This window comes from Ooceraea biroi, chromosome 12 (genome assembly GCF_003672135.1).
Source record: "Ooceraea biroi isolate clonal line C1 chromosome 12, Obir_v5.4, whole genome shotgun sequence".
Lineage (NCBI taxonomy): Eukaryota > Metazoa > Arthropoda > Insecta > Hymenoptera > Formicidae > Ooceraea > Ooceraea biroi.
The window spans coordinates 1,337,877-1,442,859 of NC_039517.1; the positions used below are offsets into that span (position 1 = coordinate 1,337,877).

The 104,983-nt window shown below is 46.1% G+C and overlaps 9 protein-coding genes and 2 long non-coding RNA genes across 22 annotated transcripts; 5 read left to right on the forward strand and 6 right to left on the reverse strand.

Moving 5' to 3' along the window:
- Positions 1–1,813: 1,813 nt before the first annotated feature.
- LOC105278815 (fatty-acid amide hydrolase 2) lies at positions 1,814–11,136 on the reverse strand. Of its 4 annotated transcripts, none has more exons than XM_020031481.2 (13): positions 10,938–11,136; positions 7,615–7,792; positions 7,339–7,496; positions 6,947–7,126; positions 6,597–6,816; positions 5,215–5,429; positions 4,948–5,059; positions 4,707–4,870; positions 3,420–3,560; positions 3,207–3,308; positions 2,954–3,121; positions 2,670–2,852; positions 1,814–2,420 (listed from the first exon to the last, which is right to left on the reverse strand). In XM_020031481.2, exons 3-13 carry the CDS (start codon positions 7,339–7,341, stop codon positions 2,301–2,303), a joined length of 1,608 nt encoding a protein of 535 aa, XP_019887040.2. In that variant the 5' UTR covers positions 7,342–7,496; positions 7,615–7,792; positions 10,938–11,136; the 3' UTR covers positions 1,814–2,300. The 4 variants fall into 4 exon arrangements, with proteins under 4 accessions (XP_019887040.2, XP_019887039.2, XP_011336495.2 ...); XM_020031480.2 differs by having other exon boundaries at positions 7,615–7,872; XM_011338193.3 differs by lacking the exon at positions 7,615–7,792.
- A 5,122-nt stretch (positions 11,137–16,258) lies between these two features.
- LOC105278813 (MOB kinase activator 1B) lies at positions 16,259–22,339 on the reverse strand. Its single transcript, XM_011338190.3, has 5 exons — positions 21,693–22,339; positions 20,246–20,412; positions 19,924–20,151; positions 19,663–19,826; positions 16,259–19,341 (listed from the first exon to the last, which is right to left on the reverse strand). The coding sequence occupies exons 1-5, from the start codon at positions 21,704–21,706 to the stop codon at positions 19,261–19,263; spliced, it is 654 nt and encodes a 217-aa protein (XP_011336492.1). The 5' UTR covers positions 21,707–22,339; the 3' UTR covers positions 16,259–19,260.
- A 208-nt stretch (positions 22,340–22,547) lies between these two features.
- On the forward strand, positions 22,548–29,470 carry LOC105278812 (heterogeneous nuclear ribonucleoprotein H2). 3 transcript variants are annotated; one of them, XM_026973983.1, is made up of 9 exons: positions 22,548–22,714; positions 23,350–23,645; positions 23,744–23,887; positions 24,871–25,009; positions 26,657–26,880; positions 27,022–27,215; positions 27,395–27,514; positions 27,617–27,716; positions 27,924–29,470. In XM_026973983.1, exons 2-9 carry the CDS (start codon positions 23,387–23,389, stop codon positions 28,010–28,012), a joined length of 1,269 nt encoding a protein of 422 aa, XP_026829784.1. In that variant the 5' UTR covers positions 22,548–22,714; positions 23,350–23,386; the 3' UTR covers positions 28,013–29,470. The 3 variants fall into 3 exon arrangements, with proteins under 3 accessions (XP_026829784.1, XP_026829785.1, XP_026829787.1); XM_026973984.1 differs by lacking the exon at positions 22,548–22,714 and adding an exon at positions 23,106–23,231; XM_026973986.1 differs by lacking the exon at positions 22,548–22,714 and having other exon boundaries at positions 23,387–23,645; positions 26,657–26,829.
- A 540-nt stretch (positions 29,471–30,010) lies between these two features.
- LOC113563000 lies at positions 30,011–30,726 on the reverse strand. Its single transcript, XR_003407285.1, has 2 exons — positions 30,251–30,726; positions 30,011–30,167 (listed from the first exon to the last, which is right to left on the reverse strand). It is a non-coding gene; the product is annotated as an uncharacterized LOC113563000 (long non-coding RNA).
- Positions 30,727–30,738: 12 nt separating this feature from the next.
- LOC105278810 (sodium leak channel non-selective protein) lies at positions 30,739–56,928 on the forward strand. The gene is made up of 53 exons (XM_020031471.2): positions 30,739–31,236; positions 31,371–31,517; positions 31,622–31,771; positions 31,903–32,061; positions 32,173–32,320; positions 32,393–32,626; positions 32,690–32,863; positions 32,975–33,122; positions 35,318–35,466; positions 35,779–35,889; positions 36,481–36,591; positions 37,933–38,072; positions 38,216–38,686; positions 38,815–38,941; positions 39,239–39,381; positions 39,459–39,568; positions 39,651–39,838; positions 39,978–40,254; positions 40,341–40,494; positions 40,580–40,708; positions 40,824–41,100; positions 41,198–41,363; positions 41,475–41,658; positions 41,725–41,917; positions 42,024–42,183; positions 43,530–43,663; positions 43,750–43,935; positions 44,267–44,490; positions 44,595–44,869; positions 45,264–45,511; positions 45,790–46,176; positions 46,297–46,488; positions 46,573–46,710; positions 46,784–46,990; positions 47,076–47,272; positions 47,348–47,458; positions 47,560–47,733; positions 47,801–47,980; positions 48,071–48,323; positions 49,352–49,519; positions 49,592–49,800; positions 49,992–50,112; positions 50,244–50,377; positions 50,488–50,653; positions 51,580–51,774; positions 51,867–52,084; positions 52,255–52,478; positions 52,765–52,901; positions 53,020–53,156; positions 53,310–53,460; positions 53,563–53,697; positions 53,785–53,959; positions 55,408–56,928. Exons 2-53 carry the CDS (start codon positions 31,438–31,440, stop codon positions 55,602–55,604), a joined length of 9,456 nt encoding a protein of 3,151 aa, XP_019887030.2. The 5' UTR covers positions 30,739–31,236; positions 31,371–31,437; the 3' UTR covers positions 55,605–56,928.
- A 6-nt stretch (positions 56,929–56,934) lies between these two features.
- LOC105278809 (DNA replication licensing factor Mcm3) lies at positions 56,935–62,332 on the reverse strand. 2 transcript variants are annotated; one of them, XM_026973969.1, is made up of 11 exons: positions 62,264–62,332; positions 61,191–61,303; positions 60,872–61,080; positions 60,536–60,666; positions 60,226–60,464; positions 59,903–60,145; positions 59,208–59,571; positions 58,591–58,895; positions 58,224–58,374; positions 57,705–58,138; positions 56,935–57,328 (listed from the first exon to the last, which is right to left on the reverse strand). In XM_026973969.1, the coding sequence occupies exons 1-11, from the start codon at positions 62,330–62,332 to the stop codon at positions 57,130–57,132; spliced, it is 2,457 nt and encodes an 818-aa protein (XP_026829770.1). In that variant the 3' UTR covers positions 56,935–57,129. The 2 variants fall into 2 exon arrangements, with proteins under 2 accessions (XP_026829770.1, XP_026829771.1); XM_026973970.1 differs by lacking the exon at positions 62,264–62,332 and adding an exon at positions 61,487–61,664.
- Positions 62,333–64,892: 2,560 nt separating this feature from the next.
- Positions 64,893–77,459, reverse strand: LOC105278808 (leucine-rich repeat serine/threonine-protein kinase 1). 6 transcript variants are annotated; one of them, XM_026974107.1, is made up of 3 exons: positions 77,026–77,459; positions 76,092–76,151; positions 64,893–74,691 (listed from the first exon to the last, which is right to left on the reverse strand). In XM_026974107.1, the coding sequence occupies exon 3, from the start codon at positions 74,679–74,681 to the stop codon at positions 67,227–67,229; it is 7,455 nt and encodes a 2,484-aa protein (XP_026829908.1). In that variant the 5' UTR covers positions 74,682–74,691; positions 76,092–76,151; positions 77,026–77,459; the 3' UTR covers positions 64,893–67,226. The 6 variants fall into 6 exon arrangements, 3 of the variants coding, with proteins under 3 accessions (XP_026829908.1, XP_026829907.1, XP_026829906.1); XM_026974106.1 differs by having other exon boundaries at positions 64,893–74,749; XR_003407297.1 differs by lacking the exon at positions 64,893–74,691 and adding an exon at positions 74,737–74,813 and having other exon boundaries at positions 75,761–76,151.
- Positions 77,460–80,540: 3,081 nt separating this feature from the next.
- Positions 80,541–82,706, forward strand: LOC105278807 (mediator of RNA polymerase II transcription subunit 6). The gene is made up of 5 exons (XM_011338172.3): positions 80,541–80,815; positions 80,903–81,062; positions 81,289–81,463; positions 81,622–81,868; positions 81,947–82,706. The coding sequence occupies exons 1-5, from the start codon at positions 80,782–80,784 to the stop codon at positions 82,030–82,032; spliced, it is 702 nt and encodes a 233-aa protein (XP_011336474.1). The 5' UTR covers positions 80,541–80,781; the 3' UTR covers positions 82,033–82,706.
- Positions 82,707–83,736: 1,030 nt separating this feature from the next.
- LOC113563124 lies at positions 83,737–86,084 on the forward strand. Its single transcript, XM_026974311.1, has 3 exons — positions 83,737–84,829; positions 85,127–85,384; positions 85,646–86,084. The coding sequence occupies exons 1-3, from the start codon at positions 84,662–84,664 to the stop codon at positions 85,928–85,930; spliced, it is 711 nt and encodes a 236-aa protein (XP_026830112.1). The 5' UTR covers positions 83,737–84,661; the 3' UTR covers positions 85,931–86,084.
- Positions 86,085–86,410: 326 nt separating this feature from the next.
- Positions 86,411–104,354, reverse strand: LOC105278806 (nephrin). Its single transcript, XM_011338170.3, has 14 exons — positions 100,362–104,354; positions 97,215–97,347; positions 96,542–96,750; positions 95,604–95,714; positions 94,606–94,812; positions 93,333–93,478; positions 93,072–93,222; positions 92,303–92,433; positions 91,647–91,806; positions 90,480–90,776; positions 89,521–89,841; positions 88,575–88,865; positions 87,597–87,706; positions 86,411–87,043 (listed from the first exon to the last, which is right to left on the reverse strand). Exons 1-14 carry the CDS (start codon positions 100,546–100,548, stop codon positions 86,930–86,932), a joined length of 2,568 nt encoding a protein of 855 aa, XP_011336472.1. The 5' UTR covers positions 100,549–104,354; the 3' UTR covers positions 86,411–86,929.
- LOC113563059 lies at positions 88,818–89,327 on the forward strand. The gene is made up of 2 exons (XR_003407296.1): positions 88,818–88,910; positions 89,015–89,327. It is a non-coding gene; the product is annotated as an uncharacterized LOC113563059 (long non-coding RNA).
- Positions 104,355–104,983: the final 629 nt, after the last annotated feature.

Genomic DNA, 104,983 nt, shown 5'->3' on the forward strand with positions numbered 1-104,983 from the left:
ACCGGCTATTGCGTCCTCATCCTCGGAAACTTCGAGTCTTTATGGGTTTCTCATCGGCTGCATCTATTAAATTCTATAGAACAATATTTATAAGTAACAAATAGAGTATTTGTAAAACAAACGCTCATGATTCTGACGAACCTTTTCAGTATAAAACCGCACCTTCGTCACGAGCGAGAGTCCTTGTACACTTCTGAAGCACATTTGAAATATCTCAACCTGCGCCAGTGCTGCCAGCCTTGACGCTCCACAAGGTTCTTCACGCGTGCGCCAATGGCAGCGCGTCAAGTCTGGCAAAATCTATCCGCGCAGTCGCGCGATTCGAATTTCGCGATCGCATCTCCGTCGATGATTTTTTTAACTAGTCAGTCATAATATTCGAGGTAACCCATACAGCACGAAAAGATTGCATATATATTGCAGGAATCTTCCACCGCAACGTAGCAACATTGCAAATTCACTGCGAAATGTTTCTGCAGCATTGCTATGGGATTGCAGGAATGTGAAACGTCCGCTTTTCGGAACATTGCAACGAAACGTCATAATAATATTGCAATGTAATGAATTTGCAATAATTATATTTATTCATTATTATATACTTTAAATATTTTTATTTATATAACTTCAATATTTTTATTTATTAACATAAATAGACAATTATATGTAATGTAACAATAGTAATAAAAAATTAAATAAACATTTTCTCTATTTTTGTTATAAAACAAGTAACTGTTCTTTATAAAAAAAACTTAAAAATCCTCTTCTTGAGATATTATTTTTCCTTTAATTATGTTAAAATATTTTTCCTTTAATTAAATCATTGAATCTTCTTCGTTTTTGTTTGTATGTTGCCTGTAAAAACAAAATAGGAATTAAAATTCATATATTAGCATAAAATTACATAAAAATATACATATACTGCAAGTATGTATAGAATTATATGTAAAATGACATACTTTGATCTCTCAATCCTAACCGGAGCTTGAGCAAGCCACTTGGAAATGCATTCAGCAATTTCTGCATCAGTGGCATGATTGTGTATTTCACGAACAGCTTCTATAACAGAAAAAGTTATTAAAAATATTACAACTATTAATATGCAGTTTTCTAATGAATGTCCATAATTTTGAGGTTATAGTGATATAAACCGTGAGATAGGCAAATAGAGATTCTCTATTATAATTAATAGATACAAGATTTTAACAGCACACAAGTGCTATAATGAGACATAATATTATAAAAAAGTACTTACCTTTTTCTTTTACGTAACTACTTTCTTTTAGAATGATGCTCGCGTCGTACAACCACCATGTTCTTTAGATAGTCGAAAGAGACGAACACCGCATACGCATATTACCGAGTTCAGATTCTGGTCATCGTACATGATTGGTCGAATAGATTTGGACGAATCTCGTTAGGATAGGAAGACTCCAATGTTTTAATAAAATGAATTATTAATATTAATTAATTACAAATTTTGATTGTGCAATGTTCCCGAAATATTAATGTCATGTTGCTACAAGTGTGCTGGTATTTTGCGGATATATATCTCCGCAATGTCTTTGTACTGTTGCATTGCAATTTGCAACGTTGCAACGTTGCTGCAATGTTGTTGCAAGCTTCTGTGCTGTATGGGAAGGTGATGATTTGTTACGCAATGCATTTGACGCATAAACATTTCCTCGTATCCGGTTTGCCATTAATTATTATACAATACCGAAAATATCGACTCTTGGCATTATTAGCCTTGGATTACCGGTCGATCGGAATCGAATATCGATCTAGTAGCCGGGGGAGAAAGTACTCGTCGAGGTTATACAAAACGTGTACTGATTTATTGTCAACAAGCTTATAAAACTATCATTCGAGATTTAATTGTTGCTGTCAGAATTAATGTAAAAAGCTTCTGTAAAAAAACTTTGCGTACAATACTGCGCAGATCGCGATCGTGAAGTAGCAGAGTGCGACCAAGATCTTGATCGAGATCATTTATAACGAGAGGAAAGATCAATTCGTTCATCTTGAGATAACCTCTGCAGTTCAACTTGAGTTCTGAGTTCGCTAAATCATCGAACGAGATCAATGCTGATGCGGCGGCGGATCTTGTGCAGGCCTATAATAATGTCATCGCTTCTCTGGAAGTCGTGAGTTCCATGAGTTCCATCGAGGCACCAGAGTGGGCACGCGAGTTTGTTTAATTAGGATTGATTATATCCAGAAGTGTCACCGTCACAGATTTCGCTTATTTGTCGACAGTCGGATCGACCGACGGTGAGTGAGATCGTGTCCTTTCCTGAGCATCACGCCTCGTTGGAGACGGAGTTCTTATTCTGCGTCGGTTCTCGCCAGCCGCCAAACGTCCTCTCGATTTCCTGGGCAAGAGCGAGCGTCAGATGATCGCAGTCTGGATTCGCAACAATCTGCAAAACCACGAAAACGTAAATATCCGGTTTGAATAAATATGGATATTATCAAAATGTCCATACTTAATATTAACAAAATCCGTCTTTGTTTCAATTTTTTTATTTGCCTTTTCAATTAATCTATTTAATTTGTTAATATTACGATTTATTATAATATATTTTACGTGTTGCTTATGAGTTGCTTATAAATTTTTCTTCTGCCCGTTTCGCAGGATTCGACAAAAAGCGAGGACGTTAATTCTCTACCTGAAGTCCGACCGGCAATTGATTCTTGTCGTAACCGAGCGGGCACTGCGTCACCGGAAGACCCAGCATGTTGAAGACCATCAAGTAAGTAAAATTCCCGACGTTGTATGTAATTTCTTGAGGATAGATCGCCGGACAGGTGAACGACGGAAATATCAGAACGCCGTTGTCACCTAGCAGCTCCTGATAAAGCGCCGTTATGCGTTATTTAAAAAAAAACTTAAAGTTCTTTTGCAAGTATGTATTATAAATGGAGGAGCTTTTCAAAAGACTCCAAATTGTACCTTGAACTGCTTCTTCAACTGCGCTTGTTTTTCCAACATATTGTTGTAAGTCGAGCGCGGGATTGCCTCGCCGATCCTCTTCAATATTCCGTAATATATGACGGGGAAACTGTGCGGCGACATGAAGAGGATATACCTGAGTATCTCGGCGAGCACGCTCTTCGATTTCTGAAATATAATTGTCTTTGTGAGACACAACACTGTTTCCGTTTCGCGCTTGATTGTAATAATATTTCGTGACTTATTGTCGCACCTTGGGATCGTCCGTGCGATCAAAGGCCGAATATACATTTTTAATGTTGAGGAGAATCCCTGAGCTTAATTCGAAAGACTTCTTCATGCCTTTCAAATTTCCCTGCGATTATATAATATTATATAACATTTATAATATAATTTCATATTAATAATATAAAAAATAATATAAGATAATATGATAGCTTAAGATTTAATAGCTTGTCTGCTATACCTTTTGCACTTTGACATCATATGCGTCCTCCAAATGTTTCTTCAGCTTGTAAATTGCGTTTCTCATGTCGCTGTTCACGCGACTCGTGGCGATCGAGCCAATGTCGTCCATATAAAAGAACTTCATATCCTTCAGAGACGTCTGCGTACAAGCACATAGAGGAGAATCCCCTATTATGAGATATGCTCCTAATATGAGATAATGGGGTTTCTGCTAAACTAGTGAGCACCATCTGTTAGTTCCACCATGAACTTATTACTCTTGGTGTAAAATGTATTTAGTGAAAAATTCATTGTTCGTTATTGCGTTTAGCCTTTGCAAGAAAAGGTTTGTGAAATTGTGAACATGTCAAAGGAACTTGAGCTAAGTCTTTAAACCTTGTGTATTATATAATAAAGAAATGGTTGGCAATAAATTCAGTATGCAATGATAGAGTAGAATCGTAGTAACAGGAAAATACGCAATTTGTTGAATTGCTTAATTGCAGAGGTTAGATTTCATGATCGCGGAACCGCTAGGCGTGTGGCTCGTATAATGAGACATTCAGGGTACTCTTAATATGAGATCATTATTGCTCGAATATGAGGATTATGTAGTGTAATAAAAAGAAAGAAAATACTACTTAAGGTTAAAGAAAAGTTAATACGAATTTATATTACGAAGTTTTGTGTATTTAATTTTTATAGAATCTGACTATGGAGGTTAGAGATACGAGGAAGCGTCGACAGTGGAATCGTGAAGATTTGGCGAAGGCTGTGGCAGCAGTATTTTTATAAAACTATCTAATAAAGTTTTTTAACTGCAATACTGATGTATTTTGCACTTTTAACACCGATTTCTCGAAGTATCTTATATTAGGAGCACACTTTCTCGATCCTGCGTAAAGTTCTTTTTTCAAATTTTTTTAATTTTCAGAAAAAAATAATATTTATATTAGATTTTTCATTTCACCAACCTAAAGCTTATTAAATTCTCTTCAAGATAACGTATTAAATTTTTAAATTCTGCCTATAGATGTCCTTACATTCGGCAAAATCGATATGGTATCTCATAATCGGGGACTTTCCCTACGTTTAATACGATTGCTACACACGATTTTGCGCTTGCGGCGTAATAAACAAGCGTAAATGAACAAAATATAATGCTCATTAAAAAAATAATAAATATTCCGTTATAATAGACTGGCGGAATCTTTTTATTTAACTGGCAAAAGAGAAGTTTGGCGCAGAGAAACTTCAGGGTCTCGCAACTGAATGAAGATTAAGGCAACTTTCTCTGTTCTCTGACCTTCTTCGATCGGTTGAATCCGATTTTCGCGTTGTCGGATTGCGCCATCGCACTCAGCAGGAGTGGCAGATCCGTAGCATACCTGACCATCGCACCGATCGTGAGAAACGAACTCCAGTTCTCGTCAGTCGCGCTGGGTTTGTGGCCTTCTACCGAGACCCAGTCTAAGGATGGGAAAGAACAAAATTAATCATGATCTATGATCTAAGATTTTGAGTATTCTTGTCTCTGTTGGACTTACCGGGCGTAGGTTTGTGACTGAAGATGCCGCAGAATAGCGCCGGAACTCTGACCGATCCAGCGATGTCCGAGCCCATGCCCAGAAGGGAGGCTCCCGCGCCTAGAAGGGCAGCCTGCAGCAAAACAGAATCAATTACCTCAACTTTTTTTTCCTTGAAACTTTAACGTTGAATAAGAATTCCGAATCGTCGCGACTGCTCTTTCCTAAAGAAAAATCCCGCTTCTTCAGGAAGAGAAAGGAAGAGAAAAGAGGAAGCGATGCACGGACCTCGCCACCGGAAGAGCCGCCGGCAGTCCTGCGCGTGTCGTAAGGATTCCTGGTGGTGCCGGTGACCTTGTTGAACGTGTGCCACCACATGCACATCTCCGGCGTGTTGCTGACGAGGAGAGGAATCCCGCCGGCCTCACGGACCCTCGCCACGACGTCGGCGTCGCGCGTCGCCCTCGAAGGAGTGTCCTTCACCCCCACGCAGTTGCTCATCCCTAGACAGGAAAGTTTCTCCGCTTGTCAACCGCAAAATGTGAGCAACGTGATCTCTTTACAAATTTTAGAAAATTCGCAGAAATTTTAGAAAATTCAGAAAACCTTAAAAGAGTAAAAGGAGTAATTAGGTGAAATTGTAATCAAATTTCCTTTTACCAAATGTCTATGCAATTTTGTTGAAAATTTTTGACGCTCCGCGGAATAGAAGTTAGAGCGTTTCGCCACAAAGTTTAATTTCCATTTTCGAATTTACACATATCGCATTGATGACGCAGATGACCCAGCGATCGTGGATCTATAGATCTTGGTGATGTCATAAAAAAATATCATTTAGTTTTTCATTTATTCATTTATTCATTTATTCTACCACTTGACCGCAAGTGTGCATAGGGACCAGTTTGTTCAATAGAAAACTCGTGATGCAGCAATCCTAAATGCATAATTCGAGGAAAATCTTGTCTTGCGTCTGATGAAAAAATAGCTTGTTTATTCACAGCCGTACAGGATTATTATATATGCAAACAATATATGTATATAGTTAATGCGAAGACGTTCAAAAGCTAGCGGCCTTGACTTTTCGCGCGAGAAAACTCGCGAACACGATAGGAAAACGTAAAATTAACGTTTTAGTTTGCGCATCTCGCGTAAGAAATATTATTTATTATATCTTCTTAAATATTCATCATTTTTCGCGCACAGCGTTTTTAATGGCATGCGATGGTGTGGCATTTATATAATTAAGTAATATAATATTTTTGCGTCTTTTTATACTTGAAACAGGATAAATATCAAATCGAAATCTTGATTCACTTTCTTGTCGAACTCTGCTTTAGAAACTTGTTAATAATAATTGAAAAAATTAATTAATTGTTAAAGTGTTAATGACGAACGTCAAAAAATCCTCTAGGATTCACGCATTTATTCCATCAATTCCAATTTCGTATCACATAATGTTAATAAAAAAGATAACTTGATATAAAGTTTCATGGCGAGATAATTTAATAAAATGCGTGATGAGATGTATAGACAGAATAAATATATATTCATGTTTATATGCACCCTAGCCACGCAATTCATCCATTAGACTGATGATGTAACTCTAATTATACGTTTGTGCATGTACAATCTACATTACAGTCGTGATTAAAAAAAAAGGACACACGCACCTTGAACGGCAATGCTTTCTTTAACGGTGATCGGCAGTCCGAGCAGCGGCTTCTCGCTCGCGATGCTGGCCTCGTCCATCGTCGTCGACCCGAGGAAAATATCGATCTCGCGTGCCTCTCGAACGGCCGCCTCGAAGCGGTCCTCCACGATCGCGTTGATCAACGGATTCACCTCCTTGCATCGCGCCACGTACGCGGTGATCACCTCCTCGCAGCTGACCTACAGTAAGCAGCACAGTTTTTTTTATTTTTATTTTTTACGTCTTCATGTTTTATGTAAGGAATAGTGCCGAGTGATTAATCGATCTAATTGAAATGCTGATGCGGACGATTATCGATTGCACTCTTACCTCTCTCGTGCGGATCTTTCGCGCGATCTCCGTCGCCGATTGCAGCAAGAGCTGATTCCCGATCGGCGGGCACCGCCGTCTCTTCCTCAGGCCGCGCAATTTGCAGAACGGCCCCAGCAGGCAGAACAGTAGGAAAAAGGCGCATCTTATTACCGTACTCGTCACCGTTGTCAAAGCTCCCTTGAAAGAGAACGTCACTTGCTCCGTATATACTCTCGGACTCTCGATTATCGCCGGAGGCTTTTAATCGCGACCTTTATTAAACTTCGCAATTCTCGACTAACGAGACACGCTAATCTTATCTCTATTTACGAATTCAGTAAACGCGTCGTTACTTAATACGCGCGAGCATCTCGAGCGCACGAGAGCGTGAATTGTAGATCGAGACTTACCATGATAGCGATTTATCGTTCTCACGCGCGAATTCGACTGCTTTTATTTCCAGGGAAGAGAGTTTTCCTGAGAGCTTTCCTCTTTTTCAGCTGCGACTTTTCGGGGCGATTGATCGTCCGTTTTACGCGAGGTCCGTGCGCATCAAAGTTCTCTTGGTCTGTCGAAGATACGTCCAGAAATTTTAGTCCGGATCACACGAAACAGCGGCACGTGTATGCCTCACGTTAATTTTTTGATTTAATTTAATCGACGTTAATTGATCGTCTGGGACTCACCGAGCAATTAAAGGGGAGGTCGCTACAAAGAACGCTTGCTATCAGCAACGGAAGCTCCATAATGCGGTTTTGTCACGACATTGCTATCCGTCGCGGCTGATTGCGGCCGATTAAACCATCAAAACTGACTGCCGAAGTCACGGTTGCATTAATTACGATAAACACGTGTCATTAGAAGCTGCAATTGGAGACACACGTGGCGATTTAACTCCACGAAGCGACCGGAGAAATCACGTTTCCTCGGGTAGCTTTTTCAAACTGATCGGGAAGAGAGAATGTGGAAAGTCACTTCAAAAATCATTCGTATTAAACGCGATGCCGTGAATTCTCAGCGAGGAAAAAAAAGCTTTCTAAATAAATTTCCGAAGGAAAAGAACGAGAAGGGGATTAAAATGACATATCGAGCGGCAATTAATACGATGTTAGTACGAATACAAATGCCTTCAAATCAACTTTTCCCACGGAAAAAGCGAGAGGATCGCATGCGAATTCTACTCGCGCCGGAGCCTCACTATCACATGCAAGCGTTTCGCTAAATGAGCTCTCCTGGAAGCGTAGGAAGCGAAGTGAGGCCGCGGTATATCGCCTCGCTCTGTCGATGTAAAACACGAACTTGAGTATATTGGACACTGAGGACACGCCACTTGTCACGCGGACTACTCGTCAAGCTTTACGATTGATTTTACGTGAGCGGTGCAGTGTTCACGCGGTCGCGTGTAGAAAACCTGCGGGCGCGTAACGCAATGCTCTATGAACACTCTTTCTTTCATTCTAGGTCGCGCCTCGTCGTCCTCGTGCGCGGTTCAACGTTGTCGAAGCGAGGAAAGCACACTAGAGAATTCCAAGAAGCCTCTCCGCGTCCTCCTCGTTCACGTCGCGCGGATGGAACAATATTGACGCATGAGTGAGTAAATCAAGGATACCGCTCGCCTGGAGCTAGCATCGGTATTGTTAAGTCTTTAAGTCTCTTTCCCCCGGACCCCGATAGTTTTCTGCGACAAAAACTCAACTGGTGTTCCGCAATCGTCGACGCTTCAGTATTCGCAACGTTTCCTTCTAATTGATGCTGGAACCATGTTTGGCGCTTTATTGCGAGCAAGCTAGTTTTGGTAGTTAGCTGTGCGTGTCATCACTAATTCTTGCTACGTTCGTACGTAAAGGCAAAAGAACCAGTTCCCGAACAACTTCTGTATTCGTGATGTCAGGTGGGGTGAGATATGTACCCGTCTATTTGGTATTTCGCTATGTAATATGCTAAATAGATATCGCCTATTATGCAAAATTGCGAATTACTTGTTAAAGATTCCGTGATAGAATTATATAGATATAGAGGAGAATCCCCTATTATGAGATATGCTCCTAATATGAGATAATGGGGTTTCTGCTAAACTAGTGAGCACCATCTGTTAGTTCCACCATGAACTTATTACTCTTGGTGTAAAATGTATTTAGTGAAAAATTCATTGTTCGTTATTGCGTTTAGCCTTTGCAAGAAAAGGTTTGTGAAATTGTGAACATGTCAAAGGAACTTGAGCTAAGTCTTTAAACCTTGTGTATTATATAATAAAGAAATGGTTGGCAATAAATTCAGTATGCAATGATAGAGTAGAATCGTAGTAACAGGAAAATACGCAATTTGTTGAATTGCTTAATTGTAGAGGTTAGATTTCATGATCGCGGAACCGCTAGGCGTGTGGCTCGTATAATGAGACATTCAGGGTACTCTTAATATGAGATCATTATTGCTCGAATATGAGGATTATGTAGTGTAATAAAAAGAAAGAAAATACTACTTAAGGTTAAAGAAAAGTTAATACGAATTTATATTACGAAGTTTTGTGTATTTAATTTTTATAGAATCTGACTATGGAGGTTAGAGATACGAGGAAGCGTCGACAGTGGAATCGTGAAGATTTGGCGAAGGCTGTGGCAGCAGTATTTTTATAAAACTATCTAATAAAGTTTTTTAATTGCAATACTGATGTATTTTGCACTTTTAACACCGATTTCTCGAAGTATCTTATATTAGGAGCACACTTTCTCGATCCTGCGTAAAGTTCTTTTTTCAAATTTTTTTAATTTTCAGAAAAAATAATATTTATATTAGATTTTTCATTTTACCAACCTAAAGCTTATTAAATTCTCTTTAAGATAACGTATTACATTTTTAAATTCTGCCTATAGATTTCCTTACATTCGGCAAAATCGATATGGTATCTCATAATCGGGGACTTTCGTCTAGATCTTTACCGGTAGCGGTAAAATAATTTTAATAATTATAATTTAATTTAATTTAAAATAATTTAATAATTTTAATCGTAAATTTTTTCCAAAATTCTTAATTTTACACGAACCCTGTAATTCAGGAAAAAGTTCGATTATTGTTCTTGTGATTAGAGGTAAATGCCTTTTTTTACTCAAACTCATTACGATATTTTCTTGACACATTAGGTAAACTATAATTCACATCATTTATCACTTATCGCGGTAAGCATATTTACAGTTACGTGTTTTTAATAAGCATTATCATAATTTGCCTCAGTGCCCGCTGGAATCAAAGTTTATCGGCACCGAAATTCATTTAGACGGATGCATTCGAAACAGATTTACTGTGAAAAAAATTCATCATACATATGTAACGCGCACCGTGTAACAGCAATAACACTCGAATCGTTATCTCGACAGAGAGTTCGCTATCAATTAGACCAGACCAGATTAAAGTTGATTTATAATTTTTTTGCACTCTTCTGTCAGTCCGAGATTGGATTACGTCTTATATCTCGATACACTTCACAACATAAGTATTTCGTGTAACGCAGCGACTGTGGAGGCAAGTAACATCGCAGAGCGATTTGTATAACCGGATCATATTAAATTTCTTATCTTCTTTGTTTGTTTTCCTTGGACTTGTTTATTGAATAATTGGATGACTTTAAAGGAAGGATTTCATGTGTCAAGATTATAATCTAGAATAGAGAAATAGCGCGGAGCAGGAAATAATTTCGGACTGATTAGCATCTAATTTGGAATAATTTGAATTAAGTACAGTTGAGCAGTGGGATTAAAGGGTTCGCAGCGAGTGATCGACACCGTTGCTTCGACAACTTCAACGATATAGCAAATAATATACAATCAAAGTATTGTCGTAACGAAAAATATTTAAAGACATCGCAGTGTTTAATGCGATCTTCAAAATAAATTTATATCCGATGATCTCGACACTGAGATTAAGTTTCTGGTGTTCAGAAGAGCGTGCTAGATCACTGGCGAGTGCCCTTTATCAGTTAGATATCAGTTAGTTATCAGTTCGATATAGTCCAAACCTGATGAAGCTTCGAGCGTCAAGTCCGATTGCGTCCATCACAGTTCGCGGTCGCTCATTCGCAACTGACTGATTCGCAACGATCCCAAAAGCAAGTAACGAGTCTGCGAAGAAGCAGCTGAGTGGGGTGAGGAAGCCTCGCCGAAGCACGATGTATTTATTCCAAATATCAATGTGTGAATTCGTCGACACACGTGTCATTGTCATTCCTACCGCCGCCTTGTCATCCGCTTTGAAATTGCCGTCCGTTTGCTATTTATGATCTGGTTTCGATTCTACGTAAAATGACGCACAAATTTTTTTAGTTTGAATATTTGGTAATTATGTACTTTAACGGACCCAGCCCCGATGACCTTGACCTTGACATATGTTGTCAATGTCACCCTCCTGAGCGACCTTGAAGAAGTTTTAGCCGTCGCTCGTCCTTTGTTAAAAAGTTATAAACAAAAGAAATTTCGAAACTATAGTAGTTATTTTGAAAGAATATTGAATATTGAGAGATATAAACGACGAATATGTATATGAACGAAGAAAGGAAAGTCATTTAAAGCAGTGAATTGTTAATATATAGAATAGCTTCTTTTAATATAAGTACAAAGTATTCTTCACTTTAACCAAAAGCACAAACAGTTAAATACAAAGTATTCTCTGCTTTAACTTAACCTAACCTAACCTAAGCTAAAATTCCATCAAATATACTCTTTCGTAAACGTATATGGTATCGTAAAATTATGCTTTATTCATTAAACATTTTTGTTAATAACTTTTTAACAAACAACGAGCGAAGGGTGAAACCTAGTGCGGGTTATTCGGAAAGGTGACTTTTGTAATATATGCCAAACTCAAGTCCTTGCTTCGCGTGGACAGCTGAAAATTCGTGCAAAATTATTAAACTTCTTTTGTTAATAACTTTTTAATAAACAACGAGCGACAACTAAAACCTCTTCAAGGTCACTCAGGAGGGTGACCTTGACAACATATGTCAAGGTCAAGGTCATCGGGGCTGGGTCCGTTAAAGTACATAATTACCGAATATTTTTCACGGTTTTTAAGAACACTATTTGTGCGTACTGCAGCAAGTTTAAGTAGTTTTTTAAGTATTTTCGCTGGAAAGAGGGATAGATAAAAGGAAGAGATTAAAGTCTGATTGCCCACAGACCAGATATTTTATTAAAATTAATCAAATATTTTATATTGAGCAATGATTAAACCTTGAGACAATAAAAAAGCAATACACGTGGAATATATCACGCAAAGAATTTGCCATTTGTTGAAAGTTTTAAGAATAACGTGTCTGTTGACTCGTGACTCATAATTATACGTGCCTCGAGAATCGAGTTTTGTGTATTCGTTCAAAGGTAAGTGTTCAAAGGTTGATAATTACTACTTCTTGCGAAATATTACGTTATTTGCGTCATTGGTAAACAGAGATCGGTTGAAGCATTATGTAGAAAAGAGAAATGTGCAACCTACAAAAGTATCGAAAGTGGCACATGGCAGTGGCCAGGAATTTAAAACGCTCAAAAAGTGCTGGCGTCGAGAAACAGAAAGTTCGTGACCGGCAAACTGAAGTCGACTTTTTCAGCTGAAAGTATTTCCCATTGACTTTTACAAGGGAGCATGTTAAGCTTCATTAACGGATGCGTTACGGCGGAAGCGTGGAGTGACAATGAAAGTGTAATACTATTTACGAGTTTGTAATGAGATAACATCTTCTCTTATATTAGGAGTGTGATTTAGTTTTGAGGGTTTTGCAACAGATGGCTGTAGTGTCAGTTTGTTCCATAGCTGTTTCCGATAACTGTTGTTTCTTACAGTGTTGACATTATCCATGACATTTAGTAGCATTATAGCAATAGATGCAATAACAGTCGTGTTTATATCATCGTAAAAATGCAACTTTCGAAACAGCATTTTCGACATGCGTTGCTTTTGTTTTTTAATCAAAAGAAAGCTGCGGCTGAGGGTTATAGAATTCTTGTGGAAACTTATAGTGATTCTGCCCCATCAATTAAGACGTGTGAATACTGGTTTAGACGCTTTAAAAGTGGTCATACTGATGCGAAGGACAAAGAACGCTCGGGACAACCAAGAAAGCTTGAAAATGCAGATTTGCAAGCATTATTGGACGAAAATCCAACAGAATCCACTTCAGAACTTGCCAGAGCATTAAATGTTGCTCGTACAACATTTACATGAAATGGGAAAAATTCAGAAAGAAGGGAAATGGGTTCGACATGAATTATCGGAAAGTGCCATTGCGAACCGGTTGAACATTTGCATTTCGTTGATCGCCAGGCAAAAAAAGAAGAGTCTTTTGTCTCGGATTGTTACTGGGGATGAAAAGTGGATCTATTTTGATAATCCGAAAGGCAGAAAATCATGGGTGGATCCAGGCGAACCATCAACATCCACTCCGAGACGCAATATTGACGGTTGAAAAGTAATGCTCTGTATTTGGTGGGATAGTGTACTATGAGCTGTTAAATCCGCACGAGACTGTCACGGCTGATCGTTATCGACACCAATTGTATAAGGTGAAGCAAGCATTGGACCAAAAACGACCACCAATTGCGAGTAAACGACGGAAAGTGATTCTTCTTCGTGACAACGCTCGACCTCACGTTGCGTTATCAGTGAAACAAACACTGTTAGAGCTCGAATGGGAAGTCTTACCGCACCCCGCGTATTCTCCGGACATTGCTCCATGCGATTATTATTTGTTCCGGTGGATGCAACACGCTTTAGAGGATACACACTTTCATCATTTCGAAGAAGCGCGAAAATTCGTCGACGAATGGATCAACTCAAAAGAAGAGTCATTTTATCGTCGTGGAATCCATCTCTTGCCAGAGCATTAAATGTTGATCGTACGACAGTTACCAAACATTTACATGAAATGGGAAAAATTCAGAAAGAAGGGAAATGGGGTCGACGTCAATTATCGGAAAGTGCCATTGCGAACCGGTTGAACATTTGCATTTCGTTGATCGCCAGGCAAAAAAAGAAGAGTCTTTTGTCTCGGATTGTTACTGGGGATGAAAAGTGGATCTATTTTGATAATCCGAAAGGCAGAAAATCATGGGTGGATCCAGGCGAACCATCAACACCCACTCCGAGACGCAATATTGACGGTTGAAAAGTAATGCTCTGTATTTGGTGGGATAGTGTACTATGAGCTGTTAAATCCGCATGAGACTGTCACGGCTGATCGTTATCGACACCAATTGTACAAGTTGAAGCAAGCATTGGACGAAAAACGACCACCAATTGCGAGTAAACGACGGAAAGTGATTCTTCTTCGTGACAACGCTCGACCTGACGTTGCGTTATCAGTGAAACAAACACTATTAGAGCTTGAATGGGAAGTCTTACCGCACCCCGCGTATTCTCCGGACATTGCTCCATGCGATTATTTGTTCCGGTGGATGCAACACGCTTTAGAGGATACACACTTTCATAATTTGGAAGAAGCGCGAAAATTCGTCGACGAATGGATCAACTCAAAAGAAGAGTCATTTTATCGTCGTGGAATCCATCTCTTGCCAGAGCATTAAATGTTGATCGTACGACAGTTACCAAACATTTACATGAAATGGGAAAAATTCAGAAAGAAGGGAAATGGGGTCGACGTCAATTATCGGAAAGTGCCATTGCGAACCAGTTGAACATTTGCATTTCGTTGATCGCCAGGCAAAAAAAGAAGAGTCTTTTGTCTCGGATTGTTACTGGGGATGAAAAGTGGATCTATTTTGATAATCCGAAAGGCAGAAAATCATGGGTGGATCCAGGCGAACCATCAACATCCACTCCGAGACGCAATATTCACGGTTGAAAAGTAATGCTCTGTATTTGGTGGAATAGTGTACTATGAGCTGTTAAATCCGCATGAGACTGTCACGGCTGATCGTTATCGACACCAATTGTACAAGTTGAAGCAAGCATTGGACCAAAAACGAGCACCAATTGCGAGTAAACGACGGAAAGTGATTCTTCTTCGTGACAACGCTCGACCTGACGTTGCGTTATCAGTGAAACAAACACTATTAGAGCTTGAATGGGAAGTCTTACCGCACCCCGCGTATTCTCCGGACATTGCTCCATGCGATTATTTGTTCCGGTGGATGCAACACGCTTTAGAGGATACACACTTTCATAATTTGGAAGAAGTGCGAAAATTCGTCGACGAATGGATCAATTCGAAAGAAGAGTGATTTTATCGTGGTGGAATCCATCTCTTGCCAGAGCATTAAATGTTGATCGTACGACAGTTACCAAACATTTACATGAAATGGGAAAAATTCAGAAAGAAGGGAAATGGGGTCGACGTCAATTATCGGAAAGTGCCATTGCGAACCAGTTGAACATTTGCATTTCGTTGATCGCCAGGCAAAAAAAGAAGAGTCTTTTGTCTCGGATTGTTACTGGGGATGAAAAGTGGATCTATTTTGATAATCCGAAAGGCAGAAAATCATGGGTGGATCCAGGCGAACCATCAACACCCACTCCGAGACGCAATATTGACGGTTGAAAAGTAATGCTCTGTATTTGGTGGGATAGTGTACTATGAGCTGTTAAATCCGCATAAGACTGTCACGGCTGATCGTTATCGACACCAATTGTACAAGTTGAAGCAAGCATTGGACCAAAAACGACCACCAATTGCGAGTAAACGACGGAAAGTGATTCTTCTTCGTGACAACGCTCGACCTCACGTTGCGTTATCAGTGAAAGAAACACTATTAGAGCTTGAATGGGAAGTCTTACCGCACCCCGCGTATTCTCCGGACATTGCTCCATGCGATTATTTGTTCCGGTGGATGCAACACGCTTTAGAGGATACACACTTTCATAATTTGGAAGAAGTGCGAAAATTCGTCGACGAATGGATCAATTCGAAAGAAGAGTGATTTTATCGTGGTGGAATCCATCTCTTGCCAGAAAGATGGGAAAAAGTTATAGAAAACGAAGGAAAATATTTTGATTAAGGTATTCATTCATTATCATATTTAAATATATGCGTTTTTGAGCAAAAAAAACCCTCAAAACTAAATCACACCCCTAATAGTTCTTACACAATTTTCCTGGTATACATAAAACTGTTAAAAATAAAACTGGCGAGGTAGCGACGATTACAAATAACAAAATTACTGGCTTATCTTATTAAATTAAATTACTGGCTTATTTTATTAAATTAAATTTTATTAAATTACTGGTTTAGCTGATCAATTAAGCGACAAGTGCGGTGCTTTGAGTTTGCGCGAACATTCATGCATGAACATTAATGTCGAGAGAGTTCGAAAGACAAGGAAGGCAGGCGTTATGTAATCGGAACGATATTTATTACAGAAAGATTACAAGATTATATTCAGGACTATAAACATTTTCGGCGCGGCCTATGCGCCGCGATCAAGACGCGGTTGTGTCCCGTTCTTTTCTTCTTTTTGTTTTGCAATTGTGAAAAATATTATTTACATTGCACATGTATCACTAACGTTACTATCAGACGAGCGGACAGTTGATCGATGAGAACTCTCCGCGAAAGGCCGTTTCGAACGAAGAAGTACAACCTTATCTCAGCACGCTCGACCCCTTTTACTCGCATCGAAAAGATTCCCAAGGTAAAAGGGTGATCCCCTTCACCCTTCACGAGCTACCGGATTGCGGGATCGTTTACTTTATTTTTCAAAATCTCGCGCTAATTGTCCGCTTGCTCAATCTCGATAGAATCATGATGAACGATGATAGCATGACTTTGTCAGCACCAGAAGAGCCAGAGGCGAGGAATCATCCTGAGGACATTGCGTGCAGCTCTCCCAAGAACGTGTCTAGCCGGAAAGCAAGATGAAGAACCGAGAGGAGGACTTTCTTTCCTTCCACCAAAAAAAGGTAGAAATAATTGCAGCATTAACTATAAATATTACACTGAAACTGCGGAAGTTGAGCTAATAGTAGCTAGAAAAATTGTGAACGCAATGTATCCTCGCTGATCCGGCTCCCCTGATGCCTAACGATGATCTTCGATCTTCCATCGATGATCTAACGCGATATCTATCTGCGATATCAGCATTAATTTCGGGACGAGCGAGGGAGTTGCGGGGAGGTGTGACCGTCCAGTTTTCGCACGAGTGTTTCTCGTCATCATTAGGCACAACGCGCCGCGGAAAATCACCAAAAGCGAGGAGGGAAAGGGCAGGGGACGAAAAGAGCTCCGATCAGGGGGATCAAGTCGCTATCAAGGTAGACGTCCAAGATCTCACGAGCGAGTAGCAAGTGGCAAAACGGTCGCTAGTACTCGCGCGTGCAAAGTACGGAAGCAAAAATGGTCATTTCTCGACAGTCGATGCGAATTAATCTTTGCCATTCATTCTTTCCTTTCTCCTTTTTAGCAGGCGACCGTCGTCGCCCGTTGCGCGACCGCAAGCGCGAGAGCTTCGCCCGCCCGCTCGCTCGCTCGGCGTTCGTTTCCTTTTCTTACTTCGTTTTGCGTCTTGTTACCTCTTAAGTACCGAGTACAGCGTTACATTATTATCGTTATCGTTATTATACCATTACGATGTGCGTCTACGTCCGGCTACGTCTAGGCGCGTGCATGCGTCGCCTCCGTTTCCCGGCGACGATATCGCGACGTTATCATCAGCTCACGTCGCTCTGCCGCCGTTCTGCCGCGATTTTCGTATTTTATAATAAAATATGTCGACGTGGCGTGTAAATATATTATATATATTATATATATATCTTGCGCGCTCCGAATTCTTAACGTCTACTGCGGTGAAAAAAATATGTTTCCCTTTCAAATCACTTTCAGCACTTTGGAGAATCACCCTAAAGATTTATCGTTATCGCACATTATTTATCCGCGCTGTTTCATTTGTTCGCGTCGAAAGGAGAGAAACGGTCATGCTCGATCTACGCAACAGATCAAGACTAACCGGCGAATCAGTTCGCCGCGAGTGACTGTAACTGCAGCAGTCACTGGCAATGTTGGCCGATCGTCAAATACTTCGCAGTCGCGAAATTCACGCAATTAGACCGAGAGCTGTGCAGTTCCTTTGCAGAAAGTATCCGAAAAAAGTATCTCGAGTCGCGGACGAGTAAACTGGACAGAGATCCTCTGACTATCGAATTCAGCTGGAAATCAGTTAGAAATTGGTCAAGACAGTTATTAAAACGCGAAGAGGAAGAAGTGCGCACTTTGCGAGACGGACGCCGTGATGCTGCCAGTCTCCGCTGGCAGACTGGCTGGCCTCCGGCGAAGACGGAAAACGGGACCACGGGCGGGAATCCGCAGTGAGACGACGCAGACTGTGCTCTCGCTGCCGGAGCATCCGAGAGAGAAGCGGCTGAAGCGGGAGTTATCGCTCTCTACGGGGGACAAAACGCGTACAAAAATCCTAGTGTATATAAATAAGTCTATAAGCGCTTAACAAGAGACGATGCCTTAAATCGTAATCGACGCGACACGGCGTCTTTCCTTCCTTCTTTCTTTCTTTCCTCCTTTTCAACGGCTTTGCAGATGCGTGTTTTCATCACCGATAAAACGTGTGCAGTTCCTCGACAAGAAGGTCGTGGACGGGAGTTACCCGGGGAGTTACGCGCGCCGGAACGAGAAAACGAGAGGAAGGAGCCTTTTCCGAGACTAACGCTTATCCCTAAACTTAGTAAAAATTAGCGCACGATAATCTAATCGACGTGCCGTTGCGCGTTCTCGCGCACGGCCGTTATCGAAACGATCGGTAATCTCTACGTAACGAAACCACGTATTTTTACATCCGCGCACGACGACGAAACAATAGAGTAACAAACAGAATCGCGGGACTCTCGCGAGCGGAGTTTTTTTTTCTCGCGCGAGAGACGAGACGAGACGCGGACGATAATGATCGGACGTTCCTTTTCTCTCGTGTCGACGAGGCGCGAGGGTGCAATAAGTTACGATCGACAACGGAGAAACGCTCGCGAAGCTGAACCGTCTCGGAACTACCATCGTTATCCTCCGACTGTGTGACTGTGTACGTGTGTGTGTGTGTGCATCGATGCGCTGTCAGGAGAACAAGATGCGGCGGACGCAATCTGTGTATCTGCATTCTTTCGCGTGGCTTACTCTGGAAAATGGCTTCGGGAGGCTCCACGCTTCGAGAGACGGAGGCAGATATCGTGGTTTTCGCGTTTGCACAGCGATTATTAGCGAATCGGTTTAAATAGCGCGATTACACGTGCGCGGGTTTAGCGGAGACAGCGCGACGGTGAGATTCTTTGGAGAGGAGGTTCCGGGGGCGAGGGAGGGAGGGACAACGAGTGGCTCGGCGGGCGACCGCGGGACGCACTCATCGCGCGTCCTTCGCCGTCAGTTTCTCTATCAGCTCCTGCAGCGGCGCCAGTTCTCTTCTGTCGATTAGATTGAACTCCTGCAACACGAGGATCGAATTATTAATCGTTGGATTCGAGATCAAGAGAATCAAGCGAGCTTCTTTGCAATTTATATTGAAGTTTTTTAAATTATATATTATCATTTTCGTAACCTCGAGACGATGTTAACTTCATTTCTTAATGCACGTTATGCAAATGACTTTATCGATCCAGTATTTTTATAAATAGCGAATCATCCTTACTTAAATATTAAAACTATCATCTATATACGGATGACGGTGCAGTCTACATATTAAATCGCTATTTTTATATTTTATTCTCTTGCAGGGAAATATTCACGGGACGAATGCACGGGATACCTGAACGAAGAAGATGAAGTGCTTGAACGACGTGTTGAGATGCGCCTCCTCCCCGAGCTGCACCACCTCGCTGAAGTGCTGATGGTAGATGTGCGCGTAAACTCGGAACAATCGCTTCAGGATGGTCTTGGCGATCGACAGGAAATTCTTGGGGAAGGGGACACCTGCGAACAGAGACGCGGAGACCGTGATCAGCGCTTCGGAACACTTCAAGAGCACAATCCTGCGGAGGACCACGAAGTCAAAAAATGGAGTAATCACCGATCTTCGACGGAAAGAGAGCCTCGTCGTCCAGCTGATCCTGCACCCAGGTCATCAGGTAGTCTATGTACTTGGGCGCCGAGCACTTGATGGGCTTCTTCACCGTGTGACCGTCCGCCCAGTGGTACTCGTACTTGGGTCCCGCCGACATGATGGGACAGCTCTCCTCCGTGCAGAACTCCGTGATGGTGCCGTACAACATGTTGATTTGATTGAAGAAATCGACAGCTGCGAGGGGGACACGTGGTGAGTTGATCGTGAACATCTTGGTCTTTGAACGAGAAGCGAGTAAGAGGAATGTTAGATCGACGCCTCGACTTACTGTTGACGGCCACCCACTCGTTCAGGTCCTCTCCTTCAGGAAGCATGACGGCTAGCCGTAGATTCCCGGAACCCAACGTGGCGGCGGCGTGCTTCATCAGGTCATACTGATGAGTACCCTCCGGGATGTTCTTCTTTGGTTTGAAGGTCTTGGAAGACCTGCTTCCGCTGAAACAGCGAGGACGCGGGTTAAAAGATCGCCTGAGATCTAGATTTCTCGCTGTGAAAGTTTAATATTTTAATTTAATTTAATGAAAAATTAATTTATAACCGCTTCGAGGGATAAATCTCTGGAGTACGCAACAAAGTATGCGTGGACGTCTAATTTTACGCAGTATTTTAATCTAGAAATTTTATTTCGATAATGGAAAAAAGGAATAATTAAACTCGCGTTTTAGCTGCACTCTCTCGCCACTTTCCTCAGTCTCCTCTCCTTCAAAAGTGAAAAATTGCTTCATCGCGCCAGCACAAAAAGATGTGCATGAACGACAAATCTGTTGAATTTTTTTCTCTCCAGCTGCATTCTTTCACACGTTTCATAAATTCTTTTCCCCTTTCTTTGCTCGAAGGGTCTAAATATATATCCGCTGCATTATATTACATGCGGAAAGACGCAAGAGAGCGCAATTGGGACGGGGCGAAAATTCGGAGGTCTCTCCGGTTACATCTTCCTGCGTTTCCTTCAGGAAATTCTCCTCCCTCCGTTTTCTCGCGCCGCGAATCATCCGAAACGTGTTCGTCGTCGTCGTCACGCGCACGTGGAAAGCGTAAAAAAAGAAGGCGTGTAGCTGGAGGAGAGACGGGCCCGCGTTACGCGAACGTGCTCGGCCGCGATCGCTCAGCTGATCACGATCGCGCGCACACGGAGAGCGGCGCTGTCCATTACGGACGTCAAAACGAGCGAACGAGCTGACACGAGCGAGACAGCGTTACCATCTCGAAATTCTCGGCGACGAGAAAAACGAGGCGCGGCGCCGGAGGCGGCTGCGATCGCCGAGACGGACGGTGATTCACGGACTATCGCCGCGATAATCCTGACGTTCCGGGAACGCGGCGGGTCCCGCGGGAAGCCAGAGTCCACCCGCGGTCGGCGCGCTGCTATTTTTATCCTCGATCGATTCACCGGCGGATCGCGTCGTCCTCGTCGTCGACAGACCCGAGATCGCCAGATTAGATACGGGGACAATGAGAGCACGCATTTTGAGGGAACGTCGAGACGGAGGAATAAACTTCCTAGGATCTAGGAGGATCTAGAGGAGGAGGACGACTCGCTCAGCTGTTGCGGGACGGAAGAGAACCACCACGACGACGACGGTGACGCGGTCCTCTCATCCCGCATCCTTCTCGCGCCTCCGTCGAGGCATATCGATCGCACGGCACGACCACACACGCGACGGACGGCTCGACCACGCCGGGAGGAACTCGCGAAAGGGCGAGAAGGAACTCACAACAGGAAGCTCATCGTGGCTGGCCTCTCGTAGACGTAGCTGGGTCGTTCCGTTCGGCGAAATCACGATCGCCCGTTCCGCTCGGTCGCCTCCGCGCGTCCGCCCGACCTGGACGCGTGACGAAACGCGACGACGACGATGATGATGATGGCTAGACGGCTAGACGAGAGGGAAGGTAACGGCGACAAGGACGATGATTGTCCACCGATGACAACGTGCCAGTCGGTTGGCCGTGCCGCCGCTCTCTCGCGCTTTCTTTTCCTCTCCTCTCTGTCGCACGAACGCTGAGGGACGATGAGCAGTCCTCGTCGTCGTCGTCGTGGAACCTAGACCGCCCTGCACCACCCGTCCACTGTCGTCCGATTTCACTTGCGCTGCTTCCCGTTTTTCTTTCTCCTTCTCTCTCTCGTTTTCTCTCCTCTTCTCTTTCCGCCGCGACCACAAAATGACGTTTGCGCTCAGCCGACTGTCATCACGCGGGGATGATAAGCTCCGAGACGGATACGCGACTGTGTAACATGGACGCGGGACAACGACGCACGCAACTAGATCGAGCGTCTCGCCCGCGGAGCGTGAGGCTCCGCGCGATCGAGCGAGAGGGAGGCTACGAGGAACCTAACCTCTCTCGTTCTACCTCGCGGGCAGCGCGGTAGGTTAGAGCGAGACGGATCGGGTTCTCCGGAATCGCACTCGCGTCACTCGTGGTCATGGAACATACGAACGCTTGTCGACGCGGAGATAACCAGATGATCCGGCGGCTGCGATTGGTTCCGCCATGTTGTTACTAGCGCTGTTACCAGCGTCGCGCGCCTCGAAGCGCGAGAGGCCCATCTCGACGTTTCGCGATCTTTCGAGATTCCGTCGAGTACGCGCAATGGTTCCCTACATTCGCGACTAAACAGTGCTGGACGGCGGCAGGAGAGCGGAGTTTCGCTGAACGGTGTTCCGCGCCATTTTGCCTGCGAGTTCCCGAGTCGAGTCGGTCGTGAAAATCTGCTTCGGAACTAACCGCGGCTGATCTGGTACGTTTCTCTCAAGTCGCAAAGTAATCTCGAGTTCCTGCGTGTCGAGCAGCAACGTTCCAGGTTTAAATCCGCACCCGGCCGGGCGCGGTATCGCGTCGCGAATCCGCGATTCGGCGTCTCGCAGTTGCGAGATCGCCTCCTCGGCGATCGACTTTGGCAGTCTTTTTCGTCAGTTTCGTCCTTGCGTCGGACTTTTCTCGCGGCGTCCGTTATTCATCGTGCGCTTTCGCGCGCAAACTCGCGTCGAATCAACGACCGACGGCACCGCGGCGGCTCGCTGGACGGTCGCCTTGCGCTCCCGCGGAGCCATGTTTTTCCCCGTATTTTCCTTCACTTTTCCACCCGCGAGTCGTGACAACGCAGAGAAGTACGCAACAGCAGGTCGACGGTCGACTTCGAGGCAGCGATATTTCTTTTTTTTTCTCGCGATCGGCGTGTGTCTTCGTGGAAACGGTTCTAAGATGGCGATGTAAAGGCCAAACGCCAAACGCTGGTGGAAGTTGTTAGTCGCTTAGTGCGTTCAAGTTGTCCCGAATATTGTTAAACATTCGTTGAATTGTTGTTCTTGTCGCTATTAATTTACGTAACAAAGTGAAGTGTATTTCTTTCAATTGCACACTTCAATTTTGCAGATTCCGCTTGGAGCAGGGCGCAGATTAGACTAGAACCATGTCGAGTGGCAGTGGGGATCACGATGAGGAGGGCTACGTCGTGAAGATGCGTGGATTACCGTGGTCCACTACCGTCGACGAGATCATGAAGTTCTTCGGCGACTGCGCCATCTCCAACGGCAAGAACGGCGTGCACATGACCATGTCGCGCGAGGGACGCCCAAGCGGCGAGGCTTACGTGGAGATGGACACTCCGGAGGACATTGAGAAGGCTTGCAAGAGGGACAGGGATCACATGGGCCATCGCTACATCGAAGGTTAATTTCTCGCATTATTATTATCATTATTTATTAAGCCTCGTACTCCTCGAGCGAGTAAATATTAATTATTACGCTTGTCGCTCGTGCTGTTTCAGTCTTTAAAGCGAAACGCGGGGAGATGGAGTGGGTCGTGAAGAGGAGCGGCCTGAATTTAGAGAACGCGATGGACGACGGTTGCGTGAGATTGCGCGGTCTGCCGTTCGGTTGCTCGAAAGAGGAGATAGCGCAGTTCTTCTCAGGTATTCGGCTCACGACGATTCGGCTCGCGATCGATACCCGAAAAAAATGCTATACTACTTGAGATTTCATTTAATCCTCGAGACAGACACCCGTTCTCATCTTTTTCAAGTATTTATTGTATAGATATCTTTTTTCCGTTTTTGTATTCCCCTTTTCACGGAAGACGGAAGTGGACAGACTACGAAATTCGACGATTGTCTCGGGAACGCAGCGACCGAATACTTTTGATGGTTCTCTCTCTCTCTCTCTCTCTCTCTCTCGCGTTGCAGAGATTCATGCAACTTTTATTTTGCCTTCGTTTACTCTCGAGCGATAAGCGAGCGATAACGTGCCTGATAATTATCACCAGAGCGGTGTTAGATGTTTCTCTTCTCAAACGCGACTGCGACTAAAGCGAAAAGATAACGAGCGTCGAGTCAAAATAAATCTGAGCGATTGCGGTCTGCAGAGCCCATCCAGAGCGACGTCGCTGTGTTCCGGCATCATCGACCATCAGCCTCAGTTAAGATTTAAGATCCGGCTGACCGAGTTGTCGCTGTGCCACGCGCGCGCGTAGATCATGATTCCGTACGTGAGAGCGGAAAGAAAGCACTTCCGTTCGCGCGAGTTTTTCAGTAAGATCGAGCTTAATTCTTAACTTTGGTTCCGGACGCGGTGCCTCTTTCCGTCCCGTCCGTGTGCATAAAATAATAACGGACGCGATGCACGGAACGAGAAAAAAAAAAGAAAAAATAATTGAAAGACAAAAGCGATGTGCTCGCGCGTGAGTACGCGCGCGAGAGAGAGCTTTCGAGTCAAGTTTCTCGAGTCGAGTCTCAAGAGTTTCGCCTCTCTTGCTGCGAGGGTTTTTTTACTTTTTGCGTACTTTTTGTTTCTTTTTTTTGTTTGTAAAACTTAAAAAAGATTTATACCAAATAACTTATTTTTTTCCAATGGGTGCCTACAAAGCTACAATGTCGATGTTTGATTATGTGTGGGTCAGGGTTGGAGATTTTGCCGAACGGGATTTCACTACCAACAGACTACACGGGTCGGAGTACTGGGGAGGCTTACGTTCAATTTGTTAACAAAGATGTTGCGGAGCGCGCTCTGCAGAAACACAAGGAAAAGATAGGACACAGGTGGGGCTCTGAGACGCAAATAGCGCTGGGTTTGGGTATACTTACGATACCTACTATATACCATTTTTATATTATATAATGAACCGTAGTACACGTAGGTATTTTATATCAATATCGTTTAGTAATTTAAACAGCGGGAACGAAAAATTCTCCATACGGATGCAGCTTCTTTATTATTACGTTCCTGTTACCTGTCCTCTCTCTCTCTCTCTCGCAGAGGGGACCTCTCCGCGCGAGAGCAAACATCGAGAACATCTGCCTTTCTCTCTCCTCCTCTCTCTCTTTCTCTCTCTCTCTCGCCGTTCCTCTCTTGTTCTCCGAGAGAGAAGAACACGCTCTCGGATTTACTTGCGAGCTAAAAACGCATCCTGCTAGCAGTAGAGAGACCAGAAAAAAACCTCTTCGACGAATCGCGGACTGTCATTTCCAAGATCAGACGAAAACGAAATTTTTTCTCCCTCCCCCGCACAGAGAGAGGATCTTCCTCGGAGAACCTCTCTCTCTTACTTTCTTACGCCTGATACATAAAGAAACTGCCTCTCCGACGACGCACAACAAGCAGATGATCGTACGTAAAGCTAAAGACAGTACTATGGACCCAACTTATACCCGTGGGTGGGTGCCGGGGGGCGGGAGGTGGCCCCATACCATCGTCACCGAATCCCATGGGAGGATGGGTAGGGCAAGCCGAGGCTCGACGAGCGCTACACAGACAATTATTGCCATCGATCCAATATCGGCGCACAACAATATGCGACGCGCGTAATTGCACTTTCTGCGGATGAACATTCAAAGAGACCGACTTAAGCTCTAAAGTAAGATCGTCGACCGCATTCACTGGCAACTGTTATCGAATACTGTCGAATCGATTCTCAATATTGAATGATACTCGAGAGAATTCAATGGTGCCCTGAGCATTGAATTCTGCAATGTCACGTATTGGCACACACACACACACACATATCCACGTGAACGTTTGCGTTAAAGAGAGAGATGTTGATCCGCGAGAGAGATGCGACTGTGAGCGTGGCTTGCCTGAAGAATCGTCGGCGTGAAGCATGGGCTTGTGTGGGGTGCGTACGGGGTACGTCGGGAAGCGATTTCGTCGTGGGAGGGTCTCTCCTCGCAGGTTTAATGAGAGATAACGGAGGTTCAGTATGAACACAGTTGTTCTGTCACACACAGTAAATTCAATTTTTAAGTGCCAGAGTGCCAGTCACGAGTTTTTCTTTCTAGTTTTTCTTCATTTTTCAATTTCTCCTTTATTTCTTTTCTTTTATCTTTCTTTTTTTATTATTTTACAAACATCAATCTCTAAATGATTCAGTGTTTCACTACTGCTGCTGCGTAAGAATGTCCCTTTTTGTCCACTTTTTCTGTTTCTAGATGCCACTGTGTCTTTTTATTTTTTCTTGTCTCTCACCATTTGTGCTCTCTTTCTTTTTTTCTCTCTCTATCTCTCTCTCTCTCTATCTCTTTCTCAAGTTAAGTTACTGTTAAGTATTGTCAAGTCTTTCGATTTTTTTGGTGGCAGTGTATGATGAGAGTATATAACGATAATGACGATGATGACGGTATTTTGTACTTACTCGCCACTGCTGTGCCGCTCTACGAGCATTTAACGCGTCCGTATTCGATCGTTAACAGATACATCGAGATCTTCCGAAGCAGCTTGTCCGAGGTGCGCGCCAGCATCGGGCCGAAAATGCGCGGCGGACCTATGGGCGGCTTTAATCAGCGGCCCGCGCCTTACACGCGCGGTGATCGCTTCGGCGGGATGAACCGCTTCAATAATAACGGCAGAGGTTCCAGAAACAGAGGTGATTCTTTTCATCATCTATCAGAGGACGCTTATCGCAGGCGAATCAAAAGTATATTATTATCATTATAATCTTACACACACACACACACACATATATATATATATATATATATATATATGAACATAGAGCCAGCTGAAGCTGTAGCGCAGCTTACTGATCTTCGCACGCGCCTTTCATCTCGATTTTTAGACTTCGACAACGGCCCGTGGGCGAGCGGCAATAACTACGGATCCCGTGGCGGCAACATGGGGATGCGCGGCGGCATGGACATGAAAGGCGGCAATTATCGAGGCAGCGGTGACTCCTGGGGCGGCAATTCCGGCGTGCACAGCATCCACATGCGCGGACTGCCGTTCAAAGCGACCGAGCAAGATATAGCTGACGTAAGATACAGCTGTTGTCTCGTTAGCTCCCACTGGGCCTTGGAGCTTAAATTTTCATGATCGTCTTGGTTGCAACTAGATCATTATTAATATCATCGATCGCTATTATTTACCCGCATAGTGTGACCATAAAATCTTGTGATTCGAAACAAGTGTATTACTCATTTCGTCACTCTTAGTTTTTCAGACCGATCGACCCGGTGAACGTCCGCATCATCCTCGAGAACGGCGGTCGTCCGTCGGGCGAGGCCGACGTCGAGTTCGCCAGCCACGAGGAAGCCGTGAAAGCGATGTGCAAGGTTCGTGCAATCTCGTTTTCTCTTGTATCTGGAATCTAAACGATTTCTCATTCTAGCAACTTGATAATTGTCAATTTTAATTTTCCGCATTTTTTCCCGCAGGACAAGAGCCACATGTCGCACCGATACATCGAGCTGTTCCTGAACTCGACCGGCGGATCGAGCGGCATGTCCCTGAGCGGCATCGGCAACTTTTGCGGAGGTGCGATTAAATGCCGAAAATGTTATTAAGTCACGTGACGACACGAGTGATGCTCGAGCGCCTGAGATACTAGACTGAATACAAGAATAGAATAATTATGAAATAAAATTATAAAATAGAATAATAATTATAAAATAAATATCCGCAGAGAGTGAAGCTCTCATCTTCACCTCCGCTCTACTTTTTCTTCTTCTCTTCTGCTCGCAGGCTTGGGTAACAACTTTAGGCCGGGGTACTCGCCGAACAACAGGGGCTTCAACTCGCAACTCGGCGGCAACAATTACAACAGCTTTTGAGACCGGCCGGCGCGTCGTTTCTAACTCCGAGCGGGGCGGCCCGTGAAAAAAAGCGAGGAATCAAACTGATCGCTAGTGGAATCGTCGCATCCGCGAGATCCTATTCGCACGCAATACCAGTCGATTAGTTTTCGTTTTTTTCCTTTTCTCTCATAGTTTCCAATTGTACCTTAGGTATCGTAAGTCAAATCGTTAGTGCGTAAGTCTCTCCTATTCAGTTTCTTATATTGGTAATTAATTAATTACATGTAGGATATACACGTAGCGTAATTAGACTGTGAATGGAGGCGTACCTCAGAAGGGAAGGGAAGGGAAGGGACGGCGGCTCGCGCCTTATTTTCTAACACCCCAGCTCTCGCTTCGGACGAAGCGTCCCGAGAGGGTTTTTTTATCAGCAAAAACACTCGTCAAAAAAAAAGATGCAATTTCGTTTTCGCGATATTAGACGCGAGACTGCTTGTTTTCTCCACGATACGCTTGTACCCGCACACGTACGATGTATCTCCGCTCCGACGTCGCGTCGGACGGTCGTAACGATGATTTTATATGATAGGTAGATTACGTAGACGCGTAAGTGCAAAGGAAGTGCGTATAAAACTTCTTGTGGACGACCGAGAGACGTCGAGGAACGCCTGCACTCGCATCTCTTTCCGGCGTTGATACGCGATGATCGTATCGTATGCGATTCTCTTCTCGCTGTGAGAGCACGCGCGCATAAGAAAGTGTAGCTACCAAGTGTCGATGTTCCGTACACGTTAGCCGTTCGAGCGCCGCTCGAACAGGTGGAGCACTCGTGCGGGAGAGAAGTACGCGAAAAGTGCCGAGCAAGTGCCAGAACACGGGGATCAAGCGCTTCAGTCGAGTCGCGCTCGATTTCCATCCACCGCGACCGAGTCGGAGTTAGTTACCGATCGATAGTCGAATTTACGCTTTACTTCCCTCTTGATTGGCTTGATTGATCGAGAGGCATTTTTCGCTGACGTTATTCAGATTCACGAAGGCGAGGCGGCGCCTCCGAACGCTCTCGAACGGCTGAAACGTGAGTTCAGCTTCGGTTTATATTCTCTGAGATATTTGAATAAAAAAAACAATGTGAAATGACAGAGGGATGGAGGGGAGATGCATTGCACTTTTACGTATGTACTTTCTTGTCTGGTGGAACCAGACTTCGTACTTTGGATTCGGTGAATCTAGAGACTGAGGACGATTCAATCTAGATCGACTCCATAATCCTCCATAAAAAGGAATATCCTGAAGTCCAAGGAGGTCCACGAGAACCAATACACGTTCCAAATTCATTTTACCCACGGTCTTACATACAGGTCTGGAAACTGCCTCTAATTTCAGTGGCGGGAGTATGGCCGCTTTTTGAAGACACATTTAGTTTCTAGCACAACCACTACTCGTCGCTGTCATCGATGTCCGCAGATAAATATAACCTGAAAAACCGGAGATAAGAACCCACGTGTGTTCATGACTCCTATTGAAAAACGGTTATTGACTACAAAAGTTATTGAAATGACGAAATGGTGTGCGGTACCGAATTGCAAGACCGGCAGTAGAACCGAGCAGAAACGTTCTTTATTTCGAGTGCCGAAAGACATTGTTACTTGGAAAAAGTGGGAAAAAGCTATTACCCGCAAAAATAAAATAAAAAGATAAAGGACAGATTTAAACATAAAATCCTGATGGAAAAAATATAATAAAATTTTGCTAAAATGTATTTGAAAATCTATCAATTGATCCCGGTTCATTATCATTTCATCATAAATTTTCAAACTTTTGGAATATTAGATATAAAATTTATAATAAAATACGAAAATTTATAATAAAATATAAAAATTTATGATGAAATGTTAATGAATCGAGGTCAATTAACAGAGAGTTTCAAATACATTTCAACAAATTTATTACATTTTTTTCCATCACGGAAGGATTCGTTTTTATTCACGCTTAATTTTGAGAATAAAACTCAATTTTATTTCATATACATATTTCACTAATTCATTTATAGTCTTAAATTATTTAAAGCGTTATTAATTTATCATATTGTTTCGTGAAGACTGCGAGTGGAATAAAGACAGACAGATATTCCCCCCGCCTCTGACGTCCCTCGTCCCCCTGCGAACATCGATCGCAACGCCTCTAGTGGCTACTAAGGAAATAAAAAGTGACACACAAAATGATCCATCTCCACCTCTGAAGTTTCCAGACCTGTATATAAGACCGTGATTTTACCTTCCATTCCGTCAGCTTTCCATTTAATTTTGTCTCTCCTAACTCTCTCTTTCCATCGTCTCTTTGAATTTGCATTCGCGTCGCTCGATTAAAGTCGAATCGAAAATATACTCGGTGATCTTGTTTGTTTGAAGAGAAAAAAAATCGTTTCAAATCGTTTTTATTAGAGACACGCGTAGTCGAGTCGTCGGACGTAACAACCCACCGGCCGCGAGCCGTGCAACGTGACGTTTGTGCATCGACGTCCAATCACGCGCGTTAAGTGAACAATGCGGGGTTCATCGTACGCATAAACGGAAGCGCGTTCCCCGGGGGAACCGCCGGAGAAGGAAACTCCGAGTCCAGGCATGACGACGCCCGCCTACGCTCCTTCGGAGACGCGAGGGCGACCGATCGCGTCGCCGGTCGCTCGGCGTCTTCCGTTCTCCTGCCAGCTGCCAGCCGCGAGCGTTCGTCGTGGTCCACAGCGACTCACGGTGAGTTCCATTCTCGTCCTCCGACGTGAACGAGGGCGATGAGCGTCATCGCCAATCGCGCTTTCCCTCGCCAGCGAGCGTGCATGTACGTCACCGGGGGACGTTTTTGCGCGTGACGTTTCGGCGTCTCGCGGCGAGCCGACGGACGCCGCGCGCGCGGCGAGCGGTAATTCAAAAGCACGCGCCTCGCCCCGCGTTAACCGGCGCCGGGAGATTAAGCGTCGCTCTTATCAGCACCGCGCCGAGGTAGTCGCGGTCGCTCGCGGCCGCACGGCAGTGCCTCGCGACGACGCGCTCGTTGGACCATCGCTCGCTGCGGAACGAGCGAGTACGTGCGAGAGCGACGTGATATCCGCTGCCTTCCTCATTCTCGTCACGTCGAGTGCGTCAGACGGAGAGTTCTGAGCATCGTAAAAATAGAAGTCGGTTTTCAATAGTGCTGTGCGTGTTGCGGTTGTATCAAGGATGTATCATCGTGCCTGAGTATATATGCGTCTGTCGCTGCGGAAGGTAGTTTATTGTTTCATCAGTCGCGGGCACTATCTTTACCGGTGCCGCTTTATCGCGATACCTCAGGACGATTACGTCTTTATCACCTCTTTATCGGCCTCGATGTAATCTCGACTAATTCGCGCGACGTCAAGTTTCAGTCTCTCTGAGTACCATTGATGCCATTGAGCAGCAAGCAGCGAAAAGCAGTGGCCTGGGAGGATGGGACAGGCGACGGAAGGCAATGACGGCGACACCAAGCCAAGGCTCGAGGGCAAGGCTCAGCAGAATCATGAAGAACGGTATGAAGACGCTATTTGTCTTGGTTTCTTCTCACGAGAAGAGAAAGAATCAATGAAACGCTTCTCCGCATCAATTTAAAGAGATTTTTTTTATTGCCCGTTAGATCCCTGGAGCCTGACAGGCAGCAGCACTCTCTGCTGCCGAAGGCAAGCGGAAGCACGGCGAGGCAGGTCAGAGAGTACATTCCCAGGTCCGGGATGAAGAAGTACAATCAAGCTTTAAGCAATCTGATACCCGTACGGTATCACAACCAGTACGTACCGTGATTGAACGCTCCAAGATCAGCATCTCAGAAACAACAATTTGTCTTAATATTTATTTTACAAACGCATTACTTCTGACAGAAGTCAATGACTTTAATGACGGAAAGAACCGTTTTCGCAGGAAGAGGAACAACGCGTCGGCGGATAGCGCCGGATTATTTTCTTACGTGTACATAACGTGGATGACGCAGTACTTATGGAAGGCGTACAAGAAGGGCCTCACGTTCGGAGACCTGCCGGACATCTCGGTGTACGATACCTGCGAGTACAACGCACTCAGGTAAGCCCAATGCTAAGTCATGGCCTCTTGGATGCCGTTCCAGCGTGGATAAATCATCCCTCGTGTGAGGTACGAGTGACTGATGACTTGCCTTTCCATCTACTCCCTCAGGCTCGACGTGCTGTGGCAAGAGGAGCTAAGCAGAAACGGTCCCAGCGCGGCGTCCTTCTCCATGGTCGCGTGGCGATTCGTGCGGACGCGCGTCTTCGTGTCGTGCTTCCTGCTCAGCTGCTCGCTCATCTTCGGATTCATCAGCCCCGTAAGATCATCAACGATGATCAGTCGTCGGAGATTGAATCTTTTGACAATAATAGAATTTTAATTTTCTTAGACGATACTGATGAGGAAGATACTGGAACACGTCGAGGCGCCGGACGAGAGCTTCTGGGACGGCATCAAGTGGGTGCTGCTGCTGACCCTGTGCGACTCGCTGCGCGCGTTCTTCTTCACGTGGACGTGGAACATGAACTACAAGACTGGCTTGCGGCTCAAGTCGGCGTGCACGGCTCTCCTGTACAAGAAGATCGTCAGGCTGAACAGCCTCGGCAGCAAGAGCACGGGAGAGGTGAGACGAATGTTCAAATCGCTTTCTCGATACGCGGACAATGTGTTCGATTTGCGTTTTTAGGTGATCAATTTGTTCTGCAACGACAGCCAGAGGCTCTTTGACGTGATCATCTACGGGCCGATGATCATCAGCGGCCCGATAGTCATAACTTGCGGCGTAATTTACGTACTGTGGCTGTTCAGTCCGATCGCCCTGGTAGGCATGATAGCGTTCCTCTCGTTCTATCCGTGCCAGGTAAGCGACCTTCACGCTTTTCTGCCCGTCATTGCGCGCACATTACACGCGCAAATTACTTGGGCGGCGAACAAGACGTACGAGATAATAATAATCCGCCAACGTTTGCAGTATCTTATCTCGCGTGCGACCGGTTACTTCCGCTCGAAATCCGTGACTATCACCGATGCGCGCGTGCGACTCATGAGTGAGATCCTAGAAGGCATAAAGTTGATCAAGATGTACTCCTGGGAGAAGTACTTCAGCCAGAAACTTCTCGGTGAGAGAATAAAACGTTCGAGAAATCAAGTAACTCGGACTACCCTCTTTCATGTCGTAGCAATTTTTCCATTGTATTAGGGGTGTGATTTAGTTTTGAGGGTGTTTTTTGCTCGAAAACGCATGTATTTAAATATGATAATGAATGAATACCTCAATCAAAATATTTTCCTTCGTTTTCTATAACTTTTTCCCATCTTTCTGGCAAGAGATGGATTCCACGACGATAAAATGACTCTTCTTTTGAGTTGATCCATTCGTCGACGAATTTTCGCGCTTCTTCCAAATTATGAAAGTGTGTATCCTCTAAAGCGTGTTGCATCCACCGGAACAAATAATCGCATGGAGCAATGTCCGGAGAATACGCGGGGTGCGGTAAGACTTCCCATTCAAGCTCTATAGTGTTTGTTTCACTGATAACGCAACGTCAGGTCGAGCGTTGTCACGAAGAAGAATCACTTTCCGTCGTTTATTCGCAATTGGTGGTCGTTTTTGGTCCAATGCTTGCTTCAACTTGTACAATTGGTGTCGATAACGATCAGCCGTGACAGTCTCATGCGGATTTAACAGCTCATAGTACACTATCCCACCAAATACAGAGCATTACTTTTCAACCGTGAATATTGCGTCTCGGAGTGGATGTTGATGGTTCGCCTGGATCCACCCATGATTTTCTGCGTTTCGGATTATCAAAATAGATCCACTTTTCATCCCCAGTAACAATCCGAGACAAAAGACTCTTCTTTTTTTGCCTGGCGATCAACGAAATGCAAATGTTCAACCGGTCCGCAATGGCACTTTCCGATAATTGACGTCGACCCCATTTCCCTTCTTTCTGAATTTTTCCCATTTCATGTAAATGTTTGGTAACTGTCGTACGATCAACATTTAATGCTCTGGCAAGAGATGGATTCCACGACGATAAAATGACTCTTCTTTTGAGTTGATCCATTCGTCGACGAATTTTCGCGCTTCTTCGAAATGATGAAAGTGTGTATCCTCTAAAGCGTGTTGCATCCACCGGAACAAATAATAATCGCATGGAGCAATGTCCGGAGAATACGCGGGGTGCGGTAAGACTTCCCATTCGAGCTCTAATAGTGTTTGTTTCACTGATAACGCAACGTCAGGTCGAGCGTTGTCACGAAGAAGAATCACTTTCCGTCGTTTACTCGCAATTGGTGGTCGTTTTTGGTCCAATGCTTGCTTCAACTTGTACAATTGGTGTCGATAACGATCAGCCGTGACAGTCTCATGCGGATTTAACAGCTCATAGTACACTATCCCACCAAATACAGAGCATTACTTTTCAACCGTGAATATTGCGTCTCGGAGTGGATGTTGATGGTTCGCCTGGATCCACCCATGATTTTCTGCGTTTCGGATTATCAAAATAGATCCACTTTTCATCCCCAGTAACAATCCGAGACAAAAGACTCTTCTTTTTTTGCCTGGCGATCAACGAAATGCAAATGTTCAACCGGTCCGCAATGGCACTTTCCGATAATTGACGTCGACCCCCATTTCCCTTCTTTCTGAATTTTTCCCATTTCATGTAAATGTTGTACGAGCAACATTTAATGCTCTGGCAAGTTCTGAAGTGGATTCTGTTGGATTTTCGTGCAATAATGCTTGCAAATCTGCATTTTCAAGCTTTCTTGGTTGTCCCGAGCGTTCTTTGTCCTTCGCATCAGTATCAGCACTTTTAAAGCGTCTAAACCAGTATTCACACGTCTTAATTGATGGGGCAGAATCACCATAAGTTTCCACAAGAATTCTATAACCGTCAGCCGCAGTTTTGTTTTGATTAAAAAACAAAAGCAACGCATGTCGAAAATGCTGTTTCGGAAGTTGCATTTTTACGATGATATAAACACGACTGTTATTGCGTCTATTGCTATAATGCTACTAAATGTCATGGATAATGTCAAGACTGTAAGAAACAACAGTTATCGGAAACAGCTATTGGAACAAACTGACACTACAGCCATCTGTTGCAAAACCCTCAAAACTAAATCACACTCCTAATACTTATAAATTTAATTAAACATGAAATGGAAATGATAAAAACAAGGTTGCCGGTGCAATCGCGTATCCTAGCGTAACATCATTGATCTCGATTTAATACAAACATGTTTTGAGCGACTGTTTGCGCCCGTAGCGATAAAAATCACTCGATAATGTATATTTTTGCAGCTACACGCAAGAAGGAGGAACGCTGGCTTCACAAGACCGCGTACTTTCAGAGCCTCAGCATTTCCCTGACACCCGCCGTACCTGTGATATCGGCCATCATCACGTTTCTCGCGCACCTCGCGTCCGGCAGTGGCCTCACCGCCGCACAGGTACAAAAGAATCCAAGATATCAAGGTCAACACACGTCTCAGGCACTCTCTCGAAAGTGTGCATATTTTTTGACAAACTTTATTTCAATTTTATGTATCAGGAGAAATCGCGGTAACGCAAGTATAGGTAAGCGATTTGACGGGACGATTGATTCGTCCGAGGAGGATATGCTGGTATTTTTCCTTCAGTTTTCAATCGTAGATGTTAGCAAGCCCCTTAGAGACGATGTAGATAATTCCCCCCCCCCCCCCCCGTAAATTCCGGCGTACGCAAGGTACACACCGCACTTAATGGACTGTTGAACGTTGCAGGCATTTCCCATGACCACGTTATTCGGCAATTTGCTTAGACTGGCACTTACGTCACTTAAGGATACCACGCGGTACTTTATGAGCGCCCTCATAGCTCTTAGAAGATTCAAGGTGTCCAGGATTTTTTTTTTAATTAACTTGATTGTACAGCTTGATGGGTCGGAATACTCGTACCGTATTATTGGGAAGCCAGTACTCGTGTTCGACGAACTTGATCTCGCGTTATCGTTCGCGCACTAAAATCAGATTAATCAAACTCGAAGTATGCCAGAATTCTCGTTCGACTAGAGCCTGTTGAATGCATCTGGTTGTTGCAAAATTAAGTGATCTTCGCAAAGAGATTGGACGAAGAATAAATAAATTAAATAAAAGAAGAAGCACGGGCACTATTCCTGTAATAATACGTGCACGGTATAAATGTTGTTTTAATGTATTAAAAAAAAGCACAGAAGCTTCTTCGAGATACTCGAGCAACACTCAAGTAAACGGGGGCGGGATGGACGAACACTGCATGCCAAGTATTCTATTGCCCTGATACAGTCGCGGGTTGGCGGTGCCCGTGTTGCGTGTGCATATAATATTACCGAGATATCGTGTTCCCGCTCCGCTCTTTGACACGCGTGATACACTCCGTAACAAGTGCACGCTCGTTTTAACACGGCCGACACGGTTGTTTTAATTCTGTACTGCATTACTTTTCAGGTGTTTCCCTTCGTATCGGTGCTCAATGCGCAAATTCGTACATCTTTCATGTTTTTGCAAGTGGCCTTAGTTAATATCACCGCAGTAAAGATAACTTTTGGCAGAATAAAGGTTCTTATCATTGTCTATATCTATAGTGGGAATGCGCGATCGATTAACATCATTACATTACGTAAACGTTCTCCCTCGGAATGAACATCGACTCCTCGATCTGTGCGATCGAGAGTTGGCTTACACTCTGCTAACATACCGCTCTGCTTGTCCCATGTATAATACATACACAGCGTTACACGGTGATCGTTTCGCTTTGCTCACACCTGTACCTCACACTCTAACGTTGTTTAATATATTTCTAATATATTTATGGCAATTATGTACTTTAACGGACCCAGCCCCGATGACCTTGACCTTGACATATGTTGTCAAGGTCACCCTTCTGAGTGACCTTGAAGAGGTTTTAGCCGTCGCTCGTTGTTTGTTAAAAAGTTATAAACAAAGAAAGTTTAATGATTTCGCACGAATTTTTAGCTGTCCACGTGAAGCAAGAACATGATACTGACATATGTTACAAAGGTTACCTTTCCGAATAATCCGCACTAGGTTTTAGTCGTCGATCGTTGTTTATGAAAAAGTTATTAACAAAAGAAATTTCGAAAATATAGTAGTTATTTTGAAAGAATATTGAATATTGAAAGATATAAACGACGAATATGTATATGAACGAAGAAAGGAAAGTCATTTAAAGCAGTGAATTGTTAATATATAGAATAGTTTCTTTTAATATAAGTACAAAGTATTCTCTGCTTTAACTTAACCTAACCTAACCTAACCCAAACCTATTTCTGATTTAAAGCTAAAATTCCATCAAATATACTCTTTCGTAAACGTATATGGTATCGTAAAATTATGCTTTATTCATTAAACATTTTTGTTAATAACTTTTTAACAAACAACGAGCGAAGGGTGAAACCTAGTGCGGGTTATTCGGAAAGGTGACTTTTGTAATATATGTCAAACTCAAGTCCTTGCTTCGCGTGGACAGCTGAAAATTCGTGCAAAATTATTAAACTTCTTTTGTTAATAACTTTTTAATAAACAACGAGAGACAACTAAAACCTCTTCAAGGTCACTCAGGAGGGTGACCTTGACAACATATGTCAAGGTCAAGGTCAAGGTCATCGGGGCTGGGTCCGTTAAAGTACATAATTAGCATATTTGTTAATATATTTATTGCATAATATTAATATATTATTATCCGTGACTGTACATGCTCTACACTTTCAGTTTTCAGTTTTCCGAGAAATATAACTCCTCAAGTTGTATTTCCGCTCTCTCGATCATCGACGTTTCTCTGCTTTTTTGCACTCGCTTGTACGATCGCTTGACATTTCTCGCTAGATTTCCGACAAGAGGATCAGACCGGCCAGGATTAACAAAATGATATTTCTGCAGAGCGTGTTGCTGCTGGACGAGGAAAGTTGTCAGGCGTCGAAGCCGATCGTGAGATCGCAAGCGGTCGCTATCGCTAATGGCACTTTCGTCTGCGACAGCGTCAAGCTTCAAACCGACGCGTCGATCAGCAACAAAAAGAAGTGAGGCCTCTCTCTCTCTATTCGCAAAATGATGTTCATTATTTGATAATACAAAATTACACGTTGATAAGAATTATGTAATTAATAATAATATTTTTTTTATATTATATTAACAATAACATTTTCTGGGCTTTATGTCGTAGGAAAAAACCCACGCCGGAGCGCGCGGACAACGCAGCGGAATTGGAAACCCTGAATCAACCTGAGTCGCTCCAGGAGGCGAAGTACGTCGAGGTCCTCAGCGACATCCACTTCGGGGCGCCGAAAGGCAAGCTGGTCGGCATCTGCGGCCACGTGGGTAGCGGCAAGTCCAGCCTGCTGCTGGCCGCTCTCGGCCAGCTGCGGATGACGAAGGGCCACATCCTCAGGGAGGGCACGTGCGCGTACGTCAGCCAACAAGCGTGGATCGTCAACGGCACCTTCAAGGAAAATATCCTCTTCGGCGAAGAGATAGACGCTAAGCGTTACTACCACACGATCACCATCTGCAACCTGAAGGACGACCTCAACATGCTGCCGGGCGGCGACGACACCGAGATCGGCGAGAGGGGGGTCAATCTGTCCGGCGGGCAGAAGCAGAGAATTGCGCTCGCACGAGCGTACTATGCGAACCGGTACGTGCATAATTAACACTCGCATTTTAGTTAGATTTGTTTAGATTTGTGTAGATGTGATGATTTATAGATATTGTTGGTTAAATGTGGTGGACCCGGCTTTCATAAATTTGTGGCCTTTGTTTTAGCGATATCTACTTCCTTGACGATCCCTTGAGCGCAGTGGACGCGTACGTCGGCTCGTATATATTCGAGAAACTGATCCTCGAAGCTCTCAGGAACAAGTCCGTCCTCTTCGTCACGCACAACATCCAAGTGCGTATTTAATCAATTTCGACGTGATTATATGTTTATAATTTGCACCCTTTCTCACCATGTTCTCTGGAGAATTATATTAAAAAGATTTAGAAATATTTATTTGTTATATATAGATTAGAATTGTTAAATTCTTAAATTATTAGAATTATTAAATATAGATTAGAAGTTGGTTGGTACTTTGAATTTTGACATTAACACTCTTTAACATTAAAATTAACATTCTGTTGATTCTGTTTAATTTGAGAAATTATTTTCAAAATTTTCTATCAAGTATTCCAAGCTCGTTTATTGCAGTTCTTGAAGCGTTGCGATGAGATATATATGATGAGCGAGGGCAAGATCGTGGAGCATGGGGCTCACGAAGATCTCATGCGGCTCGATAGAGAGTACGCGTCGATGATAAAGAACGGCACCGTCGTCGAGGACAATTTGTCACTGTACGTTTTCTATCCAAGCAGAACGCTTACTATGTCTACTATCAAACCAACTGAGCTGAGTTTGCTTTTCTGCGCAGAGAAAAGTCTCCCGGAGTGACGCGAAGAAGCATCGTCAATACTGATGATTTGGAGTCGCACAAGGCCGAGGCTGGGGATCAAGGCGATCATGGAAACGAAAAGTACAAAGGTATGTACAAATGTATATACGCGCACAGCCATGTAATACCGACTTTGAACATTTCTAATGCTCGTCTTTGCCTTCAACTCAGGAGCGACTCTAACAGTGGAGGAGAAGACCGAGACTGGAGCCGTGAAGTCGTACACCTATCACACGTACATCCAAGCCACCGGCGGCTACCTCGTCGCGATCCTCGTCTTCCTGACGTTCTTCTTGAACGTCGGCAGCTCCGCGTTCAGTACTTGGTGGCTCGCCGTGTGGATCAAAGCTGGTGGCGGCGTGAGTAGCACGTGATTTACTTATTTAAAATTTAATTTAAAATTAAATTAAATTAAAAATTAAAATTAAAATTAAAAATTATACTAAATTATATCGCTATGTCGCAGCCGTGTCAATTTGACTCAATTTTACTGCTCAGAACATCACTGTGCCGGATAGCAACGAGACCGTGTACACGGAGGACATAAACGCCAATCCCGACTTTTCGTACTACCAGAGCATATACGCCGCGTGCATCGCGGGCATCCTGGTGACGAGCCTGATTCGTGGCCTGGTCATCATGTTCGCCACGATAAGAGCGTCGACCGCGCTGCACAACGCGTTCCTCCGCAAGATTATCGGCTCGCCGTTGAAGTTCTTCGAGAACACGCCGAGCGGCAGGATACAAAACGTCTTCAGCCGCGACGTCGACGAGAGTGAGTGGCTGCGATCGATCAGCGATCGATTCTAGATACATATATAGTTTGATCATTTAATTTGATTAATGTCTTTTGATTTGCAGTTGACAATTACTTGCCGATATCGATAGAGAACATGGTGCAAAATATTTTTACTTGTAGCTTCGCCATTTTCTTTATCTGCGGCGTATTGCCATGGTTTGTCGTACCGTTGCTGCTGTTCGGCGCGCTCTTCTTCTTCGTGAGCAAGCTGTTCAGGTAAGCATCATGTCTCGTTTTTTATTCGCGAGGAGGAATGGAGCTCCAATGGAGGGGGAGAGCAATCGATCGATCGCCTTTTCAGGATAGGCATGAGGGACTTGAAGAGAATGGAGAGCGTCTCGCGGTCGCCCGTCCTCAGCTTCGTCACAACGACGATCCAGGGCCTGAGCACGATCCACGCGTTCCAGAAGGAGAAGAACTTCCTGTATAGGTAATAATCGTTAGCGGTAACAATAAATAAAGAAGATATTAATTTTTGATATAATAAAAAGAAATCGGAGGAAAAACGATTGAATTGTTCGCTCGATTCTTTCTCTGCTCGTCAGGTTTGAGGAGTTGTTCAACACGAGTAACCTGTGCCAGTACCTGTGCCAAGCGGCGATGAGGTGGTCCGCGGTGAGGCTGGACAGCTTGGTCATCGCCTCGTCCTGCATAACCGCGCTGCTCGTGATCTCGTTCAAGGGCGAGATATCGCCAGCCTTCGCCGGCCTCGCGATGGCGTACTCCACGCAAATGACTGGCGTCTTCCAGTACACGGTCAGGCTGATGTCCGAGACGGAGGTGCGCTTCATAAGCGTCGAGAGGATCAGCTACTATCTCAAGGTCGGCAACTTGCCTCTGCCAATCGATAATTCTGCAATAATTATTATCGATACTTGATCGGTGTCTCTTGATCTTGTACTATTTATTTCTGACTTAGACTCTGCAAAGGGAGGGCGCGAGCAAAGCGGTCGATGTCAAGCCAACCGATGACTGGCCTTCTCGAGGGAAAATCGAATTTAAAAATGTTCGGATGAGGTACAGGGAGGAGCTGCCGCTCGTGCTGAGCGACGTCTCGTTTAGCGTAAAAGCCGGAGAGAAAATAGGTAAAATGCCAATTGTATCGATTATATATCATCGTTCTTCTTCTTGTCGAAAGAGATTTAGAACAAGCTACTTTTTTCCACGCGAGATCAACCGTGAGAAATGACTTTTAGGGATCGTCGGTCGCACGGGGTCCGGCAAGAGCTCCCTGGTGGTGGCTCTGTTCCGGCTGGTCGAGATTTGCGAGGGCGTCATCAAGGTCGACGGTATCGACGTCTCGAAGCTGGCGCTGGACGCACTGAGAAGCAGGCTCTCGATCATCCCTCAGGATCCAATTCTGTTCAGCGGGACTATAAGGTAAACCGAGATATCAGTCTCCGACTCGTCTCTGAATTTTCTCCAGCTGATCGAACTTTCTTTCAGATCGAATTTGGATCCCTTCCAGCGACACGCGGACGAGCGCATTTGGAGCGCGCTCGAGAAGACCCAGATGAAGGACAAGGTGTCGCTCATGCCGGGGACGCTCGACGCTTCCGTCGGATTCGGCGGCAACAACCTGAGCGTCGGCGAGAGGCAGCTTCTCTGCTTGGCGCGGGCCCTGTTGCACAGCGCCAAGGTAATACTTCCGGCCTCACCTCTCCATTTCCGCATTTCACGTGGAATTTCTCTCGCGACAAAGCGGAAACAAAAACAGATTGCAAACGTATCTCTCGCTTTTTCAGGTGCTGATTCTGGACGAGGCGACGGCGTCGGTCGACCCGGAGACCGAGGCGACGGTGCACAACACCCTGCAGAACGAGTTCGCGGACTGTACCGTGCTGATGATCGCTCATCGGCTACAGACGGTCGTCACGTGCAATCGCATCCTCGTCATGAGCGACGGCAGGATCGTCGAGTTCGACGCGCCGGCCGCCCTCCTTTCCCGGGCGGACTCCGAGTTTTCGAAATTGATGGCTGCCGCGGACAAGACCGCGTGAAAAAATCTCCGATCTGAGATCTGATTCGACGTGTAATTATTAACCGTTAATCGGACGATGAGGTCGCCCCATAACTCGAGAGTTGTATCGCATAACTGCGAGTGAGACGAAAAGAAAGAAATTTATACTGCCGCGTTACAAAGATTAGTTGAGATATGTTATATATATATATATATGTAAGAAAAAGTACAAGACTAAACAAATGATTATAGATTTTTGTTAATTGTTAAGTTATTAACGAGAGGTACGTTCACTAAGAATAAGTTTACTAAGGAGCTCCTGTACGAATAAAAGAGATTTAAAACATGTTTCATGTATTTTTTAGTGTTTAATTAATTTTAGCGATCGAGCAGTCTTTTATTCAATAAATTAAATTTAATTGAATAAATAAAGCAAGCATTTTAGGTAGAACAATTATTATTATTAGCCCTGTTGGTTCTGATTGACGCATCGAGCTGTACGTCGAAAATGTATTTCTGTTGCAGACAATTTATCAATAATGCGAGCAGCGGCGAGAATATCGAAAATGATTCGAGAATATTTTTTAGATAAATACTCGAGTAGCTGATCGTGCCAGTTTCGAGGATCTCGCGCGCTCAAGAATAGTGAAATATTGATTTTCTCGGGAGGGCTCGTTGGGAGAGCCCGGCACTGCTCATGCTCGCGCGCCCGCGAGCTTTCGGCCGTGCTGGACCGCTGGCGACACGGCCGCAGCATGTTCGCCACGACGTCGCCAGCTTGTTATTACTTCTGAGATGTTTATTACACGTTGAGCTTTTACCGTTGCTTTATACCGAGATGTAGTCTATAGAAATTGCCGTAAAGGCAGCATACGTCATTCCGTGAACGGCTAAAAGAAAGGTAAATCTTTGAATTGATGTGTGCAAGCAATATGTCCCTCCTCGTAAACGACGTCCTCGGAAAAGATCTGCTCGTGGTTCGGATTCCTCCCTGATTATCGTTCTTTTAATGAGAAACCATTGGTTTGCATTATTCTTTTCGAGCGAATAATCGAAAGAGTAATTTGTGCTTTACTGTTAGAAGAATAATATGCGTTGTGTGCAGTATGTGATTCAGTAAAATGCCATTTTGTGTAATATTTTTATGTATATTAAATGTTAACAAAAGATTATTAATATTATTATATAAGATCTGAATTTTTCTCTCTCTCCATTAGCCATCCAGAGCTTTTTCGCGACACACGCCAAATGATATATATTTTGTGATAAAAGTTCTTTCCTTTTCTTCCAGGCCTCACCATTGCGAATATAATCCCTATTATGATGTTGGGGCGGAAACAGAGCCTCAAGGGGGAACCCGTCCTGGCCGATTACGGTCCGGAGGAGTCCCTCAATGAGAGCGCTGACATAGAATGGGTGAACAAGGTGAACAACAGCGTCAGAGAACGGAATTATTGCACAATCGTTTCCCTTTCATCAGCTGCTTCCTGAAACATTGCTTGTGCTTTCAGTTGTGGGTCAGGAGATTGATGCGACTCTGCGCTCTAGTCTCCCTGGCTTCCGTCTGCCTGAACACTCCGAAAACTTTTGAGAAAGTGCCGTCCCTCCAATACGTTACCTTCACTTGCGATCTGATAGTCACGTTTCTGTTCACCGCTGAAATGATTGCCAAGATGCACATACGGGGAATATTAAAGGTAAAAATTTATCTTTTGAGCAGAATCAATGTCAGACGACTGAAGAGAAGAGATTCAGGATAATTAAAATCTCTTGAAAGACAAATTTAATTCTTCAAAATTAAAGAAATATTAAAGGTAAAATTTATCTCTTGAACAAAATCGATATTAAATGACTGAAGATTGAAGAGAATTCAAGATAATTAAAATCTGTTGAAAGAAATTTAATTCTTTCAAAATGAAATTCTATAAACTGATATTCCTATACAGAGCAGAGAAAATCTTCTCGTGATTTGCGCCGCCTTGCATTTATCAATACAAAACGAAATTAATGTGAAAGAATAAATTGCAGAGGGACAAGTCGTACTTGAAGGATCACTGGTGCCAATTCGACGCGAGCATGGTGATCTTCCTCTGGCTCTCTGTGATCCTGCAGATGTTTGAAATGTTGGGCTTCCTCATAAAGTTTAGCTACGCCTCGATCATGCGGGCGCCGCGGCCGCTGATCATGATACGCTTCCTCCGAGTCTTCCTCAAGTTCTCGATGCCCAAGGCCAGGATCAATCAGATTTTCAAGTGAGAGAATTGCAATTGTATCGATTTGGCAAACTTGCGTAATTAATATCATTCAACTTATTTATTATATTAATTCATTTAATCATTTTAATTCGCCCGTTTAGGCGCTCGAGCCAACAGATCTACAACGTGACGCTCTTCTTCCTCTTCTTCATGTCCCTCTACGGTCTTCTGGGCGTGCAGTTCTTCGGCGAGCTGAAGAATCACTGCGTGCTGAACACAACCGAGCCGAATTACATCACGATCAATAGCCTGGCTATCCCCGATACGTTCTGCTCCACCGATCCAGAATCGGGATATCAATGTCCCGAGGGAATGGTCTGCATGAAGCTGGAGTTGACCAAGTATATCATAGGCTTCAATGGATTTGACGAGTTTGGTAGTAGTTAATGCTAATACTATTGTTTGTGTGTCGTTCCTGTACCCTGAATGAACACTCGACAGCCCGTTACTTTCGTATCGTCTTCGCGGAAATTCTGCGAGAGCGATCAATTTGTCGAAAGCTTCATCAAACACGTGCTTTTGCAAATTTTATGCAAATTTTACTTTGCAGTTCTGCCTCTCTGTGCAGTACCTAATAATTATACAATGTAACGGCTACATCGATGCTGTGAAATTATAATTTCTCCAACGCAACTTTCCGCTTAAATGTTTCTTCTAACGTGAAATCGAAATTTGGGAGCTTGATCTCTCACGCGAAGAATGTAGATTAGTATTGCGATACAAGTTTATCCAGAATTGTTTGGATCCTCTAACTTCCTTGAACTTTGCAGCCACCAGCATCTTCACCGTGTACCAAGCGGCCTCGCAAGAAGGATGGGTCTTCATCATGTATCGCGCGATCGACAGTCTACCGGCGTGGCGCGCGGTTCTCTACTTCAGCACGATGATATTCTTCCTCGCGTGGTTGGTGAAGAACGTCTTCATCGCCGTCATCACGGAGACCTTCAACGAGATTCGCGTGCAGTTCCAGCAAATGTGGGGCGTCAGGGGCCACATCAGCAACAGTTCGGCGTCGCAGGTCGGCTATCTGTAATCTTCCTCAAGAAATTTTCAAAGAAATAGCCTTATAAATATCCATAAAATTTATTTACATATAAACGAATAATTAAAATATTTATTATCAAAATTAAATAATTTTACTTTGTTAAAATTTTAATAATAATAATAATAAAATTACAATTTACAGAATTTTAGAAATATTGTGCACAATTTAACGGAATACTTTATTTTATAGAAATTAAATTATTAAATTCAATTATTACTCAATCGTTTTTTATTATTATTCAATCGTCGCAGATATTGACCGGGGACGACAGCAGTTGGAAGCTGGTGACGTTGGACGAGAACAAGCACGGCGGTCTGACCTCCCCAGTCTGCCAGGCCATCCTGAAATCGCCGCAGTTCCGCTCGGTGGTGATGATCGCGATCCTGGCGAACGGCATTACCACCGCAACGATGAGCTTCAAGCACGACGAGAAACCGAGGCACACATACGACAGCTATTACTATGCCGAGATCGCGTTCACGATATTCCTCGACCTGGAGACCTTCTTCAAGATATGGTGCCTAGGCTTCCGCAACTACTTCAAGCATTCAATCCACAAGTTCGAGCTGCTGCTCGCCATCGGCACGACCATACACATTATGCCGTTCTGCTATCTCTCCGTGTTCACCTACTTCCAGGTTTCTATTTTATTAGAAATTTATAAATTAAATATGTTAATATTAAATATAAATTTCTTAATTTAATTTATAAGTTATAAATAATTTATTTTAATATCTAATATTTTTACTTGTGAAAAGGTTCTCAGAGTCGTGCGGCTCATCAAAGCGTCGCCGATGCTGGAGGACTTCGTCTACAAGATCTTCGGTCCCGGCAAGAAGCTCGGCAGCCTCATTATCTTCACCATGTGCCTGTTGGTGATATCCTCCAGCATTTCCATGCAGCTCTTCTGCTTCCTCTGCGACTTCACCAAGTTTGAGACGTTCCCCGAGGTAAGCCGCTTGCCTCGGAATCGTCTTGCGATGCGCTCGTCTTGATTCGCAGCGAAAGTATCTAAAGTATCGAAAAATGTCCAGGCGTTCATGTCGATGTTCCAAATCCTCACGCAAGAAGCCTGGGTCGACGTGATGGACGAGACCATGCTACGTACGCACGAGACGGTGGCACCCCTGGTCGCAGTATATTTCATTTTGTATCACCTCTTCGTCACGCTGGTAATTATTCATATAATAATAATAATTATTATTATTATTATATTGCATGAATAATAATTATTCTTGATTCCAGATTGTGTTGAGCTTGTTCGTCGCCGTGATCCTGGACAATCTCGAGTTGGACGAGGACATCAAGAAGCTGAAGCAGTTAAAGTTCCGTGAGCAGAGCGCCGAGATAAAGGAGAGCCTGCCGTTCCGACTGAGGATCTTCGAAACATTCCCGGATAGCCCGCAAATGACATGTCTGCACAAGGTGCCGTCGGACTTCAACTTGCCGAAGGTAGGCACACTCGCAGCAATTAATCAATATTAATTTAATTATTATATTATTAATTTTATTAAATAATTAATTTATTTTTCCCAAGGTGCGCGAAAGCTTTATGCGACAGTTCGTGCTTGAGGTAGAGGACGAGGAGAACGAGGGCACGAAGAGAACCAACGAGACGTTTGATTCGAAAATGGTGTACAGGAAGCAACGTCCGGTGAAAATTCTGAACAATCCGCCAAAAGTAAGAAGTGTCGTCACCAATCTAAAGAAAGCGGCCGTCATGTATATTATAAAGTAAGCAGGACGACACATTATTTAATCTTAATACCGTTTCTTCAAGTATTGCGTCTAAGCCTCTCGAATTTTCAGTGATTCCAACAATCAGAGGCTTCTCCTAGGGGATTCTGCTATGATCCCGGTACTTTTAAAGCCGCAGGGTACCATCAGCAGCGCCAAGCAGCTTCGCATCGATCCAAAAAAGTAAAATATTTAATCTCGAAGCTTTTACAATTTTAAAAACAAATTTTTTTACATCTCATTACAATTCCTTCCTGAATTAAATTTCCCTTGATTAAAACCAGATCGATCAGAAGGAGCGTTCGAAGCGGGTCTATCAAGCTGAAGCAGACGTACGAGCACCTGATGGAAAACGGCGACATAGGCGGGATGAACAGAGTTAGCTCGTCGCGCAGCAGACCGCAGGACTTGGACATCAAGCTGCTGCAAGCTAAGCGGCAACAGGCGGAAATGCGGAGGTATTAGAGACGCACCATAATTTCTGTCCTCTCCATGCTTTAACGTCTTCTTTGACGTCTCCACCAGGAATCAGCGGGAGGATGATCTGCGAGAAAACCATCCGTTCTTCGACACGCCGTTGTTCGCGGTACCGCGCGAGAGTAAATTTCGCAAATACTGCCAGCTGTTCGTGTACGCGAGGTACGACGCACGGCTGAAGGATCCCCTGACCGGCAAGGAAAGGAAGGTGCAGTACAAGAGCCTGCAGTAAGCATCGCCAGACTTGAAAGCTCGTCTCGTTACACCGATCAGAAATTGACGGTGACTAGATGACGATTTTTTTCCTCTTTTCTTCAGCAATTTCCTCGGCCTGGTGACCTATCTCGACTGGGTGATGATATTCATCACCACGCTGTCGTGCATCTCGATGATGTTCGAGACGCCGCGATACCGCGTGATGGAGGTGCCGGCGTTGCAGATCACCGAGTACTGCTTCGTCATCTGCATGAGCATCGAGCTGGCGCTCAAGATCCTGGCGGACGGCTTGTTCTTCACGCCCAAGGCCTACATTAAGGACGTCGCCTCCGTGTTGGACGTCTTCATTTACATTGTACATAATTAAGATAAGATCAAGATTCATCTTATCGAACTATTTATTGCAACTCTATTTCATTTAATTTCAATAAAATAAATAACTCGGACACAATGTACCCAGATAGCCAAGTCTGCCGAAAGCAGATGATGCTAACTATCTGCTATCAACTATTGCCAGCCAAAAGACAACAAATTTGATACAGAAGTTGTTATTAACGATTAATTCAACAAATTGGTGCCAGAAATGTAACAGAGCTTGCTCACAAAATCTAAGAACAGATTGGCGGCAGAAACCGAGCAGAATCTGCAAACATGCTTGAAGTCAGATTGTCGACAGAAACCGAGCAAGATTTGCGCACGCGGAATCTAACGGCAGATTGGCAGCAGAAACCGAGCAAGATCTGCGCGCGCGGAATCTAACGGCAGATTGGCAGCAGAAACCGAACAGGATCTGCAGCTTTTGACAGTATTCAAATTTACACGGCTAATATTAATTTTTCTGAAAATGTTTGCACTTGCGGCACAGAGGCTCCCATGGACAACGTCCATGTAGTTCACGCACGCCACAAGCAATCTGAAGTTCGAAAGCAAAATTCGGACTTCAGATTAAAATAAATTAACAATAAGAGAGAGATTATGCAACGAACTGTCAGAAAGACACATCAAGCCAAATGTACTTTAATTTAACAAACAAACAAATGCGTTCTTTTAACAATTTAAAGTGTGTTAAAAGTAAACACATGCTTTAATATATCGTAAATATGAATGGCCAAAAGCTGGAGATTCCGTTCGGTTTCTGCCGTCAATCTGCCGTCAAATGTTAACAGATCCTGCTCGGTTTCTGCCGCCAATCTGCCGTCAGAGTCTGTTAGCAGGCTCTGCTGGCAGATCACTATCCTAATGCGGACATAACGGATGCCAATTTGCTATCAACTTCTGCAGTAATCTGTTGCCAATCTGCTGGCAGATTGCACACATTTTGCTTACTGGGTAGTTATATACAACAATAATAATAATAATAATAATTCGATCAATATTTTGCAGGTGAGCCTCGTGTTTTTATGTTGGATGCCGAAGAGCGTGCCGCCGAACTCCGGAGCGCAGCTGCTCATGATACTACGGTGCGTCAGGCCCCTGAGGATCTTCACCCTCGTGCCGCACATGAGAAAAGTCGTCTACGAGCTTTGCAGAGGCTTCAAGGAGATCTTGCTGGTAAATCGTGCTCCTCGAATCCTACGATGCCGACAACTCGACAAATCCATGACGGTCCATGACTTCGTTTAGGTATCAACGCTATTGATCCTGCTGATGTTCATATTTGCAAGCTACGGCGTACAGCTGTACGGCGGCCGGCTAGCGCGATGCAACGACCCGACGATCCTGAAGCGCGAGGAGTGCGTCGGCGTGTTCATGCGACGGGTGTTCGTGACGAAGATGAAGCTGCGCCCGGGGAAGAACGAGAGCTATCCGTCCATACTGGTGCCGCGCGTCTGGTGAGCGTGAATCAGTTTAACTGAGACCCGACTGAGACTCTGGGAGTCTCTCTCTCTCTTTTTTCTCTCTCATTCGAAGCGCGACACAATCGCGCGTTTCGTCGCGAACGATTCACAATGCAAGATGATGCGCACTGATCTGAAACCTAACTCACATCTCGATTTTCTTGTAACACTGCGACGCGTTTCAGGGCTAATCCTAAGAGATTTAACTTTGATAATATTGGCGATGCGATGATGGCTCTGTTTGAAGTGCTCTCTTTCAAAGGCTGGCTCGACGTGCGGGATGTCCTTATTAAAGCTCTTGGTCCTGTGAGTCATCACCTTTTCGATACTTCAATACAGACGGTCAACGTATACCATAATTGCGTAATCTCGTCGCCTGAGAATGCGTGACCGTTTCTCGCGCTGTCTCTCTCTATCGTGTGCCTCTTCTTTTTCAGGTTCACGCGATCTACATACACGTCTACATTTTCCTTGGTTGCATGATCGGCTTGACATTGTTCGTGGGCGTCGTGATCGCGAATTACTCTGAGAACAAGGGCACTGCTCTGCTTACGGTCGATCAGAGACGATGGTGAGCAGATTCCGATGGAATATCGGTCGGTGATTGATCAATGCTTATGCGCGATGATCGGTGTCGATCTCAGGTCGATCTACAGATGCGTATTTGTTGTTGGAGCGCAGGTGCGACTTGAAGAAGCGTCTGAAGATTGCCCAACCGCTGCACTTGCCGCCGCGGCCGGACGGCAAGAAGTTCCGCGCTTTCATCTACGACATCACGCAGAACATTTATTTCAAGCGATTCATCGCTGTCATGGTGCTCGTTAATAGTGCCCTCCTCTGCGTCTCTGTGAGTTGAAAACAAAGCAGCCGTCAAATTCTCATCAATAATATATCTTTCGAGGCCGATCAGGCTCTCATTATTATTCCAGTTTTATCTCCGCATGTCTAGATTGATTTTTAAGGGGATGCTGGAGTTGCTAGTGAACTATTTTTTCACTATAGCGATGGTAATTGCAGTTTCGAAAATTCTCTTTATTGCTTGTGCAGAATAAAAAATCCTTTTCCACAAATGAAGTATAGATAGAAAGAAAGCCCGCTCTACAGGACGTTATATTCAAAATGGAAAAAAGTTAAAAACTTGCATTTGTCTTTTCTAACTTTTTTCCATTTTGAATATAAAGTCCTGTAGAGCGGGCTTTCTTTCTATCTATACTTCATTTGTGGAAAAGGATTTTTTATTCTGCACAAGCAATAAAGAGAATTTTCGAAACTGCAATTACCATCGCTATAGTGAAAAAATAGTTCACTAGCAACTCCAGCATCCCCTTAAGCGAGTTATTCACTGGTAATAATTTAGTTACCGAGAGTTTAAGAATTACCGTTAAATGATCATTTAACTGCACGATCAGGATTCGGTAAACTAAACGCGAGCTTAGAAAAAGTAGGAAAAGTCTTATCAAATTCTTTACGAATTTATTAATAGATAAATTGCTAGTAGAGCCTGCTAGGACAAGACAAGTGATGCAACAGGCATCACGAAAAGACAGAGTAGCGTCTGATCGAGAGTATGAGATGTCGAGAAAAAAGTTTCACCGCTTAGTTTTTCTTAGTTTAGGGAAATCGCGTCTCTCGCCCGCGGCTTTCGGGGACTGTTACCCTGAATCATTTGTTCCTTGCCATTAGACCGTGGTAAAAGTGAGTCGTTATTTTGCACGCGTCTAATCTCTGTTTCTCCGCCCTGGCTTTCCCCCCTTTAATCTTGCTCGTCCCAAGTGGAGACTCGAGGAGAAACACACGGAAGCTCTGGCCACGGTGTCCACGATTCTGACACTGGTCTTCCTCGTGGAAGTGATCATGAAAAACATTGCTTTCACGCCACGTGGCTATTGGCAGTCCAGAAGAAACAGATATGATTTGCTCGTCACAGTCGTCGGCGTGATCTGGATCATCATACACTGCACGATGCAGGTACGCTCGTCCTTGGTATCCGATGATCGGTCTCCCTTTCGTCGCGTTCCACCTGGAGCCGGTCGGCTCATCCGTGCTGCTGCTGCTTTCAGAATGATCTGTCCTACGTGATCGGGTTCATGGTGGTGATCCTCAGGTTCTTCACCATTACCGGCAAGCACACCACCCTGAAGATGCTGATGCTGACGGTCGGCGTGTCCGTCTGCAAGAGCTTCTTCATCATATTCGGCATGTTCCTCCTCGTGTTCTTTTACGCGCTGGCCGGCACCATAATCTTCGGCACCGTCAAGTACGGGGAAGGCATCGGAAGGTGAGAAAGAGGACGCGAGCCCTCCCTTAGCCGCGAGATTGGCGGGAGCCGATCGATTTGTAATCGAAATCCCGTGAGAGACGTCACACCAAGTTTTCCCCTTTCACCCCGCAATTTTTCTCTCTTCGTCCGCTTGACGCCTGTCGGAAATGATCTCTTTACCAATGCAGGCGCGCTAATTTCGGGTCACCGGTCACCGGCGTGGCGATGCTCTTTCGCATAGTGACCGGCGAGGATTGGAATAAGATAATGCACGACTGCATGATACAGCCGCCGTATTGCACGCCGGCGGACAATTACTGGGAGACGGACTGCGGCAACTTCCACGCTTCTCTCATTTATTTCTGTACCTTTTACGTCATCATCACTTACATCGTTCTGAATCTCTTAGTGGGTACGTATGCGATGCACCGTCTCTCGCGCGCGCGAGAGACGTCGCGCTAAAGTAGCGTAACATGAAAATATAAGTTATAACTTTATAATTGTCCAAGAAAAAAGATCACGCAATTGCTTCTCTCTTGCCCTGCCCCTGTGATATCACTTCGATTAACGATAAACGTTCCATTGGTAACGTTCCAATTTCTTGTCAAGTACTTCTTTATTTATGTTAAAATAATTAAATTAATTATCTGAATTAAATAATTGTCTAATCAGTGAAACGTTATCTTCTTCCCGACCAGCTATTATCATGGAGAACTTCTCCCTGTTCTATTCAAATGAAGAAGACGCGTTATTGTCGTACGCCGACATAAGAAACTTCCAAAACACGTGGAACGTTGTCGACAACCATCAGAAGGGTGTCATACCTGTGAAGCGGGTACGGCCTTGTCTCGAACTAGCATCTTCGGCTTAAAAAAAATAATCTCTAATATTCCTCTAATATTAAAATAATAAATAATCTCTAAGAAGTGAGTAACTTTTGTTGCTCATTTCAGGTGAAGTTTATCTTGCGGTTGTTGAAGGGTAGATTAGAGACCGATCCGCAAAAGGATCGCCTGCTCTTCAAGTACATGTGCTACGAACTGGAGCGACTGCACAACGGCGAGGACGTTACCTTCCACGATGTCATCAAGTGAGTTTTTACAAAAACTGCATTGAACATCTGTTTTATAGAGTTCGATGTCTAGTTTCGTAAGTTTTTTTATCTCAAATGTTTTATATCTTCTAATCCGTGTAACAGAATATTTTCGTTGCGCACAAAGTATCCGCGAATTGAATTTTTCAGCATGTTGTCGTACCGTTCAGTGGACATAAGGAAAGCCCTCCAGTTAGAGGAGCTGCTCGCGCGGGAAGAGTTCGAGTACATAATCGAGGAGGAAGTGGCGAAGCAAACGATTAGAACCTGGCTGCAGGGTTGCTTGAAGAAAATACGTGCTGTAAATGACGCTGTGAATGGATTGATTTGACGTTGCATAAATGTATTATACATAACAAAGAAATTAATAATAATAATGCTCGTTCTCTCCTTTTCTTAACAGAAGCAGCAGAACAGTCTCATCGCCGGGCTCCGCGCCACGAATAATGCGGCTCTGCCGCTCCAAGATCAGGAGAAGAGTAAGGATGAGAAAGGCAAAGAAGTTACCGTTGCTCGTGTAGAGGAAACCGAGACGAAGGTACATCTCAGACTATGTTTTGTCTTTAAAGAAATTATCTGTAACAACAATGTGATATTTAAATTATTCTTGCTGCGAAAAAATCAGGATGTCGAGGTCCCGAAACACAGACCGAAGAAGCCGGTGGTGTTACCGCGATCGGACAGCATAGGCAGTGCCTCGGGAAGGAAGTATCTGGCCCCAACATTGTCGGACCCGGCATCCGTCCGGACCGAGAAGGATAAGATCGCGGTGTCGAAAAAGAGGAACAGCAGACCGCCGCGTAAGTCGATGACGCGATCTGCCGTAGTTCTGAGTCGTTTCGCGCGACTTTTATCATATCTGATATTTTTTAAAAACAAAGATATAAAATATTAGGAGTGTGATTTAGTTTTGAGGGTTTTGCAACAGATGGCTGTAGTGTCAGTTTGTTCCAATAGCTGTTTCCGATAACTGTTGTTTCTTACAGTCTTGACATTATCCATGACATTTAGTAGCATTATAGCAATAGACGCAATAACAGTCGTGTTTATATCATCGTAAAAATGCAACTTCCGAAACAGCATTTTCGACATGCGTTGCTTTTGTTTTTTAATCAAAACAAAACTGCGGCTGACGGTTATAGAATTCTTGTGGAAACTTATGGTGATTCTGCCCCATCAATTAAGACGTGTGAATACTGGTTTAGACGCTTTAAAAGTGGTCATACTGATGCGAAGGACAAAGAACGCTCGGGACAACCAAGAAAGCTTGAAAATGCAGATTTGCAAGCATTATTGCACGAAAATCCAACAGAATCCACTTCAGAACTTGCCAGAGCATTAAATGTTGCTCGTACAACATTTACATGAAATGGGAAAAATTCAGAAAGAAGGGAAATGGGTTCGACATCAATTATCGGAAAGTGCCATTGCGAACCGGTTGAACATTTGCATTTCGTTGATCGCCAGGCAAAAAAGAAGAGTCTTTTGTCCCGGATTATTACTGGGGATGAAAAGTGGATCTATTTTGATAATCCGAAACGCAGAAAATCATGGGTGGATCCAGGCGAACCATCAACATCCACTCCGAGACGCAATATTCACGGTTGAAAAGTAATGCTCTGTATTTGGTGGGATAGTGTACTATGAGCTGTTAAATCCGCATGAGACTGTCACGGCTGATCGTTATCGACACCAATTGTACAAGTTGAAGCAAGCATTGGACGAAAAACGACCACCAATTGCGAGTAAACGACGGAAAGTGATTCTTCTTCGTGACAACGCTCGACCTCACGTTGCGTTATCAGTGAAAGAAACACTATTAGAGCTTGAATGGGAAGTCTTACCGCACCCCGCGTATTCTCCGGACATTGCTCCATGCGATTATTATTTGTTCCGATCGATGCAACACGCTTTAGAGGATACACACTTTCATAATTTGGAAGAAGTGCGAAAATTCGTCGACGAATGGATCAACTGAAAAGAAGAGTGATTTTATCGTGGTGGAATCCATCTTTTGCCAGAAAGATGGGAAAAAGTTATAGAAAAGGAAGGAAAATATTTTGATTAAGGTATTCATTCATTATCATATTTAAATACATGCGTTTTTGAGCAAAAAGAACCCTCTAAACTAAATCACACCCCTAATATAATATATTTGAATATTATTTTATGAATACAAATACGATATTATAATTTATATAAATATATTTAATCACAATGCACTCGAACGTTGATCAATATCTTTCAGCGATGGTGAAGATGGTGAATAATCTGTCTCAGCTGAAGACGGAGAACACGGAGCAGATCAGGCAGCAGCAGCGGGAGGCGTTGAATGTTCACATTAAGACAGCCGCGCCCAAGGTCTCGAGCGTGATGCTGGAGGTGCGCGAGTGGTGGAAGGAGCAGCTGGCTTACAGCAGCGAGTCCAGCGAGGACGAGGTCTAAAATAAATCTGTGGTGAACCGTCGATGACGACGGGACTGAACGATCATGATCGCAGGGGCAATCGCGAAGGATCGCTCCTGCTGAAGGAACGAACTCTCAGCCTAAGGACTCTGTGCGTGGCAGAGAAAAGGGGAGGGGAATGTGATACGTGCCTAATATAATGTTAATTACCGAGCCTGAGCTCCAGGAGCATCGACGCGTCGGAACAGTCGAATTCCTAGTATCGGAAGAGAGAATTCTATGATGATCGGCATCACGGAACCGCGACATTTCACGTAGACAAAAAAAGAGAATCGGATCAACGTAGCACTGCCATCGAACGAATCGCCATGGTTCATCGTCGAGAACTCCAGTTCTCGGAGGAATTCTTTCAGCAGCTTGCTCCGAGAGACGCACAGTTGCTGGAGAACTCGCGTTCATTCACTCACTCACCGGCGCGATCGGGTCATTGAACGTCATCTCGTTGTTACAACTCGTAATCGGTAGTTGGACGTAATCGTAGTGACTTTTGTATAACGCGAGGCCGCGTCGCGGTCGTCACGGTAGGGCAACGTAGAGACCTCCCGGTGGTGCTTCTAGTTAAAGTACAGTTGGTGAGTATACACAATTGGAGCGCGGGACGCGACTCACGCCACAGATACGTACGCGTCGCGACGCGACGAGGGCCCGGCTTCGCCCGCCGGGGCGAAGCTCCCCTCGTCGCGCATCGTCGATTCTTTCTTCCGTGTAACGAGAATACGTCCTGAGAATACGGCCTGTACCGTATACTAGATTTACGCGATTTATTCATTTGATATTGACGAGAGTTTTAGCATGCGCGGTCGTTGATGTTACATTAACAATTACTCTGTTACGAGTTAGCTGTAACGCTGTTATGGGTGTCGCTTTAATAAGAGCCGGATCGTGTAGTCGAGGGGGCTAGTCTAGCTAGATAGAGCCGTGCCAGAGCTCGTTTTGTAATAATAAGACGAGCCGGCCGGCGGTACACACGTTATCATGCACATTGGGGCTGCATGAGCAGTGCATTTACATGACTGTCGTGTATAAATTCCGGTAACGCGAACGCGTCGAAATTTTTGTGAGACGAGCCTTTAGCAAAACGCAGTCGATATTAGAGCAATAGTACGCACACGCACAATGGATCGGTATGTTATAGATATATACATATATATATATATTTGCAGATGCAGGAAAGCGAAGTGATCGCTTCCACGTGAGCCGTTTTACGTTTATATCAATGTAAATGAATATTGATGATTGTTGCTGGTCATGTGCCAATGTGTTCTCTTATAGAGCAAATAAATGTTGTTAGATATCATTATTCGTAAAATACTGCTGATTAATATTTATTGCTATATTATTACACTCTTCATAGTATGATACAATCGCCGCGCAATCACTGATGCAAACGTATAAAAATATCTCCAACTTAATTAATAAATTAACCGCCTAGGAATGGCACTCCCGTTTCAGTTGTCCAAAGCAAAATGCAAAACGTACGTGATGTTACACCGCACCGTACTCTTTATATCAGGAAAATGTTGCCGTCCGCGGCCATGATCTGGTTCGCGTTCGTCATGGTGTCGATAGCCGCGTCGATCTCGTCGGGCGTGAAGTCCAACGAACGCGCGGTGTTCAGGTAACTGGTGACTTCCGCCAGCGGAATCGTTTGGGTCCTTCGGTCTTGAAACAACTTGTTGAGCGACGACCTGAAGACTGCGAGTCTGGTGGAGCGGAAAGAAATTTAATGCAGCGTTACCTCTCTCAGATTACAGATTCATTGTCATATCAGATGCATTGGAAATAGAACGAAAAATAATTGTGTTCGAATTAAAAATTTTAAAAATTTTTTGATTTTTTAAATATAAATTTAATTTAAATATAAATATAAATTTTTTTATTTAAAATTTTTTTTAAGTTTTCTTTAATTTATATTTATTTATTTAAAAAAATTTTTAAATTTAAGAGAAAACCTTCCTTCATTCAAAGTTTTGATTATTAATTCTGCTACAACTAAAATCAGATTTAACAAATAATTTTAGAATCTCACAACAACCGAAGAGGAAACCAATTTTAAAGGACAGGAGACTCTGAAAATACCTTTCCTCCGTGATGGTCGGCGTCGCTTTTTCCGGAACGGACATTTCCGCGCTCTCGGTGCGGCTCTCCGTGCGGCTCGGCGACGAACGCGTAGTGCTCTTCTGCGACTGTGTTCTGGTCACTCTCATGGTCATCTCCTCGACGTGCGCGTCATCGCTGTCGTACTCGTAAGGGTCATCCTCGTTCGTTTTCTTGGTGCGCTTCGGTTGCCGCCTGCTCTCCTCCACTTCGTCCTCCGTATCCGATGCACCGCTGTCGCGGCGTCGTCGCTTCTTGCCCTCCTTCTCCAGCACGCGCTTGAAGTAGGCAAACTGCACCAGCTCGATCGCGGCGCGCGCGTCCTCGCTGTCCACGTTTTTCGACAGCCGCGCCTTCGCGTGTGCCGTAGCCAGTCGAATCAGCGTCTCCAGCGTTCTCGCGGTCACCGGTTGTGTCTGTGGAAGCAGGAAGACCCATGCAAGTTAGGAAGACAGATCAGACTTTTATTCCTTTGCAGAAACGGAAGCATGTCTGGCTTACCCTGGCCACGTCGGACTCCACCACGTCTTCCGAACGGAGTTTCGAGTACTCTTCGGCGATAACGGCGCTGGCCTCCTCTGTAAGCTTTGGCTTCATGCAACGAGCGATGTGAATGTACTTTCTCATGAATTGTATGCTGAGGATCTGGTCACTGCGGGGGAAATTAAATTAATTGGTCTCCTGGATGGAATCTTGATATAATCAGCTTAATTCTTTCAATCAAGACTCGCGCCTCAATTCAAGCAATGAAAAATAATATAATAAAAATATATAATATAATAATAATGAAATAATTAATAATTAATAATGAAATAATAATTAATAATAATGAAAAATAATAAAATACAATACGGTGAAAGCAGCGTACTTTTTGGAACGTGACTGTCCGTGCAGCAGGGGATCGTACTTCTGGTAAACTTGCAGCTGCGTCTTCTCCGTGGCTACGTCGTCCGGATTTTTCGTCGTCAGCATGTCCAGCTTCGAGCCTAGGCTCAGGGCTTCCCCGTCCTGCTCCAGAGGACTCCTGTACCGGTGCATCCTGACGACGTGATCGCTGATTATGTGGTCCTGATCCGAATCGATTACATCCAGCATAACGAAGAGTAGGTCAAAACGCGACAGCAGGGAGTCTTGCAGGCCGATGTTCTCCATGGGTGTCTTGTACTGGTCGTACTACAAGTGGAGCAAACGAGCTTTTATCAATATTCTCTCACATTAGTTACATATTTGAAGAACGCAACAAGTTATCTGACACAGAATGTTTCAAAAGAGAGAAGATCCGACTGAATACTTTCCATAAATTTCTATTAATTTCTAGCTTTCTAAAACGCTTAAATTTCCTTGCGATTATTCCTTATTGTATGTTTAATAAATTTAATATTAATATAAATTTAATAAATTAATAAATATTAATTGATATTAATAAATTTAATAAATTGTTCATTACAGCGTGACATTAATTTCCCCTGCAGGATCGGAACTTACCCTTCCGTACACGGGATTCGCAGCCGCCAGTACGGAGCAACGCGCGTTCAGGCTGGCGTGAATGCCCGCCTTGGCAATCGTGATTCTGCCTTGCTCCATCACCTCGTGTATCGCCGTTCTATCAATGTCCGACATCTTGTCGAACTCGTCGATGCAAATGACACCGCGGTCCGCCAGCACCATCGCGCCCGCTTCCAGCCTGCGCTCACCGGTCTCCTGGTCGACCGTGACCGCCGCCGTCAGGCCGACACCGGAGGATCCCCTTCCGGTGGTTGGAATTGCTCGCGGGGCTGTACACAGCACGTAACGCAGTAGCTGCGACTTGGCCACCGACGGGTCGCCGATCAGCAACACGTTTATATCACTGTAATTAATAATTACAGTACATAAAATAAATTTCTAATGTTCTAATTTTACAATATTATTATTTCTAATTTTATAATATTATTATTATTATTAATGAATATTTTCCAATTTTTAAATATTATTTTTAGAAATACTTTTAAATATATAAATATTTTTATAGTTAGGTAATTCCTACTAAAATTTATAACAAGTATTTAATTTAATTTTTAATTTAATTTTAGCAATTTAAACCAAGTAACACAAATTTCAGTTTCTCTAATTAGTCATGCAGCTGCTATTGTTAATTTCGAGCACTTTTCCTCAGGTAAATGTCAAATACGAGATCTTACCCTCTTAGCCTCGTACCGTTTGGCAAGATCTTCTCCACTCCGCCCAGAAGGAGACACAGGATCGCTTTCTTTATGTATTCATTGCCATGGATAGACGGCGCGAGGGACTTCGCCAGGAGCTCAAAAATATTCTTACAGGGATTGTGCTTCGCCAGTTTCTTGCACATCGCCACGTCCTCGTGGGAGATCGCCAGGTTAGCCTCCTTGCTCAGTTGCATCACGTTGTTGGCGATCAGGACGGTCCTGCACAACAAAAGAGCCTTTTAACGGACTTCGAGGAGACTTTTCTTCGAGAACAGTCTGCGATTCCTGAAAGGACGTACTTGAATGTGCCAGTTGTGTAGCCACCCTGCTTGCCCGGCAGGCACCGGTAGTTCCCGACGATCTGCACTCGGTCACCGGGCTTGCACAGGTCCACCAGGTCATTGTCGCAGATGACGTCGACGCTGCGCGGTAACTGGCCAGCCGGCGCTTTCTCCGGCATCTCCTGTATGGTGAGCGTCTGGTGATCCTTGTAGGTCGACAAACCGAACTCGGTTTCCAGTGGATTGCCGTCCTCATCCTACGAAACGTGGAAAAGTGAGCTTTCGTGATGGGAAACAAGTGTTCCGTCGCTAAGAGAGAGAGACTCACGGTAGTCGGATAAATAGCGGAGTGCGGGAAGGCGTCCAACGACGTCAGGTCCGAGTAGGCTCTCTCCAGGACGGTTTTCGTGACGTCGCAGTAGTGGACACTCCTCACGACCTTCGGGCGTACCAGCGAACCTGCAATAAGTACTTTTGTAAGTGATGCGTGTGTATTTTATGAGCAAAAAGTGAAGTAAAATACATTGTAGGTATAAAAGAAATTAATATAAATATAAATATAAAACAATATAATACAATATAAATATAAAAAATACAAAACAAATTTAGATGAGCGATATAAGATAAAATAAAATGGAACAGATTTTGCTTTTTGGATACTTGCATTTTGTGACGATGCCTTCGACGCAGACCAAGTTACCGAGATAACGAGATGTGAGGGTTCTCGGTGTGACGTGCTTGTTGCCGAAGCTTCCCTCAAAGGCCACGAAGAAGTCCTTGTTGCTCTTGGCATAGTCAATGTCCACACTCGAGATGTATTGTTTCAGGGCGTTTTCAAACGCCAGCTGCTCCTCGAAGGAATTGTTTAGCAAGCTGTTGCACGAGTGAATCTCAATTAACGATTTAACTCTTTAAGGATTTCTGACACATACAGTCTGGTGAAACTGTGGATTGATAAAGATTTTATAAACGAGAATTTTTACCTCACTGAACGCGCTGGATTCTTCCGCCTCAAATCGTTAATGTTTACAATCAGCCTGTACTTATTCTCTTGAACCATATTCTTGACCATCGAGGCATATATACCCTGGTCTTCCTGCATACGTCACAAAATAAACGTAGAAACAAATACCAATTAACAGAACAAAAAGTTAATAAATATTTTGTACTACTAAACAAATACATATTGCAACTTGAGTTCTAATAATATTTTATAATATATTAAAATATAATTAATCAAATATATTAATATGGTAATTATTTAGAATACGGGCCTCACCTCAAATATTAATGAAGGTATGCTCATTGGACGCGTTTTTGCACAAAACGAAAGAATCTGGCAGAAACACCCCCCCTTCGGTTATGTGTGTGTGTGTGCGCGCGCAAACAACTATGTCCATCTTACTTTAATATTAAAGTAAGAACGTTTATAAGACCTGGACACGGAAAGATGGACATAGTGTGTGCGCGCGCGCGCGCGCGCGCACACACGCACACCAAAGGGGGGTGCGGGGGGCCTTCGGCCCCCACCCGCACTCCCCCTCGCAGGGTGTGTGGGTGGAAAACGCTTTTTTTCATGTCTTTCCGTGTCGAAATAAACGGTGTCCAACTGCACGGTGCGCAATTGAACGCTAATTTGCATTGCAAGTACGCACACGTTCAAATTCGCGCACTTTTGTCACGAGCACGTAGCCACGGAGCATGCGCAGGTGACCACAGGGGATGCTCGTGTCGCTATATTTCGTCGGTATGACAGATATCCTAACCTGAAAAGTCGCCAACTTTAACAATTAATATCTCGCTTCACGGGGCAGACCGCCAATTTTTTCTGCCAGATTCTTTCGTTTTGTGCAAAAACGCGTCCAATGAGCATACATTCATTGATTTTTGAGGTGAGGCCCGTATTCTAAATAATTACCATTAATATTAATATATATACATGGCTACATGAATATTTAATTATACATATATGTAGCAAATTAAGTAAATTGTTGAGTAACTTGCAGTTGACAATTACTAATGCTTGACAACAAACTTGGCTTGCTGAAATGCTTACCGTGTCGTCCAGGAAATCGACGTACTCGCGTGTTATCTGCTCTAGATTCTGATCGATCTCCGTATCCATTTTTACTAATAATTAACAATAACTTCACAATATCCGTTACACAAATATAACTGCACAATAAATACAATATCAACAGGTCCGCAATGATGCTTCGAAAGTTGCACAGCATCGGTTAGTTTCTGTCGTTTGCGCGGGAAAATGACACGAGGAGCGCCACGCTATTCCTTCGAACTACAGCTGCAATTGGTAGATTCCTTTAGATCGAAAAATATATGCCAATCAGATGGGAGATGGAAATCTCACGAGCCGGTCACTTTTGATTGGTCAGCCATGTTTATGCTATTTCCCCACTGATTTTTAAATATATTACTTACTTTAATTTGAAATTATAACACAATGTTATTGTACAAGTAAACGTTTCAAAGTTAACAAATTTTATTTTTTAATACACAATTGTAATTTTTAAAAATATATATATTTATATTAAAATTCAAAATTAATAAAATTAATATATATCAATATTCACAAAATTTTGTTTTATTTATTAGGAGTGTGATTTAGTTTTGAGGGTTTTGCAACAGATGGCTGTAGTATCAGTTTGTTCCAATAGCTGTTTCCGATAACTGTTGTTTCTTACAGTCTTGACATTATCCATGAAATTTAGTAGCATTATAGCAATAGATGCAATAACAGTCGTGTTTATATCATCGTAAAAATGCAACTTCCGAAACAGCATTTTCGACATGCGTTGCTTTTGTTTTTTAATCAAAACAAAACTGCGGCTGACGGTTATAGAATTCTTGTGGAAACTTATGGTGATTCTGCCCCATCAATTAAGACGTGTGAATACTGGTTTAGACGCTTTAAAAGTGCTGATACTGATGCGAAGGACAAAGAACGCTCGGGACAACCAAGAAAGCTTGAAAATGCAGATTTGCAAGCATTATTGCACGAAAATCCAACACGATCCACTTCAGAACTTGCCAGAGCATTAAACGTTGATCGTACAACAGTTACGAAACATTTACATGAAATGGGAAAAATTCAGATAGAAGGGAAATGGGTTCGACATCAATTATCGGAAAGTGCCATTTGATCATTTGCATTTCGTTGATCGCCAGGCAAAAAAGAAGAGTCTTTTGTCCCGGATTATTACTGGGGATGAAAAGTGGATCTATTTTGATAATCCGAAACGCAGAAAATCATGAGTGGATCCAGGCGAACCATCAACATCCACTCCGAGACGCAATATTCACGGTTGAAAAGTAATGCTCTGTATTTGGTGGGATAGTGTACTATGAGCTGTTAAATCCGCATGAGACTGTCACGGCTGATCGTTATCGACACCAATTGTACAAGTTGAAGCAAGCATTGGACGAAAAACGACCACCAATTGCGAGTAAACGACGGAAAGTGATTCTTCTTCGTGACAACGCTCGACCTGACGTTGCGTTATCAGTGAAACAAACACTATTAGAGCTTGAATGGGAAGTCTTTCCGCACCCCGCGTATTCTCCGGACATTGCTCCATGCGATTATTATTTGTTCCGGTGGATGCAACACGCTTTAGAGGATACACACTTTCATCATTTCGAAGAAGCGCGAAAATTCGTCGACGAATGGATCAACTCAAAAGAAGAGTCATTTTATCGTCGTGGAATCCATCTCTTGCCAGAGCATTAAATGTTGATCGTACGACAGTTACCAAACATTTACATGAAATGGGAAAAATTCAGAAAGAAGGGAAATGGGGTCGACGTCAATTATCGGAAAGTGCCATTGCGAACCAGTTGAACATTTGCATTTCGTTGATCGCCAGGCAAAAAAAGAAGAGTCTTTTGTCTCGGATTGTTACTGGGGATGAAAAGTGGATCTATTTTGATAATCCGAAAGGCAGAAAATCATGGGTGGATCCAGGCGAACCATCAACATCCACTCCGAGACGCAATATTCACGGTTGAAAAGTAATGCTCTGTATTTGGTGGGATAGTGTACTATGAGCTGTTAAATCCGCATGAGACTGTCACGGCTGATCGTTATCGACACCAATTGTACAAGTTGAAGCAAGCATTGGACCAAAAACGACCACCAATTGCGAGTAAACGACGGAAAGTGATTCTTCTTCGTGACAACGCTCGACCTGACGTTGCGTTATCAGTGAAACAAACACTATTAGAGCTTGAATGGGAAGTCTTACCGCACCCCGCGTATTCTCCGGACATTGCTCCATGCGATTATTTGTTCCGGTGGATGCAACACGCTTTAGAGGATACACACTTTCATAATTTGGAAGAAGTGCGAAAATTTGTCGACGAATGGATGAACTGAAAAGAAGAGTGATTTTATCGTGGTGGAATCCATCTTTTGCCAGAAAGATGGGAAAAAGTTATAGAAAACGAAGGAAAATATTTTGATTAAGGTATTCATTCATTATCATATTTAAATACATGCGTTTTCGAGCAAAAAACACCCTCAAAACTAAATCACACCCCTAATAATTACAATACTATTATTTTCACATTTGTATGAATTTTGGTAAGATAGGAGAATTTCAAAAATTAAATAAAAATATATATCTCGAAAGCGAGAACACGTGCAGGGTAAAAGTAATAATTGCGTATCTTGTTCAACAACAGTTTATATTTTGTGACAGTCAATACATTAAATAACAATGAGTCCCCGTTACAACTTACGCTGATGAGTATGATGAGACTAAATATCATGAGAATAAACTTACGTAAGTGATAATCTTCGTGACGAGCAAGAAAATGCGAATTTACAATTCATATTCTAAAGTGGAGAGATCAACAGTAAAATTTGTATAATCACAATGATCAGGAATTCTCTTACGATATTAATCTCGCTGTACATGCCGAGGCATGCGATAATAATAATTAATAATCATTTCGGTAGAGCTTCACACGAGTGACGTGCAATGCCTAATTCGTCAAAAATAATCACGTTAGAAAAGAAAAAAAATATATATATACATATACGTATATAAGCTGCGTTTTATATCACCGTGGCTCGCTCCACGCCTGCAGGTACAAGTTAATTAAAAATACGTGCAAAATGCAGTGTGTATAAATGAAAACATGTACTTATATACCGAACGCGTCGGATCGGGAATGATGGTAAACGTGCGACATTAAAGAGACTTGTGACTCGTGAAGATTTCTTCAAGAATTCAAGAATCGTTCATTCCGCTCTTAAAACAAACGTTCCTCATTTTTCTTTTGTATCATTTATATTTTAGACGATCAATTTAGCGTTTGCCAAAATGCAAAAGGTCAATGAGATCGGACATCAAGCTCGCTTACTTGTGTCATCGCATAAATATCAGATTTCCCGAATGAGACTGGCACGAAATATTTCTTTAATTACTACAAAAGTCGAGGAGTTTTTTCCCCTCCGTTTCTTTGATCGTGAAAAATTTACTTATTCATTTGCATATCAAACGGCTTTCCTATAAAACGTTGTATACTTTTTACAGAGTAAGAACGCTTAGCATTCAGCCCTACTTTAATCTCTACTCTAGTCTCATCCTGAATATGTAATATATTATGCAACGCGCGTACTACATCGTTCGTCTCTCTTCTCTTCCTCTCTCTCTCCTTCTCTTTCTTTTTTAATTATTATTACTGGCTCTAATAGAGAGAACTTATCCTCGAGTGCGTGCTTACGTAGAGAAGGGCAAATAATTAAAGCTAATTATTTAAACAAGATAATTATTTAAATAGGATAAGATTAGCTAATTATTTAAACGAGATAAGAATCCTAGCAAGTCTTCCAAAGGGCTTCTCGCATAACATAATTAGAGAGCGTTGTAATTAAAAAGTGATGTAACATAATAGCTTTGTTATCGATAATGTCTCGTGCGTGCTTTCCTCCGCTGAGTATACAATATCACATTAAAATCGTTTGGGATACACCGATCGCTCTGTAAAATTAATTAAAAATCGGAGAATTTAATTGAACCGGTTGAGCAAAGGGATGCAAATGACCTCTTGTGTGTTTCCTGTCTACTGTTAATTTGTAATGCTGATTATATAATAAAGCAGCATGTCCCACAACCTTCGGTTTTATTTAATTGAGAAAATTGTTACTTTGGACGTGACGATGCAGGTGCATCGAAGGGCAAGATACGAACGGGATCATAAAAATCTATCGTCTCGAAATCGCGTCTCGAGTTTCATCGGTGAAACTCGGCCGGAGCTTAATATTATTAACAACGTTACGAAAATTATTTAATTGATAGTGCTGAAGTATCTTCTTAGTATCTAGAACAGCTCTGTTAATATCTCAGTTAAGGATTCATGCTTACTTCAAGCGCGTACTTCAGTATTTTACCGCTAGATATTCACTTAGGATTTAGTGTTTTATACAAAATAAGAATGCTTCTCTTATGCTGGACCATTACTTCCTGCGACCTGGACGAACTAAGGACTTACAGTCTAGAATAATACCTACAGAGCGTTCGCTGCATGAGCGTGCCTCAAAAGAGATCACGCGGATCATGCCGATCAACTTGCAGAAAATTATTATCCGATTTCACGAGAATGGTCTTTTCAAGCACGCCCATTCACAGCGAACAATCCTTATCTTGTAATATTGGACGTATAAGATTCACGAGAGCACTCACTTCACTCAATCGAACTTCGCACCGCCACCGAAATACTGCGCTGCTCCGGAGGAAAGCAATCTTCCTGATTCGATCACAGCGGAAACTTCCTTTCGTCGGTATCCGTTGCAGAATAGTCGGACTAGAGAAAGTCCACTCTCTCGCCGCACATTCAGCGTTAAAAATGTGTCGTCAAAAATCATTGTCACTTCATAGACAATCGATTACTTCATACAATTATTGATTATTGTCCACAGACGAGACACGGAGTCAAAAGATTAAAAAAGAAACGTGCAAGCGAGAACGTCGAATCCCTTACGGTCTCCGAGGTGATCAAGCTGCTGACCAGTTCTCCGATCGCCACAGGAGAGTGTACATGCCATGGCGAAGCTCCTCGCTCTCCAGGGTCTTCAGCGGGAAGTCGGTGTAGCGTGAGATCAGGCTGCGGTAGCCCTGGCCGACGGTCGCCAGCATCGCCTTCTTCTTGTCGAGCGATCTGAGCGGCACGATCTGGCAGACCTTGCCCTCGAACGGCCGGAACACGGTGACGGGACGCAGGGTGCCGCATTCGGCAATGACGATGCAGCCCCAGGTGGTGCCGATGTACAGCTGGCTGGCGCTGGCCTCCAGCACAGTCACCTGGCACTTCTCCGTCGACAGGTTCTCCTCGATAGCGATGGACTTGAGGCTCTCCGAGCACGGCACCAGCTTCGACATGTCGAGCTTGTTGACGATCTGCCGGCTGTCCACGTCCCACTGGTACACCACGCAGCCCGGGTACGTGTACGAGAAAACGAAGCTGTCGGACGCGCCGGTCAGGTACGTGGCGAACAGGTTCCGCGCGACTGCGGCGTCGTTCGCGCCGCAATGCGACAGCTGCACCGTGTCGGTCAGGTTGCCATCCTTCAGTATGTACACGCTGATCCGGCCGAAGCTCTGACCGGCCCAGAGCTCCAGCACGCGCTTCCTCCGGCAGATCGCCGCCAGCGAGTAGGTCTTCACGTCGGCGTGGCGAGCTGCGTCCGCGCTACCGGTAATCTCGGTCTTCTTCATCTGCGTGAACGAGCTGGACAGCAGGAAAATCCGGCCGCTGTGCAGCGCGACGGCAAACTGGCGCAGCTGCTCCAGGTGAATCAGCCCGACCACCTTGGACTCCCTCGTGTGATCTGCCTCTAGGTTGTAGCTAGCCACGCAGCCGAAGTTGCCGCACAGGTAGACGTGCACCTGGCCGGCGTTGTCGCCGATCCAGATGTAACCGTCCACGCCGCACATCGCGTACGGTATCACGGGGGTCTCGATACGCACGTGGCGCAGCCAGCCCTTCGGCGTGCCTAGCAGCATGTCCACCTCGCCATTGTTGTGGCCGAACCAGATCTCATCGCTGTTCAGGTTCTCGTCGTTCTGACTGCTGCTGCTGCTGCTGTTGCCGTTCCGGTTCGTGATAGTCACCGCCGTGACCTGCGTGCGTTCCGTCAGCAGGGTGACGTCTATCAGGTGCGTGAACTCGGGCGCTGAAGCGATCGAAACGATCTGGCTGGCGGTCGGCCGGTCCTTCGGGTTTTGCGCCCAGCATATCACCATCAGATCGAGCGCGTAGCAAGGATGAAGAGTCTCACGGTACACGAGTGGTGGCCTGCCGCCCTCCAGGATGCATTCTTTCACCGCCTCGTGGCCCTCGAACGGTTGGCGCAGCGTGATCAGCTCGTAGATGAACATACCGAACGAGAACGAGTCCACCTTCTCCGTGTACTCCTCCTCGCCGTTGTACCTGATGATTTCCGGCGCCATGAAGCCCTCTGTGCCGCCGAAACCCTTCGCCCCCGTGGGTAGCGTTAGTCGCGAGATGCCGTAATCAGCGACCCTCACGTGTACCGGCTCCAGGCACTCCTGAAACGGCAAGGGCATCTGCCACACCAAGACGTTCTCCGACTTCAGGTCGCGATAGATGACGTGCTGCTGATGCAGGTATTCCACAGCCTTGGCGACCTGCAAAATTAACGCCTGCAGCGTGCAAGGGTCGAGCTTGGCACCGGAGCGACGGTAATTCTTCAGGACGCTATCTAGCGCGCCCTGAGGTGCCAGGTCCAGCACCAGCGCAAGCGGACTGACGACTATGCCGATCAGTGGTACGATATTAGCGTGCCTGAGCGTCAGCAGGATGTTAAGCTCCTGACGCGCCATGCAGTAGGCCTTGCAGGCATACTGCAGCGGGTCACGGTCCCACTTGCTCTGCGACGCCTTGTACGCCAATATCGCCGACTGCGTTGAGTTCGGGCCCGGCGAGACTGGCTGCAGCATCTTGATGGCGACGTCCGCACGCGTGTACGTTCCCGGCAGCCGGCAGCTGCCGCGGAAGACGAAGCCGAAGGCACCGCGGCCCAGTAGCTTGCCCCTCTTCAGATCGTCCGATTTGATGAGATGCTTCGCGCCAAGATCCATGAAGATGATGTCTGGCGCGACGTGCGACAACGGAATCTCAGAGTGTTTCGGACAGCTGATGGGTTTATTGCTGTACGCCGCCAGTATGCACTCCTCTACCATCCACGAATAGGCGAGAGTGCCCTCGGGATGCTGCGAGTTCTGCCGCGATACGTCCGGATGTCCCTCGAGCGAGGGCATCCTGCTGGACGTCAGACTGTCGTAGCCGACGCCGCTGTCACCGTCAGATTTGTAGCTATCCTGGCTCTGCCGCTCGGTGCGACCGGCAGCGCAATATTTCTGAATGTCCTCGATCAACCGGCCGTCATTGTCGCTCGACTCGCCGTCGCCGCCCTCAGTATTGCCAAGCAAGCAACGCGGACATGGTATCAGCCGCGTGACCAGCAATTTACCCTCCGACGTGTGGACAAAGCGCGTGCCAAGTGTCGGGTACCAGTCTTCCAGCAAGATATCGATGTGATCGACGATCAGCGCCATTAGCTGCGGCATGCTCTCCGGTCGCGGCTCCACTACAATCGCCTGGTAGCCCATCGGTTCTTCGTCTACGGAATCGGACATGATGGGTTGCTTGATCACAAGGGTGTCCACCGGAAACCAGAGCTCAAGGATGGCCGAATTCTTCAAGTCGACCGTGCACCAGATACCGTCCTGCTTGAGCTTGAATTTGAATTGCCTGTAGTCGTACGGCGAGTTCTTCAGATTGTAGTAGACCTCCTTCAAGCGAAGCAGCGTGATGCCCGAGTACCGCAGCTCAATTCCCGTTTGCCAGAGCACCCACTCAGCCTGTATGTCCAGCAGACTGGCAAAGATATTGTCGTCGACGAAATCCTTGAACGGCGCGAGGAACGACATGACAATGTCAACGATCGCATCGTCCGCCAGGATCCGTGTGATCAAGCGAGACCAGAAGCCGCTGGGGAAGTACGACATGAGCAGCAACCTGGTGACGGAACAGTCGGGTTGCGAGCGCGACGTCAGCACACATTCGGCGTTGTTCTTGCTATCACCGGGCGCGCCCAGGCACGCGAACATGGGCGACGTAATCTTCTTGGCGCGCACATGCCAGCCGCGCGTCTTCACCGGCACCTTGATGATCTGATTGTTGCGTAGGATGTCTTCCTCGGTCGGCAGAAGGGACGGTATCAGCAACGTGCGACAATCCCACGTCAAGGCGACCTCGAACTTGTTGAGCAAGCTGACAATGTAGCCCTGCGTGTCGATTGACGATATCGTGGACGACTTGAAGACATGCTGAATGTCGTCCAGCTTCATTATACCAGATCTGGCAAACGGATTGATCTCTCGTATAGTAACCACGTGGGCCAGCATGTCGCAGAGCCACTGCGGGTCCAAGAAATAAAGATCCTTCAGCGTGGCATCGTCGTAGTGCAAAATTATACCATTTTCATGGAGAAACAAGGTCGCTTGATGCAACTCGGCGGGATCTCTGAAGGACCTGTGCAGCTTTTGCAGCTCGTTGTTGACCGCAGCGTAATACTGATCGGCCTTCAGCACCGGATCCAGCCCGGACAGTTTTCTATCGTGCGCCAACTGGATCACTACATCCTCCAATGCTAGATAACTCGCCGGTACCTTCTGCTCCAACAGCAGTTCCTTGCTGCCGGGCGATCTCAGGCTGAAGACAACGTCGTAGATGAGATTGCAGAGCATCTTGATGTTATGTCGCGTCTTGCAACTTACCTCGATGGTCTCCATGACTTTAGGCAGGCCACATTTCTCGGCGTCGACTACGTTGATGAACTTATCGCGGATGTACTGCTGCAGACTCTCGCTGTGCTCGTACGAGACATCGTAGTGAGTACCGATGATGATCACCGGCGAATTAGGTGCTCTGCTTTGGATATTTACCAGCCACTGAAAGATTTCAGAGACACCCTTGAAGCCATCGGTGATCCGCCACACGACCAGGTACAAGCTACGCTTCGACAGAAAGTACTGATGCGTCGCGTAATACTCGCGCTGCCCGCCAAAGTCCCAGGTCCTGAAGTAGACCGGCCCGTGGGACGATTGCCCGCGCATCTTCTTCTCGTAGATCCAATCGCCGATGTCCACACCCACCGTTGAGATTGTCGTACCCTTGGCGGTCTTCGCGTTGATGTTCTTGTTGCCCATTCGCTTGGCCCAGTGCTCAGACGCCTTCTTCTTATTCGGCACCTCACCTTCCTGCCGCAGTTGCTCCAGCAGACTCGTCTTGCCGATCCCCTGAATGCCGACGATCATCAACTTCATGCGCGCGTACGCCTTCGCGTCCTCCAGAATCGATTTAAGGTAGCCGATCACATCCATCGTTTTGTACTTCTTCGACTCGATCATCGACTTGAGCGGCTCCTGCAGCCGGCAACCTTGCGTGTTCAGATTCCACAGCCGGCCCAGCAGACCCATCTGCGGAGGCAGCTCGACGATCTCGTTGTTGCCACTGATGTTCAGCACCGACAGATTACTTAGCTCGTAGATGTTGTGCGGTATCTCGCGCAGCTGATTGTTGCTGATGTCCAGCATACTGACATTAGGAAACAGCAGATACGATTTCGTGCCGGAGGGTCCGGACTTTGGATCCTTGTCCGTATCCTTCTCCTCGTCCGGGCAGGGCATCTCGCCGTCGTCGCACGACGTCAACTGGATACGATTCAGCAGATTGTTCGCCAGGATCAAGGTACGCAGGTTTTCGAGCCGCAGATGACGGCGGTGCGCGCACACCGATTGCAGCACGATGTCGCGCATCGACGTAGGCGTCTGCCGATTGCTGGGCACGATCCCGGGCGACTGCGCGTTCACGGCGGGGCAGTAGCAGGCTGTATTCGCCTGCTCCATGCTGTCGGAGCTGTCGACCTGCGGCAGACTTGGCCACCGCGAGATCTGATTGTTTGACAAGTCCAGCTGCTTCAGGCTCGCCGGGTACGACGTGATGTGGCTCATTGAGCGCAACGAGTTGTACGCCATGTTCAATCGCACCAAGCTCACGGCGAGACACGGCAGGGCGACGGGAATGCTGTTGAAGAGATTGTGTGCCAGGTTGAGCGATGCCAGCACCGACTTGTTGCCGTTCTCCGTGTCGTCGCTCATTCTCTCCGACACTTGAACCGAGCTGGTCCACACGTGCGGCCGTTCCATCTCGATCACTTGCGCGTTTGCGATCTTCGTGAACGAGTCGAACTCCATGGACTCTATCCGCGGCAGCAGCGCATCCAACGCGCGAAAGTTGACGCCCGCGTTCTGCTGGCCGTCCTCGCTGCGCTGCGAGGATTTCCTCAGCACGTTCTGCGACGCTTGGCTGGGCAAGTCGCGTAGCAGATTGAACGACGCGTTCAGCTCCTTCAGCTTCGGCGCGCGCCACAGGTTCTGCGGCAGGCATTGCAGCTTGTTGTTGGACACGTCCATGATCTCCAGCGCCGGCAGGCTCATGATGAACTCCGGCAGCTGCTCCAGCCGATTATCCTGCAGATACATCTCCTCCAGGACCGGGCACAGCTTGTCCTTCGGATTCTTAGAGTCGGCCACGAGAGTGTCGATTTTATTCTGCGCCATGTTGAGGTAACGCAGGCTCTGCAGGTAAAACATCGCGGACGGCACGGAGGTGATGGAGTTGTGCGAGATGTCGATCCGCGTGATCGCGTACAGCACCAGGTCGTTGTTCCGCGGACTCAGCTTCCGGTTGACGTGCAGCACCGCGTCGATCAGCCACTGCAACCGAATCTGCGACAAATGGCACTGCTGATTGTGCCAGTTGATCATCGTCGGCGTCTTCGGGAACAGCGCGGAGTAAGTAACGTGGCCGAAGGACGAGAGGGCGGAGAAGTGCGAGCTCTGCGTGCACTCGGTCATCGCCTTCTTGTTGATCTTGTACTCGGAGTCCGGGTGCGCCTTGATCGACAGCAGCTTCGCGGTGAGCGCCTCGTCGCGATTCTGCGCGGCGATCTTCAGCGCCTTGCACTCGTTGTCCACGGCGCCGTGCTTCAGCAGCAGCTCCGTGATCTTCACGTCGCGATTCTGGCACGCGATCGTCAGCACGCTCGAGTAGTTGCCTTCGGGATCGCTCTGGTCGTACGGCACCTTGACGGGTAGGTCGAGGTTGGCGCCGGCCTGCAGCAGCGCGTTCACCACGTCGGTGTGCCTGCCTCTGACGGCCGCGTGCAACGCCGTCTCGCTACCGCTGTTGCAGTAGAGGTCCAGGTTCACCGGATAGATCATCTTGTCGTCTTTCTTGTCGGCGGGCGCCTTGCTGCGAAAGTTCAGCGACGACATGAGCCTCTGAATGCCGCTGGAGATCTTGCGCTTCGACGTCGGCAGCTGCTGCACGCCGGCCGCGTCCTCCTCCTTCGTGGTGCGCGCCTTCACTCGATAGCCGAGCAGCAGCTCGACGCACCGCGCGTTGCCCAGCATGCTAGATATGTAGAGCGCATGCTGGCCGGTGACGTCCTGCGCGTTTACGTCGAACGGCAGGTCGTATTCGAACTCGCCGGACGGATCGCGGTACCGCTGGTAGACGTGCTGCGGGTACTCGAACTTGAGCAGCGCGTCGATCACCAGATGATGTCCGTTTATCGCGGCCGCGTGGATCGGCAACCAGCGCTCCACCGTGACCGTCTGCGCCTGCTTCGGGAAATGCCGCAGCAGCAGCTCGACGATCTCCACCTTCCCATGGTAGCACGCGATGTAGAGCGGGCAGTACTTGGTGACCGGGTGGCACCTGCAGTCGGCGCCGTAGTCCAGCAGCAGCCGCACGATGTCCCTGTGCCCGCTCTCGCACGCGACGAACAGCAGCGTGTTCACGCCGTTCGGCGCCATGTTCACCACGCACTCCAGGTCGCCCGAGAGCCCTTGGATCACGCTTCTGGCGGCGACGGTGTCGCCTTGGACGCAGGCCGCGCGCAGAGACGCGTGAATCGCCTGCTTCGCGAGCTCGTACCTCTCCGCCGCGGCTTTCAGCAGGCGGATGCAGGCGTCGTGCTTGCCGCGCTCGGCGATGTCGAGCGGCCGCAGGCCGTCGTCGTCGCGGATCATCATGTCCGCGTTGTGGCCCAGGAGCCGCTCCACGTTGCTCGCGTGGCCGTGTTCCGCGCACACGTGCAACGGCGTGCGGTGGTGACCCCGCGGGCCGCAGGTGACATTCGGGTCGGCGCCGGCGGTCAGCAGGACGTCCAGGCACCGGGAACTCTCCGTGATCGCCGCCGCGTGCATCGGCGTCCTGCCCCACGAGTCCTTGCTGTTGATGTACTGGGCGTGCTCGCCGCGCAGCAGGTCCTCCAGCAGCTCCGCGTTGTCCCAGAGCGCGGCCTGGTGCAGCAGCCGGCCCGGGAAGTCCTCGTCGATCGGCGTGTAGTCCTCCATCGCGGCCGCGCTGCGGCACGCGTTCGTGACGATTCAACAGCGAGTGTTGGCGAGTGAAGAGTTCATTTCTGTGTCGTGTTATTCGTTTCAGAGGACGGGTGAAGAGTTTTGTGTGCAGAGTATTCTAATTTTCTGTAATATATTTCGAGATGGGTAAATCTACCGATTAGCGAACCCACCTCCTATCACCTTGTCCTTGACATATATTATAGAGGTCACCCTCCTGAGTGACCTTCAAAAGGTTTTAGCCGTCGGTCGTTGTTTACTAAAAAGTTATTAACAAAAGAAGTTTAATGATTTTGCACGAATTTTCAGCCGTCCACAACAAGCAAAAGGTTATATTTTCCGAAACTGGAGCCCCGGACACATACGCTCGGTTTCAGCCCGCTTCGCGGGAGGGCGGGGGGCAGGGGCTTCGCCCCCCGCCAGAACCAGTGTAACAGATTTTACCGTACAGATTTTGATCACCTGGTACACGGCACCGATTCCGGCGGGAGGGGGCGAAGCCCCTGCCCCCCGCCCTCCCGCGAAGCGGGCTGAAAACGAGCTGTCCGAGGCTCCAGTTTCGGAAAATATAACCTAACCAGGTTAGGTTAGGTTAGTTTAGGTTAGGTTAAAGCAGAGAATACTTTGTATTTAACTGTTTATGCTTTTGGTTAAAGTGAAGAATACTTTGTACTTATATTAAAAGAAACTATTCTATATATTAACGGTTCACTGCTTTAAATGACTTTCCTTCCTTCGTTCATATACATATTCGTCTTTTATATCATTCAATATTAAAATAACTACTATATTTGCAAAATTTCTTTTGTTAATAACTTATTCATAAACAACGATCGACGACTAAAACTTAGTGCGGGTTATTCGGGAAGGTGACCTTTGTAATATATGTCAATATTTTGTTCTTGGTTCGCGTAGACAGCTGAAAATTCGTACAAAATCATTAAACTTCTTTTGTTAATAACGTTTTAGTAAACAACGACCGACGGTTAAAACTTGCACAATGTTACTCAGGAGGGTGACCTCTATAATATATGTCAAGGACAAGGTGATAGTTCGCTAATCGGTAGATTTACCTCGAGATGAATTGAATTTCTGCAAGAAGTTTCTTTTTCAGGTTCCCCTATCTCTATTCGTCTATCAGCTTTCTACGTTAGATTGCTCGATGAGAATGACGTTACTTCTTGAATGCTGCTTTTACATTGTTTAGAGCAAATTATCATTCGAGATGGTGCATTCTTCTGTGCGAAAGGAGACTTTTATCTTGTGTGAATGAGAAAACGTTGGATTCAAGTATTGTTTCTTTCATTTAATTATTACAGCTCAAATTATTGATATAATTTGTCTAGTATATTAATATAATAAGCATACATTATGTAAATTAATATAATTATTAATCGTACTTACAAGCATATGACTCCGTTACGTGAGTGCCAATGCCATTTCTCGTCTGCCGCGGAGTAACTCCTGCAATGCATCGAGAAAATGTTGATGCAAATATTTTCCACAAGCGACATTTACCTCAGCACGCTATAAACATTCTCTAAATGCTCACTGCCGTAAATTTGGATTTACGTCGGGTCAGTGAAGTTTTGTAAGAATTATTCGTTAAATCGTATCTCGATATTCACGAAGTGCTATCATCACAATTATTGTTAATAATTATTCATTATTATTATTATGCAATTAATAATCACCATTATTAAATGGATGAGCTTTCATCGGATTTATTCGATTTCAAGTATAGCTTTTAAAAAAAGGTCTCTGTTACTTCAAATTGCGCAATCCCGAATTGCGCTCATTTTCGAAACGGGGAACAGCTGTTCCCGGCGCCTGCGCCCGATGCGCTCGACGGGAAAGCACTCATGACAATCCTCTAACCTCCATATTTAATCGCTCGTGAATCTCAGCGGGGAAAAATGAAAGCGACAGCACGAAGCGTTACAATTACACGAATGCCGAATGTGAAATCTGCGCGTCGTAGAAAATTAACGCTCTCTCTCGCCGTCGTCGTTCACCTCGTCTGCATCGGAATCCGTGCACCGAAATTTCGCATGCACGGCATTGTTCACATTCCGTCACCACGCAATTAATCAGAACTCATTAAAGGCACGAAATGCGCGCACGTAAATGCGCCGTTTACGTCGAGGCAGCATTTCGCGCTAACGAACCAACCAATTCCCGAATTTGCGTCCCTCCGTTATCAATCGATCGCGTCATGAATTAATTAAAGAGTTCCCAAGTCGGGAAACTCGCGCGGAAACTCCGCCTCGACGGTCGGTTTCCCGTCCGACGCGCAGATTTTCACGTTCGCGCGGCTCTCCGGAGCCTGCTCGTTCACCTTTTTCATTCGGCGCATAAGCACGCAGCGACGTCAACGTCGACGCCGTGGCGTCGTCCGTGCCGGGGCGGTACTTCTCGAGCACGTCCTAGGGAACGCGGAGGCGCAGTCACGTCGTGATCGATGCCGCCGTAACAAAGCACAACGACACACGCGCGACACCATTGCGCGCGGTCGCGCGGCACTACTGACGGTCCGCTGATTGAAGCCGACGAGTAAACGAGTCACCGTGTGCGTTCCACAAATACACATGCACGTAGTATGTACAAGCAACGGCATAAATGCCTTCCTTCGGTTATGAGTAACGGTCGGTAACGGCAGATGGCACGACTGTGATGTGGACGGAGGCGGCGCGGCGCACACAGGCGAATTCTTACAAATTCAAAACCTAAAATATAAAATTAAGGTGTTTTCGAAATCTAGTTTAATAAATAATGTATTGACTATCAAAGAATCATTTGCAGTTATGAACAAAAATTAACCATTGTTTTTAAAAAATGCCATTTTTAATCTGACGAGTTCGTAATTTTTGCAAAAATTAAAAACTAAGTTATTGTTTGTATTTTAATAACATTAAGAACTTATCGATTAAAATGATAAGAACGTGCTAATAACATAAGCATCGCCAGCGTAAACATAGTATGTATACATACTAATATATTTTTATGTATATATACTATATATTGTTAAAGCTAAATAATAAATAATAATAATATAAAATTTATTAAGAATATTTTTCATTATATCTATTTAATATATATAAGATATATATATATATATGATATATATATTTAATATATGATATATGGAAAGTTATTCAAGAAATATGTTTGAGACTGTTTCGACGTTATTAAATCTTTGGTGGCCCTGAAAAGGACCGATTTTTTCCGGTAAAGAGGTCGATAGTGAATAGTCCGTCAGTCAGTAATCAGTCCAGTATCCGTCACGATCGATAACTTGATTGAGTTGATTAGGAATCGAATCAATCAAATTTGCGAGAAAGTCGGGTTGAAAGTTTCACTTGAAACTGAAATTCTTCCCAGACTTCTCTCGCATGGGCGGCTAACGCTGCTGTCGTCCTCTCCCTTCTTGGTTCCCATCGTTGAACCATTTGTGCCCAAACTTTTTCGATCAAATTTAGATCTGGCGAACGAGCAGGTCATTGGATCAAATGAATCTCCGGATGATTCCCAAACCATGCTTGTGTTTCCCGTGATGAATGGACACTAGAATTATCCTGCACTAATCGAATAACTGGCATGTCCTCTGCGGGGTAGATTTCACGTACTGACGGAAGAAATACTTCTTCCAGTATGCGAATGTACTGCGCAGAGTTCATGCGTGTGGGAATGTCCACCAGCTCTCCGATTGTAGTGCCAGAAATCCAGCCCCACATTGCACAGGAAATCCTTCCACTTCTGTGGATAGGCACAACATGATTAGGATTCAACCGTTGATCACGTAATCGCCATACGTGAGGTTGACGGTCGGTACACGATACAAAGACCTTTTCATCGGTCCAGATCGTGGCCTCCCATTTCTCACGGCTTGTCGCCAAGCTGTCCAAAGCAAACGCGACACGTTGCTCCCGATGTTCAGGAGTCAACGGAATTTTGTGAGCTGGACGATAGCAGTGAAGTCCGGCTTCGTTTAGTCGTCGTCTTGCAGTCCTGTCCGATATGTCGACGTCCGCAGTCTGGATGGCTTCTGCAACTGTGCCAAAAGGCCGTTGTTGCATTGAAGCGACGAGATTTTCGTCTTCGTCCCGTGTCGTCCGTCGTGGTCGGCGATTATGCTTGCGATGATCATGCAATGCATGATCACCGCCATCAGCATACCGCTGTATCCACGTGCGTACTATCTTTGTGGAGCATGGAATATCAGCAGCAATATCTGCTACCGATCTTCCAGCTTGCCACTGTCCCACTATGCGACCTCTCACCTCGGGGCACAAATTTTTAAACATGACTTAACGCGCACCTGCAATAAGTCACAAGATAAAACGCATCGCCTCCCGCGAGTTGTATTTATACGATTTGCGGGAAGCGCTGCGGCTCATTTTCAGATTGTGCATTGTTTTTCCGTGAAATCGTAACATTGGACTCGCTAATTAATCGCCAATAGGAATTGAAGAATTTGTTATATGCATTTCATTGGTTCGCATCGACACACCCCGTTGGGTATATAAACGATGCGCGAGTCCAGTGATGTTATAAACAAAACGTCTTCATCGAGAGAAGACGGAACTCTCCCTGCTTATTTCTTCTTTTCGAGGCTGCGTAAAGGTTGTTCTACATTAGTCGCAAGCGATTGACCACATGCACATTAATCGCAAGTCGCACGAGTCTTATCCCAGTAAACACAAAGTAACAGGTAATATACATGTTAGTTATAATTTCCCACTCATTAATATAAATACAACATAACATACGTGTTATGTAACAATTACATTGTTGAGTGGGAAATTATAACTAACATGTATATTACCTGTTACTTTGTGTTTGCTGGGATTATATCATATAGTTGCCATGATAACAAAGCTCGACGCTCAGGTTATTGCAAATCGCAGAGACGCAAATGTCAAATTTGACCAAACTTTGCGACTGCTGCTTGCGAGCAATTTACGATCGGAAGTAGTGCAGCTTACGTTCATGCGATTGCTTGCTTGCGTCTAATGTAGAACGACCTTTACTCGCAAACAATGAGGCTGTCATCACTGTATGCGACTAACTCGCATTATCTGCAGTAATATATATTATTTTTCAGGGCTAAAAATCGGTCCTTTTCAGGGCCACCAAAGATTTAATAACGTCGAAACAGTCTCAAACATATTTCTTGAATAACTTTCCATATATCATATATTAAATATATATATATATATATCTTATATATATTAAATAGATATATTGAAAAATATTCTTAATAAATTTTATATTATTATTATTTATTATTTAGCTTTAACAATATATAGTATATATACATAAAAATATATTAGTATGTATACATACTATGTTTACGCTGGCGATGCTTATGTTATTAGCACGTTCTTATCATTTTAATCGATAAGTTCTTAATGTTATTAAAATACAAACAATAACTTAGTTTTTAATTTTTGCAAAAATTACGAACTCGTCAGATTAAAAATGGCATTTTTTAAAAACAATGGTTAATTTTTGTTCATAACTGCAAATGATTCTTTGATAGTCAATACATTATTTATTAAACTAGATTTCGAAAACACCTTAATTTTATATTTTAGGTTTTGAATTTGTAAGAATTCGCCTGTGTGCGCCGCGCCGCCTCCGTCCACATCACAGTCGTGCCATCTGCCGTTACCGACCGTTACTCATAACCGAAGGAAGGCATTTATGCCGTTGCTTGTACGTATAGCGCGACGGGGAAGAGGGTCGGTGACGCGCGCGACCTTCCTTACCGACGGTAACTGCAACGGGATCTGCATTATCGATAGTGCCTGCAGTTAAATTCAGTGGAAGGTTCGGTCGAGTTCTTCCGATTTGATGGATCGATCGAAGCAAGTCCAAACAGTTGGAGCACCGGAGTGCACCGGAGTGCGTGCGGTCGGTGAAGACTGAAGAGTGTTTTGTTGGTTATAGTTTATTAATTATAAACGAGATTACAATAAGAAAATCATGTCTCACTGATTAAATGATGTCACATGAAACGTAAGGCCGATTAAGGTTAGGGTTACCTTTGATACGTGACAGCCTGGTGAGGTTATTGAGGTTATAACTGGTTATGATGATGATGCCCGGAAAAACTCCAGTGCAAGGTACGAGAATTCATCAATTGTATTTTGTGTTTGCCGAGCTGATCGAACGATTGAAAGTTGTGATGTTTGTTTCCCGCTGTCTCACAGAGAACCTTCTGGGACTGTCCTGGCATGACAGCACATGGATCCCCGTCCTCAATCCCAGCAACGTCATGGACTACTTTACCGAAAGAAGCAACCCGTTCTACGATCGGCTGTGCAATAACGAGATAATAAAGATGCAGCGGTTGAGTCCCGATCAGCTGACGTAAGTTTCTAATAGTTGATCTGTCCTTGTTCTGGACAAGGAGGAACCGAGCAATTCAATGATTATTCTCGTTTCGCAATGAACAGTCTAGTTTTTAATGTAACAGTTAGCTGGAGCCTCAGAAAAATAGATTTAATGTTACTTTAATTTTTTCAAGAGACTAGAGGCTTCTGCCTGAGCGCAGACGCTGGCAGGGAAGCTAATCACCGAACGTCATCTGTTTCAGTACCATGACGGGCACGGAATACATCCTCTTGCACGTGCAGGAGCCGATTCTCTACGTGATTAGGAAGCAGAACAGGATTTCGCCGACCGCCGCGACGGCGATCGCTAACTACTACATTATCGCTGGCGTTGTGTATCAGGCTCCCGATTTGGGATCTATCGTGAGCTCCAGAGTGGTGAGTCTGAGAGCATCGAAGGATATACTTCGACCCTGATATTTAAAATATGCAGAACAATATATTTGTGCTTGTTAAAAATTAAAAATAAATTACTTCATTGTATCTTGTTATTTATAATGCAATCACATTTGAGAAACGTGTCCTGTATGTCCCAGTTGTCGACAATTCACCACCTGCAGTCCGCCTTCGACGAAGCAAGCGGCTGCTCCCGGTATCACCCCAGCAAAGGATACTCCTGGGACTTCAAGAACGGCAAGGCCTTGGCCACGAAGAAGGAGACGCCGGTGCGCGACGAGCCCGGCTCGCTGTTCCAGCGACAACGAGTCGACATGTTGCTCGCGGAACTCGTCCGCAAATTTCCCCTGCCGGTGCCGAAGCCGGTGCACCAAGCGGCGGAGCCCCGTACGCAGTTCTTTATCTCTCGTCTCGCATTCTTAATTCAATATTTTGCGTGGTTTATATTGTCGATTTTTATTCCAGCCATAGAGATCAAGCAGGAACCGAAAGACAGGAGCGAGAAGAAGGACATGAAACCACCGCCGGAGAAGAAACCTAGGGTCAATTAATGAAAAACGAGAAGGGACGAGTGTGAGGTGTGTTTGTATAAAACTTTCCGCGCCGATTTTGTAAGATATAGATAAGTAGAATTGTACGACGATGTGTGCAAAAGTATAACTTATTCCCCGTGAGGCAATAACGCATATTTATGTACTCCTCTTTAAAACGATTTAATGCGATTTTGTACGTGCAATGTGTTTCTCATAATCAATAATAGTTATTTTTAAGAGCAGGCGTTTAATATTTAACTCGACGAGCGCTTCGTCGTTCTTATCTCTTCTTGTAACGACACGGACAATCGGGATTGCCGAAAGGGTATAGCAGGATAAGCATGTATGTGCTGCCCCCGCTAGGATCTGGATGAGATTTTTACAATAAGTTGTCATTGATGTGAGATTAAATTTTCCAAAAGATTATATCTGAAAAAAAATTTTTATGGGAGTTATGGGGGTAAGAAGAAAAATCGAAAACAATTTTTTTCTCGAGAACGGCTGAACCGATTGTGATGAAAAAAATACATGTTATGTGTTATTTTTTCTCATGCACATTCTTTCCAGCTAAAATACTTGCTTTGGATTTTCGTTTGCCATACTTGATTTGACTTGTCATAGTAAGAAATGTCTGCGACAAATAAAAATCCTAGATGTGCTGGATGTGATAAGTTTTTATTTAAAGTACATGGCCAGAAAAAAAAAATTGGAACTGAAGATGAAGCAACGAATTTTTCTAACAAACTTCAACGAACGATTGTTCTTAACGATATCTTGTGTTCGAAATGTCGAGTGTTCCAATACAAAAAGGAGAAGCTTGATGTTGATTGCTCGATCTCAGAAATCGAGTATACAACATTTGAGATGAGTGAAAGAAGCTCAAATAATAACAGCAAACAAAACGCTTTCGTACTGTTAAGTCAAATCGTCACCTACATTAGAGACTTCGGAATATGTGAATATATCAGCAGCAGAAACATGCGACAATCGCAGAACAAAATAAATGTTCCTGAAAGAAATTAAGCTACCAATGTCTTCCTTTACATAATTAGAATCAATGGAAGCTTCAGTAAACAGAATAACTATCAGAAGAAAAGAATACCACGCTGAACCTATTCTTTCTAAGGAAAAACAAATGAAGACGTATGAAAAGAACTTAACACGCCAACATTGGGAACACTGACTCAACAGCGAAAGAAACAAGTGAAGATCGCAGGACGTGTTGACGTGAAAAAAATGAATGCTACGGTGCTACACGCAGTGAAGCCAAATCGCGGCCGCCTCCGACTCACCGTAGTGGAGGGGATGACACACACAAGCGATGAACCAATCAGTGAAGCGCACACGTACGCGGTTTTTACTTGCGTGTGTCATCCCCTCCACTACGGTAAGTCGGAGGCCGCGGCCGCGATCTGGCTTCACTGGCTGCACGTACCCGTTGTACAGCGCGCCATACGCCGTACGTGACGCACTGAAGATCTTCATTTTTTAAACTATGTACTACTCCTTCGATCGTTTTGAAACTCGGACATGTTATTCTAGAGTATTTAAAGATTTCTTAGGGCGAAAATGGTGATAGTGCCTCAAGTGCATCCCATAAAAAAAAATTCAAAAAAGGTTTGAAAATTTTTTTAACCCGTCTTTTTTGAGCAAAAATCCGTAATTTTTTTTATAACATTGTGGCATTGAAACCCATAACATGTATTTTTTTCATCACAATCGGTTCAGCCGTTCTCGAAAAAAAAATTTTTTTCGATTTTTCTTCTCACCCCCATAACTCCCATAAAAATATTTTTTCAGATATAATCTTTTGGAAAATTTAATCTCACATCAATGACAACTTATTGTAAAAATCTCATCCAGATCCTAGCGGGGGCAGCACATACATGCTTATCCTGCTATACCCTTTGCTTCCGCGATTTTCTTTGTACCTTCTTTCGTTCGAATCTGTCTCCGAGTTACTCGATTCCATCGCGGGGAGTCGAATTGCGCCGATCTCGCAACTATTCTCGTAATTCCGACCCGTAATTCGGGGCTTGTCGATGATGTATTCGGCAAGGTCTGGAAGCGACGTCTCAATATATCGACGCTTTCCCCGGCAGCTCGGAGATTCCCACATTATCCGCTCGAAGAATTCCGCTTACGCAAATATGAACGAGATCGATCATCGGTGTGTGCGTGTGTGTGTGTGCCTTGAAATTACCACGCGCCGCCGATCAGATCGGACGCATGATCACGCTCCGTCCGATGCGATCCGATCGCTGCCGGATTTATGAGCCCCCCGGGCCTACCGAGCGCAACAAACTCGAAAACAGCTGCGTTTGAAATTTAGATCACGCACGCGGTCGGATGCAAATTAGGCTTGATCCCGGCTTTATGCCGCGATTGAATTATGTTGAGTTATGTACATATATTTTTGTAATCACGCGCTCGCTCCGTCCCGGGAGCGAAAAAGTAAAGCGGGACCGACCGATGGGAAGCCTCCTGCGAGCCGCCGATCAATTTGCGCCGTTCAATTTGCGAGCCCGGCTCGCCGGCAGCTTCAGCCGCGAGTCAGCGGCAAGTTCATCCCAAAGGGTCATCCCTTTGATCCCGGAAGCGATCGCCGACTCGCTCGCATCGGGTCGTCCCGCGTTTCCCGTGGGAGATGATATGCGACGCGCGAACGTGTGCCGGATGCCGGTACCTGGAGCAGGACGACCCGGCGACGAGCCTCGCGGAGTTCCTGGCCGACTGTCAACACGCGAAATGCAAGGTGGTGCGGCTGGTCCGTCAGCAAATAAGTAAACTGCAGAACATGCAGGTAGGGCGCCCGGCATTTCCGTAATTGGATACTATCGATCCCCCCGAGCGAGCGTTCGCGTCTCTCTGAGTCACCCCTTGCCGGGGTGAAGTTCGTTTTAAGATTACACCCCCGGCTGTTGACTCTGCGAGTTGACGTTGACGATCCGCGGCCACGACTCGCGTCTGGAGGAAGGGTCGTTGTCGATGCTGAAAGTTCAGAAATCTTTTTTATTTTCTGCAACCCTTATTCGACCCTTTAATCCCCCTGGAATTTCCTGCGTGCAATTAACGACGACTTTCTACAAGGGCGGTTCTTTTCCGCACGTAGTACGAGCGCTTGCTGGCCGCAGATGAGGGCCCGCACGTTGGAGCGCGCAACGAGACGCAGAACGACGAAGCGTTCATGACACCGCACGAAACGTTCTACGGCGAAGTCCACGAGGTGTACGATGAACTGTACGAGTCGCCTGACGCCGCGTACAAAGTAAGAGTGAAAGCAGAGCAAGCGAACGACGAAGAAACGTACAGAACGCAGAAGGCGGCCGCAACTGCGAGGGAAACTGTTGAAGCGACGAGCGCAACGGGAGTGAGCAAAGGCGGCTCTCCTCCTCGCGATAAAGTCAATTAAAAATTTATAAATTATTCAGTTCTTTCTGCCAGTTGCCGTGACCTAATTATCCCTTGAGCAACTATCTCTTTTCAATTCGGAGAACTAATTCTCCCTTTCATCAAATACGATTAATGGTTCTCGGAATTATAATAAATCGATTTAAATTAAAATCGTTGATGCGGCAGAAATTATTTCCTTTGTTCCGAAATTAATTAATTGCACCGTCGGCTGTCATAATGGGTTATTTTCCAGCAAGCCGTACGTCCGGAGGACGACGCGGTGACCGCACCGTCGCGTCGCGCGGCGCCTCCCGAGAGAGCGGTGGACCGCAAGTTGATGCTGCGGCTCCTGGATTGTGTCCGTCATCGTGCACGTCTGGTACTGGCGGCCGCCACGCTAGGCGTTATAGCCTGGACCGCCTTGGTGTACGGTGTCTTCCTGGGCGCGACCGCCTGCGGAAGCGGTCGCGGCTGCTACGCGTCCTCTTTCAGATACGCGCACGCTAAGCGCTCGCTATTTTAACGACCTGTGTCTGTGTCATTCGCGTCCACAAATAGTGATTAAAGTCAATCTTAATTTCCTCTCTTTCTGTGTCAATTCTATATAAGAAGACTTTTGTAACTTTGGACTAATTTAAAAAAAAGGAATAATATTTCTGGAAAAAAGTATCCTTTAATAAAAGTATCCTTAATTGGTCGCTCCTTTTTTGAGGAAAGAAAGCTAAATCTGTCATTTCAGATGTAAGAAACATGTCGTGTCTGAGAACTCCCTTCATGAGATCTAATAATAAATTTAGCTTTTACAAAAAGCCAATTTGATGAACTAATTTTTAAAAGTTACTATTTAAAAATTTGAAATTTAAAATTATTTTAAAAACTTTTAAAAAATTATTATACTATAAATAAATTACGCTAATATTCAGATTACCAAGATACTTTAGTGGAGATAGTAGTAGAGGACGGTCATCAATGAGTCTGCTCTGATGAAATGACAAGGCACATCAAGACTTTGACACAAAATATATTAAACTTGGAATAGTACACCACGTGTAGCGTTCGGTTAAGTTATGCGACTAGAAAATCATCCCTCGACGATTTTCGTGACTCCTTCGTGCGGGCTTGTGCGCGCTTGGGGCGCTTATAAATCGTCCCGGGATCCATCCGAATGCGGCTCTCGATGATCCCGGTAAGGGAGAGACACCGGGATATGCGCGCCGCGATATGCTACGATATGTTGATATGTCTGCTACGATATCGTCATCGTGATATGTCACACCGTTGCATTCGCACGTTGGAACAAGCGAGACACGAGTGATTCGTTGATTCTGCGTTGATTGCGCGCGTGTCCGCCCGTCGTGGCATCGAGCGACGCGCGCGATACAATTTTCAGGCTTCCAAAATCGATCGTCCTGTGATATGTCATGTCTGCATGTGTGTACGTGTACGTGTATGTGAGTGTGATATCCGTTTCTGTCCCCGTACGGGGGTGTGTTTGCATCTCGATTCACTCCCGCGATCCAGTTTACACGCAGCTCTCCGGGCCGGGTATGGAATTGGCGATGATGATCTCCTTCATCAGATTGCGATCGGCCTTGAAGCTGATGGGCTCCCAGGATTTCGCGGAGAACGGGTTCAGCTGCAAGAATGAGCGGAGATGAGCGACAGTATCGAATGTCTCAAACGTCGAGTCGCGTCAGAGATCGAACCCGGGATACGTAACGGTACAATAACGGTCTCCGTTGTCTGCTGATCACCTTTCGGAGACGGGAGAGTCGATATTATTCACGATACTTGTACCGATCCACGTGAAACCGGTTAAATCGAGATTGCTTACACGGCCGGTTTAATCTGGCTTAATTTATAAGCGATCGATGGAAATTCAATCTAGGGCAGATTAAAGTTCTAATCTTGCAAATGTGAGCTCGCCGGGAATCTCCCGAACTATCTCTCCAGAGCCAGAATTCTTGAAGAATTGAAGGAAGAATTAAAACTGCAGGATTTCAACTACGACTCTTCGAGCCTTCGCCGGATGATCAGCGCGATTATCGCACGAAGGAGCTTAACAAAAGTTGTCCAAAAGTTCTTTCCGTAATGGGCGTGTGCGTGAGTTGCCGGGCGTCTCGCTTCCTTAGTATAAATAATTTTATTCTAAATCGCTTTCACTTTTGGATTTCTCTAGGCTGACTTACGCTGCATCTGTTGGACTGCAGTCCCTGCTTGTGGATGTCGTATGGCGCGAACAACGTGTCCGGTCTCACCGGCAGAAACAATTGGGGCTCGCGTTTAATCTTGTCCTGATCTGCAACCGTCACCACTTACGATAACATTCTCTAAGTAGTTTTATTTATTCAGACGTGCTGAGGAGATTCTGTGCTGACACAGAATTTTCAAACTTTCGCTTAAATATTGACGCCGGTAGCCAAAAGTGGACTATATTTCGGCTTTTATTTCCAGCAACTGTCTTCACTATGAACATCCTAATCAAGAGCACGATGCTCTTTGCGAAACATTTAACGCAAAATGTCACGCTAAAATTGCACGAAGGACAGAAAACAGAACAAAAGGACAGAAGACAGATCCAGTTTAATCGGGAAAAAAATAAAATCCTCTGCATGATACGTATCTATGCATGTGTGTTTGCGAAAAGAGAAAATGTAAAACTGCAAACCGTTTAACTGATATTCAATTGAATGATAAAAAAACATAAAAAACCGAGAGATAATCAGTCCAATAATGCAGGAGAGTTGTATTCATTAAATTTGACAACCTGAACTGTCCGCGGCATACTACAAGCAGAGAGAAGCCTGAGAGCGGTCACGCTCGCGTTTTAACTGTAACGCCTCAAACGTGGACATACGCGTTCCACTTGACGCTCCCAACGCTCGCGGCGTCATTCTATCTTTATTCAATATTCAGTGAGCAATAAAGACAGAATCACTTCAATCACTTCAATGTCCACGTTTGAGGCGTTACAGTTAAAACGCGAGCGTGACCGCTCTCAGGCTTCTCTCTGCTAAAAGGCGTTAAAATGATCTCTTCAATATGACTGTCTTTTTCAGATGACTCGGTCATCAATACCGCGATCTGCGCGACCCGAGATCCGTTTGGTCCAGGTCAGAAGGGAAGCAGGAGGAGGACATTGCGGAGCAAGCTGTGTCCAGTACTACCTTGCGGCGACTGTATGATGTCCGGCTGATTGTTGAGCGCGTAGTCGGTGACCTGCTTCAGCGTGTACTCGACGAAGTACGTGTGGTCGCCGTGGGTCACGTCCAGCATCGAGTTGTTCCTGGAGTCCGGTGGCGTGATTATCGGCTGCTTCATGTACGGCTCGATGTGCACGGGCGACGTGGTGCCGCGGCGCCGATACATCATCAGCATCACCGAGAGCACCGTCACGCCGAAGGCCATCAGGCAGCCGATCAGCAGCAGGATCAATGGCAGCATGCTGACCCCGGTATCTGGAAGCGGGGACAAATTAACGTCGAGCGACAGAAAGACGTCGGGTAAGCGGAAATCGATTGAAACGTTTCTCGCGATGTCACGCGAGGGAACCGTAAAAAATTTACTGTCAGTTTCTTTCTTTTTTTCTTCCTCTTTTTTAGAACAGCAGCTTCTGGGGCATTCCTCAGCGGCTCCGTCCGGGAGGAACAAATATGATTCCCGAGGATTGCGGATTGAAAGATCAAATCAAAGATCAAATCAAAGATCAACCGCGTCAGGTGAGAGTCTTGGCTGATTTGTTCTCAGCATCTGCATGGTCGAGTCCTCTGATCTAATTTCCTAATTTTCTGTCTGTGAGACACGTTGTAAAATTCATTTCGACGCGAATTCGGTGAGGTAACAGAAATTCTGATACGAACATAGGTATGTTAAATGTACATTTATGGAACGTTGATAAATACAACCACATTCAAATTGCATTACGGTCTAATTTTGCTATCACTATTCGTAGAAACGAATTCGTGGCACGAAACGAACTGAAGAACCTTCAGCAGAAACAAAAATACGAGAAAATATGAGAAGCGAGACCGAAAGTTCGCCGAGAATTTTAGTCTCGCTGATTTTTAGCCTCGAGAGAATTATTCGAAAAATCCGCGTGGAAATTCAATTCACCGGTGTGCCTCTCGGAGTCCCGCAGCATGATGTCCTCCAGGAGCGACACTTCGCTGCGGCCCTTGGCGTTCACGGCGTAGGTCACCAGGTAGAAGTGCGTGGCCGGCAGGAGATCGGCCACGGCGATCCGGAAGATCGGCAGGTCGGCCGACACGCTGGACGCGTTCACGCGGAGATTGCCGGTCAGCACCTCGTACGCCTCCAGCCGGAACTCCTGGTGCAGCCCGCCGTCGTATCCCGGCACGCACTCGACCTCCAGGATCTCCGAGCTCTGATTGAACGACGCCTTGATCGTGCAGTTGTTCAGCGGATTCGGCTTAACTGCGCGCACACAGAGACAGGTTCCTTCATCATGCCGCGGGGGTGCGACTGCTACTACTACCTACCCTTCCTCTAATCGAATTCGAATTTTGACTTGGAAAACGCGTATGTGCTGTTTTCCCTCGAGCAACCCTCGATATATTCTACTGCGGCTACCGAAAGTCGAGAAAGAAAATGGAAATGCGCGCGCGAAAAATTTCTTGGTACGTTGGTTGGGGACTCACGTCGTGACGGATCAGGGGAGACTCGAAAAACAGCCGCGAAATGGAGCACGGTAAAAAAAATAGGATTGTGGAATATTTTCGTTGACAAAGCGCCGCGCCGAGCGGCCGATCACGCGTGTTGCCGGCTCGAGGGGATTGCGCCGAACGGGTTGCAAAGAATGCCGAACATCGAAAATATGAGCGTCTAAATATCGCGCCGTTCGCGATGCACGGCGGAGCGTAAATACGACGCGGCATTGGAATATTTTTCGCGATCCGGGATAAATATGTTTCCCTCCGCGAATACCCGGGAGAAGCGCGAAAAAAGAACGAGAGAGAGAGAAGTTTCTCTCGACTTCTGAAAGCGCTTCCGATTCGCGGGGAAAAACAGAGGCTCCGGGGAGCTAAATAAAATTTCCAACATCCGGACATCACCTGCGGGGATGACCTGGTAGATGCAGGGCACCTCCTGCTTGCCGATCGCGTTCCTGCCCCAGCAGGTGAGGGCGCCGTAGTCCCTCTCGGACTCGGGGGTGTATACGAGCTCGCTCATGGTGCCGTTGTCGCCGTCGAACTTGGTCGGCGCGACCTCGAAGTTCTCGCCGCTGTTGTTGAACTCCCAGACGAAGTCCACCTCGCCGGGATCGGCGTCCACCTCGCAGCGCACCTTCACCGACTCCTCCAGGGAGGCGCCGATCACCGTCACCTCCTTCGCTTTGCAGACCGGCGCGACTGTCGAGGGTCGAAGAAAGAGACGAGACACGCGCGGGGGATGAGAAAGAGAGCGAGAGAATGTAATAATTATGTAACAATTCACTGACACACGCGCGCACTCGATTGGAAAATGAGACGGCGGAACGATCCCAATTTCCGCTATCGATCGGCGGAAACGCCGGGGCGGGGAGGCGGGGTGAGATTATTTCAAGTTTAAGCGTCATTTTATTCGCCCTTTAATCGGGAGAATTATGTGGCGCGCCGTGAAGAGAGGCGGCCGACGAGGGTGGGTGAAAATAAATTGGCTTCTAAAACGTAATCCCTCATATCTGACGTCCGAGATATTTCGCTCCCCCGAACGCAATTCCGCGCAGTTGGCATATTGTGTAACTACGTAACGTTTCGGAGTTTACGCCGAAGAACGCGCGTGCAATCGAAAGGGATGAGGGAGCGGGGGTGAAAGAGGCGGAGGACGGAGGGGAATGGCGGCAACGTTTATCGTAACTTTTAGCATTGGAAAAGGTCAGAAGTTAACGTTACCCGCGCCCTAGTAATGCTTTTTCGACAATTTAATATATCCGCAATTCGCCGCCGTGTGTAAACTTCACTCCCCGTTCGCTGACAGAAACGAGTTCGTTTCGCGAGTATATTTATTTAAAATTGATCGCAGACGGCAATTTGCGTTGCATATTGTTGTTGCGGGACTCGATATCGCGAGGAACACGACGTCGTAATAAATCGTCGACGTGAAGAAGATGAATCATGCGTCTCTTCGCCCGCTCGATTCTCTTCTTATTCGATACGACGGCTTAAACTTGAGATCATCTCGATCAAGTCGCGTCGGGGGTCCCGCAGGACCGGCCAGCATCCCTCGTCGCGTCTACTTACATTGCACCCTCAGGTTGACTATCGGGCTCGTCGTCTCCCCGCGATCGTTGCTGGCGAGGCACGTGTAATTCCCCGCGTTGTCGCGACCTATTCTCTGCAGCACCAGGCTCTGAGTGCTCATGATGATGCCGGCCGAATAGTTCTGCGTCAGCACGGCGCCCTGTCATTGATGGATTAACGGTTTATCACGGAAATTGAGATTTCGGGGGTGATAGAGGGTGTCACATTGCCCCGGCGAGGAATGAGAGAAGAAAGCGGCGGACCGATACGTAAAACTCTCGCTGCGAACTTGGGCTTCCGCCCTGAGGGAAGCCTCCCTTTCGACGGAACTTCCCTCGGAAATATTGATCGGCCGTGTTGAATTTAACGCGTGCATATATTCTGCAAATTTCACTTTTCGTATCTTGAATGAGTCTGAAACTCAGGAGCGGCTTACCCTTCGTGAGCCATTTTTAGTCGAAATATTTCCCGCTGTTTTAAAACGTTTTTAAAATTCTTTCTTAAGAATTGTTCGATTGAAGAATCGCCAATTTGCCAATTTTGCCAATTTTCGAAGCAAACGTAAGATCTTTGTACACCCAGGTTTTTATATTTATTTATCACAATTATTGGCGAGGGTGGAGTAAAGTGAGGTGGCTGCTGATGCTGGGACTTACGTTGTGACGCCAAGTGATTTTGTGGTGCTCCGGATTGGCTCGGACCTTGCATTCAAAGTACACGTCGTCGCCCTCCTTTATGTTCTCCGCTTTCAAAGTGCTGCCCAGGTGCAGCTGTACCTTGGGTGGAACTATGGAAAATATTCGAAGATGACCGTATATTCCACAGAAAAGTCGATGCAAAATATCTATTTTTATAAAAATATTTATTTCTATTATCAAAAATATAGTTGGATACACGAGAAGATAAAATACATATGTAATTGAGATAGTAACGCTGTTCGCGAATAACGCGTTCTCGATTTTCGACGGAAATTAACGCGTTCTCAATTTTTGACGAAAATAGCGAAGTTTCTCGAGCGACATTTATATTTGAAATTTCACAAGTAAATTCCTTAATCAATCCCAAATTGTTAGATAACAATCAGACCAAGACTGTTGGATACGAATCTACCCTGCTGCAGCTAATTAAACCGTTTGACTGACCACTGCGCCATTCCTGTATAATTAGACAATCGATTAAGCCGGCGAGCGCGCTTCTCACAGATCAAGGCAACAGTCAGTGCCTTTACAAATCTCAAGCATTAATTTAAAAAAATCCTTCATTGAATCATCAAAGAAATTCTAAAAAATTCCTTAATCTAGAAATTAATTATTTAAACAATGCTCGTTGCAGCCGACGCAACGGACCGATTTCGCGACGACATCAACCCGCTCGCAGCGAACTTCCAACGAGGCTGCTGGCCGAGTTTGCGAAGCTGCCACTTACAGACGACGTTCAACTTGAAGAAGTCCTCCAGGTACGCGTCCGTCAGAGCCGGGTTCTCGCCGCGGCACTTGAGGATCCTCCCGTGATCGTCCGGGACGGGCGAGAAGATCAGCGTGCTCAGGACCACCGAGGCGTTGCCGCTCTCCATCACCTGCTGGCACACGAAAATTGGGGGAAGGGAGAGGCACCAGATTATTATTCGGACGGAAATGTGGAAGAAATAGACGCGAGCATCGTATCGCGAAGGGGTTTATTATCGACCTTGCCGTTGCGAAACGTCTCGTTGCTCTCGATCCAGGTGATGCGGGCACGGGGGTGCGAGCCGGTCGTCTCGCACGTGATGGAGTAGTCCTTCTCCGTCTCCATGATCGTCAGCTTCGACAGGATCTTCACGGTGAGCGGCTTCACTGGAACCGACCAAACGAAGCGGGCGCATCACCCTTATTGCACGTCACAGGTCTCGGAGAAGGGAGAAAGGGGGATAACGCGCGGACATTTTTATTCCCTTTAAAGAGTCCATCGATCGACCGATGGTGTACTGAAAATTGCACGGGATCGCAACAACGTTGCACTTAAACCGCTCGTTATCCTCTCGTTGTTATGCATCCCCCTTTTTCGTAAGATTTTTGTTTTCTGCTGAAAATCTCGTAACTTTTAATTGAAACGCTTGTGTAAGGGGATAATAGTGGTCCAGCGACGACTCTTGTTCCTCGGTCGCTCTTCTTGGTCTTGGGGATTATAACTCGCGGGGGAAGGAGCGCACTTGGTCGGAAGAGCCGCAGGGATGCGGCAAGATCACGCTCTTCTCGTTGGAAATTTCGTCAGGTTTGAATAATTGATGGGAGCAAGCTGGACTTGCTTTCAGTTGCTGGGGGTTGCGCGAGGTCGTGCTGATCAGCCGGGGCACGGCTAGGCACCTCTACTTTTATGACACGCCTGCCAATAATTAATCGGATCGATCGCGTAAACGCGGGTAGATTACTTTTCGCGGTCGAAATTTAACTAATGCGAATTATTAATGCCGAACGCTCGCGGCAATTTTGATTAACTTTGCAAAAGCGTAATTAGAGATTGCACCAATGTGGGCCGACGTTGCGGCAAATAAACGCTATTTTTGATGAGCACGCCTGCTACCCCGTTTAATTACAAGTTTTTGCTGGCCACGCACTAGTAGCTCTCTCAGCACGTTCGCGTTTCATTCATCAAAGTAATCCCGACGTATCGCCCCCTCCTCCTATGGCTCCTGATCTTTTAAGGTTCCTTTCAGTCCAGCTGATAGCTCGCGTCGCATATATCTTCATGCCGCACATCATCCGCGGCGAAGCAAAATTTAAATAAACTTCAACTCCACACAGAGGATTCACGTATTCCAATTTTTCATTAAATAAAAAAGAAGAAAAATCAAACACGTGCAGATATTTCTACCCTTATTCGAGCCACTGAGATAGCGGGCGAATCTACGCATCACCTGCGCATCCCCTATGGGGAAATTTCCTTCAACGCCAGAGATAACAGGGTGGATAAGGGCACTTACGGTAAACGTCGAGGATCACCGTCTTCTCCAGGGGTGGGATGAGATGCGTGTTGGCTGCCCGGCACTTGTACGTCGCGTTGCGATGTTCCCGTCGCAGCTGCGGCACCGTCAGCTTGCTCACCACGACGTTCTGCTCGACGTTTTCCATGAGTCTGCCGTCCACCTCCTTGCCGTTCACCAGCCAGCTCACCGCCGGGGTGGGTTTCCCTACGCGTTATCGCGCCGGCACGCAGGAAAGCACGGGAATTATACGCGGCTAATTAACTTCCCGTCGGCCGCACGTCGATCGTCTCGCGTGACGGCCGACAAATCACCGGGACCGTAATTACTCCCTCTGATATCATCCCCTTGCCCGGACGTCTCCGATCGCGGCGCGTAATGCTCGGTCTAAGTGGCACGGGCTCGTGTTTTAATTGTGAACGATAGCCGCGCGGTGTCTCCAACCCCCTTTATGCGTGTTCGCGCGAACGCGCGTGGAGGGTGGGCAAACGTATAATTTGTCATTCGCCCCCCGTATCCGAGGCTCGGATCGAATGCATCAATGGAAAACCCGATTTCTCTCGAATGGGGGTTGGGTAAATGGAATTTTGCGAGTGGGAACTTTGCGCGCGTGGAATTACGGCCGGCGAATTTGTCGGCACCCCGCGAGAGAGACCACTTTCACCCCTAAACCCTGTTATTAACATTAATCGCTCGGAGAACGCGGCGCGCCAATGCTGCACAAGAGGCAGCAGTAAAAACGATGTTACTTATGAAAGGGGTTGTAAATTATGAAGGAGGCTGTTGCGTCTTTAAAAGAGGACAGCTCGATCATTACAGTAATAATTAGTGATGCTTGTATTGCTTCCCGCTGAATAATTTGCCGCGTATAAGCGGAAACTGGCAAAGCTAAGTGTCCAAATAATTAATCGAACGATTCGAGACGCGAAGAGAGAGTCGACGACCCTCGTTTGCGAATCCAACTAACGATCATACAAGAGGGATAGGGGTGAGATTACCTCCTCTCACTTCACAGGACAGGCCAAACTCCACGCCGACCTGGAATGGCCCGGCAATGTTCTTCACCTGCACCCCGGAACTGTCGTAAATGAGTAGCTGATGTGGAGGCACTGCAAACAGAACCGCGGGAGTTTGCTCTCCCATAATTGAAGGATAATGACCCGAACCCCGTGCCCCTCCTGTGCCGCGGTGCGCCGGCTCTCTTTTAAGAAAGTTAACTTTAAACCCTCGTCCGCCGCGAGATGAAATTTCAATTAATCCTCCGTTGAGCCCGAGTGCCAGGACGGCGAGTGAGTTAGCGCACCAACGCAAATTTTTCGCCATTGTCGGTTAAATTTCTGACCCGAAAAAATTTATCTTGTAACAGGAGAACATGAATTTGTAAGAGATGGTATACTAGAACAAATTCCAAGAATAGCGAATTCCGGGAAGTGCTTCGATTCCAGCAATTGTTTTGCAATTTCAAGAATTGTCGCTAAAAGTTTGTCGTCGTTCTCGGTCCGATTTCTCGGAACATTAATTTTGTAACAGGAAAACATGAGTTGGCAAGAGGAACAAATTCCAAAAATTGCGATTCGAAATACTTCATCAGTGACTCCAGGAATTGCCTGTTGCAATTTTTACGTCAGTGTTGAGCCAATTTCTGATCCAGAAATCTCAATTATCAAAACCGCGAGGAGAAAAGCGAGAAAAGGAGGTGGAGCCAGGTCGCACAAGGGCGACGATTTTAACCTTGGATCCCGAAAAAGACTGGTGGCAGAGAATTAGCCGTATTAGGGCTAATTGCCGACGCCAACTGGTGCTCAAGGGCTTTGATTCCCCCTCGGCTCTCCTTTCCTTCCGAGATGATCCCGAGGAGTTTTACGTCATGGGGCGCATTCGGTCGGGGCAACGTTAAGCACGAGAGTTAATCGTGCGGTTAATGAGGCTTCCTCACCGATCACCGTGAGATTCACTTGGAAGTTCTTCGTCGGCGAGTTCTTGAAGTCCACGCGGCACCGATAAACCCCTTCGTCGTCCAGCTGCACCGACTCCAGGGACAGGGTTGCAGGCTTTGTCATGGTGACAAAGTAGGCCCTAGGTCCGACCGCGGTGCTGTCCGACCAGTTTAGGGCCTTGTTGAAAGCCCGCCCCCGCACGTCGAAACTGTACGATCACGTAGAATCATATTGATGTATTTTTATATATTTAATATTTAATAAAAATTTAATAAGTAATATATATTTAATAATATATATTTAATAATCATGTCAAGTCGTAACACTTGATGAGGATCTCATCGCGCTGGGATATTTCAAGAGGAAAATATGTTTAGTTAATTGTTGTTTGATTAATAATGGATAGTTAATAACAAAGCGAATACATAAAAGGATGCGTTGCTATCCAGATGGCACTAGCTAAAAATTCTTCATTGCAACAATAATATGGAATAATATTTTTATTATTAGCCTAAAGTACTACAAAAAAATACGAAATGATAACTAAACAATAATATTTAATTTTCTTGACAAAATTTTCTCGATTACATTCAGTCAAGGCAAGCGAGATCCTTCTTGGGCAAACTTTTAATTTCCCATTAATCGGGGTAGGTCAAGGGTGAAATAGCTTACCTATAAATGGGCTTCACCGCGTAATCGCGGAACCAAAGCACCATGTAGACGCGATCCTCTCGCGTGGACGGCTCAATGTCGCAAGGCAAAGTGGCGGTACGGCCAAGCACGGCGCTCACGTTGGACGTGGACACTGAGGAGGTTGAAGAAAAACGATTTTCCTCTCGCGATTGTACTTTACTTTCGCGAGAGCGCCTCGCTCGCAACGAGCGACGATTACCGGCCATAAACAATTCCCCGTGCAATTTCTCTGAGAGCTGTACGCGCCGCGCGCGCGCGAGCGAGCGGGCGGGCGGAGTGGAGCGGAGCCTCGTAAGAGTTATGAAACCCTTTCGATCTCGCCCTGCGATTTTTAACGGTTTCTTTGGAACTCGCCGTGAATAACAATGCGACCTCCGCGCTCCTTGCCGAGCGGAATCTCATTAAGTTTAATCCCCCGGACAATTCTGTTCTTGCGACGCCGCACCCCCCGTTTTCTCAGAACGTTAAAGGCGTTACGCACAGCTCGCTTAATTATCGAGTTATAATTTTAATGACGGCGGTGCGCGGGGTGGCTGCGCGCGTTACGTAATTCCCAGCAGCAGCACGATGTTACACGGGCGCATTGTGTTACGTAATGCCGTCATGAGGCTGATAACACGTGGCATTTCGTGAATTCTTAATTCAATGAGGTTAACGAGCTAAATGAGCCGGGTAATACCGGTTTTGTGTCATCAGGGGGTGCGCGAAGGGCTGCAAAGTTACGAGTACCCGGTATTGCGAGGAAAACTTTTCACGGGCCGCTCCGTGGCAGCGAAATCCGCCGGCGGAAAAATCGTAATGAGAGTCCTTTCCTCGGAAATTCTTTGGCAGGTGATAATATGCGAAAATTTTCGCTCGAGAAAGTCAAACGCCACCCCCGATCGGGCAAGATTACTTCTCTCATCTGTGCGAGCGAGCTCGCATAAAGAGTGCCAGCCGGACGTTTCCGTCCAATTTAACGTCTCGCTCCGGGGCGCGAGAAAGAATTTCGTCCCGCGATACGGAGGGGTGGCTGCCGCTGACGCAGGGGCGGTAGCGGGAAAATATGGGGGGGGGGGACAACGCGGAGGAAGCAGTTTAAAAAATATCACTAATGAAGTTCGTTTCGCGCGCATAATGGCGAACTTCCGCGCGGCGTAAGTTCCTGCGCGATATAATTACGCCGTCGTGACGTTTCTTCCGGCCGCCCTTTCGCGCGGCCCGGAACGGCTTCCGGCGCCGCGCAACAAGCCGCGTCTGATTTCCCGGTTTTTCCGATACCGCTGCAATTTTCATCAATCGAACGACGTCTGTAACACGAATATCGGCCGTCCCCCGGCTTCCCCCTTTCCCCGCGCCGGCCGCCGAGCAGCGGAAACGCTATTTTTTGCGGGGTTTTGTTTGTGACGCAACGATGAAAAATGCGAAAGCGAGCCACGAGCCATTTATCTTTTTTAGCGTCATATCAGCCCGATTATTATCTGTTCGATCTGTTTAAGCGCGCGTCATTTTTTTATACCGCCGGCAATTGCACGGGGGACGGGGGGAGAAGGGTCGGGTGGGCGGGGGAGGACTTTAAAATGGTTAACTGACAATGGGCGCGCGCGCGCGCGTGCAATTTGAACGATCCAATTTAAAGGACGATAGTGATGCGACGCTGCAGGACGCGGACGCGCACGAATAATTACGCGGTGGCGGCGGGAGGGATTAAAAATACAGGTGGAAATTTTTAAATGGCCGTAAGCGCCGGTGGATTATAAATTCAAAAGTTGTGAAAGCATCCCGCGCGCTCAGCCCTTGATCAGGGGCTGTATGCATTAATAGCAATCTATTTACTATTTTATGGCGTTTACAAGCGAGGGGCGGGGGGAGGCCGACCACCGGATGCACGGCGGGGGGTGTACTCCCCGCTCCCCCCCCCCTTCCCCCGTCACGCCCGGGATCAAACCGACCTACTTCTATTTTAAAAATGCCATAACTCTGTGCAAATATCGATCCTAACAGTTTCCAATTTCATGACTTTGTCAGTTTTCCGCTTTTCAATATGCATTTATAAAATACATATTGGGTTCCATTTTCCGCACAAAAGCCGTATGGGAGTCGCGATTCGCGCCAAATGTACACACGCGAGCGGAGCGCTCTCTCTTTCCGCACCACCGGCGGAATTAAGGCAATGCGCGCGGCCAGGGGGGCGCGGGATGGACGGTCACCATCCCCATGGCTCTGATTACTCGTAAACTCGCCGCTCGCTTTTGCTCGTGCGGCGCGCACGACCGCCACAATTTAAAAAGGGAACACAAGCGAAATCGCTAAGCTCGCTTTAACCGCTTCCTTGTCCGGCATTTCCGCGGAAAGCTGACCGTAAAATCCCGGGCTTGTTATCATTCCAATTTCTCGCATCCCTTTAAAACGCGCGCTCCTGCAAGGGAACCCCTCTCCACGCTCGCATACGTATTTACACTTTCGCGCAACGCTCGCCCACCCTCGCGCTTCGCCTCCTCTTTCCCACCGTCGCGCTTTATTAAAGATCTGACGCTCGAGGGCGACGTCCACCGAAATAACGTGCGGGCTATTTTTAGCTGCACATTCTTCCGTTAATTTTGCATCGATGATTTCTCCCGGAGCGAGAATATCGCGACGCTAATAATGCACGACTAATTGGTCGTGGAATAACTCTGCGTCAACGAACTTCCGATATTTCTGATTCGCAAAGGTAAAATCTGCGGATGCAAAGAGTCCGCTTTTCACCAACTGCGATAAACATGCTGCCGGGGCGGGTAAACAAATCAATAAATAGTTAAATATAAATTACATATTTATCTTACGAGCGGATTTTAGCGGAATTACCGAAGCGAGAGAGGGTTGCACAAATATCCCTCTCGGCAGATCGGCTAAAAAAATCGCGGTTAAAACCACGCGGTTAACGTCGCGTCTCGCCGGGAGAAAAATCACTCGGACTACACCTCGGAATCCGTAATTGCGGGACAACCGGCGGATTCGGGCGACGAGTTACACCGCGCGAATCAAGGAAGCGGTTAATCCCGATTGTTCGTACCGCCGCGACCACCCCCTTCGCATGAGTGTACACGAGTGTGTGTGTGTGTGTGCACTCTTGAGGTGGTGCGCGCGGCGTGTTCGCGCGCGTACCTAGGTCATCGTCCTTATCCCAGTTGCCGCTGGCGTTCACGTAGACGACCACGGCGAATATGTAGCCGCTAATCACGAGCCTGACCGCCACCTCGGCCAGCGTGCCGAGTGCCATCCCACGCGGAGGGGGATGCGACACCCTCGCCGGACACTTGGGCGGCACGCTCAAATCCGTCGTCCCACGCATAATACCACCCCGTCGCTGCGGCGCCCGCTTATTGTCATTCCACGCCGTCCGGGGGTTGACGGTGGCCGAGAGTCCTCCGGTAGCCCTTCGGTAGCCTTTCCGCAGCTCCTCGGCAGCGACGATGCGTGTGTCGAACGTGGACGTGGTGGACGCGCGCCTTTTCTTCTCACCTACTCGAGTGCGGGTCCTTCACAGACCCTTCCGGCCTTTCTTCGAGATACGTTGAAGCACTTGGTCGAGCACTGGGCCCTCGCCTCCTCCAGCGCGCCCTTAATTTGTTTGTTCTTGCCTCGCTTCAAACGAGAGACGTTTTTCGAGATCAAATTGAATTAAAATGAGTATTCCGCGTTATTATTAAAATTATTATATCCTACTGGTTTATATTATGGATTATACGCACGTCGATTAATCAAGCAGTGATTACGGAATTCAAGAAAGAGAGGATCGACCGCCTTTTGTTGGAGCAACGATGATGACCAGCCTTTCGCGCGAACCGAACGTTTTCGCGACTATTGCCGCCGCTGTGTCTGTCCCCCTTCCGATCGATTCACCGCTAAAATATATCGTCGTTTTCGATTATGTTGCGGTATCAAGTTCAACAGCGGCCATTCGATCGTTTTCACGTGGTTGCCTTCGATTACCCTCGCTTAGTATTATTGTCCTCAGTCACGCTGCCGCGTCCGATTGCTTGTATATGTGTGTACGTATGTGTGAGTGTGTGTGTTGCACCCTTATTTCACGTAATCTGCCTCTCTCACCTCTTACATCGTTCCTGTCTCTCTCGTTTTCTCTGTCGCTGCCGTTAAATTATCGCTCTTGCGTCTTCCTGCCACTTTGTCGCCTTCGCCGACCGTGCAATTTCTCTCTCTCTCTCTCTCTCGAAGCCTCCACCGCAGCTATCGCTCAGTCAATCACGTCAATCACGACGAATCTTCTTCCGAAAAGTCGCACGATTCATCGCGGGATTCATCGAGTGTCACTCGATACTTCGCTCAAATCAAAACGAACGTCCGGAAACGGACTCGCTGCATAGGAAATAACCGGCGCTTCGATAATAACCCCCGCAGTAGTCTCGTCGCGAGATACCGATTCTCGCTGTTAAAATTACTGTCGCACCATGGACAGAGACGGAGACGGCGGCGCTCGTCGATCGCGACTCCTCCGCGATTTAAATTTATAGAGAGACGAGATCACCGCGAGAATGTCTCTTCTTGAATAGAAGGGTCTCTCTTCGCTCGGCGCGGCTCGAGTTTCGGCTGAGTTTCTGATCAAGCATCAACCCTCCTCTTCCACCGGCTGCACACGATTCTAATTTCGATCCACTCTACTTAAGCCGTCGTCTCTCCTCTCGAATTCGTTCGCGTTATTGTCGCGCGCGCACTCCTTTTGCGCTCAACTGCCAGCCCCGTGTGCGTGCGTGTTCTTCAGGAAGTCCTCTTGACGCCGAACGGATGTTCTTTAGCGACTTTACTCCTCTCAGATCGTTCAGCACGATCGTTGAGCAAGAGATCGAGTGATTGAGCCACGTGATTAATTGTCCCTCTCGATGCGACGTTCTTCCTTGTCCCTCTTTCGGCCGAAAAACCGCCACCGAGCACAGGTCGATCGCGCGCCGGGTAAATCCTTTCGTCGCCGGTTCACTTTGACAGCCCCATTCACCCTCGGCGAACGGCGGAAGCGCGACGTTTCAATCGCGCGCGGACGATCGCACGATTTCCGGTTCCGTCTGCTAAATGGAGCTCGCGACGTTCCGCTCGATCAGCCGCACTTAGCAGCCGGCACTCGCGAGGAGCCACTCGCGACGAAACAATCCTCGAGAGCGTGATGGGAGGGTTGGTTAATTCACCCTCCGCTCCTCTTTGTCTTTCCTCTCTGCTCCTCTCGCTTTCCGTTCCGTCGATTAATCAAAGGGGAGTCTTATTGTCATTCCGTCCGAGATCAGACAGCCACTTCCTCCACTTCCATCCCGCCGGCGGAGAGGGCGGCGGGGGAAGAGGAGGGGGGACGGGGAGAGAGGCAGACAGGCAGGCAAGGGAGCAAGACGGCCCGGCGGGGGATGCTTCGTGGTCTGACCGTCTCGCGAGCGTTCGAGAGGAGTGATTTCACCGCGACGGTATTCTCCAACGATTTTCCACCCCTAAAGGCCTCCCACTCTCTCTAGCCACTGTCTCACCCTCTCTCTTTTGCTCTTTCCCTCTTTCCCTCGCTCGTTCCCTTTCTGTCTTATTGCTTCTCTCTCTCTCTTACCTCGAGGGTAGACGGCCTCCTCCCACTGCCAACCCCGCGGCGATGTCCTCCGGCGTGGATGCTCTCGAGGGGCGAGGGGAGAGACGACGGGGAGAGCGACACGCTCGCCGAATAGCGCGAGGATCCCGAAGGGTCCTCCTTGGTCGACCTTCCCTCGTTCCCTCTCACGATGTTTCTTAATTACCCGCGTTCATTAATCAACGGCGCCTTTCAGGGTGCCTTTCCGCTCCGGGTGCCGGGCCGCGCGCGCGAACCAACCCCGAGGAGGCACCGAAGCGCACGGCCGAGCGCCGTGTCGTGCTCGCACCTGAAATGGCGCAACGCGTCGTTCCTGACGAAGCACCGCCTTCCTCACCGCGGGGATTATCGTCCCTCCGGGGTATCCCCGCTCGTGCCGCGAGAGGGTGGTTTTAGGGCTTAGGGTTGCCGTTAGGCGATTCGACAATGGCGATGACAGATCGTTCAAACCTGCGCTGCAACGCGAACGATGCACGATTCTTCTGTCCGTCGTCGTCCTCGCCGCTGTTGCCGATGTTGTCGACGCTGCGGACTGCTACTCAATTTCCGCCGTGATCAATCATCGCGGCTTTTATTTCGAGGACTTTCCGAGTACACGGGGTATATCTCGAGGCGAGGCGAGAGGCACGCGATCTCGAACCGGCCGGAAGTGCGGGCGGAAGCCTTTCTGGATTCTCGTCCGCGCGAATCGACGCGGAATTTTTTCGCCGGCGCGGCACAGACTTCCGCCTTCCGCCTCGGCACTTCGCTCTTCGACGCCGCGGAAATTTCACCGCGGATGATCTCGCGCGCGCACACATACACACACGCGCATACACACGATCGTCGCGTTCTCGCCTCTGCGTGTCCCACTCTGCGCTCCCGGCCAATTCCGTGCCCCCGTTTCGATTCGGGGGGCACTCGGGGGATATCAATCGCCTCGGCTTCTCGAAACGGCGTTAATCGCTTCGCCTTTTAACAGGCGAAATTGATGGCTCACCGATTTCTCGCTCTCTCCCTCTCGATCAGTCGTCGAATCGGCTCGCCGATCCCGTTTCGAAATCCGCTCCGAGATTCTTCCCGGAAGTTCCAATCATCCCCCGGCGTCTGAAAATTTCACTGATCTCGTGATCGATCAGGCGATTCGTTGATCGAGGACAAAGCGATTACTCGCGCACCTCGACAGGCTCATTCCGCTTCGCCATCGGCCGCCGATCGCTCGACGCTGAGTCCCGGCATCCCCGTCGACGTCGCCGTCTTCATCCTCGCGCCTCCGCAAAAAGGGTATGCACTGCACTTTCAGCGGCGGAATCTCGCTCGGTCCGATCGCGATAACGATCGCGGCCCGGCATCGACGAGACCGGCTGAGGCCTCCCTTCGTCGCTCTCGAGGGTGACCGCCCTTAACCGGTTTTCGGTGGAAACGGAAGGCGCCGCGCGCGCGTTGCTACTCGCCCTCGCTCGATCGTTCACTCGCTCGGTCCGCTCGCTGGAGATTTTCCGCACCGACTCGACGGCGAAGCCCGACTGCTCGCGGCGCGTGCTGTCGCGTGCGACGCGCTGCCACGCTTCCTCCTCGCTGTAACCCGCTGCGCGCGCGAGGGAGGAAACGAGAAGCGAGAGGGAGCGAGACGGAGGGAGACAGAGTAGAAAGGCAGGGTGGAAAAGGGGAAGCAGGATGGAGATAAAGAGAGAGGGAGAGAACGACGCTGCCGCCGACGCCGCCGCCGCCGCCGACGACGACGACGACGACGCGCGCGAGAGATGGCGAGGGGTGGCGATCGATTTTCGCGAGTCAGTCCGATCCCGCCGCCTCGCGTTTCGACGCGTTTCGATGCCCGCGCGATGTACAACCCCCTACAGCCGATGGAGGCGGCGGAGGCGTCGGCGCCGCTGGTGGAGAACGTGCCGAGCGCGCTGCCACGCCAGGGGTGTTCCTGCAGGGGGTGCACGCAGCTCCACCGCGCTCTTCTGGAATTGGCGAGAGGGTTCGTCGTCGCCGTGAGAAATGCGCGAGGAATCCTTCGAATGGCGAGCTGGTGCAGGTGGTCGTTTCACGCGATCATCCCTTAAATATGAACGGTTGGTATATTCCGCGAACCGCCGATCCAGACTGAAGAATCCTCTTTCGAGTCCACCAGATCGCCATCGAACTCAGTGGCAAACGAGGCGGTTAGTTTATTATTTATGCC

Coding starts and splice junctions, on each gene's coding strand:
- LOC105278815 (XM_011338193.3), bottom strand. Junction 3,561..4,706: donor GATTCAACCGATCGAAGAAG/GTCAGAGAACAG, acceptor GCTTGTACGCAG/ACGTCTCTGAAGGATATGAA. Junction 3,309..3,419: donor ATGATGTCAAAGTGCAAAAG/GTATAGCAGACA, acceptor ATATAATCGCAG/GGAAATTTGAAAGGCATGAA.
- LOC105278813 (XM_011338190.3), bottom strand. Junction 19,827..19,923: donor TCTCTTTCCGTCGAAGATCG/GTGATTACTCCA, acceptor CTCTGTTCGCAG/GTGTCCCCTTCCCCAAGAAT. Junction 19,342..19,662: donor ACTTCATCTTCTTCGTTCAG/GTATCCCGTGCA, acceptor CTCGTGTTGCAG/GAGTTCAATCTAATCGACAG.
- LOC105278812 (XM_026973983.1), top strand. CDS start 23,387: ATGTCGAGTGGCAGTGGGGATCACGATGAGGAGGGCTACGTCGTGAAG. Junction 23,888..24,870: donor GATAGCGCAGTTCTTCTCAG/GTATTCGGCTCA, acceptor TGTGTGGGTCAG/GGTTGGAGATTTTGCCGAAC. Junction 27,515..27,616: donor CCGTGAAAGCGATGTGCAAG/GTTCGTGCAATC, acceptor TTTTTCCCGCAG/GACAAGAGCCACATGTCGCA.
- LOC105278810 (XM_020031471.2), top strand. CDS start 31,438: ATGGGACAGGCGACGGAAGGCAATGACGGCGACACCAAGCCAAGGCTC. Junction 32,062..32,172: donor TGCGAGTACAACGCACTCAG/GTAAGCCCAATG, acceptor CTACTCCCTCAG/GCTCGACGTGCTGTGGCAAG. Junction 50,378..50,487: donor ACGGTCGATCAGAGACGATG/GTGAGCAGATTC, acceptor GTTGGAGCGCAG/GTGCGACTTGAAGAAGCGTC.
- LOC105278809 (XM_026973969.1), bottom strand. CDS start 62,332: ATGGATACGGAGATCGATCAGAATCTAGAGCAGATAACACGCGAGTAC. Junction 61,081..61,190: donor AATCCAGCGCGTTCAGTGAG/GTAAAAATTCTC, acceptor CTCGTGCAACAG/CTTGCTAAACAATTCCTTCG. Junction 58,896..59,207: donor CGAATCCCGTGTACGGAAGG/GTAAGTTCCGAT, acceptor CTCCACTTGTAG/TACGACCAGTACAAGACACC.
- LOC105278808 (XM_026974105.1), bottom strand. CDS start 76,201: ATGTCGCTTGTGGAAAATATTTGCATCAACATTTTCTCGATGCATTGC. Junction 74,692..76,091: donor CGTAACGGAGTCATATGCTT/GTAAGTACGATT, acceptor CGCGTGCCGCAG/CGCGGCCGCGATGGAGGACT.
- LOC105278807 (XM_011338172.3), top strand. CDS start 80,782: ATGATGATGATGCCCGGAAAAACTCCAGTGCAAG. Junction 80,816..80,902: donor CGGAAAAACTCCAGTGCAAG/GTACGAGAATTC, acceptor GCTGTCTCACAG/AGAACCTTCTGGGACTGTCC. Junction 81,464..81,621: donor CTATCGTGAGCTCCAGAGTG/GTGAGTCTGAGA, acceptor TGTATGTCCCAG/TTGTCGACAATTCACCACCT.
- LOC113563124 (XM_026974311.1), top strand. CDS start 84,662: ATGATATGCGACGCGCGAACGTGTGCCGGATGCCGGTACCTGGAGCAG. Junction 84,830..85,126: donor ACATGCAGGTAGGGCGCCCG/GCATTTCCGTAA, acceptor TTCCGCACGTAG/TACGAGCGCTTGCTGGCCGC. Junction 85,385..85,645: donor AAGCGACGAGCGCAACGGGA/GTGAGCAAAGGC, acceptor CGGCTGTCATAA/TGGGTTATTTTCCAGCAAGC.
- LOC105278806 (XM_011338170.3), bottom strand. CDS start 100,548: ATGCGTGGGACGACGGATTTGAGCGTGCCGCCCAAGTGTCCGGCGAGG. Junction 97,348..100,361: donor GGATAAGGACGATGACCTAG/GTACGCGCGCGA, acceptor CAACCTCCTCAG/TGTCCACGTCCAACGTGAGC. Junction 95,715..96,541: donor AGTGAATCTCACGGTGATCG/GTGAGGAAGCCT, acceptor TTCTGTTTGCAG/TGCCTCCACATCAGCTACTC.